Here is a 144,179-nt window from a genome sequence, read left to right as displayed (position 1 = left end):
TCAAATGGCAAAAGTAACAGTGTCAACATGTTCACCTTGGACAGGCATCCAAAATTGTCCACATTGACCTCTTTGTCTAGCTTACAGTTAAGGGGTCAAAGGTCAAAGAAATGTCAAATCACAAACAACCCCAAATGGAAAAAGTAACAAAGTCTTCATACTCACCTTTCGTAGACATCCAAAATAGTCCACAGCGACCTCTTTGTCTGACTTACGGTTGAGGGGGTCAAAGGTCAAAGAAAGGTCAAATCACAAACAACCCGAAATGGAAAAAAGTAACAAAGTCATCATGTTCACGTACTTTGGCAGACATTCAAAATTGTCCACAGTGACCTTTAAGTCTGACATAGGGTTAAGAGGTCAAAGGTCAAAGAAAGGTCACATTTCAAACAATCTGAAATGACAACAGTAACAGTGTCAGCATGTTGGCTTCGGACAGAAATTTGAAATTTGTCAATGGTGACCTCTTCATCTGACCTATGGCCGTATGGTATATGAATGAAATGTAGTCAGTGTATTTGGGTTGTGCTCAATTAGGGTCGAAGGTCATGCATGACGTCACAAGGGTCATAAACGTTAACTGTGCAAAAACATGAAAACAAGGTCAAAACACAGAACTAAATGTGCCATCTTGTAGGCCTTGATAAAAGATTAAGAAAAGTCAATGACTACCTTATTATATGACCTCTGCTTGTGGGGTCAAAATTCACGCAAATGTGTTAGTAGCCTATTCGACACACCCACTTTGCAGATTTACCCTTTTTCAAAATCCAATTTAAATTGAAAGCTTTGAATCTCATGATTGTAATGTAATTTAAAGCAAATAGGCCTTCTTAAAAGAAACTGCATTATAGAAAACAACAAACAAAAGAAACATAAAAATAGAACTAAAACATAATAACGGTTATGGGGTCAAAGGTCAAATGCGGTCATCTAGGTGTCAATGATTTAATTTACTCCGATGCCTATGATAATGCGACCAACACATTATGCATTGCTTTTCACCAGTGTCTAGAAGGTGTACACAAATTTAGGGTCAAAGGTCATGAAAGGATAAATGGCTGGGTCCGTGTCACTCCGGTGACACAGTCATGTGTAGTTTTTATTTTATTTTATTTTGGGTCATGTTAACATACGCAGTTTTAGTTCCATAACAATATTTTTCTGCTAATATTCACCTAATACGAATCAGCAGAGAGAGGCTGTGGATGCAACGTCTTCGCACCATTCAACCTCATGGGCTCAACATTCAGGAAGGACATGACTAACTTTTCTTTTGTCCCCACCTCCTTCTCCCCTTGTCCCCCCCCCCCCCACCACGACTCCTCTTCTCATAGCTCGATCTCTTCCATCCTTTTTTCTCCACACATTTCTGTCTTTGTCGTTCTCCAGTTTATTCCCTAACCCCTTCCCTTAATCCTCTCTTTGTCCCTCCTCTGTTTATCTCCTACCTCTCCTCTTCCCCTGTTGGTTTCTTTCTTTCTTCTCTCCATCCATTGTCTACTAATCCCCTTACATCCATCTCTTTGTGTTCATCATGCTCAATAACCTGTCTGTATTCTGTGCGTGTTTTTGTCCCTTCTGTTACTCTTACTTGTCATTTAACCTTTGAAAAAGATCCTGCTAGGATCGAAACGTCAGGCCAACTTACTTTTACACAATATTCATCATTGTTAGATAATAATATTAATTTGGTGTTTTGGAAATATTCTCTATTGGCAAACGACATTTGGAATCTTTTGAAGACTTCCTTGCCGACATGGATTTTCGTGGAAAAAGTAGGCTGCTAATTGAAAGTACTTCAAAGCAGCATTCAGTAGACTTGGGCAAAAACCACACAACAAGACACATCATAACAGAACTACAGAGCAGAAAAAATAACGTTTCCTATGTGTGTTTAGTTTACTAAATTCACTTTCTACTATAGCATTTACTGCTTCACTTACCAGTTAGATATTTCTGCCAGATACTTTCAATACGGCTGAGGTGATCAACACTTCTCGCAAAACCGATGGAATCTGTAAACCGATAGAAAACTTGAAATAATTCATAAAGAAAGTAGCGTCAACCTAGATTGGTGAAAAACCAAAAGTAGTCACCCTGGCCTTAGTATTGACGTAACCGACACAAAAGGTATTGAAATAGTTTTTAGTAACTTAGCATTCCGTACCATATCTTGCAGTAGAAAAGCTGCGTCAGTAAAATACACCCAAGTACACGTAAAGCTCTATTACCACGACTTCCCCGAATATCATCAGGTAAAATCGAGGCGATCGGAAAATATAGTTACACAGATATGTTAGGAATGTATACTGTGCTGAGAATTTGATAAAAAGCTTCATATCTTGCTTCAACAATTGTAATAATGATAAATGGTAGCAAGCTGATTTTATTTTGGAAAAATGTACTTTGGTGTGAAAATGTAATGATGGTTACCGGGAGAACAGGGTGGGGGATGTTAGACAGGGGTGAAAAGGTAATATGAGGTTCCATCAATTGAAGGGATACAATTAATTTGTTTTATTTTTTTGCAGGGCAGACTCATAAAAAAATGCAATGGTTAAATCTAGAGGTAGAATGGAGAGTGAGGGTTGGCGGTGGAGGTGATTGAAGTTCGAAGAAGTTTTAACAAACTTGATGTATAGCATCCGCGTTATTTCATTGTTCGTTTTAACATGACAGTTACTATGGATACGGTATCGCATTTGCAAGACGCTTCGCCAATGTCGTTTTTTTTGGAAGATCAGAGTTAAATAATGGAAGACAAGGAATTTGAGATTTGGTAAAGATGATAAATATATACAACAGGAATAAGTAATAAATGCTTCAGTTTCGGTATTTACTTTCCTTAGGAATGTATCAGAATTATATGTATTCTACGAGGAAATGGAGGTTTGTGATTCGAATGTGTCTAGCATAAAACGTGATATGTATAGAGTAGCCAAACTAGCGAATTACGCACCACTGTAAAGGTTAACGAACCATACATTGGCTCTATGCATGACTACACACAGATGCTTGTAGGATTGTGACGGATTGCTATATTGTTAAAACAAAAGCAGCAACGCTGTAGAAGCTTAATTAACTTTCTATATGAAAAAAAATGTTATTTCTTGTGCAAAAGACATACGCGAAATAACGGTGTTATTTCCTTTCCTCCCATCTCCTCACTCCCTTGCCCTCATGCTCCTTCCTAGCAGCCATCATTTTTGTTTGAATGCTAGAATGTTGTTTAATTTCGGCTCTCTCAATTAGTACCTAACATAAGTGTGTTAGTTATAACTCTAATATACCGCTGGACTCTTACGTTAAATTAGTTTTGTCTCTTGAATGCAATATATTCGTCGCCTGAACCACATGTAAATGTTCCCCGCTATATCAATATAGTGAACGGCCAATATGGCTATATGGTCACCAACATCGATTAAGGTCGTATCACCGTATTTACAGCATGTACGCATGCTCACATGTACGTCATATATCTGGTACCTTCTCAGAAAGTTAAACTATATTTTATATGCGGATCGTAGTAATGTGCCATTCAACCTTTATTTTTGTCGCAGGTACTTAGGTATAACCTGCATAGTGAGTGTAGAGTACTTGTTGTTTCAAATAAGGACACAGTTCAAGGCATTCGTTTACAGTTGAATACAATACGGATAACTCGTTTTATTGATAACTTCTGGTAGCAGACTTCGACGCCATCTTTACTCTGACTCTCTATCGAACGCCAAGTGTGTAATATATTTTATTACGACACTACAATCCTCCTAACCTGTGGATTGAACTCAACAATACAAATGTTTGATTTGCTTTTAAGTATCAGAATAGGCACTGCATAAATAACTTTTGTCGATTACTGAAACAATAATACTCTAGTATATCAAATCTCAAGTCTAACAATATGGTAAATCTCAAAACGAACAATATGGTTAGTATAATGAACACACTGTATGACTTGGAATGTCACAAAATGTGTTGCACAATAGGTTTCTTCAACTATGCAATACCATGAATACTGTCTGCTTATCAATTATGCATTTGTTCATAAATAATAAATGTTAGCATTGTGTTAGCAAGGAATATGTAAAAACCTATGTTTAGTCTTTTGAGAATATGATATAATTAAGACATTCAAATCTTCTTTGTATGACATGTCAAATAAACTGCTTCAACCGTATGAACTCTAAACTTCTTTTGTTTCAAGTAAAACTAAAATGACAGATAATACAGAGAGACTTTTCTCTTTAAACTACAACACAGATAAACTTTTCTCTTTTTACCTACAACTTTCCGTGACATTCATTTACATGTACAAGAAGTGACTTTCTTCTTTACAACACAAAATGCAAATGAGTTGAAGGATGTGTTTTTCCTCCAAAATAACTGTAAATGTACCAACATTGATTACTTGTCAAAACACATAAACTTTTGTGTAAGATTTCAAACCTGTGCGAATTGTCAAACAAAGAATAAAATAACCGTTTCCAAAATGATATTTGAGTAATTCTATACTCTGTTAACTTAACCATTGTAAACTTAAACATTAAACATGCAACAAAATGTTGAAATGTCTTTGATTTGTTATTGTGAGTAATACAGTTAAGCATAATAATCATTCAGATTCCTAGGTGGAGCACGATTACGGGGTGGATTTCTTCGTGCTACCATAGGAGGAGTTTGTATTCTCTCGTTTCGAGGGGGGTTTGCGATTTGTGGCGATGGTGTAGCATCGTAATCATCTGTTGCAGCATGAATGTCATGCTGACCTTTCAAGACTTTGAAGTGTGATGAGTTTCGCGTTACGCGGTAGGAGCCACGAGATGCAACGATTTGCGAACCCTTGATCACTATGACCTTCAACGGTCTGGTGTCGAAAGGAGTAGTGTATTTACCGATATGCCCATCACGCTTCACAAGGACATAGTTACCGACTCTCATTTCCGATTCTCTGATTCTTTGATGCTTTTCCGCGTTTACCTTCTGCTTCTGTTACATGGACTTATCGCGATTGCGAATTTCGCTATCATTTGCTGTGTGCGATTGAGGCTCAGGTAAGCGAGTGCGGATTGGACGCTGGAACATTACTGTAGCTGGTGGTGCCCCAGACGTTCTATGTGGAGTAGCTCGGTAGTTTCTCAGAAACGTGTATAGCTCTTGTTTCCAAGACTTACGCTCGGCGGTTGCTGTGCGGACAACTTTCTTTAAAACGCGCATGAATCGCTCTACTTCTCCATTGGCCTGTGGCCATCGCGGTGTGATTCTACGATGTCGGAATCCTAAGTATTGTAAAACTTCATGAAATATTCGCTATTGAAAGGTGGTCCGTTATCAGTACGGACTACTTCTGGAATACCGAACAATGCAAATATGCGAGCTAATGGGGGATAACCGCTTTACTAGAAGTAGATGTGAGAATTTCAACCACTGGGAATCTGCTATAATCGTCGATGATGACAAGAAGATGCTCTCCGGTTGGAAGATCTGAGAAGTCTATGCTGACTTCTTTCCAAGGATGTGTTGGAAGTGCTGACATTTGGATAGGTTCACGCGTAGTTGAACTGCCTGTTGCTTGGCATGGAATACATTGACTGATCTTTTCTTCCACACGCTTGTCTATTCCAGGAAACCAAACTTTTCGCGAATCAGCTGTTTTGTGCGAACGACACCTTGGTGTCCTTGGTGTGCGATTGTGATGATGCGATCGCGAAGGATTGACGGAATCACAATTCTGTGATCACAGAGTAGCACTTTTCCATCTTTTGCTACGCTGAGCTCATTCTTTACGTTTTTGAAGCACTGCAGCTCTGGTGTAATCGAGTACCAGCTATTCCCTTCGACAGCTTTGATGCATGCTTGCAAAACAGGATCTGATGTGGTCGCTGCAACTATCTCATCCATGTTGATCGATTTGGGCACTGCGTTTTCAACGATGAAGTTGATGTGCTCTTCTGCTTTTGGCTCAACGGTTGATGTGCTAGCTAACGGATGTCGCGACAAATAGTCGGCCGGGTTGGTTGCACCTGGTTGGTAATCTAGAGAAAAATCATACTGCTGAAGGTGCAGCATCCATCTTTCTATTCTCGCTGGTGGAGATGAATTGGATCTGTTGAACAATGGCACTAGTGGCTTATGGTCTGTGATGACCGTGAACTTGCTGCCATACAAGTACAGGTAGAAGTGTGTGATTCCCCACGTTACTGCCAGGGCTTCACGCTCGGTTTGTGAATACCGCTTCTCGACAGCTGTAAGTGAACGACTCGCTAGTGCTACGATTTTGTTGCTTCGGTCACTGCCTTGTACTAGCATAGCACATAGCCCTACGGGACTAGCATCTACAACGACTGTGGAATGAAGACGCGAGTCGAAGTATGCCATATGGCAGTGCTGTGCTATTGCATGCTTGATGTCATTGAAGGATTTGGCGTGACGCTCTTCCCATGGCCATGGAACGCTCTGTCTGGTCAGATCACGAAGTGGTTCAGATAGTGATGCAAGGTATGGAATGAATCTTGCATAGTAGTTTGCTAACCCAAGAAAGCTTCGGACTTCTTCCCGATTGCAAGGAGGTGGTGCCTCGATCAACGATTGGACTTTCGTGGGACTTGGTGATACGCCTGATGAGCTGAAGATATGCCCAAAGAATTCAACCGAAGATTTGTTGAACTCACATTTATCGCCATTGAGAGTAAGGCTCTTCTCTCTTAGACGTTGCATGCACTTCACTAGCCGCTCGTTGTATTCTTGTTGATTCTTGGCATATACCAATATGTCGTCACTGATGTTAATCACGCCTTGAAGACCTGCCAGGGCTGGCTGTATCACATTTTGGAACTGTTCCGCTCCGCTATTCACTCCAAAATTCAATCTCTCACTGGCTCGATGATATCCAATTCTTGTAAGCGTTTCAGTTCAGCTTCGACATGTTGTCTGACGTGGAAAGGTATCCTGCGATGCGGCTGAGTAACAGGAGTGACGGACTGATCCACGTGTAGTTTGCATGTGACGCCTGCTAGCTTGCCTAGTCCAACGAACCGATCACTGAATTCATCGATGACCGACGGTGCTGCATGAACATTGTATGTAACAACGATCATGTGGAGCTCTTTCGCAGTGTTCAGACGTAGCAGAGTGGGACCACTGTGCTCCGTAATGAAGAATATATCTCTTAGCATCTGCGCTTTGTGACGTACAAGCAGAGAGATTTTTCCAAGAACCTCAATAGGACTGTTGGCACCAAATGCATAGACTTGTTTGCCTGTAGGTTCGAGTGGTGATTGTTCTGTACAGATTGTGTTCAGAGTTTCTCGACTCATTATGTTCACTGACGTACCTGTGTCAATGACAGCTGTAGTCTTAACATCATTGATGATCACGGATACTTTGAGTAGTTGATTACTCTCATCTGATGGACCTATGGCAAATATATAGTCCTCGTTATTTGACTCACCTTGCGCTGCTTGGAGAGATGGTTGTGAGTGTTGTGTTGTCTGTTCTACAAGGTTAACCTCTGCTTGTTGTTTCAGCTTGGTTTTGCACACTTTTGCAAAGTGATTTTGCTTTTTGCAGAATAAGCAGGTTTTTCCTTGTGCTGGACATGGATGATCAGTATGAGGGTATTTGTCACCACAGTTACGGCAGATCTGTGACTTTGAGTTCTTCTGTTGTTGAAATTTACACGCAAAAAAATGGAGTGTTGAATTTTAACACTTTCCAGGTGTAACCGTTCACCCTACACCTGAAGGGTTACTCTGACCCTGAGTAGGGTTACATAATTTATGTAGCGTGGATTTTTTAACACCTGCAGAAGTGTACTTTCAGTTCGAGCATTCTGATTGGTCAAACCTCCCGTCAGCTGGATTCTTAGTGTAAGTTAAGTGTTTAAACGGTACCACCGTACCGTGAACACCCATTTACCGTACCTAGCAGGCTAGCAATACTTGAACCAGTTTGTCGACATTTATCGTTACTAAATGTACTATAGTAACCACAGCCATATACGTTCAAGCCACAAAACGTTACGTACTCAGTGTGCGATAACGAGCTACAATGGCATGAAAATGACGTTATAGGAGACTGGGGCCTGGAAGAATTGATTGAAAAATTCGAACGTATGTTTTGATATTATGTAAGTGTACGTGACAAGAACGAGATATGCTTAGAGACCCACGACTAAGCTGGGTAGACGAATGCATTTGAATCGCTTGCGTTACGTAGACCTAACGTTAAAGTCATACTATAAGTTAATATAATAGGCTAGCTGCTGTTTGTCATAGTCAACTCATAATTGTCAACGAATCAGTGTAGCCTACATACAAGTAAACATTAAACGGAATTGCCTTCGGACGGACGGAGGACTTTGGTCTAGGCCTTTATGTAATCTAGTGCATTCTATTCTTTTTTGTGCGTTAACCGTAACTTCGTATACCCTGGGAGTCACTTTTTTTTAAGTAGTACTACTACTAGGCCTAGTACTAGTAGGGTATACTTAGGCTATTTCAAGACAATGCATTTTAAATACAAAGTGGCTATTGTTACGACTAGTCGTAAGAATAATTCCCGACTACGCATGCGCAGTTGCTATTTTCATGACCAGGAGTACTATTTTTACGACGAGGAGAAACAATAATTTCCGGTTAGGCTTAGGGTAAGGGTTAGGATTGAGGTTTAGGGTTATGTTTAGGGTTAGGGTTACCCTACTACATGCGCAGTTGCTTTATTTACTTTACTGCGCTTGAATTTGCCTTTGTCGTAAGAATAGTTTATAAATAATTGTTACCACTCGTCGTAAGAATAGCCACGGCCTTTTAAATAGCATCGGGTATGGGCCTATAGTTACGCTGGTACTATGTTCAATAAGGGATAAACATATATTCATGTAATGCAATATATAATTACCACTAATTGCCATTTTAGCTTGTAGGTTGTAGCAAGTAGGCCGAAGCTGATGTGGATTGGTGACTTTTAGACCTAGGCCCAACTATAATTTAGCTATCTTATGGAAGTGATCTAGCTGTTATAATTCATATCAATCTACACAATTGCATACAGTGGGAGTGAGCATTGTTTTAAGCATTGTTAACATGATGCATTGGTTATAAAAGTTGCCTACCTTGTCTGATGAAAGTTTAATGCAAGTTCCTGTTTTGACAAGTAATCACTATAGGCCATCTGGCTTTCTAGATTCAAACATACTTGAAGAAGTTAGAATCACAACTGATTAAATTGTGGGCATTTTCTTTAGGAATGTTCATGTTTTGTGAGGGGTACATGTAAAAAACTGCTTATGCTCCAAGAAGGTTTTAACACAACTTCATTATGATGGGAATTTTCTTTTCTTTTCTTTGTTGTTACTTAGGAAGCATCAACTTGGAATTCTATTTGCAAAAGATTTCAGAAAGACCTCAGCAATATGTGTTACTTCTTAGAGGAAGCAAAATACACCCCAAGCAGTCATTTGTGATCATCCAGAGACATGCCCTACCCCAGAGGACATTTATGAAGCCATTGATGTTTGCTTCAAATTATTCTACGTGTTAAATCTGAATTATACCAAATTGCAAGTCTCGGTGCCTGGGAATTTTTCCAAAAAGTTGTCTACAAGTTGCCTGGTGGTGTGAAATGCAACCAGATTCGAGATTTTTATGCTCACCGTGCCGACAAAAAAGACAAAGTTACTGCAGTTTAGCATTTGTCATAGACAGAACTCCATGTTTCCTCATCTCATGGATCAGAATGTATGTAAAGTTGTTGCTTATTTGGAATTGTCTTTGGGAAGAGTTTTTTCTTTGTGTTTAATTTGGAATACCAAAGGCACGAGCCAACAACAAAGACAAAGTAACTGCAGTGTAGCAGTCATCATAGACAGTACTCCACGTTTTCTCATCCCACGGATCAGCATATATCTAAAGTTGTTGCTTATTTGAAATTTACTTTGGGAAGAGTTGTTTCTTGCGTTTAATCTGGAATACCAAAAGGCATTTGCCAACAACAAAGACATAGTCACTGTAGTGTAGCAGTCATCATACACAGCACTCCATGTTTTCTCATCCCATGGATCAGAATTTTTCTAAAGTTGTTGCTTACTTGAAATTGACTTTGGGAAGAGTTGTTTCTTTGTCTTTAATCTAGAAACCAAAAGGCATGTGCAAAAAAATAAAGACCAAGTAACTGCACTGTAGCATTTGAAAATGTTGGCACTTTTAAGTTGACTTGATTCCACAAGACAATACTTTTATAGCCTAAATTGTTCGTTTTACATTTAATGGGATATAATAAATGGACCTCTGGAATATGAAGGTAGTAGGGTGTTTAATTGCTGAAAATCCCACATTCTGAATTGTTTGTGTTTTTATTGCTTTTTGCTATCTCTTAAATGTAACTTTCTGCTGTGAGCGATTCAAACATGCATCCATATTGTTTACCTAATTACTAGGTAATAATTAACCTAAAACCTGTATAAAATATTTACTAAACGGGTGCGATGTAAACTTTTCAGGCAAAATTTTACATAACAGTATTGTATTTGCGTTACATAATAAACATGTAAAACTTTACAAACCAGCAGTTAAATATACATCCAGAAGTATAAACGAGAGAGCACTATTGTGTGTTGAGAGTCCATTAAGTATCATCTTGACACAGATGACAAATGAACACTATATGGTGGTAATTCTACTCACTGAAGCAGAACTTTGACACCCAGAAGGCCAAAAAATGTGCACTAGAGTGTTAATTATACTCCCTGAAGTGCAATTTTGACACCCAGAAGTGCTAACAAATGAACACTTTATGGTGTTAATTTTACTTCCTGAAGTGTCATGTTGACACCCAGAAGTTTTAACAAATGAACACTTTATTGTGTTAATTTTACTCCCTGTAGTGTACCTTCAACACCAGGAAGTGTTATTTTGACACTTGTATGGGTGTTGTTAAGGCAACACTCGCAAAGTGTTATATTATGTTACACTTCTGAAGTGTTAATTTAACCCGGTGGGTGTTGTCCCTAATCCAAACAGGGTGGGGTGTTAAATTCAACACTTTACGATTCAAATTTAACACTTCATTTTTTTGAGTGTAGCGGGTTTCTGACGGTTTTGACGTTCGTGCTTGACGTAGTGCACGTCAGAAATGTCAGTCATAGTGCTCTTTGCAATCTCACTGGCATGTGCAGAGGCTGCTTCAGCTGCTCGGACAATTGTGATGTTTTGAGTTAGGGTCAAGTGTGCTTCACGAAGGAGGCGTTGACTAATGTTAGCATTTTTCATGCCTAGAATTATCCTGTCCCTTATGAGAGATTCTGTCAATGTGTCAAATTCACATGTTTCTGCTAATGACTTGAGAGATGTAAAAAAGCTCTCAAACGATTCACCCTCTCTTTGTACTCTCGTGTTAAATATGTACCGTTCATATGTAGTATTAGCATGTCCCTTACAATGCACTTCAAACTGATCGATTACCTTCTGATATGTCTTTGCGTCAGCTTCGCCAGCCCACGTAAACGTGTTGTATAGGTCGACCGCTGGCTGCCCTATCACGGCTAGCAGAGTCGCCACCCGCAGCGAGTTGTCTGGTGTGGCTATCCCCGTTGCAAGTTCGAAGTTTGTGAATGCCTGTTTAAATTTCTTGAAGCTTGTTGCAAGACTTGATGAATCTATATCCAGAGGTGGAGGCGGTGGAATCGTGAATGTGGCCATCGCAAATTATCCTCGTCGCCAATGTAGAGTACTTGTTGTTTCAAATAAGGACACAGTTCAAGGCATTCGTTTACAGTTGAATACAATACGGATAACTCGTTTTATTGATAGCTTCTGGTAGCAGACTTCGACGCCATCTTTACTCTGACTCTCTATCGAACGCCAAGTGTGTAATATATTTTATTACGCCACTACAGTGAGCTTCTACTTAATGCGAATTAATCCTCGACTCTAAACATTAATTTGAAATGCACTAGTTGTTGTGAGGACGGCTACATCGAAATAGAACTTGAGGACATGTAGTTAGGTATAGTTTTTATAGAAGCTTTAAACTGCAAATTCTGTGAAGGGACAAATACACGCACAAAATACAGACAGCTTAATACAGAGGTTACCACAGTGAACACAAAAGAAAGATTCCACTACCAAAAGTCTTTACATGGGATGTTATTCCCCATAATACGTCACGCTACAATATCATTGGGGTAGTGGTGAGGCACAAATTACAATATGTTGACTTAATATACTTTCTAGGTACCTGTGCAAGTATAGGTTTTCTAGTTGTAGATAGCTGTCTCATCCGACTGGTGACACGTGACCAATTTACTGTAGGAAGTAGTGGGTACGTTGACTTACTTTTTTAATTCCTTAATTGATTAGAATATATTTATTGTTAAACAAAGAAGAAAGCACACCACATAGGTTCAACATAGTTCAAAATCAACAGCAAATGCAAGTCACATACACACATGTGATCCTAACAGCGGGGAAACGTCAGTTACTATATGTTTACACTGATGACGTAAAAGCTTTTATAACGACTTTTCGAATCGTCCTGTTTTAAGTAACGCTTGTTGGTTATGACACGAACTTTGAATATGAATACTGTTCAATGATGTTCTCACGAAACTGAACCTACTATAACGGTTCTATTTAGAACTTAAATAACATAATGTCATCGGACTATGAAGTCCTTGCCTAGCTAAGTTTAAGCTTGGATCAAGTACTATAACTCTTTACGAGAACTGTGTACTTGTCGACGAGACACACGAAAATTACTCAACCATCGTCGTATACTTTACCCTTGACCAAATATTTCAATGCAGAATCGCGTGAAACAACGCACCGACCCTGTGACATGCTCCATTGTGGCTCTGAACTCTTGTATCACTCATGCAATGTAGTGTAACGCTGTCCGCTCCAGTTATGTTGTAGCGTACCCGATTGGTAAGTTAGGTGTGGGGTTGGTAGGGAGAGACTCGAGGACACCGTTGAATAAAATACACTAACAGTGCATCCTGAGATTAATAAGTGTATATACTTGTCTATATGCAATGTTCCTGTAGTACATCTCTCGCAGTGTGACAAAGAAATAACTTTATATAAGTAGGAATACCTTAACGACTAAAACACGACACACGGATAACGTACATTAACTAACCCTATCATGGCACAGCTATTCTGTAATGCGCAAGTTGCCTAGAAGAGAGCTAAACTATACGCATCGCGTTAAATACAACGCAGCGCAGCAAATGATGAATTCGTCAAAGGCAACGCAGCGCAGCTAACGATGGACCGCGTCAGCCCGTGAACCATACGCTGCAACATCCTTGCAACCGCACAAGCAGTTTACGCAACGCAGCTACAGAGTGCATCTATCCGATCCATATGTTTTCTGCAGAAGCCCAAAAATAACCTTTAAAACATTGCCTCTGACAAACGCTATAAAATTCGGCAAGGAGTCTGCCTGGCAACTTGTTCATAATGTATACCAAATTAATGTATAAAAACGCTACTCGCATAGCAATATAAACGACCCCGTAACTGTGTAGAAGCCTATACACGAGTAACTGACCAATTACGACATATCTGATAGCATTGACACATATCAGAAACCAATAACAAGCCGATCAACGATCTCTACCCGGCTACATATATGAGCTGAACCCCGCCCACGGTATATCCGTCTCTTGTTACTTCCCCGTATACTAAGTTCAGAGACAAAAATGTCCACCAGACTGTTAACATAAACTCCGGCAGCAAGAACCAACTCTCTTCCAGCCAACAATACATTGATACCCCTAGATACACAGACTATCGCACATACCAGGGACCCCCCCCCCCCCTGCTTAAACATTAAACCAGGGTTTCCCTAACTTTATTCCCCCACGAACCCCTGTGGATGTCACAGTTGTCCACGAACCCCCAACTTTTCGAGACACGATCTGAGTCATTATTATACTATAATACGCATAACAGCCTGTGTCTGTTTCATAATTCAGTTATTTATCATACGTCATATGCGTATGGAACGCGGAAAGAGTTGGTCGATAGGTACGACCTTTGTAAATTACTAAATTATATGGCCCTACTATAAGGTGACCATACTTTCCTGACTGGAACCAGGGACATTTATTGCGTGACTGATATGGGGAGGGGTCTAAGGGGAGGGGGTGTCTTAGATGTAAAATGGTGATACTTAGAAGCACTGTTTTAATCAAGTTTATTTTCAAAAATGTAGCTTTTTCTCACATGAAATTCACTTACTTTACGTGATTCTTTGAGAGCTTGTGAGTGGTTATGCTCACAATATAATTGTGGTTGTGTCGCCGTAGTTGCCAATTATACGGTCGAAAGAGTGCTAGGCTAGATCGAGCTAGCATATTTTAACAGTGTTTCTACTTTACACTGGCCCACCTGAAATACTGGTTATAAGTTCTGTTCTGCGACTGCACACTTGACTATTTTTTTTTTTATACAATTATTTTGCTAATAATATTTTCGAAATTCCTGAACATTTTGACGAATCGGAGACATTTTCGGGGGCACTTGTTCATCGGGGACAGCACACTGTAATCGGGGACTGTCCCCGAAAATCGGGGACGTCTGGTCCCCTTACCCTACTAAAGGTTAAGTAAGCCGCTTTCAATTATAACAGAAAACAAAGACAATTTAAGGTGCATAATGTTGTGACGTGATAGGTTATTGCACAATCAGTACTTTTCTTTTTTATAACTAAACTCAAACATTTATATCTCAGCAACAGAAAAGATGTTTCTCGAATTCCCCGCCCCCACCCCATTTAGCCTTCTTCAGCGGGGTGGGATACTACTGTAATCGGTATTTTGCTTGCAAGTTGTTATAACTTCTTAAAGCAGCTTTTTGCGTTTTGTCGCCGTTTTCCCACCCTATTGACATGTCCGTCGAGTGTTTTTACATAAATTCATCACAAAACATCAAACTAAAATATTAGCTAAGTTCTTCCCTACCTAGAGCACCAATTGGCGAGTAATAAAGGACTTCTGCAGATATAAGTTAAGAGTCTTCCGACAAATTCCTCATTTAAAAGCAATCGCATACAGTTCCCCAAATCCACTAGTTTGAATCCAACCAATGAGTGAATAACTGACAAGTTTATTTATAAGCTGTTGCTTAAAAAAGATTCATTCACAATCCGAAAAAGCTGAGTCGTTATCACAGCCATATTCAAGGCACATAAATAGAGCATGGTGTTGTAGTATACATTGGTGTACTGGATTGCTTACGACGTCGGCAAAGTGAAATTATTTACCTCATTATTCCATGACGTTCAAATAATTTAAATATTCAGGCGAATATATAGGCGGGGCTTATTGCGAACCTAACGGAAAATTTCATCGAGAGAAACAACGTTCAAATTTGTAAATCATTCGACCTTAAACCACCACTTGAAGTTAGATTTGAATAGATAAGCTAGGTGTATATGTCGTTATGGCATCGTGGGGTCAATGAGGTTGAGAAAATCATAGAAAGGACTCAAAAAGCTGCTTTCAGATTTAGATAAGTAGACCTCGATCATTCTCCTGATAGCAAACACAAAATGATCATGTTTTTAGCATTTGGTTCGACTGTGTAAATAGTCTATAAGTAAACATATTTGCGTGACAGTCATTCGACCTCAATTTCTAATACAAGATGGCAGTTATTGCTTTTAAAACAAAAGTAAATTTAATAAACCGTTTACTGGCCATTATTGAAAAAAGGATTTCGTTCTTTTAGTCTCTCCCCAACTACTTGCGTGCTTAGATTTCTAGTTCCATAAAAATACACGTAGGAACGACGAATGCAAATGGCTTTTGTTTGTATCCCAGAACCGTGGTGAGGATCCATTGACCATTGCAGTACTGTCGGGTATTTTGTGTTCCCTCGCAGCGGTTTTCTGTCGTTTCTTATCCTACACACACCATGAATTTACCCTCCTGATACAAAAATAATCTTCGTAAAATTCGATTAATGACTAGTCTATGACAAGAGTGATAGCACATCAGTGGAAACAGTCCTCCCTGAAAGTGTACAATATATATTGTAAGCAATGGTGATCAGTGTGGATTAACGTAGTTCAGTGTAGGGAACATGACCAGTAATTGAGAAGACCTCGATATGTAGGTCCTCATTGAAAGCTTGCAGAAACTAATCTTACAATAACTGTATTCACATTAAAGACATTTTGCTTCCAGCGTATTGCAGTGACAATATCTGGCATAGCGAAGACAGTGTACTTTTACAAACTTAGTAGTCGGGTAAGTTTCGTATGCAGAAAATACTTTATAAACTTGAACAATTGAAACCACTCATGCGAATTTGTTGCCCCAAAGAGACAATACTTGTAATATAGAAGTATAGACACAGTGACGTCAGATGGAATAATTGTATCATGGCAACCGTTACGGAGTTTAAGCACTTTATAGTTGTTCTTGCTGTTTTAATATACGCTTCGATGAAAAGTAGATTTTCTTGAACAAGTCATAACCCATGACATGTTTTTTTTATATATATATATTTTGATGGGAGGGGACTGGGGTACAAGTCTTTTGGCTGGCTATCTGGTTTTGCACTATCCGTACCTTCCTTTATTCCTTCATTGATTAGTACAATACAATAACTTTATCAAATTCCAAGGTACTTGTACAAGTACAGGGTTTGTTGTACAGGGTGTGTTAGTTGTTGATATGTGCCTTACCAAACAAAATGCACGTTACCTATATAATGTACAGCGCATGGCCGGGTGGGGGGAGGGTAACGTTAACTCTCGAAGGGACCTGTGAAACTTTTCCCCCTAAGTTCCTAGACACAATCGTCCAACTAAAATATCTCTATTCCGCAACGGGAATGCAAACGGGCTAAGCGTAGAGCAATAAATGCTCAAATTAGTGCATGTAGTTAACAAAAACACAAAGAAGAAAGTGAACCACATAGGTGAGTTTAAAATCAACAACAAAGGGAAATCACACATTCACAAACTCACTCCAAAATGGAATAACTTGAATACAAATCGACACTAGATGAAGTCTAGCGTGTTTGTGTGTGTAGGGTGGGGGGGGAGTGGTGGATTCCCCCTTTGTCACCAGGTCGGTCCTGCACTATACCTACCTCCCTTAATTCCTCCATTTATAAGTACAATATATTAACCTTACTTACTTACCTAATCAGGGTTTAATTGAATGACCTTTGTTCTGGGGTAAATTTCGTTGACTCAATCACCTTTAGTTGCAATAATATGGAAATCCTTCATTGTTATATTCAATCCCTGATAATTGGTTCTAGTATCGAATGATCCTGGAATGGCAGGTGATGTTCAACTGTTTGGTTGATGAAGTGTTGATGAACATACAACGCCATAGCAAAATATCAAGTCTTTCTAAAGCTAACGTCAATGTGACAATATGGGAATTCCATTACAAAACCAGTCAACATATCCAAATTGTGCAGACATCAATCCGATATACAAAGCTATTTGGAGAAACACATCCACTACTTCGTGTATTACCGTGATCACCGTGTTAAACCTGTCGTTCAACTGATGTGCCATACGTTCTGATTTGAGTATTTGGCTCACATTATAAACTGTTTACTTTTATTTGAAAGCTTTACTAAAATATGAGTCATTTCTGCAGGTAACGCAGTAACATAACAAATCTATTCATATGTATCCAACCGAGGTAGAGGTCATACTTTATACAATAGCAGGGAAACACCAGTTACTAAATTTATACGCTGATGGCGTGAAAGCCTTTTTAACGATTTTTTACGAATGCGCCTGTTTTAAGTAACGTTCATTGGTTATGACACGCATTTTGAATATGGGACTGTTCAAATGAAAATTTCGCTAAATCAAACTTATAACGTTATCTATTTAGAAGATATTCACATTTCACCCTACTGTGAAGTCCTCGCCTAGCTAAGTTCTAACTTGGATCAAGTTCTAGTTTCTAGTTTGTACCCCGAAAATAATCTTACCGCTTGTCGACGAGGCACACGACAATTACTCAACAATCGGCGTTAACCTCGATCGTTTATGTCAATGCGGAATCGCGCATAACAACGTATACTAACCATTGTGACCCCTTATCCCTTTTGACACTCAACTCTAGTGGTTCGCCTTGAATGTATATGATTCCACAAGAACTGAAGTCATGATCTTATAGCTACCACGTTCCTTGTGAAGCTATACCTGAACAATGGAATCTAGCTAAGTGGTACATTTCTCGATGTTTACCGCAATTTTCAAGTAAAACATTTTCATTGTGAGTACTTTTTCAAACAACCGAACTGCAGCTGGAACTCACGCAGCTAGTCAAGACTGTACACAAATGTACACAGACACGAACAGCAGACGACAGGACAGTTGTTCCTTAGCAACACAAATCTCCTTGCCAATTTCTATATTCTGCAAATATTTTTGCTACCCGTGTCATATATCAAATCGAAAGGATAGCAATAAATCGAAAATTTGACATCTTATTTTCAACTTTCCACTGTCTTGTCTGAAAACGTTGGCCATTTTATTGTAAATTTGTCACTCATTGCATTTTCCAAATGTGGGCAAGGGGGCTGAAGATTTGACAGTCACGTTGAACTTCATTAGATAATTGTATATTATACCGTGTGTGAAGGCAGCTTTCTTTAAATTGATCCTATCCCCACCCCTACCCCCCCCCCCACTTTTACTTGTGATTTCTAAAAAAATAAAACTGGCTACAAACTTTTTTATTATTATTATTATTATTATTTATCTTTGTTGGTAAATTGATTGATCACCGAAGATTGAATTTGAAGAATTTGAATACATAATTTCAATGAGAAGAACAATTTAGTCAGTCCCACTGTTAGCTGTTTTTTTTTTCAGATTTGCTTGTTTCTTTTTCAATCCGATCGATATTTCAAATGTAATAGCATTGTTTGTTCTGTGGTAAAGATATGAAGATTTCTCCTAGATTCGCTGAAAATTTGACAGAACAAAAGTTTGAAATTTAGCATAATTATTCCGTATTAATATTCAATCAGCATGAGTACGGTAACATTACAGAGTAATAAAAATCGTCGATAACTTATCATAACTACCTAGTGTAACGTCAGTATTACGAAACTGTTTGTTTTACATAACTCGTCACGAACGAGTACCAAGCACTTTGCATCGAGTACTTAAGCATTAGAGTGCGGGTGCAAAAGGATGAGTACCAAGTACTGTTCACCTAGTGCGAGTACCGATCATTTGGAGACAGATGTTTGAATGCCACTCGAGTGCCGGGTGCTTTTCGAGTACTACAACACTAGAAAATAGCTTCTTGACAATACTTAACCAGTTTTTTTATTTTTAGTTTACTAGTGCTTAGCACAAATTTCAACTACAGACACAAACACAAATTACCTTGGAAACACCAAATCTCTCCCGAAATTGAAAAACACAGATACGGTAAAACTTCTTTAAGTCGTACTTACTAATGAGCAACTGATTAATGTAATATTAAAGTAAAATATCTTGTTTTTCAATCGGATTTATTAGACAAACCAAGACAAAACTGATCAGCAATTGATTGAACATAGTTTATGTTCTTGTTAGGATCATCTTATTCGCAAACCGCTATACGTTGAATTATTCAGTTAGTAATAATGAATGATATTTTAAAGCTTCTTTGATATATTATTATCAAAGAAAAAGAACAGATCGTGAGTGGTTAGAGTAGATCACTAAGCTACTCCCAAATAATTATGATGAAAGTCCGACTAAATTGAAGGGAAGAGGCTGTCGAAAACTTTCGTTTTCGAGGGCGCTAGACCTTTTAATGCGGAATGGTCACGCTATTAATTCTGAAATGTCAGAGTCTGCTCCACGATCACATTATGAAAAATGCAATTCAATTAAACTTTTGTAACAACTGACACAATCTTCTAGATTTTTCACAAGTTAACGGCAGTTTGCGAGAACTTTGAAAGATTCTATTCGAATTTGAAATTTCGTCGACCTTCTCAAATATCCAAAACAGAAGACGCGTGAACAATATACGGTTTACGAAAATAGAGACAGAAATATAGAAATGTTTTTGTTTTCTACCTTGTTCCGGATCACGATAACTTTTTTTCTTGTTATCTTAGCCTCTTACCTGTTTTCAATCTTTCCTAAGTCTGCAACTACGAGGTAAAATAAGACCGGACAGGTTAAATTTTGACGGCTAACCGGTTAATTATTTTATTGTAAACAGGTTAATTCATGCTCATGCTCATTAGTCTTTAATGTGATCAATATTCGCATTGGAAACGTTTCTTGTTTAACTTTGTGTACAATACAGGACTGTGTGACATGTTTGAGATCTACTTGATGATCTTGTAAATGAATCCAACATTAACAGTGTTGTATGTACAGTACGTTATTTATGAAACAATCCTTCAACGAAGATTGCAAACGTTCGTGTATTTTTTCGTCATGATGTCATCTTCTGATGAACATGGTTATGTGATGACGTCACGCTGATAACTGACGATGATTGCTATTCAGGGATAATTCGTCATTCAATGTACAGAGGATATGTCACGTGACCGAGGTAAAATTACAACCTTAAGAAACGGGTTAAAATCGTATACATTTGTTACCTGAAGGGCCTCAGTCATTACACTACATTTGGTTTATTTATTGATGTATTGTCATGCTCTGCACCTTACCACTTGTATAAGTCATTTGATGATCACTTACTGTTTTACAATACTTTATCAGTTTTTCCTCTCAACCAGATTCCGTCTGCTCAGTTTGGTCAAAAAAGAAGAAGTGTATGTAGCGTAATATGAGACCGCATTGAGGAATCTCATTAAGACCTTCAATTATTCCAACTTAACATAACAGATGTAAAGAGCTGATAACTTCAACATGGTCCCGTGATGGTGAATAAAATTCAGTTCGAACAAAACTTCTTCTTTGACGTATCGTACGTGATAGTGTACTATGATACACGATGTATGTGCGTGTTTTTATTTATGTATTCAAAAACCGACAATGATGACATTTTACCTCACCTTCACACAAATGTTCCCACCAAGATCTACTTCCAATCCACACAACACCCTTTCCACCGAACTGTCATGAAAATAGTATGCTTCTGGTTATAAACCAAGTCCAATGTTACCATAGTAACAGCAGCAATTGATTTAAGAAGTCGATATTTTAATAAAACGACCTCCATCGTAATTCGATCCGGACGGGATCATGGACTTACAATCGTGATGTAACAAACGAAACCATTTATCTTGGAACTCAAATCTTACATTCATACCCTAATACATCTCTTATATATCATTTCTCATACAAGAATAAATATGTTTGCAATAGATGTATCTGTTTCCTTTATATCGTATCCTCTTCTTTTCAAGTGAATGCATGAATTTCTTAAAATAGTGTGTCATTTTACCATGTATTCCCAAATACAGACATCATTCATTTACGATAATCTATTTTTTGGCAGGGATTGCGAAGGGGGGGGGGGGGTATACAAAAGAGGTACCTTCAAATGACATATTTCTAAATTTAACAATGAAACGACATTACAAAAATGGAAAGGTTCAGGCCTTTTCTTAACCAGTTTCCACAAAACTGGATGTGAAAGTACCAAGGTCGAGATTTTTGTCCCAAACAGGTTTGCAATTGTGTGTAAATAGTCGCTCATGATTGGTCGGAAGTTTTGTCATCACCATAGAAACCTGGTCCTTCGCGGTAAGCAAAATGTCTGAATCAGTTCATTGCAACGAAGGTTTAACCGTTCAAAATCACCCGAATATTTTCGTAAGTATGTGTAGATATCTTTGGAATTGGTTTAGACATATTTAGCACACTAGTTTGTTAGATTGTACGATCTACTATATCCATGTTTGATCGAAGTTTTCTGTGAAGGCATTTATCGATAACATAGCACAATGCACGTAACAGTTTTGTACAGGGTGCATCACACATGCGCTGTAGGCCTATATGTATTAAAACTGTGTACACACTGCAGTGACGGAAGTATACCATAATGTACACTATACAGTATGGACATTTAAGAACTGTGTTGTGATGCAAAAACAGTTCAGTTCTAAATACCCCCTCCCCCACCCAACTCCCTTCCCCATTCTGGAACCATCCTAATATTGGTCAGAACTTTTGTCGAGATGACAGGATTGCTTATTAGTAGCTTGTGTCTATGCTTTGATTCAATAAAAAGGACCAGCTTTCTCTCCACTAAAAATATTTCTTCGAAGGATATCAGTCATTGATGACGGTTACCCAGCATTCTTCACACCTCACTTGAGCTTCGGCCTATCCTGTTCAGTCCTATATGCAGGTGCGTATCCAGGGGGGGCGTTGGGGGCGCGCGCCCACCGGGTAAGAAAAAGAGGAGAGAAAAAAAGAGAAGAAAAAAGGAAAAAAAGGGGGGAAAGAGGAGGAGGAGAGGAAGGAAGGGAAAAGAAAATGAAGAAAGAGAGAAAAAGGAGAAAAGGAGGGAATAAAAGAAAAACGCGAAGACATCGGGAAGAGAAAGAGGAACAGTGACATCATTACAGCGCTGAAGGGTAGCCAGTGACGGATCAATGATTTCGTAAATGTGTGACTCACCCTACCCCTTACACCGACAACTCCATTTTTTGACGTTTCCGTTTTCCTCTCTCACTAATGATCTATATATATACTATATATGGTCTATCATAACGCGTGTGTAGAATTGTGCTATGAAACCAACTGTGGCTGGTCTCAAACTCGACAGCGTCGTCGGGGAACATGACGATTTTTGGGATGGGGGCGACCGCCCGTCCCCCCCCCCCGCCCATGCAGCATTTTTTTAAATGATATCGCTAAGTAATTTCAAAATAGAAAGTGCTTGGATGCAACTACCAAGGCCTGGGAAGTGTCATTTCCAGCGATCTGGGAGACATTTTTGGCCAAAATTTGCTTGTACGCTTCGCGCTAACAAATGGTCCTGGGTAGTGCCATTTCCAGCGATCTGGGAGGCATTTTCGGCCAAAATTTTCTTGTACGCTTCGCGCCAACCTGTGGTGGCGCTACGATTAGATAATTTGCCTACAGGCTTCACCCCTCCCTTGACAAATTCCTCGCTACGCGCCTGTTTGAATTTGTAACGCAAACAGCAGATATCACATCATATCAGTGAGCATGAAAATGGCGTTCCAGGATGAAAAGCCTCAAAACTGTCCGACTTGCCTGAAAAAATAACCAAAAATTTTCGCGCGCGCTCAACGTGTTAATGTCAATATCAAATAAGCAAGCATCGGTTATTACATCGCATGCCATCATGTACCGTACGTTCCGTTAAAATTGCGCAGTATACCGCTAATATAAACAACGACATGTCTCATGTAGATGTATAAAAAGCATGGAGGTCCAATTATGTCAAAACTCTCTTTTACATTAGTAATGGCGAATTAGGGGCTGCACCCCCGCCGCGCAGTGGCGGAGCGTCCATACGGTCATGGGGGCGGATGCCCCCCTGACGGACTCAAATGGACTGCTGGCGCCTTTTTCAGCTCTTTACCATCTACTTATTGACATTTGTCACATTTTGTTGGTGTAATTTGGCGATGACACCTTATTCTTCGTTTATCTGCAAATTAGCCAGGCCCGGAAAGGGTCATTTCCGGCGATCTAGGGAGTATCTTTACTCAAAAATTTTCTGTACGCTACGCGCCAACCAGTGGTGGCGCTCCGCTTAGATAGTGTCGAAAGCGCCCCTACAGACCATTCTCGCCCCTCCTGACCAATACCCCTAGCTCCGCCGGAAGCAGGACACTTCGCCCAACAACCATTTCGCCAAACTGCCATTTCGCCCAACCTTACCATTTCGCCCAACCAGCCTGGTCATTTCGCCCAACCAGCCTGGTCATTTCGCCCAACCAGCCTGGTCATTTCGCCCAACCAGCCTGGTCATTTCGCCCAACCAGCCTGGTCATTTCGCCCAACCAGCCTGGTCATTTCGCCCAACCAGCCTGGTCATTTCGCCCAACCTTGATTAAATATGATACTTGAAAAGTAAACGTTCGGGAATTGTTAAAGTTACAGGATACGAACCGAATATTAAGGAAACTTGAGGACCGATCAGTGTGTTGGGGGTTAGGTTTGATAGTAAACGTTCGAATATTAAGGAATATTAAGGAAACTTGAAGTCCTTTTCTTTGTATAACTTTAGTAAGGAAACGTTACAGAATACGAACCGAATATTAAGGAATCTTGAGGATGGATCAGTGTTTTAGGGGTTAGGTTTGATAGGTTTGATAGTAAACGGTCGGGAATTGTTAACGTTACGGGATACGAACCGAGTATTAAGGAAACTTGAAGTCGTGGTTAAATTGATTAGGCCTACATATGTGATTACATATGTGGTTACATTGATAAATATTACGGACGGGTTTTATATATATATTGTTTTTCACTTAACGTTCCGGAATTGTTAGTCAGTAGGATGGACCAGTATTTTAGGGGTTAGGTTTGATAGGTTTTTATGAAGACCGATTCCCCTGTGTTTGTATAACAGACTCAGACTCCGATCGATATCGAGCGGACCTCACTTTATTTACCTATTACGAAGTAACCTTACCCAAAATAAATCAAATTGAACTGGTGGAATAGAAAAAGTAATATTATTCTGACTGAATATTAGTAAAAATAAGGTTGGGCGAAATGACCAACACGGTTGGGCGAAATGACCAACACGGTTGGGCGAAATGACCAACACGGTTGGGCGAACTGACCATGCTGGTTGGGCGAAATGACCAACGCGGTTGGGCGAAATGACCAGGCTGGTTGGGCGAAATGGCAGTTGGGCGAAATGGTTGTTGGGCGAAGTGACTCGCAAGCGCTCCGCCACTGCCGCCGCGCCTCCTACGCCTATGTGTGTAGTGTTCGGTTTCGGAAATATCTGCTATTTTTTTCATTTCCTTCAACCAAGTTTTATAATAGCCGTTATAAGAGGTTTTAATATTTGTACACCAATAAATTAACTGTGTCTGAAGTTTCGAAAATTTCTGACCAACATTCTGCATCACACTTCCCTCTACTCGTGCAATTTTGACCGGTCTGTTAGGGGTTGAAGGAAGTTTTCTATATTGGTTGTCCATAGATGAAATTTTGTACAACATTATGGGTATGTTTTGAAGTGAGTTTATTCACGAGAAATGTGAATTTTCAAATTCTGAACAAATATGGGGCTTAAAACCTTAAAAAGTGGGGCTGACGGGTATTGTGGGCCGCGACGTAGAATCACCTACAAAGCAAAGACCCACAGGAGATGCGATCAGGTCGAACATGATGTGTGCCGGGTTGACAATCTTCAAAAAGGTTATGGATGCAAAAAAAAAACTATTAGGAAATACTTAATTATCAGGCAAAAAGTGTACATCTGGTTGGTCATTTCAAGCCCGAGAAGTGCCGTTTCCGGTGATCTGGGGGGTATCAAAATAAGAAATTTTCTTGTACGCTGCTGTCACAACTTCCGTGGGATAATACAAAATGGCACCCTCTAGCGCCCCCTCTGTTGCGACCCCGGGTTTTTCTTTTGGCCTTCAAAGCCGATAAAAATAAAATTTTAGATAGATTCAGGGAAGTAAACTCAAAGGACCAAAAGACTACTGAGATGTTTCTGAAAGTTAACAAAAGCGATATATTTACAATGATACGATCTCTATACTGATTTGTACAAGGATTATTGGTACTAGAAATTTGGAATATTACAGACAGATTTTACAATATTATACGGCCGTTAAATTTTTGAAAGATTACTTAACTTATCTTACGCGGCGCGTGCCGGCTCTCGGTTCCTTTCGTAGCTGTTCTGACCTCCTTGCGTCACCAACAACGATGTCGGGATTAGGTTCCCTCGTAGGCTGGTATCCCGTGACTTGGTCAGGAGCAAAACCGTTCCCCGCTGGTCCAATTCGACTCAACGTTTGTATCCCAAGGATGGCTTCCTCCTGGGTGAACTCCGAAAACTCTGCCGAAGTCACGCCTGTCCCGGTTAAACGACGCACCAATCTAATAAACAAACAGTCCACCGGTTCCTCCGTCCGTCCCCTCGATTAATCTTTTATCTCAGATGAATTTCTTTATACAATAGATCGGAAAATTCTGAACTAAACTCCTCCTCACCGAAAATATCTCTTCTTATATAGCCGGGTTTAATCTCCCGAAAGTTCTTTTCCAGGAATCCTGACGGAAAAACATCGAGAATCATCCATGTCTCGAAGATACGACTGATAGTGCATCGTTCATTGGTCGACGATATCCGGTCACCTGCTAAAAATTACTTCCCGTATGTTCTGGAAATTTGCACTCGTTAATACCGAATAGCGCCATCATTTCTCGACGCTTCCAGAAAAAACGCACAAGTTGTCAGTCACGACGAGTGACCTACTTATCACCCTGACCAGCATATACTGAATACACGTACAATGAATAAAGTCGTTCGTGACAATTACTCCCCCTTTAAGATAAATATTTTAAATATTTCATCTATAAATGGACGTGTATGCAACTTTAAATTAAACATAACTAATGAATATTGATAACCATCTCAAAATACTCAAACTAACAATTCCATAAATGTCAAATTCTATAAACTATAAACAATTCTATAATCCGACAAAACTATGTCAATGATAAATGTATGATAGCATAACAACAATCAATAGTGTTACAATCAACACATCTACATCTGATTAAATGAATGAATAACCCGCTTACATTCGGCTCATATAATCTGCACCAACATTGTACTTTCCTTTGATTGATTCTAGTCTGAATCTATACTCTTGTAGTACTAATGCCCATCTCATAATTCTTGAGTTCAGCAACTTCGCTCTATTTAAATAAGTGAGTGGTTCGTGATCAGTCTGTAAGACGAACTCACTTCCGTACAGATATACATGAAATTTCTGTACTGCCCAAACTAACCCCAGGCATTCTCTCTCAATCACTGAATAATTTCTTTCCCTCTCCAATAACTTTCTACTAGCATACGCTACAGGAAATAATTCTCCTTCATGTTCCTGTAGTAGGACTGCACCTATCCCTACATCGGATGCATCGGTCCTCAGAACAAATTGCTTATTTACATCAGGAAGCCTGAGAAGGGGTGGATTAATAAGCGCTTGCTTCAGATCATTGAACGCCTTGTCCTGGGCGCTTCCCCAAATCACTCTATTGGGTGAACCCTTCCTCGTCAGGTCCGACAGTGGGGCAACTAGTGCAGAGTAGTTTGGTATATAGTCTCTGTAATACCCCGTGAGACCAAGAAACGACCTGACTTGAGTTTTCGTCTCGGGTTTTGGAGCATTTTTGATTTTATCAAGGGTACTCTGCTTCGGGCCCAACTTCCCGTTTCCAACTGTGTGGCCCAAGAACTCTAATTTAGTGAACCCTATTTCACACTTACTCGGACGAGCTGTCAGTCCGCTCTCTCTCAACGTCTGAAACAACAACTCCAAACACTCTACATGCTCATCCCATGTCTCGGTATGAATCAAAATATCATCCAGATAATTGACAACATTTGGCACATCCCTCAAAATGGTTCTCATCAACCTAGTGAAAACTGCCGGTGCCCCAACCAATCCAAAGGGCATCGTTTTAAATTGCCATAACCCATCTGGTGTTACAAAGGCAGTCTTCTCTTTCGCTGACTGTGTCATTTCAACCTGCCAATATCCCTTCGTTAGATCGATTCGACTGAAGTACTTGTCATTCGACAATTCCGAGAATATCTCTGTCATGGTTTGCATAGGTTCAGCTTCATACGTGGTTACTTTATTGAGCTTCCTATAATCCACGCAGAATCTCTTCGTACCATCAGGTTTAGGTACCAACACCACAGGTGAACTATAAGGTGAGTTTGAAGGTTCAATGACTCCCATGTCAATCATTTTCCTAACTTCCTCTTGTAACGAATCTCGCATCGAGAGTGGTACTGGGTAAGGCTTTGCTTTGATTGGCTTATCAGTAGTTAACTTGATGTCACATTTAAGAACATCAGTTTTGCCAGGTACATCAGTCAGGACATCAGTGAACTTGGATAACACTCGTTTAACCTCGTGTGATTGGCCTACACCTAATTCGTCATTTACGACAACATCCGATGCCGATTCACTCTGATTAGTCTGCAGCGCAGGCAGGTCGAAACAACTTTCCTGCTCCTCATCCTCAGACATTGAAATGACTGTAGTCCCAACCACATTTGACTTGTCCCTACTTATGTACTCTTTCAGCAGGTTTGCATGAAAACTTTTCGACTTCCCATTGACATCGATTGAATAGCTCGCTTCGCCAATTTCACTCAATACGGTGAATGGCCCCTTCCACTGCATCAACAGCTTGTTTTGATCAGTAGGCAAGAGTATCAACACCAAATCACCTGGTTTGAACTTACGACTTTTAGCCTTCCGGTTATAGTACTTCTTGTACCTCTCCGACGATTCCTGTAACTCTGATCTAGCCAGAGCGCAAGTCTCCTCTAGCCGTTCTCTCAAATCTAGGACATACTGATATGTTGACCTAGTTTCAGGGTTGTCCACTTCAGATGTCCACATCTCCTTCAAAATGGCCATAGGACCTCTCACTGTCCTACCATAGAGTAACTCGAACGGTGCGAAACCTGTGCTGGCTTGCGGAGCCTCCCTATACGCAAATAGTAGTGGTCCTATATAGCGGTCCCAGTCTGACGGTCTCTCCTCACACATGCGCTTTAGCATCCTCTTCAAGGTACCATTGAATTTCTCAACTAGACCGTTGCAGATCGGGTGGTAGGGGGTAGTGGTGAGTTGTCGCAGTGACAGTAATCGACTCACCTCCTTCATCACATCTGAGGTAAACTGTGACCCCCTGTCAGTCAGGATCTCAGATGGGACTCCCACTCTTGAAAATATGTCCACCAAAGCTTCTGCCACTCTCTCAGTACCTATGTTACGCAATGGAACTGCCTCGGGAAACCTCGTTGCATAATCGACAAGTGTTAGGATATACCGATTCCCATGCTTGGAAGTAGGACTGATCGGTCCGACAATGTCTACCGCCACCCTCTTGAATGGTGTGTCAATCAAGGGCATGTGACCCAATGGGACCTTGGTGACCCTACCCTTATCACATGTTCTCTGGCAAATATCGCATGACTTGCAATAACGCATTACGTCGGATCCTACACCTGGCCAGTAGAATTGAGACTGAACTTTGTCAGTTGTCTTGGCTATCCCTAGGTGACCCGCCATAATACTGTCATGAGCCAGTTTCATCACTTGATTTCTGAACTTTTCGGGTACAACCAATTGGTCACTAGGCTTGTCATTCCCCGAAACTTTGCGATATAGAATATCATTTCTTAAAATGAATTCGGAGATCCCCTCTTTACCTTTCAGTGGTCTGGGATTCCCAACATGCTTGAAGCAATTTTTGAGGGTTGAATCCTCCTTCTGAGCTTGTCTCAATTGCTCAGGTGTTACGTCATCCATAGGAACATTAGCCGTTTTTAGGGGTTTCAGATTTTCATTTCGTTTTTGCTTTTGTGCACGTGTCTCTACGGCACCTCCAATATCTGAGTCATCGCCTACGTCATCACTTGGAATCCTTTGATCCGCAGCGACTTCCGGTTCATCACGTGACTCAACACTGGTTCCTAGTTCAACACTAGCTGTTTCTTCCACATTGTGAGGTTCACACTGCTCACTTGGAACTTCTTTTACACTCCAATCTGGGTCGGGATTCTCAGGACCTCGAACACCAGGAACATTCCCAATTATTAAGTCATACACTGGCCTCTTCATACAGAGAGCCTTGAGGGATCCTGTGAAAAAGGGCGTGTCCACCGCCACGATAGCTTCTGGAATCTTCCTCACTGTACCGTCAATCAGTACACACAGTTGATCTACACCGGTCAACTGATCATTGGAGATCAAATTTCTCCTAACGATGACACCAGAACACCCGCTATCGCGTAACACTGACACCTTCCTCCCTTTAAGATAGCCCTCAACCACCGGCATGCGCTCCTTAACATCTGACAAAATTTTCTCAGTAATGTCGGTAGGCTCCTCACACGCCGCACTGACTATTGGGATCTCGTGACCACACGCTAAATTAATTGAATAGCTGTCACTTTCCTTGATTTGTTTCATCAAACACAGATTCGCGGTTTGTCCGCTACGATGATCTTTTTGCGACCCATCGCTCGATCCTAGCTTGTCGGGTTTGGCATTTTCAGTCGCAACCGCCGATTGCGCTTTAAACCTCTGCCTGCAATCGTTTGCCTTATGCCCCAATTTCCCGCAAACAAAGCATTTTATGGCTGAACGCGTGTTTCTGTTTTCACCCGCGTCCACAATTTTGGTTTTGTATTCCTGACTGTTGGGGTTACCGTCAGGTTTTTTCCCATTTCCCTGATTTGTTTGGAAAGATTTCACACATTTTTCAAGATCCCTGTGATGCGCTTCTAAGTATTTGTCAGCCAGCTCTGACAGCGCTTTAGAAGTCTTGCAGTCATGTTCTCTCAGGAATAATGCCAATTCCTTGCTGCATACATTTAGGAACTGCTCCCGCAACATGAGATCTGAAAATTCCTCGAACGTTTTGTTAATTCCGCCCATTTCCAACCATCTGGCCATATAATTTTCCAACCTTGCCATGTATTGAATTGATATTTCTCCTTTTTTGGGCCTTTCTCGTCTGAATTTCTGACGGAAGCCTTCCTCTGTGAATTGAAATCGTTTCAACAGGGCTTTCTTTAGCTTTTGATAATCTTGTGAGTCATCGGGTGGTAGCCTAGAGTAAACACGGAGACTTTCTCCCTTTAGACACAGACTCAAATTTAATGCCCATTGTTCCTCTGGCCACTCTTGCGCTGTTGCGAATCGCTCGAAGCGCAGCAAGTATGCGTCGAGGTCTTCCTTCTCATCAAAGTGAGGCATTTTGGGCGTTGGGATTCTACTTGGCTCGCGGCTTGAAGTGGAGCTACGGGAGGAATTCAAATCGGCATTGCCATTGCTATTTTGCTGCAACTCAGCTTGCTTTTCAAGCTTAGCCAATTCAAACATTCTTTGTTTTTCCGCCTTAGCCCTTTCCTTTTCCGCCTCAGCCCTTTGCTTTTCCGCCTCAGCCCTTTCTTGTTGCCTTTCGTCACGAGCGATCTGCTGCTGCTCTTTGACGAAGTTTAAGAGTTCGCCACCCGTAAGACCCATTTTAGCCCCCAACTCAGTTAATTCTCTAATATCCATCATTCAGTCAGGCAAACACATGTACCAATAACAATATATCAAATATATATGGTTTCAGAAACTTCTCAGTTTGTAAGTCACTTCGGGATATACTCTTTTCTGGTGTTTTACACTTTTCCCGGTTCGTTTCTATCTTTTAAACAATTTCCCGTTTTGTTTCTATCTTTTAAACAATTTCCCGGATAGGCCCCCATTAATTGTCACAACTTCCGTGGGATAATACAAAATGGCACCCTCTAGCGCCCCCTCTGTTGCGACCCCGGGTTTTTCTTTTGGCCTTCAAAGCCGATAAAAATAAAATTTTAGATAGATTCAGGGAAGTAAACTCAAAGGACCAAAAGACTACTGAGATGTTTCTGAAAGTTAACAAAAGCGATATATTTACAATGATACGATCTCTATACTGATTTGTACAAGGATTATTGGTACTAGAAATTTGGAATATTACAGACAGATTTTACAATATTATACGGCCGTTAAATTTTTGAAAGATTACTTAACTTATCTTACGCGGCGCGTGCCGGCTCTCGGTTCCTTTCGTAGCTGTTCTGACCTCCTTGCGTCACCAACAACGATGTCGGGATTAGGTTCCCTCGTAGGCTGGTATCCCGTGACTTGGTCAGGAGCAAAACCGTTCCCCGCTGGTCCAATTCGACTCAACGTTTGTATCCCAAGGATGGCTTCCTCCTGGGTGAACTCCGAAAACTCTGCCGAAGTCACGCCTGTCCCGGTTAAACGACGCACCAATCTAATAAACAAACAGTCCACCGGTTCCTCCGTCCGTCCCCTCGATTAATCTTTTATCTCAGATGAATTTCTTTATACAATAGATCGGAAAATTCTGAACTAAACTCCTCCTCACCGAAAATATCTCTTCTTATATAGCCGGGTTTAATCTCCCGAAAGTTCTTTTCCAGGAATCCTGACGGAAAAACATCGAGAATCATCCATGTCTCGAAGATACGACTGATAGTGCATCGTTCATTGGTCGACGATATCCGGTCACCTGCTAAAAATTACTTCCCGTATGTTCTGGAAATTTGCACTCGTTAATACCGAATAGCGCCATCATTTCTCGACGCTTCCAGAAAAAACGCACAAGTTGTCAGTCACGACGAGTGACCTACTTATCACCCTGACCAGCATATACTGAATACACGTACAATGAATAAAGTCGTTCGTGACAGCTGCGCGCCAACCGAAGGTGGCGCTCCGCTTAGATAGTAATCAGCGCCCCCCGGATTTGAAAATCCTGGATACGCGCCTGATATGTACTGTATATATTCAATATATTCCACTATATATGATCTAACCCAATGGAGATACATATGATTTAACAGAAAAGTTGCGTAAATTAAGCATTGATTATTCGCAAACCATTTCCCCAATTTTAGACAGGGAAATTGCAGACTTACTGTAGTCCTAATCTAGTCGCGCAATACACTCACGTATAGTACCGATTCAAACTATTGCTGCTGTCATGTTTGCGTATATTCATTTAAGACTTGTGATTTTAGTGTATCCATTGCACGAAGGAATTCCGATTTCAATAGAACGACTCACGAATCTTGCAATGTAGCGTATGTATCATAAGTAAGGTCAACATGTGATCCAAGCATTAAAGGTAAACTTAGGGCGTTTAGAAGGCAACCCCGTAAGTAGACTTAACTAAGTGTCACAGGACAATCAACAACAACATTTTATCTGTTCAGCTTAAGCATCATGTTTCAGTGACATCAATGAACTCATTCATGTTTTGACATTTAAGACCCATGGACCTTATCATTCTTCTGATTCAGTGTTTGTCTTCCAACTGTCTATCAAGTGATGGTCATTATTGATGCTGACGTTCAGAGCAATCTGATTAAACGAAAACTCCGTATTTGCAAACCTTTTCGGGAAAAAAATCGCGCCCTGGCCCCGCAATGGAACTTTTCAGACTATTTGGAAATTCAGTAAACAGCGGGTGATTACTGGAATTACTCGTCATGACAAAACATACTTTTCTCGTCAGAGACTTCGGTCAAAAAATTTAAGTAGATTTTCCAAATACAGATCACGTTATCGTAGCGTGCGTGTAAGAATGCTTTGACAATATGCAATATCCGCCGCATCTAATCTCATATAATTACGACACTGGTGACAAATCTACAGTGGTTCTGAAGGGACAGGCGAGTTCTGCAAAACACTTTAAAGTTGTTTATTTTTGTTGAGCTGACGAGTTACGTTAACGATACCGCTTGACGAAAATGATAAAACAAATCGAGTTTGCTGTTTCAAGTAACTTGGCAACAAGTCAAAGATATGATTTTGATAGAGTTGTCAAGTATACGCTCTATTCATATCTTGGCCAAATTTTATAAAGATGAGTATGTGCATTGTCAACTCGATAAAAATCATTTGACGTGACTACAACTCGCCGGCTCCTTCAGTAAGTAAAGCGTAACTATTCCCTGCTGTGCAGCGTTGAGAGAGATAAAGAAAGATTTCAAACAGAATATGTGTAACCTACCCTCGATATGTTATGTTATGTCTTTGACTTTCAGAACTTTGGAGTACTACTCTTGTAAGCAATGGCAGAATATGGCGGTATCGAGGAAGGGGAGAGGGGAGGGGGGAGGAACAAACTTTATGGATAGTGGGAGGTGTGAGATTGACTTGAGTGCAACACATTTTCTCAAAAGTTTCTAACAATATCAATCATGAAAAGAGGAGGGTCTATTTCTTTTTAAAAAGGTAAACCTTTAGCTGTTAGACACTGTTATCTGTGACTTCCACCTATCCTTACAATGTGACACCCTGTGGTTTTTATATTGTTTATGAAATGTTAACGAAATGGGAATGAGGGCGGTATTGAAGAACTTAGATTGCACAGTCTCCGGATGTGTTACGTTATAAATTCGCAGATGACATTGCAAGGGTCGTACCCGTACCTCGTTAGATTTGACAGAGGGATCCAACTGGTAATACGTAAGGTTGGCATGTAATATATGTGTTTAGAAGTCGAATGAAAACCTTATTTATAATACATACGTTTGTTCCCCATGCGTCTTCTGCCGTGTCAGCAGTTATTTATACAACATTTAACGACATGTTAACTACATAAAATTATTAACATTTACTAATTTCATATTACCAAGCGGAATTTTAATGTTCATTTGATAATTTTAATCTACCCTGTAGATTGTTTTTGTTAACAAAAAAATTACAAACGATACAGGCTCTACGATGTTTGTAAAGGCAACCTTATGAGAAATAACGATTTGCCGTTGCTGGCCAAAGGGTATGTACAAAGAAGACTTCGGCTTTGAGTACAACGTTTCCGTATGTTGCCCTGTTGGGCGAATCCGACCGTACTCTATTACTCTTCCAACCAGAATTAATGATCAAAGCTATAGTCTCATTGGCAATAGTTTCTTTAAAATACCAAATGATTTACTTGGCAACAAAGTGTTATCTGGTAACTAATGTACGGATTTCAGTGATCGTCTACCGAATTGTTGTATCATTCAGGAAACGAAGGAACATAATAAATGTATCATGTGGTTAGGGGGTGGAGCAAACCTGATCGAGTCGTGATCCTGCATGTTGGCAGAATCATTCCGGAATAAACAGTAATAAAACAGTATTTTAATGAATGCAGTAAACGTAAGAAAAGGCAATCAAATTATTTTCAGAATGGAAGCATATCCGAAAAAAAGTCCAAACTAAGAGAAGACGAAGCTGACTTTACTGGAAGGCTACTACGACCCTGGTAATACCACCCTCCTGGGGGAAATAAAGATAATAGACAAATATAATATAAAAAAAAATTATAAGGAGTCATAGTTTAGTTAATTTATTGATGCAATTTGACGCTAGCACGTTAACTTTACACATTTAGCAAACCAGCAACACAATTTCCTTGCTCGTAATAATAGTCATTAATGTTACGATATGTTTCACTTGAGAGTATTTCATATTTTTAAATCACATTGAACAAAATACTTAGGATTAATTATTGATGAAAACGTAGAGTGGAAGCAAAATACTAATGATCTATGTCATCGTTGCCGATGTGTGTTATTTCCTAAGCGTGGTTAAAGGGAAATTTCTGCTTGGTCGAAATCGGGGAAAAGTCAATGCTGCCCTAGCCCAATGGTGTTTAGGTGGTTAGGGTGTGACTTTTTATACCCACCTCCTTGCTTCGCATACTAACGTAATCGATGAATACTTACGTATTATGTGAGTGTTACGTAGTTACATGCTTCATTCCTCTCATGGTGCAGGGTGGCGTCGCATTTGCTCTCATAGTGAAATCCTAAGTAATATGTTTTCTATATATGTTTTATAAAGGCATTAAAGGGGTAGATATCCTAATTGTATACTTCTTTAATATCGCATTCTTGAGATTTGCTTTTAATGCGATTTTGCTATATGCTTTGTACCATCTTTGTTGCCTTTTCGTGTATTTATTGCGTTGCTTATTTGTAAGAGTATCTCGAGTTAAAGTATCATCTTCGTGGAGTATCTCTCGAGAGGTTATTATTTTTATTGGTATTCTATGATTCTCCAGAAGGCCGCCGTAAACCACCAATAGCCGCAGTAAATCCCTGAATGCCTCTGTATGTCGCAGTTTGTCGTGCGGCTAGTTTTGCCCGTCAGCGATGGTAAGTTGAGCGTTATTATTAAGGAGGTAATTGTTGTTAATCTTACTATATGCTTTGAGTTTCATGGTACCAAATGTTATTTGCTATACCTCTTCCCTTTGTGCATTATTTATAAGAGGAAACCTTATTCTGTATTATGTTATTATTGATTTGTACAAATTCATGTGTTTGGTTTACCAATGTTTGTGTATTAATGTTTAGATATTTTTACTTTATGGTTTTCACCGTGGTCCTTTTGAACCACGTGTGCAAACTAAACGGGTAAAACACCTCCGACTACGTTGTTCAGCAATCATTGAGCGTTGTCTCGGTGACAATCTATGTAAACGTTTCATTAAGTACATTGGTACTGTCTTGTATATGAGAAACACTATGCCAAATGAAATAGCAATTTAAATTCACTCTCCTTGTATCTATTCTTAACAATTGTAGTTTGTGATACGGCCTGTAGGGTCTAATACTACGTTCTGAAATCCTCTAGAAAATTTGCGGAATAGATTGATCAAATTATTTATAATGAAACCTACCCCCCCCCCCCCCACCCGCATCCCACGCCTATATAAAATGTATCAATCTGGCGGTACCATCCTCCGTTAAAGCAAAGCAAAACAAATGTAACATGTCACAACAATTACATTAGGAATTTATACATTAGACAAGATTATAGCTCGTAGCGGACATATGATTATGGTCACACACATCTCTTAGTGGGACCGAGGTATATACTATAATGTGTAATATACATGACTTGGTCAGAACCTGACACCAGCGAAGTAAATAACATACTATACTAAATGAATGGGCAATTGCTCTCCCAGTAAATCCTTGTGCCCGCCCTATTAAATATGTTGCTCACAAGTTTCATTTTCTTACCAGAGATATGCATAAGAACAACCAAACCATCAGGAGCCTATATCAAGTAGATGAAATACTCATAGCCTCTATATCGATGTACATCTTGTTTTTACATATTTCATAATCGGTTAACACATTTTTCGCATACTAAGTCGAAATGTCAACAGTTTATCCATGTGGTCCTTTCTTTACCCCCTTATTACATAACACCAATCTAATCAAGAAACGTTGATATTCTGAGATAACATAGTTGAACTGGTGAGGTATTAGGGCGATATCATAAGGAATAAGCCGAATTATTAAATAAAAAAACCAATATGTTAAGATAATAAGTCGAAATACTTTTATAAACTTTGCCATCTTAAAGTCGAAAGTTAGAGAAAATAGGCGAAAGTTTGAAATATAGTAGTAAAAGTTTGAGATTAAAAAAAAAATGCAAATTGGATATTAAAAGTGAAAAGATGGACCTGTTATTTCGAAATTTCCACTTCTTAAGTACCAAAATTCTAACATTCTTAAAATAATTTAAGACAATTTCCAAGAAAGATATCATTTCTTTATGAAAATATATTAAATTTGGAACAGTTGTTGAAATTTCCAGATAAGCAGCGAATTAGAAAATGGAAATTAGTGTGAACATTGGCAAATTATAATATAGTGTCATAAGTAATGATTCAAGACATTACGTAACAGATACGTTTTATAAAAGTTAAGGCCATTATGTAAAAATATGGTAAGGAAATAAAGCACAATACAAGTAAAACAGGCTCTCCTAATTATCGAGTGTACGTGATATATTATATACAGATTAAAAACAAATTGACATTATTGTGTATTAGTTAACATTGTTATATTTTATTGATTGTGATTTTAACCAATTGACGTCCATGAGAAAGATGGTCGTACATACTGCTGACGTATAGTGATTGATGAATGACGACAATGGAAGTTGAATTGTTTCTTGACAATGTGAAGTTATCAGAGCAAACGAATTCATAATTTGTAATACTTTAAATATTGTTTACACTTTTTTGGAGTTCTTCTTATATTTTCCTTTTCTGTATTTTTTGTGATGTTTCATTTAAAGTCTGTATAAATAAATTTGATAATTTTCGACACTATTTGAATAAGTTTCAATTTAAGCGTGACAAATATGTACTTTACTGCAAACATGTTATTTGAGGCTATAAAATCTTTTTCTGCCCGTTACTGTAAGTGTTGTGTTGCATTCGAAGAACTGACATAATTGGCTCCGTGTTAGATTGTATAATCCAGTCACTTGTATTGATGACGTCAGCTGTTTAAACTGTCATTTCTCAAAACTAAATCTTTAATATGTTATAAAAATAAAACTTAGACTGACGGCAGTGGTATTTTAGTGGTTTACAACATTTACAGTTTAGATAGAAAAAGATATAATTGAAACAGCGACCACTATTAAGAATATCCCACAGTTTAGTCGGAATAAGACACAGGTAGCATACAGATTTATAGCGTTGACAAGTATACGCTAACAGCGGCACGAACTTTATGGATAGGGGGAGGGGTGCATTTGACTTGACGGTAAAACAAATTTCTCAAAGTTGAAACTATGGAAAGAAGGAGGGCTCTTATGGAGCACTTCTTTCCTCGACGCCTATGCCCACCATTGCACCCACTCCCTCTCCACCCCACTAGCTTCCATACATGTAATTATATCATTTCAAATTCACTTCATGAAAACGTTTAACAACTGTATTTGGGTTTGTAAGGTTTAACAACACTTTTACAACTAAAGATAAAACTATTTCCTCGGGTGTTTATTACAGCCAAAGCTTACAACCAGTTGGCTGCTCTTAAATAGAGTTTCGAAGCGTTTAGTCCAACACAGATAAATATGGGTCCCACAAAGTTAACTGTAATGCATTATTGTGCGAACTCTTGTATGGGTGTATGCATGTATGTATGTATGTAATTTAGATCCTCCTGCAAGCAGGAACTCGCGAAGAAGCGGTCATCATTGGCTTATCAAAGCCGCAAGCTAAACCGAAGTCAGTCTCTTAGATTCATGTTTAACGTCCATGTTTATGAATTGTCAGTTGTCAACAACTCTGTAACTGTACGACATACATTAATCTTGGAGTACTCTTAAACTCTCTGTCTAATTTTCGTCCTTTCCGGAGTGATTTAAGTAGATTGCAGTATCATATATATTAGGGTATGTAGGTACTGTACGCTGTTGTACTAGTAAAGGAGTTGCACATTTACCAATTAACGGATTGTGATAAATTCAACACAAACTGCTACCTTTAGGTAGAATCGTTAATGATAATGTGTATTTAACAATTTCTGTTTAAATCTCCGTAAGTTAAAAATGAACATTGAATGTTTACAATGTAAATAATGTTTTCTTTCTTCTTTCAATAACATTAGTTAATGAATAATGTGAAACGTTGCGTCAATTGTGATACTACGGTAACGTGTCTTACTGTATGATTACGTTACATTAGTTTTGTCAATAAAAACTTTGGTCGCATATCCTAGAAGCTTTAAAATAATTTCAAACACTGTACAGCATGTCTATATAAAACAAGATGGAGCGAAGGGGGTCACTGTAATGCGTCAATCACCTCCTCTGTTCAAAACACTAATCTGTTATTAATTGAATAATATATTTCGTATAAAAGACTATGTTAATAAATAAAAAACTAACTAAAATACTGACTTTGTTAATATTAAAATTCTAACATAGCTTCCTTTCAAAACAAGGTACGCACCAGCGGAGGTAATCCTAAGACCTTTCTTTGACAAAGTTTTTGTTATATGCACCTACGTAATTTCGTTAGTGTTTTAAATGAAACCACCGATAACACATCTAATTTGCTATTAGTATTACATCCACAGAGTATTTAGGAACTTCGTTTTTGCACAGCGTTGGCTGTAACAAACACCCAAAGAAATAGCTTTATCTTTAGTTGTAAAAGTGTCGTTTAACCTCACCTACAACTAATATAGGTCTATTGGACAATACCATATACCAGTCCACAATTAATCCTACGCTATTTGGGATGAGAATGAAAAGTTCAAAAAGTAACAATTTCTTTCAAGTATGAAGTCTGTAGTTAATGACTTACTGGTTTTAAAGTAATTTAGTTAACGAGTGTACTTACATAAGGAGGAGGTCAACGGGACAGCGGTTTGACAACCCTTCTTATAGTGTCGCGAATTTATCAAGAACTTTCTAAAAATAAACAAAATACGTACGAACTATAAAGTATGCAGATAATATGACGTCAAACTGATAACATTGATAGCTATACTATCCTCTTCCACCAGCAGTCACGTTCTCAACCCTAAAGCGCTGTACCTCCTTTGAGTCTTGGTGATGAGCTCGCAATTGCCGTCATTATATTGAATAACGTAAGAGAAATAGAACCGAAGGTACCAGCGAGAAGACTTCGAACGAACTTTCCGTAGATTTATACAATACTGTGAAAACACGGCCGACATACTTTGCTTGATGCACCATGAGCTTGACATCTAACAATAATAATATCATTATCGAGGAGGACAATTAAATGATTTAAACGTATCAGGAAGTAAAGCATTTTAATTGCTGTCATCATAAAAATGGAAATAACGTTCGTCATTTACCACGGTCAACTAAATTCAGTGGTTACAAGCCTATGTACAGTAAGTCTATACTGGAATACGGTAACTCAGCGACGCTTAGATCTGTATGTTCTGTTATATATAGATAACGATGATAGGAACACTGCTGCATGATAGGGATCTCTCGGATATTGATTTGCAAATAAGTGTGATACTTCAACAACGTCATTTTATCGATGGATCCATCATATTACATCAATAATAAATCAAATTCTTAAGAAGCAGTATGAGCAAAGAAGGGGAAATGTCCTTAAATTCGCGCATGCGTTAATGGTTGCTGTTTAATTACTTTAATCCCTGTAAATCCCCATACGTTCAATTGCTTATGTTGGATTGTATGCACAATCAACGAGTCTATTCAAGCTATCTTAATACAATACTGTATCAATAACAGAACATATGTCCCTGGAATGTTACACGAATTAAAGCCACCTGCGGTTTTGTTCTCATTCAGAATGGGATTTTACTCGTATTGTTATGCTAATCTTACCGGATGTTTTCTCGCGGGTCGAAATTATTCCTGAATCACGCGTATGGCAAAGCAAAATACCCACTAATGATATTCCAGTTTGATTCTGTCGGGGAAAAAATGGATTATTGCTCAAAGCCGGTCTTTTTTTGAACCGGTACTCCAGGTTTTACAACTGAAAATGAAATTTTATAGGCAATAAAATTGGATTATCGGTTAAAAATTAGACCGATTGTCTGGTTAATAATCGGAGTTTATCATTTTAGTCAAGGTTTTTCGAGCGACACTACAGACGTATCGTTCAAAATGCTAGATTATGGACTAATTAACCGGAATAATCGTTTGTATCTATATGCCAAATGTCCAAAACGAACAATATTTCGATAGTCATCCTGTTCAAATTCTGTACCTAAAAACAAGTTTGGACTTTTACTCCCATCATAAACATATCGTTCAAACGTATGGTTTAGCTATAACTAAATTTAGCCTGTAAGTGTACAGTTGTATTCACAACGTTTAACGAAATCAAATTGGTTATAATCCCTCAAAACTCCCCGCCCAACCTCCAAAGAATCGAAATAGCTTAAACGGTAGTAAGCTGTATATTGCTCTGATTCCACCTTTGTTTCTCTTGATGTTTAATATGTATATCATGATGTTCTTTGAATATTTATTATTGTGAACATCAACAACAAATGAACGTCAGGGCGGCCCTTCCAATCTCAAATTAACATGGATGATCGAAATACTCCTACAACCTCACTCTGACTATCCTGGCCGTAATCCACATTCTTCATCCTACGGTAACTTTGTTATAATCAAAAGTTAGTTGTGTTCTTCTCCCGTGCGATTCAAACTTTATTCTTTTAGAGGGCGCTCGTACCATTCATTCACGGAGATATGGAAACTGTGCGGCGATCAATGCTGATATTGTTAAGGTCAGAGCACAGAAATGGTTTCAGTTTGAATGCAAAATATTTTAAGAGCATTTTTTAGATTGAATGCTAGTCTGTAACGTGGGACTATTTCGTTTTAGGCTAAATATAATATTATTTGTAAATTTAAATCAAATAATTCGGTTGATTTTGATAAATTTGTATTCGCTCCAGGACAACCGTAGCAAAGTTGTTCGTTAAAATTGTTATACTTAATTCAAACAAACAGTAAATTAAAGTTTGGATGTTTCCAGTTCAGCTTTAGTTCTTCAAAGGATTTAATCTAGAAAAAATATCTCTGGGCTGACGACAGGTTACAAGCTTTATGTACTTTATAAATTGCTCTCATTAACCGACTCAAAACAATATACCTTATTTGACTGTCTGCAATATAATTGTCAATAATCTGAAGATTGTGGTAACATTCTTGGTAAGTCGTAATACGGTTGCTTTATGGTTTACAAAGAGCGAAACACTTTCTTTTCATCACTGATGTGTAAAGTAACGTTTTCTTAAGAGTAATTTCAGGTTAATTAAGATATCATTACACGATGTAATAATGCATGCAGATAGAATGCTTGTAAATAAAGCAGTACAATCTTACACTAAATTTGTTTCAGATAACACAAATGTATTTTATCCTGTATCATTAGTTCAAACAGTTTATTTCATATCAGCAGGTGTACGGCCACAGCCACATGGTTAGATAGGTTGATTGTATTATCATAGGAGTTAACCTTACATGGCTTGGCTAGGGAGACGAAAAAAAATGTTACAAATAAGCACAAAAGTACAATTTAAAGCGTCGTTAAATGTTAAATTATTTCCACTCATAATCTAACCGAACAATATCGGGTTTTAACATCTTTCCGGTCACAGAAGCCTTTCACACCCATGCCGTTCCTGTCTCACCCTCGTAATCGATCAACTAACTTTTTGCGTTAGAATTTCTTCTTGTTAAACAATTTTTCCCGCCAACTCCCAAAAGAGGGGTAAAAATATACTTCACATACGTCAACATTGTTTTATTTTTGTTTATAGTAAGATATTGAAGCGAATGTAGCCCAGTACTGCAGATACATAATAGAACTTAACCACAGCAATATACCCCCCCCCCCATTCCCCTTCCCTCCACATTTATCTTCCCGTGAAATGTATGTGGTGCTGCATATATTATACACCAACAGTTGATCATGACGTCATATATGCTAATGATTCAAAATCCCCAACCCCAAGGGCGGCGGAACCGGGGGGCACAGGGGGCACGTGCCCCCCACTTTTCCTCAGGATAAAAACGTGCCCTTTTTCTACCTAAAAAATTGTACTCTTGATCACCTTATTAGGTCAGCGATATTTCAGTAAGGGATCTAATCCTAATTTAGAAGTAATAATAAATTTCTGTGGGTCAAACTCAAATGTTTACTACCACAAGGCTTCTAGCATTCTGGTGAGTGCCATTATGCATATTCAATTTGTCAGAAAAATCCTAATACATTTCCAAAAATACATATTACATTGTGACTTTGTAATAAGCAGAAGCCATTTATAGCCTAATATGAATAATGAGTTTAGTTTTAATATCCCATAACCTACCCCATCCTTTCGTATTTTGACATATTTCATTTGATTCATGCATGTATCGATCGCGTGTGTATGGACTTGGACTTTATAGTGATTTCACCTCATTTTGTCTCGAAAGTAAACTTGTTCCTTGTTTTCAATTTGCACATTGGATATTGCTGTGCTAGTATGCATTTTTCCTGGGGGGGGGGCAGTGGCGGAGAGTCCATACAGTCAGAGGGGGCGGATGCCGCCCTGACGGACTCAAAATGACTGCTGGCGCCCTTTTCAGCTTTTTACCACTTTTTAATTATTCGCGATTATTGACTATTTTATTGCGCTCTCAAATACCTATTGACATTTGTCACATTTTGTTGGTGTAATTTTCTGACCAAATGGCGACGACACCTATTTATTCTTCGTTTATCTGCAAATTAGCAAGGCCCGGAAAGGGTCATTTCCGGCGATCTAGGGAGTATCTTTACTCAAAAAATATCTGAACGCTCCTCGCCAACCTGTGGTGGCGCTCCGCTTAGATAGTGTCGAAAGCGCCCCCGGCCTACAGACCATTCTCGCCCCCTGACCATTACCCCTAGCTCCGCCACTGAGGGGGGGGGGTTGATGGAGTGATGTGTATACGCAAATAAAATAATACAATAAGAGTTATAAAGGGTACAAAATATCAGGCTGCATCAGTCCAATCGAATTTCTGCAAAGTGCCCTTCGACGTCGGTGCCCCACCCCCCCCCCAGATTAAAAGTGCTTCCGCCGCCCTTGCCCAACCCCATCCACTTCCCAGCCAATCAACTAAATTTCACTTGTGCTAAACTTAAACTTAAGTTCGTGTTTTTAATGTACGTGTTTATTATCAGTAGGTGGTTTTATTAAATACTGACGTAAAATAATATCATCCAGTTTTCCAGTCAAATTTTCTCGTTATACAACCAAATACACCTTATCGTCGTGCAAATAGAGAGAGCCTTTCGTGTTGTCAATCTTGAACTCTGATGTGTGTTCCGTTGTATGTATTTATTAATTTAATGATCATTTTCAGTACGTTGACTAATTAAACACATAAAAAAATAACTAGGAACAATCATTACCCTATCACTGAACTTACATCAATCTGATACTGTCGCTCTCTGGAATGAATTGCCACAATATGTCAGCTTGCGGTATACCGTATACTGCGCTGTTAAGTAGAAGATATATCTCTTTACTGCAGACCACAAAATCACACCATGAAGGATGAAATAAGCCATTTACCCAGTCATAGAAATAAAACGATACAGAATCATACATTTAATTGTGAGACACAAACTATTTTGCTTTTGAATTAAAAATAAAAACAATTCTTTGGAGTAGCTAAACAATTCTAATTAGATTCTAGTTTGGTTTGAATGAAATCAAATTATATATTAACTTAAGTAACTTGGCCAGAATCATACCTAGTTTTTACATATTTTATGTCCCGGTTTCACTCAATTTCTCTCGAAGGTCATCTGAAGTCAGGAGGGACGAATACTTGTTTCTAAAAAAGTTTGGGATCAACTTGAAGAGAAAGTTTCAATTTAAGGCACACAGAACGATAGCGACACTTTTATCAGGAGAAGAAGAATTTCTTGGTCACAACTGCAACTTTACCAGCCTCACCTGTTTTGAAAGTAACTGTATAGACATAACATTATATGTGATCTTAATGCAGGCCAGAACAAGTTACTACATATACTACATGTTACACAGAGATAACACTGTTGACAACATTTCTCTGATTAGTTTTTTATTGCTTCCATTGGAATAACAACATCAATACATATCAATAATTTCATATTTTGATTCCATGATACAAACTTTTGATAGAGTAACAGATAAACGGGATTAATATGTTGTGATTGTATCACTATGAGAGACCAGGATCGCCTCAAAGGGAACAAGTGTGTTTGTTGCAGAGAGCTTTTATTTGTACAAGCATACAGAAAAACGGAAGATACCAAGATCAATTACAAAATAAAGTAATAATTATTTCCTTGGGAATATCTAATATCATAAACACTGCAACGCGGTGATTTCATCCATATTTATCTGTCAATCTGAGTTTTTTTGTTTGTTATGTAAATATATTCAGTTTTACGGGACGTTGCCTGGGTAATATTGGTAAACTTGAGGCTTCATAATATCCAATAGGCTTAAAGCAAATATGGCAAGAACTAAATTATAATGTAGAGATCATGAATATTCATTAATCATCAAGCAGCACCAGTAATAAGAAGAAGCAAAATAACGATACAAGAAGAATGAAAGATATGTATGGAGAGCTGATCATTGCATTTAAGGTTTATGTTAAGTATACAGACCATTATCTTCGTAACTTTTATGTTAAAATGTTACTATAATACGTCAAAGTCACTTGTTCCTATTGTCTTCAAAGAAACACCATTAGAGATCATAATAATGGAACACAGAACTGGATTAAAAAACAAAACATGTCATTGTTATTAATTAAAACAACGTTTTAGTAAGATTTTGAGTAATACAATCAATAGTTTAACGGTAGACAGCCAGTCATTGTTACTATGATAACATTTAACAATATTCTTCTAATATTCACTGTATGACGCGTGAGTAATATCAAAGATTAATTCAGGATATAGAAAAAAGGGGGAACGAAAGAAAGCAACTAAATCTTGACAGAAGTAAAATTAATAAACGGATGAAGCAGAATGCAATCTGATAATTAATGACTAAATATAACAATAATTAGAGCAAGTATTAGTTAGTCTTACAAATATAAATCGAAGAAAAGTATCGGAATTTAAAGAAATAAAGAAGATCTGAAATAAAATGAAACCAGTAGAATCATTTAAAAGACGCAATAAAATAACAATGAAAGAACAGAATGAGAAGTATATACTATACAGAGACGATCTTTTCATTTAAGAATTACTTAATTGTACTAGATACAAAATTATGTAATGATAAAACAAGAACTGTTTAACATTCTGCTTATAAACCTTATAAAAGATACTGTTAATGAAGCAATTATTGTACACAAAATGAAAACAAAATAAAACTTATTCAAATATACGAGTCTTGTATCTTAACAATAATTCAAGAATCGATACCTCCAAAATCAAAAATGTTTTTTTTTTTTTCATGCGTAAGTGACCTAAAGTGACTTGCTCGTCCATAGCTTACCTATCATATAATAGTAAATATGATCGATAGCCTACCTATCACGTAATATTAAAATGATCGATAGCTAACCTATCACATAATACAACAATGATTGATATATAATATGATCGATAATTTACGTATCACAACATTTTAAAATGATCAGTAACTTACATATCACATAATCATAAATATGTTTATTTTCTAACCTATCACAACATTTTAAAATGATCAGTAACTTACATATCACATAATCATAAATATGTTTATTTTCTAACCTATCACATAATATTAAAATGATCGATAACTTACCTATCACATAATATTAATTATGATCAATTGCTAACCTATCACATAACATTTCAATGATCGATAACTTACCTATTAGATGATACTACAAAGATCGATAGCTTACCTATCACATGATAGTACAGTGATCGATAGCTTACCTATCACGTAATATTAAAATGATCGACAGCTAACCTATCATATAATATTAAAATGATCGAGAGCTTACCTATTACATACTATTACAATATTCGATAGTTTACCTAACAAATACCATATAAATGATTGTTGGGTTTGATTCTCCTTTAGTCTCACAAACAAATAGACACTTTAAAAGATTCATTAAAATGAAAAAAAAATGAAATAATAAAAATTAAACACAGAGAGCATACCATTATATTTAATGTTTACTTTATGTACAGAACATCATCAGCGTTATGTTCATATTCAATATTGTTAAATTTTGTAAGCTCACATGATCGTATGGTCTTAACAGACAAGGCTTTATTGAGGACTATAATAACAACGGAAGGTAAATAATGACGATAAAATACTAACAAGAGTCCAACGGTCACTATGGTTACTTGAATAGTGGAATAATAAAGTGAAGTAACCATCACCCAAATATCATAATATTTATGTCAACATGTACCCGCTGTTAACCAAAATTATATTCCAAGTTTGGATATGATCTGATTTAAGGTTGTGGAATTATTTGCAAGTTTCAATTATTGGCACCTCCCAAAAAATTAGGCCCAACAGAATTTTGAGCTAAAATGGTTCCACAAATATTGAGCTTCACAAATTCAGGCCCAAAGAATGTGTCCCAAAATGCATGTGGGTTGGTAATAAAAGTTGGGCCCTGTCAGCGTAAAAATGTGCCTGGAATTTTTTGGGACTTAGATTGCCTACATGTACCAGCTATTGACCAACAAATTCATACCAAGTCTGGCTACAATCTGAATTCAGGTTGCGGAGTTATTTTAATTTAAAACTCCTTAGGTTTGATCCAATAATCACATTAATATTCATAAGGTCAACGCCAAAACAATAAGGCACACCTTCTTACTAAAAAACATCTACATAAAGCAAGTATGAACAGTATCCATTACTCCGTTGGAAATGTACATCCATTATTTCTTTTTCAAAATGAGGATTCAATATAATATGAATATACTACAGTCATTTGGGTATTAATATCTTCAAATCCCCGAAAGCAAAGTTGTGACCCTTTACAATCCAATGTCATATCAAGAAAATTAAACATAGGAATAAACAGAACATTTGCTATCAGTGTGATGTAACTATGACGTCACACCTGTTTGCTTCAAGTTCGCTTATATTACAAATTGTGAAAATTTCAGCTATCGATATCTGAAAAATGCAAAGGCAGGAATTGGATGCTTATTATATGATTAGTCAAATAAATTTTCCCCTGAAGTATCCTTTTAAGATTTGTTACGTCATCCTATTGTCTTCATGTTAAGAACGATAAAACAGTAAGGAACAGAAAGAAATGAAGAAATGCTGGCTTAGAACAAACATATCACAGATATTAATTAATATCACCTCTAAGTTCTCGAAGATCGACTTAATAACACAATGGTATTGTAGATAACCAATGTATGTCATAGTCTTTACATTGACACAATTAATGTGACTATACTCGTGTGAGATTTAAGACATTACGTAACCGATATGCATACGTCACAGTTTAATTCAATTAGTAAAAGTAGGAACGAAGAAAACCACAGAAAGGTTGAATCACGCAATCCTAGTTACTGAGTGTACGTGGATACAGTATGTACAGATTTTATCCAAAGCATTCCAAACATGTCTGCTTCAAATAATTTTAGAAGTATTAACATAATTAGGGGTTTATTAATGTTCTAAGTAGTAAAGTGCTTGTCGGGGAATGGGGTGGGGGTGGGGATCGAAGATAGGGGTCTGGTGTTGGGATGGATCATATGGATCAATGAAGGGTATTATACCCTGCACTGGAGGAGTGCATGTAGGCTGAGAACAGGTCACCAGCAATACTTGACCAGGGACACACGAGTAAGTGAAACCTCTTTCTTCAGTTACGCAAGTAACAATGACTTTGTTACATAATGGGGGAAAGAAAATTAAAAGACAATGCACATTACAGTTTAATTCCCATTATACAATAAGCGTACTGGTGGTGATGCAAATGACTAATATATACAATAAATTGGTCACCAATATAGAGGTTACGTCATTTATCCCCTCCTACCCCCCCCCCTTGCCCAACCACATACACACAAAGAATAAGATAGGGATGTATAGTCTCATATACTGATGACGTAGTGGTTGATGGATGACGTCATTAGAACCTTGATTGGTTCTTAGTAATTTGATGTTGGCTTGAAGAGCAAACACATTTAGAGTAAAAATAGAAAGTAAATGTGAACAGTAATGTAGGTAATAAAACGTAAGGAATGACTTGTTGTACACTTTACAATACAATGTAGCATGTATGGTCATGCAATGTATCGAATATTTGATTGGAGTTCTGTGTAGTATTTGGAGTTATCAACACTTTACCAAGTTAACCTAATCTCTTGATAGGATGGAGTAGGAATCTACTAAACACCCCACCCCCTTCTCCGAATATAAAAAAAAACTAGCAATACATTTAAATTATGTACGCTACCTGTGGTTAACCCCGTCTGAAAGGTGGGTAATATCGTGGACGAGATTATCATAGTTACTCATTCTTTCTAACATGTACTTCTCTGTTATCGTTTTTTCTTAATTTCATTGAGCTCAACTCGAAAGACACAAGTAGTCAATTTGTTAATTTTTTTTTTAACTTCATAAACAATGACGTCATCATACTTTTAAAGTAGTTGGAGAAAATGAGGGCGCTGTCTCTCAATATAAGATAGATCGTGATCAGTGAAGCATATACATCATATTCAGAAATGGTCAAAGGATAACATGTATTCCCCATCGCCTACCCCTCTAGTCCCCCGAACGACCGCAACGTGACTACCAAAACATAAAAGGTTACATTTGTACACTTTAGCGCACACAACTAAGTTGTTGAATATGAAGCATATTAAGGGAAGACTTTAAGCACAACATTAATGTTGTTATGTCGTAGACCACTGGCATTCAGTCTAGGTTGCTTTTGCTATAACATTTTGTTTAATTTTGAGACAAGTTACTTTGAACAAATGAGTTAAAGGTAACTGGTCTATATAATATAATACGGAGACAGTTATGTCAGTTCATCAAATACAACACAAAACACAATGGGATGAGAAGACTTTATGGCATCAAATAACATGTTAACATTGAAGTACAAATTCGACAACGGAAAATGATGATGAAAATTATCTAAATATGCTCTGGTGTAAGAGCGAAATTACAAAACTTGATTTGCTGATTTATTCAAATGTATAAATCACATTATTGACATGAATATTTAGGCCTGTACTAAGGGGCTGACGTCATCATCAATTTAGCATTAAAGGAGTTTTCCAGACATATATCTTACCAAACCAGAAAAGCTGAAGAAACATTAATAACACTCCTTTTTTTTGTACTATAACATTTAAAGACTCAAATTCCGAATAAAGTAATCCTTTAAACAAAATGTAAATTGAACAGTTACCTTTCAAATTTCACTGCTGTATTGTATATGGAATTATTTATATTATTGTACAACCTAATCTCTCTACAAGTTCCATTCACAATGAATGTAAAAGTTACAGTCTTCACCAAGTCACCATTCCATTGTCTTGATAATATAGGCATATGATGACGTCACAATCATAATGGACTAGTTGCATGTGTATTTCACTGGAGTTCTATCTGGCACTGTTTGTAGTATTTGGGAAATATTAACAGTTTACAACCTAGACTCTTTCTTAGATTCTTTCTCACTGAAATTACTGCCATCGTTTTTAGGATTGAGTGAATGACGTCACAGTCCTGCTGATAATTGGCAACGCCAGATGAACAAGCATCTTGCATTGAGCTCTAATATAAAAATAAAATGATATATATTAGGTCATATTGTTATCATAATAAATGGGTCGAATAGCATATTTATTAGTAGAATAATGGGAAAGTGATCCTAGGCAACCCCCCCCCCCCCCCGAGAAAGTGCCAACAATACCATGAGCCAACAAGTAATTTAACTCACCAGCTAAACAAAACACCGCCACACGGGAAACAAACGAACGATGTTTATGTTAATGGTAGGAACTTATCACTCATTTCTATACAAATAATCAGGAATCTGTTATGTTAATGAAATATATGATAAAACCAATTATAGTTGAAGCAAATGATATTAGTGACCAGAAAAAAAATAGATAATTACAAACATAGGAATACAAATTATGGTTAAGGGTGGAGATTCATTTTAATATATTAAAATTTTACCATTAAAAATAGCAGACAATCACTGTTAACAAATACAATGTTAAATACTATGGTAGAGAGTATTCAGCTGTATTGACTTACAGTTACTTGCGCCTTGCTCGGTTGAAGTTCGCCAAGCTCAACTGGTAATCCCTCTCATCGAATCCCTAAACAAGAGGAAAAATATAAATAATGAATATGTGTAAGACAACACAGAAACAAAGACAATGTTGTATTTAGTTAAATATTGTAAATCATCATATGCATCCATATTAAAAGTGTTATTTCAGATAAATCGAGTCATGTAACATAAAACTTTGAATGTGTCAAATGTCTTGGAAATTGTTGTCCTGTTCATTATTATTATTTCAGTTATTATTTTAGGGATTCCTAACGAGTACGTCTTGCGAATATTGTAGTACTGAACATGATATACACATGAAGGCTTAATCCATGAAACCATGGTCACCTATGATGTGGTCGCTCTGATTCCATGCTCGAAAGGATTTGTGAAGATTGAATTCTATAAAAAAGTTCTACTGTTTGCTTGAAATATTCCAAATAAGTATGTAAATTACAAAATGAATATCATATGTCAACCCATATTGACTCACAACACGAGGATATAATCCTCTCCCAATCTATATAAAAGGTTTATGTGTAAAACAGGAATACTGTACAAGAATCAGTTCACTTATCTCCACACCCCTTCCTCTTCCCTGCCGGTAACCATCAAATGACCTACTCAGGGGATTTCCCCTTGATATCACGATGACTCAATCAATGCAACCCAATGTACTATCACACATTGGTGCGATGCAGGTAAATGTTCCTTCCTGTTTATAAGCTGATCCCGTCTAGCTGAGTAGCCATTTTCAATTATATTGCGAAGTTTGACATTCTCATTATTATGGAAGTTCGACAATCCCTTTCAAACATTAATGTAATCATGATATGAACATATCCAGGTCACTCATCTCTCAGTATGTGCTTTTCTTAAGAATTCACAAATGTAGGAGCCAAATCAAATTGGATTATGTGTTTATGCAATAGAAAGGTGAAAGTTCAAGAGATGGTGAAGTGGGCAGCATTCTTATGTGTTAAAATGACCAGTGTACTCCATTCTGAAGGCAAACTGATCCATAAACGTGGTTTATATATTCCGAGCTGGACCCACCCCTCTCCCTTCATCCAAAGCTATTAACAGTAAAGGAGTTAATTACGCATAATAATAATAATGCATATTATAGTGCGAAAGACATAGTCTTTCTTGCTGGCGTTACTTTATTTTCCAAAACGATAATTTAATCAACTAGTAAAAATAATCGTCCCAATAACACCATGTTATAGATGAGCGTTGGAAGGGAAAGGGAAGGGGGCGGGGGGCAGGGGCGGGCTCAAACCGATGTTCAGTGGTGCTGAAAGCGCTACCCTGTGAATGTTCCCACGTTTAAGAGCTCGCTTAATACACATGGTCAGTGGTCTTGTTGGACCCGGAGACATATTGCCTGCAAAGCCCTAAAAACTACTGATATTAAGTTTTAAAATTATTTGATGCATCCCGGGACCCCAATGCGAAAATAAACACAACTATAGTGATAGAAAATCACTGTTCCGAAAAATAATTCGCGAACATTATAGACTCCTGTACCTTTCCCGAAGCATCCCGGCATCTCTGATTACAATATATTACCATAGTCTGGAAACCTGTTAGTTTGCTAGTAGTAGGGCTATAGTAACAGTTAGACATGATCTCGTTATTTTTTTTGAGAGAGAGAGAGATGAGAGAGATTGGATAGATGGGAGAAATTGAAAAGATAGTTATAGCGAGTAAAGAAGAGACAACGATTTGTTTTGCTTGGACAAAGAGGATCAAAATGAAAACCCTGTCAAAACAAGAAATTGAAAGCGTTTCATAATTTAAAATGAAAGGTATATTCGGACGTTGAAGGGTGAAACTGACCGCTGTTTATGAAATTATTTGTAACGTTTTGACGGTTTAATGTTCGACATCCAACAGCAATTAGTTTCTTTTATCCATTAAAATGAAAATAGCTATAGATCTAGGTAAATAATTAATGTTGTTCCTGTATCTCCATGGTTACACTTACAGTTACAGTTACGTCCAATATGTCACCATACCCAATATATCAGGATGTATTACAACGATTAACTATGAGTGATTTCTTAAACTCCGCCGGAGAAAATTGGTGGAACAAAGACGTCCATAAAGAGGAATGGTTCAATTTCAAGTTTCATCCAACTTCAGGTAACATAAACTTGTTTTAATCAATTGAGTCGGAAGAATCCGCCCTCCCCTCCGCCTTAAAACAATAGAACTATACGAGCCGCTAGTTTTCTGCCTTCAGGAGAAATAATTCATCACGTCAACTTATCCGTCGCCTGCATGGTGAGTACATCCAATTCCTTTAGTATAATTGCATGCATTAATACACATTAGCTGCAAGTGTACGCTAACGTCGTATTTGAAAATAATTTAAATGAGCCCTACGAACAAATATAAAACGCGCCGTGAAATCAGCTTTTATATTCATTCTGATCAAACGTTGACATTATAGTAAACGCCCATAAGAATATTATTTGTTAGCTGGATAAATCAGACATGTAATGTAAAAAAATGATTTAAAAAGCAAAATGGAACCTCCTTAGTTGATGTTATATTTGTCCCTTGTTTGTAAATATGTTTAGGCAACAACATGTTAATGATCAATGTTTTCATTTATTTTCCAAAATAAGATTCATGTAGAGAAAAACTATGTATAATTGTAATTCATTGCTAGCTCATTTTGACTTACATTAGAAAGGTTTGGTACAATATTCAGAAATTAGCTTTCACATTGCAAAAAATAAAAATAAAAAGAATAAAAATCACTGTAAAAAAAAAAACTATAACATGATGTGCTAATAAATAATCAATTACTTGAGATAAGAATCAGCGTAAACCATCTCGAAATCTTACTTGAGGCATTAAACTGACACACATTTGGGAAGTGTATTGCAAAAAAAATGTTTTTTTTTTTCTTTTTTCCAAGTTTATGTTGTAAGAGAGTCAACTATCATGCACGCAGCTTCATCTCAAATTACTATAGTGCCGTTAGCTACCTACACCGTTGCTGTTATGTCTTTTATATAAACGGACCTGAACTGGAACTTACTTGATGCACCCCTCCTCCATTTAATCCACTCTGTAAGAGATTACGTTATGACGTCATCACTCAGTCACTAAAACATCAACCGTTCATTTCTACTAGTTTCCTTATATGTCATATAACAACAGTTCGCTCCGAGTTAGTGATTTTATGACACAGTGTATGCTCTCGTTTCACAATGATTCATGATGCTATTACCAAACGGATACAATCCTAAACCATCCCCAACCCCTCCCCGACCCCAAGGAATGATTCTAATGATTTTATTTTATTAAAGAATACCAGAGTAGAGATTTATGGTAGATTTGAGTATAGACTTCTACAGTTAGCCCTTTATGTGTAGAGAAAACTGTTACCCTATAAAAGTGAGATTCAAAATGTTTATTTTTTATCAGTTCCTTTCACGGTTAATAATCTGTGAAAAAAAATTCACGGAGAAATTAATGAACAAAGTATTCTACAAGAAATTTAAAATATCTTCTTGATACTTTTTGAATTGCTAACGTATTATGATATGCACATCAGCAGAGTGAAATAAAATAATCATAGAGCATCTGCCGGCGGGAGGGGATTGACCGCTTAAAAGTTATATTCTAATATTGTGTGAGGCTTGTAACACACCATAACACCGGACTAAACTTATTTTAAAGTCTATCCGTTTCTTTGTTAAGCATTTCTTTGACTGTGTGTGCGGAAGTAAGATTATTTAGGCCGCATCTAAATTGACATTGAGAACAGTGCTATCATCATTACGAGATATAAACTTGTAACTGGCCTATCTGAATTCCCTGTTCCATACACGACATATATAAATCTTTTCCTCCTGATGAGGGACAAAGTATCATACTCTTTTGTCTTATTTCTTTGTTCAACATTAATTAATACCTCTTTGTCTGTTATTAAAATTACCGTTACTAATTAACAGGAACATGAATCTATGTCTCTCTTACCTCTTCTCCTGGTAGATTGCCATTTCCGTCACAGGCCTGAAGGAAGAGAAATATTATATTCATGAGATTTGGAAAATGAATTTCAGGAAAATATAACATGACGAAGCAAACAATGTATAAGTTAGAATGATATATCTTCAAAAATATCGCAGTAAATTATTCCTGGCAGGTAAACACACATCCGCATTGAACACACTAAAGTCAATAAAGGAGACAGACTCGTCAATGTAAGATGCACGGACTCTATAACATGAATATAAACATCAGCTTCATAGGGAAGACATATTTAGTGGTTAAACCCGTCATCAAACACTGAGTGACGTCATCAAACACTGAGTGACGTCAATGACCAACTTCTCACTGAGATGATCAGATGGATACAATGGACAACAGAGAAGATGACGAGTACGGAAAAGAGAGCAGTATTTAAAGATAGACCCCAGAACATCGTTGTCAGAAAAAAAACAAATCCTTGCTTAGTCCACAAAGCAGCACATTGGTTACACCCACCCCCCCCCACCCCCCTTCGTCTGAGACGGTCTGTTTCTATCGTATTGTTAGTATAGTGTAAAGATATCCATCAAAGTTTTGGAAATGTAGTTGTCTGGTCAAATTATACAATAAGAGACACAGTGGGATAATTAAATAGATATGTTAACAATTTAAACATTTCACTAAATATAATAAACCTTGCACAAATTTGTTTCATTTCTAAATTCACCCTGTCTATGTATGTTCAATTGGAAGTTTGTACATGCGCACATAATTAGTTTTAAAATAGTTGACTCTCTCTGCTCAACGTTAGACAAGGAACATTTAGACTAGGAAGCGACGGTCTGTAAATTAAGGAATATTTAGAGTGGGTTTATGTAACCGATACGCCCTTTGTGTCTATTAGACTAGTATTGACAGAAACCGCGTGAGCTCGTTATTGCTCTGTCTCTATGTATCAGCTGGACTTGGTTTGGGTTGCTCATATACTCAAACGACGAAAGAAATAATGCAAATATTTTAAACCATTATTAGTTCAGATTCACCGTTGCCATGTTTTTTTGTATCATAATGCTGCTGATTATTCATAGTACTGTACATATAAAGAGGGTGGTACTAAAAGACGTTTCTTGAAAGTTAAATAAAATCTTAAATTTAACACCTTTCGGTTGACCTTTAATGCAGTCACCTCTACTTTAATTTTCCTTGCATGTTAAAATACATCTAATTGATGAAATCTGCCTAAAAAAATACACTTGTTTCTTTGTTTCAAGTTATAACCAGATCTGCCGTTTCATATATAAGCCTGCTTGGACCACACATTTATGTCAGTCACGTTAATCTAAATAAATAATAAAATATAATCAATAGGGATAACTCAAATCCCATTACAACTGACACTATTAGAAAGAGTAACATTTACTAACTTTGCTGCGTACAGTGACGTCACAACGTTAAGATTCTAGAGATGAAAAGTATGCATCGATATTTTTACCAATAAAACATTTTTGACTGAGTAGATGTGATGCTTTTAAACAAAATTCAGAAAGCAATTTACGGCACGGGCTTAGCATATATTTATATCCATGACGTAGTATCTTCAAAAAAAAAACTGATTCATGTGCATGCTCATTTTCAACATTGTGTTCGTATACAGCGTCACATAATACGTGTCTACAGCTATTTGGTTACCATGGTATCTATACAACATAACGAAGCAGTAGTATAATTGCCCCACACACTGACTGGTATTATGGTCTTGTTGTGTAAATGCGCGTGGGAAGTGATTAATCACAGCTCCACCGAATCATCGGTAATGATTTACTCTACAGAGCGAACCTGGTGCCACTAAAAATATATTTGCAAGATCTTCTTCTTATACAGTATATTCCATATCACGAATATAATATTTTCACAAATTACAACAAAAAAAATCTTCAATTTTCTTTCATTTTATTAATATACGTATCACCTCTTCCTTCATTTATTAAATCGCCAAAATGTCCAGCATTCACATTCTGGGAAACGGTGAGTCGGATGTTTACAAGCAATTTCGTTTATCTATGCACCCCACACACATATAATAGGCAATAAAAACCAGTTTCTGGTATGATTTTAAAACCATACAAATAACAACAATGTTGAGTCGCGCTGCTTAAATCGGTCACCATCCGTTACACTACCAGTCCATCCTCATTTCTGACCTAGACACTACAGGTATTTAATGTCCTCGACACATGAGTGTACGTGGAACCGTCACAGAAACATTTACCTTGATAAATTTGAGTTAATTAAGTAAGATTGAACTTAGAAGAACGGATAGCAAAAGTGCACTTCTGTACTTTGTGTTGTTTTTGCAACAATCTGCTGGTAGCAAACTTGACCGTTAAAATAATGAGAAGGACTTGAAAACATAATGTCACTTCAGTCCACCTGGGAAGATTAAAGTAAGTTTTTTAACAAACAAATATCTATGACACTAAATTTATGGGACACAAATTGTCTAAATCTGGTTAAAGGACGAATAATACAATAATCATGAGCATTCACGTGATGGTGACAACATATCTAGATGTCTTTGTTAGTTGCAGTGTATCCAATAATTATGCAAATATTCCACGGTTTGGTCAATTGACAACCTATGACGTAATAGGCAGCTTTAGTTAATGGAATACCAACTTCTCCTAACACCGGAGAAAACGAAGAAAATGAACATAACCAGTAAAACCAGGGAGCCTGCTACAAAGCCAATATGCTAGGGCAGCTACAGTAAGCTACAGGGTCGGCTAAATGGACTGTTTTTACTACTGTTGTATGTGCTATGATGAACATTTGCCCCGAAGTTAAATGAACATAAACAAGAACGGTGCAACATGATTGACAACATTCTACGGTTTCATATTTAATGTACATCGAGATGGTGACGTAAAAGCGGTATATGTTCAGTACATTCATTTAGGTGAAGACATTATTTGATTAAGATATTTGTTAACGTCATTGATTTTTACTACAGATAAGCTTTGGTTCAGAAGAATAATACCAATGTTTCACAAGGATTTATAGTGGTATGTTGGAAATGTTAAGAAGCGTCGGTAATGTCAATTATGTTGTTTCAAAGTCATACACGCTACTAGTATTCTGCTAAATGTTGATATGATATGCTTAGTTGTTAATTATCATACCAATGCTCGTTATTTATTTACAGACTTTTATCTCAAGAAAATATTTTAAAGATATGTATTTCTGTTTAGTTCCAGATTTTTATAAGTTTGTTTCTACGTTTGGAATAAACGTGATACAAAATTTTACATGAGTTGTTCCTCTATTATTTGGCGCCCTCAACTCTCCACCCAGTCATAGACACTAACAATAAGTAATGCATGAGGCTGGAAGGTCCGGGTGTGGCAATCAACTATCCATACACTTGAAGATAATTATCAAGAAAAAATAAGCAATTAGCGGATGACAAATTATGAATATTTAAATCAGATTATACCCTCCCCACATCCAACCCGGATCCTGACTCCTTCAAAATCGTCTAATGTATGTATTTTTGTGTCTGTTTAAAAACACGCGGGAAATGATATGAATATTTGTCTTGTATTCATATTTTATCAATTCATTGCATATGTTTTGATTGACATGGTATCCGTACAAGATAACAACGAAACGGGTTAGTAGAGCTACACATATATACTATAGAGTTTATTTTTGTTTTCTAATTTATTCTCATTTTACACGAATACAATATTCCTACCCCCCCCCCGGAACCCTTGCAATGCCAGTAATTAAAATAACTCCTCTTCACTTCATATATACAAACAATGACAAGCATTACCATTCAGAAGAATATACCAGAGTTTATTGGTTTTTAAAAAAAAACCAGACCAGTCCTTTCATTATATTTAAGCCTGCTTAGACACACACACTTATGTCAGTGACGTATACACTAATCTGGATAACTCTAATAATTTAAGCAAGTGATCATTCAAGCTTACTAAGCAACACAGTTAATTTATTAGCAAGATTTAATACAATAGAAGAATATCATGATGGATATTTCTAGGTTCTGTATTTTGTGTTGTTTTTGCTACAATCTGCTGGTAACAAACTTGACCGTTAAAGGAAAGATAAGGACCTTGAAAACTTAATGTTACTTTATTTCACCAAAATCACACCAGGAAAGATGAGAGTAGGCAGAGATATTAAAGGTTTGAAACAAACAAATGATACATGACAATAACTTTGTGGGACCCATTATTGTCTGAATCTGATTAAACGATAAATAACTCACTAATAAGAAGCAGTCATGTGGTTGTAACAACATACCTAGATCTCTTAATTAGTTGCAGTGCTATCCAGTTATGTGTGAATATTATATGGACTGGTCAACGTTATAATCTATTACGTAGCATGCAGTTTTATTTAAATTTATTAAAACCTTTACGCATTGAATAAATTCTCAACATTATTTGAGTTTAACACCAAGAGAGTATAGAAATCAACTTAAATTAAGTTTTTAGGGTCAAATTCCACATACATCTGTTCCTATTACTAACTTCCAAATTTTACCCATCACCATCCTGTGCATTTGACCAATTCGCAAAGAACTATAGAAATGGGTAAATTTAATTTGATTAGATATTACTTGAATCAGGACCAACAATTTAAAGTAATGTATCTCTTAGTGTTATAATGTTGCATGGAAGACCCACGTCTCACACCATCAGAAACAACTAAAAACCTAAACATGGCCAGTTAATACCAGGGAGCTGCTACAGTAAGATAAAGGGTCAGTTAAACGGACTGTTACGACTGTTGTTATGTGTTATGATGAACAATTACACATAAATTACAAGAACAGACCTGTTCAATATGATTTATAACATTCTACGCTTTCATCTCAGAATAAACGTGAGGTTTATTTGATGCAAATTCACAACCTCGAATATTAATAAAACGGCATGTGTCAAAAACGATTGTACAATACATAGCAAACCTGGCCAAAAGTCAATCTTTTAGCTATATCTATATGCTTGAAATATCAAACTGACATGGACATTGTACGGGTGTGTCAATATAGAACTAATGAAATTCATTTAAACAATGTTCGTACGCAAGATTCCATCCGCTCTCTCCACAACCCCCCCCCCCCCCAACCCGCCAACTCCCCCTTCCCGGGAAGATGTTTGAAAGTTCTTTCTTTACATTGGAACTTCTAATTTTACCAACAACACGTAAACTTCACAGATAATGTATCACTATATTGATTTATTTACACTTATTGGGAACTGAAAACAGTGCTAGGGCAGCATAATACAAACAAGCTGACCAGACTTGCATTATGAGCAATAACTGAATGAAAGGTGATCAAACTCTTTACCTGCCATTGACCGGTTTGTAGATTCAGACGACGATCCTCGTTATAGTCGATATGATTCCAAACTGATGAAAAACATAAAAGAGAGATATGTTAATGATAATTATACTTAATCTTTGGTGGTCTGGAATGAAATCATAAACATTATATTCAAGAGATTTATTTTGGCGCTAGATGATAACTTCATATTAGCTTAGTAATCAATCTAGTTGATCCCTTGATTTTGATCTTAATAGATTGATATCATTATCATATCAGTAATATAGCTGATCAGTTTACAATCCTTATATCTCAGTCAGATTACCGATCAGTTTACTATCATTATCATCTTGATTTTATACCTGATCAGTTTACAACTATTATCCTCTCAGTTATAAAACCACTCAGGTTCGTATTGTTATCATCTCATTAACATATCTGATCAATTATACAATTATCCTAAATGAAAGCTTATGCTCCTATTCAAACAGAAACTAATCTTGGACTAAATTAAGATACCACATCATGATAGTCGAGTATTCGATGCTGAGATTAAGAATAATAATCCATGAGATGATGAACGGATCAGAGAACGCTCAACATCAGTGACGTCATCATAAACCAAGAGAGCAAAAATTAAACACTGTTTAAAAACAATTGTTAAAAGATGAAAAGGGGATTTGTTTATTAGCAAATTTGAATTTAAATTATGTATGTAAAAGAATAATCAAAACATTTTCATAACCACGTAGCCAGTCTCTATGTGAGGACTGTTGGATCTACAGGGGGGAGGGGCAGGAATACGTTATGAGAGTGTCAGAAATGAAGTTTAAATATCGACGGTTTAGAATATTCTAAATAATGCACAGACTGACTTTGACTTCGACTACATCGTCTCCGAATCTCTCTCTAAGCTGTTATCACGAGATAATTAAGTAGCTATTATACACACATCTGTCAAAAATAGTAAAGCATTTAATTGATCGGGCAAACGTGTTGTTTATACTAACTACTTATGTTTTTGAGATTGATCAATGATGACATCATCAGCAGTGACGTCACTCCACCATTAACAATGAGATTCTCGATGTGTCCTTTAAACACAGAACAATGAACGAGGGTACAATGTGTACGAGTCTGAGAAATAATGTTGAGGGATGGGGATAGAGAGGTTTGCATATATTGATATTACTCTTAATTAATTTAAATAATGAATTTAGGTAGAATCTTAATATAGATGTGTTATTGTACAGAGAAATGAAACATTTGATAGCTCGTGATGTTTGTAAAGCTACCCGATTTCAAGATATTCAGCTATATATAACAACGCATTAGTGATGTCATCAAATACCATGAAAACTAATAATTTAAATATTGATGATAGAAAAAGACTAAATGTATTTGTAATTACTGCACGTCCATAGTTTTACGGTTATGATTCAGTAACAATACGATATGACAAATGCTCATTTCCATTAAACTCAAGAATCACGTATCTAATGTGCATAACCACGATAATTCCTTTTCATCAGAGACTACCATAACCTGTAGCATAGTTGCATCCATGATAATTTACTTGATCCAAGCGAAGGATGAACAATTTCTCTCGAGCATTATTTTTATTTAATGAGTAAGAACATTCTAGGCCTGAGTCGAGTACCCGGATACCCGACCGAACATTCGTGTCCCCGAATCGAAAACACGAAAAACGGGTATCCGTTTTCTGTGGGGGGGGGGGGGGGGGATGGGGTCTCGTAAATGCTACGCGAGTGCTTTCATGATTTCATGTTTTGATTAATCAAAACACGCGAATACGGAAGATTAATTTAATGAAAAAACTTTCTTGTAAATGTAGATGGCTGTTTTAATTGCTTACTATTTCTAGCTTTAGCCATTCGTAATGGTCCTTTTTCCTGTGTGGAAAAAATCACTCAACACAGAAAACGAAAACATTATACCGGTAAAAACTACTCAAAAGGGAAATCTTTAACCAATCGCAACAGCAGCTGTGTACGTACAATACTATAATACCTCTTCAAAACATAGCACATACCTTCCAAACAATTGCTGATTTCCAGGTAATTAAAAGTTAACAAGGCTAAGCTTTGTATGTGTGTGTGTAAGAAACCGATGTGATTTTTCCCATTGAATTAATGTGGTATAGGCTAGCATGTGGTCCAAGATAGCAGTTATAATGAAAGTATTCCATGGATAGTTTAGTTCCAGCCAACTGCCTTACAATTTGAGCAAATAAGCAGAAGGTTAAGGTAGATTTCCCCATTGACTTAGGCTGGTTGTTGACTACCATGTGGTCAAAGATAACAGCAATAACGAAAGTATTCCGTGAATATTTTAGTGCCGGCTAACTGCGACACAATTTGAGCGAATAAACAGATGGTTTGGCTAGATATCCATGTTGACTCATTGTGATTTAAGGCTACCATGTGGTCGGTGCTTTGTGGGGATTTTACGAAAACAAAGTTTGTCGAGTGCACGTGTCTTTGTTGTCAGCAAGCAGCTAGCTCTGGTAGTCCATAGCATAGCTTCCCTCTCATAGTTGTAGCTACTGTATACGTTCGTGCATGCGTAAATATTGGAATTCTCAAAATTGCTATATTTTTTCATTCATTTGTTAATAGAAGGAAAGACTGTGAAGGACATTTACGGGATGTTATAAGATGGATTATAGACGGGATAACAAAACAAAAATAATTGCGGCTTTTTACTAAACGTTTATTCCAAATGCGATCGTTTAGCGATGGTCGCTACACGGTCACAGCCATAATGTATGTTTAATTCAAGTTGAGAGCTGAAATTTATTACGGGAAATCCCGTCTTCGCAACTTTTGACATGCGGGATTTGAAATCAAATTGTGAGAATCGCGCCATCCCCGGCTTATGCGAACCCTGCATCGTAGTAAAAGAAACAGTTGCAAGTATTTTTATGCAAGTTTATTCTTTATTTCATGTTCATTTGCATTATTATTTATTATGCATCAAAACATGAAATTCAGTTGTTCATAACAACAGGAGTATCGTTTTAAAACGAATATTTCGGAGATGTAATGTAAGGTGGCATAGTAATCTGCCATTTATGTACATTTTACACTGTGTTTGGCTAGTGACGTAAATAACAAAACAGTAAGATGCACATATACTGCAGCGTCTTATTCAAATCACCCAAGCCCCCAAACCCACCCCCCCCCCTCCAAAAAAAGAAGAGATACCATAACAACCAACGAGTAAATAGCACATGAGCAAGAAGTGCGGCGTGAAATATTTATACCTCTCTCCTAGTAATGCATTCGGTTAGTTATAACTCACTTAAACGACAATGAATCCTATAATCAGGCGCGTAACCTTGGTGTCGTTGCCCCTCCCCCCACCGGGTAAGAAAAAGAGGAGAAAAAGGGAAAAAAAAAGGAAACAAGAGGAGGAGGAATGGAAGGGAGGGAAAAGAAAAGAAGAAAGAGAGAAAGGAGAAAAGGAGGGAGTAGAAGATAAATGCCAAGACACCGGGAAGACAAAGAGGAACAGTGACGTAATTACAGCGCTGATCCCTATTAGGGAGGATTTCGGAAGGGGCGTGCGCTTCTCCCTACCCCTTACACCGACAACTCCATATTTCGTCTCTCACTAATGTATATGGTCTATCATAACGCGTGTGTGTGTATGGACGCCTTAAAAAATTGTACAATTGTGCTATGAAACCTACTGTGGCTGGTCTCGAACTTATCCGAGTCGTCGGGGAACATGACGCATTTCGGTATTAGACCAGGATCTATATGTGAACTGCACTAGACCTGTGTCCTTCGATGCAATACTGTCATCAACAGATACAATGTAATGCACTCCGACCTAAACGCTTATTGCTACCCCAAATCTAGTACCGTAACTCGTACAATTAATCTTAAAATAACGCATGCGATTGGAGAATCGGTCGCATCTCCTGTGAATATAATGTAGTGGATCCAAGGGCTTATCATTGGCGGGACGGGGGGGGGGGGGGTGCATCTCTTCTTGAGATTGTCCCCATTTGCATGAAAACGCGCGCCCCACAACCCTACGCCCACCCCTCTAATCGCTTCCCGATGAGTTACGAAACTTATTTAATGACCTTCGCCTATACTGTAGTACCAAGACCTTGACAAAATCCGGCAACACACCACTCCATCGTTTACAAGTGATCGGGTTGTGTATTAGTGACGACTAGAGGTCGTGCACTAACCTATACATGGAGTGTGACCTCTTCCGATTTTGCAATTTCCCAAGATCAGGCCCCAAGGGATATCTAGCAATATCTAGCGATATCTAGCAATATCTAGCGATATCTAGCAATATCTAGCGATATCTAGCAATATCTAGTGATATCTAGGGATGAAAATCGCAAGATCTTCCATAAACCGAAGGCAAATAGAGAATCGAAGCCTTCAGTGTGTAATGAACTTGAAACTGTGCGTCTTTCGAAATGAAAAGAATGTGGGGCATCGCACAATAAACAGATAAAAGTTATTTATTTCAGTCTCATTTAAATTATTCAAAATTTTAAAGCACACAGCAGATATCACATCATATCAGTGAGCATGAACAGAAAATGGCGTTCCAGGATGAACAGCCTCCAATTGTTTATGTTTGTAGTCATATAGGAGCCCAATTACTTTTGGGGGGGGGGGGGGGCTGTTACGACTTGCCCGAAAAATATAACCACATTTTTTGCGTTCAACATGTTAATTTACATATCATGTAGGCATGCATCGGTTATTATATCGCATGCCAATTACATGCAATCATTTGCCGTGTTATTACCGAAATGGCGAATTTGTCGGGCAAGCTAAGAACTTTATTTTAATTACCAAGGAGATTTATTAAACTATTGATTTACTTTTAGCTACATCATTGCAATTTATTTTTCTTTCAGTAGGTGCCCGAAAAATTCTCAGCATATTGCCCGAATTTTCACAAAAATATTTACCCCCGAAGTTTTATAGTAGTCGTGATAAGAGGTTTTAATATTTGTACACCAATTAATTTAATTACATAACTTAACTGTCTGAATTTTCAAAATTCCCTGACCAACATTCTTCATCATACTTTCCCCTACTCGTGCAATTTGACCGATCTGTTACTTAGGGGTTGACTAAGGTTCTTCTATATTGGTTGTCCATAGATGAAATGTTGTGCAACATTATGGGTACATTTTGAAGTGAATTTATTCACAAGTATATTTTCAAATTCTGAATAAATAATGGGTGTAAACCTTGACAAGTGGGGCTGACGGGTATTGTGGGCCGCGATGATCCACAGGAGATGCGGTGAGGTCGAACATGATGTGTGATTGGTGACAATCTTCAAATAGGTTATGGATGAAAACAAAAACTATTGGGAAATACCTGGTTCTCAGACAAAAGTGTACATCTGGTTGGCCATTTTCAAGCCCGTGAAATGCCATTTCCGGTGATCTGGGGGGGGGGGGGAGAGGGGAATCAAAACCACAAATGTTCTTGTACGCTGCGCTCCAACCGAAAGTGGCGCTCCGCTTCCCATGGATAATAAGTCGCGCCCCCGGGTTAGAAAATCTTGGATACGCGCCTGATTATAACGTCTACAATTTTTTTTAGACGTCTGTAGACAAGATGGTGGACCATACAGTTGAAAACATTCAATAAAAAATAATAATGATCATTTCTTGTATTTACGCGTTGACCGCAGGGACGTTGCTAAAGAGAAGGGGTGGGGATGTCTCACCACCTAAGCTTGGTAAAAATGACGATAGTTGGAAATTTGGAGTACGACTGTCGGAATATCCGACTGTCGCACTCTAATTCACCTAGGCCTATTCATATATTCCTGTGATTGTGAATGACCTAAAATTTGAAAAAGTTAGGTCAAAATTGACCTTTAATCAGTCATATTCACTACGTCTTCCTTGCCACTTTGAGAAATTGTATCTCGCGATCCTTATACTTCACCATACAAACCTTCGTATGAATTTGAATATATTAAAATTAATGCCTAAAGAACTACCGTACAACGTTCGCCAGCTTCAATTCGGTTTATTTATGTACTAATTTTGTTATTTGGTGGGTTGACTCTGTTCACTAGCTTCAAGTAAGTTCAGTATAGATCAGAGACGTAGCCAGTGGGAGCAGCGGGAACAACTGCTCCCTACCTTGCAGTGTCGAAAAAATTATAAATACTGTTGGGTTTTGGCATGGTATTTTGTCAGTGCTCTTTTGATCTTGAATACACGTCAGCTCCGTTAACTCGATTATAATCGTAGTAACATTTAGGCCTACTGATTCAACTACTTAGTTTTGCAGATGCAATTAGCTAAATTTAACCAGTAGCCTATAGCCTATTACCAGCCTACAGTTGGCCACTGCGTAATAAAATACATATAGCCTAAATATCCGCACTCGGTGGAGAGTCACGAACCGTATGCACAACGACGACGACAACGTGCGTTCTTATCCTTTCTATGATTCGTCATAAGTTGTTGCACGAACAGCATGTTATGAAGCTAAGCTAGCAATCGTACGTGATACGCGCTTCCTATAAATAATTATTACACTGCTAAATACGAGAGTTATATTATCTATCAGTTAAGTTCGTCAAATGTATTAAAGTCCAGACATTGGACAATAAACAAGAATCATCCTACTGGAAAATTGTAAAAGAGCATCATGTTTGTCTTTCTAAAAGAATATTTCAAACCGCAAACAAAATCTGCTGATAATATGATATCATATGATCATGATGAAACTAGCAAAACATTGCTCCAGATTCCATCTAAAGACCTTCAATTGCTCAAAACAGGACAACCTCTCCCCTTAGACCCCTCCCCCATATCAGTCGCAAAATGTGCATCCCCTTGCAAATTCCTGGCTACGTTGCTGGTATATATATATTGTATACAATTACAACACCCAATGCTAGTCAGTACTTGTTGTAACCGTTACAGTACGTTACTTGGTACGTCTCACCGAACTCTTGAATCTTTGCCAAAATTGGTTCATATTTTATAATTCAGACAATTACATCTTATACAGTTTTAAAAGTTACAGTTGGTGTAAGACTATTTTGGCCAACATTTAGACTGGAATATAGTTTATAGAAATAGATCAGTTGTTATTTTTGTTCGCGGAATCGGGCCCACAAAATAATGTATAGCTTAGGAGTATACAATTATCTTCCTCAGAAGTAATGACCATAAAAAAGGTACGAGGTTTACATCAAATAACTATGGTTTGAGCAGTGAAAAAAGTGTTCGAGGATTGGCCTAAATTTAACTTTTTGATGATTTCCTTCATTTTTTTGTTATACAAATTATATTCCTCAATGTATCGGCTTTTCCAAACTCCATTGGGCCCTAGGCTAGGTTTGACTAGTTACAACTGATTATCGCAATTGTACAGTGGCCGAAAAATCCATGATGTTGAAAAACCTCTCAATTAATTTGGTGTATGTAACATGTGGGCGTTACTTAGTATCTTCCTTAACTGCATCCTACCCGCCCTAGGGATATTTCCCGGCTACGTTTCGCATTGGCAGAGTCAGACTGACTAAAATTGAATACTAGCGCCCTTTATAGCTATTTTATATGCATATGGCTGCCACGTAAACACTACTAGTTTTAGTCACGGTTGTAGTTGTTTCATCTGCGAACTTTGTTTATTCATCTTAGAGTAGAGTCAACTATCAGGTTATTACTAGTTAGTAAGGGTTGGCGTATATCGCCACCGAATAGGTGCATATCGAATTGATATAAAGGACTATATGAGAACTGCAACCACTGAAAACTGTATGTTTTTACAGTATGTTTTTATACTTATTTTTAAGAACTCCTATCATCTGCCTATCATCTTGGTCCTTGACGAAAATGATAGGCAGATTGTTCATGTGAGTGATAGCCCCGCCGCCCCCCCCCCCCCCACCAAATAATAATATTAAGCGCGCTAGGAAAAAACCCGGTGTTTTTTGGTAATTCACTTTGTCGTCGAATATAATTTGTTGAAGAAAAAACAGTTTTCCCCTTTGTTACATTAATATAGCTTTTGTAGTTATTAGTAGTCTATGTAGCCTTCAAGCAGAAAACGTATACTCAGTTGCTTACTTGCTCAACCAGAATGATTAATAAGTTTGTGAAGTGAAGGCCAGTGGTACAAATGTATCGAGAAAAGTTCTGAACTGATCGTTGACGAGTGGCGGGGGGGGGGGGGAGGCAGCAGTCGGAATTTTCTCGCTTCAAAACCCATCCAGTTGGAATTTCAGCCACCCCCCAATCATCAGGCCATAGCTACGTCCCTGGTTGACCGATGAATAATACTACTTGAGTTGTATCTGAATCCATCTCTTCACTACTACTTGCAAAATTAGTCGTTACTCTATTATTTAATTTTTCTTTCTGACAGTTTAGCATCTCGGCAAAAATCAAACAAAAATATGAAGTTAAGACAGATAACACGCGTTAAATGTAATGAAGTATACATCGTTACCTCATTAAGTATATAATACCGATGTAAAGCTGTACCGAATCGATACACAATATGTATATTGATGGCTACAAAATTAAACTAGTACTCGCATTAATCCTGTTTTATGCACTTTTCGCTTTGTATGCAGATTTACAGACCAAAAATGTAAATTAGATATTTTCTTTCACAGTTTATTAATGTTATTAAAGGGTGTGATGCGAAGTCCCCGGATGCTGCATATTTAGGTAGGGTTGTCAGGAAGAAGCTCAACTATAGAACGTTTCTGAGAGCTCAAGCGGGGTCGAGGGGCTTTCTCTGGAATATATTTCAAGCCCTGGTTGGCTCCACGAGGGGAAGCCCCCTGAAGTTTTTGCATTGGTGATATCCCTTGTTCTCTCGTAGCGAGTTTAAAACACTAAAACACAAACAAATGTAATAAATAAATTATAGTTATCTATAATGTATTCCAAGTACATTGGTGGGGATCCGCTGGACTTAAGCTACACCCTTTGAAGATTTTTTCCGCTCTCTTGAAGAAATTTTGAAACACTCAAATCTATCTAAGAGAAGAACTCAATTTTCAGCGAATATATTAGCGTTATGTCCCATTAAGGGGTGGGGGGGGGGGTTCAGGGGGCGAAGCCTCTGGAAGCTGCATCATTTATTATCCAAATATTTTCCGAATCTGAGGAAATGTAGACGTAAGGGAGTACTTAACTTTCGTAAGTGTATTAATAAAATATAAAAAAAATATGGTTTAAATTCCCATATAGTTCTAAATGCTTTCCCTCATATCATTACCTACATTTTATTTCTATTATTATTTTTCAAAGGCAAATCATGAATGGATGTTAATGTTCGCCAATACATGTAGATTGTACTCTTTTCAAGCGTCGATCAATGGAGTGATGGGGTGTCTCCCCACCACCCCCGCCACGCCACCACCACGCATATCAAACTAACTAAAAATAATTAAAACACAATGTTGCGTTTAGACTTATATATTGGACATAAGTCAAGTCTTATAAGTCAAACTATGCCTCAGAGGTATCATTTGAAGTCTAAACTTCCCCTTTTTCTGGGGAAAGACCACAGACCCCCCCCCCCCCCCTCCCTATATATGATGTCGGCTTTGGCGACCCTCTGTTCCTGTACAAAACTGCAGAACGAGTGTCTTATCTTTGCCTTCATAAAATCTTTATGCTGATGTTACCTATTCGCATAAGCGTACGGGACCATTTCAGTTTGGGGGGGGGGCAGACATTTTTGTGCCCGAAAGTTCACGTGACACTATCTAAGCGGAGCGCCACCATCGGTTTGCGCGTAGCGTACAAGAAAATTTTTGGCAAAATATGCCTCTCAGATTGCCGGAAACGGCACTTCTGAGGCCTTGCAAGTTGCATCTAAACATTATTTATTTTATACTCTCACGTTTTTGAAATTTACACTTCCCCCAAAATTTGGTAAATTAGAAGAAGAAATGGTAACATCACTTTGAAGGGGAAAAATAGGGCAGTATATGTTTTAAGCTCCTATTTAGTTACCGTATTTAGTATTTTAACACAGTACTCAGCTACCTCCAGAAAAACATACATTGTTCAACGACACGTAGGCGGGATAATGTCGCTGTGTCGGGTGAGACTGCAATTTGTCTCACAAAAAAGTATAAAATATAACAAAGAATATGATAAACCTGTACTTCTAGGCTTGTAGGCTCTCCGCCCCCCCCATCATCCATGAAAAAGAAAATGTTTCTTATATACACTCATGTCGGGAATGTCCAGGCATACAGTTGACTAGTTAGAAAAAAAATTGATCGTGCAAAAAGCGTGGTAGCCCAGATGAGCTGCGCTTACGGCGGTGTTACACGGAAATATTCGGGCATCATGATGCTAAATAAAGAAAATCATGGATTGTGGGGCAAAAATTTGAAAAAGATTCGGGCAAGCTACTGCATATTTATATATATATATATATATATATATATATATATATATATATATATATTTTTTTTTTTTTTTTTTTTTTTTTTTTTTTTCTCCTCTTAGGCTGCCCAAATTTTTCAAGACTTTTGCCCGAATTTCTTGTCCTCTGGAAATCTGGGGGGGGGGCAGTCTGCCCCTGGCCCCCGCCTCGTACGCCTATGCCTATTCGTATATTTTGAGTACGATACATCTAGCACCAACAGTTCCGATACACTTTTGGTCTGTTTTGTTTTCGTTTATTTTGTAATACACTTTCCAGCAATTTTAGAGAAACAAGAACTTCGTTTGCAGAACTTGGAAAAGAATTAAGTTAAACTTCGCGGCTTTATTCTGCAATTCAGATTGAAAGAAGGATGTTTTTTATGTGTGTGCTCGCCGGGGGGGTGGGGGACTGGGGGCGGGGGTGTTGACAGACTCCGAGGGGCACAACATCACTTCAAAACCTTACACAATAATTGTCGCTGTGTACTTAAGTTTCCCAAAGTGTATGATACCACTACTTTTCGGAAAGAGATTTAAAGCATCAATTAATGTGATGGCTACTCACAAAAACATCAAATAGGGCAGGGATTTTGAACGAGCGAAATTAAAGGAATATGACTTATCACTTATAACAGTCTGGTTTGGATGTCTCCTTCATATAAAATGGCAATCATATGTTGCTGATCCATTACTTTCTTGTATATAATTCAACAACAGTCAACAAGTCAAAAGAAATTCACATAGTTCGTAAAGCCTTTAATTAAATGTAAGAAATGTTAAATGTGTCCATTATGACGTCATTGTGATAATACCTTTCACATTTCTTGATTTCAAGGACGATGGAATGGATCCAATCGGAATAGTGTCTGGCAGAATGTAATAACCAAACCTATGGAGAGAAGTAGAGTAATCATCGTGTAAGATGTAGAAGACGTAGAGGAATGTCCTCTTAGTCAGGTTTATTGTTTACTAAATCAATGAAGATAAACAAAGTAAACAACAAATAACAAGGTAATAAATCATATCTGGTGATCATTCTGATCAGAATTAATTATAATCACGAGTCTCGTGTTTCAACGATTCCAAGAAAAATAAATTAGAATGGATATAGTTTTGCCGATAATAAGGATGATAGTTGGAACTGCTGTACTGTATGTAAATTATATGCGGCTGGTAGTAACTGTGAAAAGTATAGCTGTCCACATGATCATAATTGGCTAAATTGTCTGTATGCTTAAATTATCAATTAATTTAAAGTTGTTCAAACATGTAGAAATACAACATTGTACACAATACACTAAGTAAACGGAGCAAATCCTTGTAACAACCGCTTGCCATTTTCCGCTCGGATCACGTGATTTTTTGCGTATGTTATTTTCGGTAAATTGATTGATAATATAGATCGTTCTCGTGAACCCTTCTTACTTTTAAATGAGACCTAAAATGTCTGAGATTGTTAGATTGCAGTGGTAAAATGTAAAATCTAGAAATTATGAATCTTATAAAGCTGAAAATTGTTTCTTAATCTCAGAAAAGTTTAAGATGCTACAAATTATATTTTTCAACGTAATTTCGGAATTACAAACCTGCACAATCTTGCACTAAAATGGAGGAGAAATAGAAGGTAGAGGGATAGGAGGGTCGAGGACATAGCAACATTCTTTACTGGGCGCAACAATTTGTCATCTCGGGTTGAAGTTAAACACGAATTGTTACTATTATATGATATACCAACGTTATTTAAGTATTTATTCAATATCTACCTTCAATAATTTTATCACATTGCGCGCATTGTTTTTTTGTCATTGATCTAAATCAAATTGTACAAAATTATAACATTTTTGTGGAGTTGATAATAATAACCTTAACCATTACACAATCGAATCTTCCTATTTAACTATGTTCTCAGTGAAGAGTTGCATGTGTCTAAAATATCTGACCCCCTTCATACCGAGGAGCTATTAAGACTTCCTGGTCATACTTTGTTAAGAATACACTAATGCCATCGTCGTTGATTCTCAAAAGAAAAGTTTTATTGGAAGGTGGAAGAACAAACACTGAAGGGAAGTGGAGCAAGTGACTTTGATTTTACGCAAGAAACCACTAGACTGTCAAATTATCTGAAACCCTCTCAAAATAAATAATCTGTGCATTCCTTTCCACAATTTCAAGTACCGTATTTGAATGTTTTTAGCAACAGTTGTCTTTATACCGGTACTTTTGAACTGCATATTTTATCATTATTATTATTTTGAAGCCAAATAGCAAATTTTTAGACATGAAGGCACTTGTTACAAACACACAACAACAAGAGGACACTTGAGTTATCGAGCATGAAATGAAATTATCTGGAATTAACCGGTAACAGATAGTGCATAATATCCAATAAATATGTTAAAGTCTAGCTCAGTATCACCTTACCTTATACTTGAATTGCCCAGTTCTATGTAAAACACTGCTCCGGACAATGTAAACAAAATATATAGGTTAAGTTCCTTGTATCTAATTAGCATAATTAACGCATTGATACTGATATTTCTTATGTAAAGCTTTTTCTTACAATCGTTAGTTTTCTGTATCTATCCAGTGACTGGTTAAACAGGCGCTTTCGAATATTTCATTAATGTTATATATACTGTAAGGGCTATAGCGGACATAACAACTCAATGTACACATGTAGGCAAAATACTGGAAATAATTGTTGAACTAGTAATTTATATTGCTACAGCATTGAAAACTATTTATTAAAGGTTATATTTTAATAAAAGTGTTCTCCCCGTTTAGACCCCTCCCAACGGACGCAAGTCATATTTGGAGCCCACCCCACCCCTCCTTTCTAAAGATAACCCGAATGCAAAATGCATTGAGATTTCGATGAATTCAATGCACTAGACTTCTGCTTGTAAGTATAACCATGAGCTGTTACAATTCCAATATGGCATGATAACACAGGTCAGTCTACTATACGTGGCTATACACACCTCCAATACAATAGGGGTCTTGTACTCAATGTTATGAATCCACACACCAAGTATTAGAGGTATCCACGATTTCCATCGTTACATATCATGTAAAAGGTTTTTCAGAGTTTGACCTCTGGTGACCTATAGGAGATTTGACCTCACAATCATTTAGGATTCTTGTATTCAATATGGCAAATCCATATACCATGTATGAAAAGTATCCATGATTTCTACCATGAGAAATCATGTTGTGAAGTTTTTCAGGCCCGACAATTATTTTTGAAAGTAATCGCTATTTGGCGACCGTGACTAAAAATCTACTAGCCAAATTTCACTCGCCAGTAGGCCTATGATTGTTGTTCAAGTCTCCAAAGTACAGATCTGCAACATCAATACTTTCTATGAACAAAGGTTTGGCAGTTAGGCAGATGCATGGTGCTACTGTACGTAATTGCACATTAGAAAGATATGATTCTTTGCAGTATGAAATTAAAACTTTTTTCCAGCAAAAGTAAGTGTTGAACAAAGCAAAACATGACGCAGAATCATAAATATGCAGGTAGGCCTACTGTAGTATCTCAAACAATTAAAAATACAACATCTGTAAAATACCTACGAAGATAGCTTAGCTTCTGTTACATTAGGGCTCCTCTACTTTACTATTATATTGCATTCTTATGCCTAGAGGTCTATGCGTAGAGTATTCATCTTTCTCTTTAGGCGTTCTGAAAGCGTAGACTCGCGATATTTAGACACAATTACTTTACATGTTTTCACTCTATTCGCTACGATTTGACGGGAGTAAAACCCCGGATGTGCGACCGAAGGAATACAATAACCCACAGATCTCTACTAACTGTATTTCCAGGAACATAACACCTCTCCTTCGGTTTCTTTCTGTTTTATTTTCCTTTCTTTTTCTTTTTACTTGTCGACCATGCATGTTACTATCACAATTTACTGATGTTCAGTTTTAATAAGCATACCACCATGATTCATGTAAAACATTGCAAATTATGACGCAATGAATTCATTTCAACGAGTGAATAACTGCTTCTTTTTTTCCTTCTCAGCAACAATACTCAATGAACCGTGGCCATATTTACGACCTGGATATGACCCTGGCAGTTGTATAAGTGTTTATTCTGATTGTTAACTTGTAGGTTCATTCATTGTGTACCGGGGATAGAAATCTGTACTTCATTTTGTTAGCGTGTGTTATAACAATAATGTAAACCATTTGGAAGAAAGTCTGAGGGCGATGATGACAGCCTTCTAAGCCTTTCTAAATTCGCTAAAAACATTTAAGTTGCAAATTTGAAATCGATTTCTAGTTGTCGTTATCCATTATACATTTTAAACTTCGATGGAATAATTTAATCACTTTCGCCTGTTCTGTGTAGATAAAAAAGAACTAGTGCAGTATATAATTCGATATTTAAATAGATAAAAGATCTCATCAAACGAATCTGAGAGGATCTCAAGTGCTTTGTTTTCTTACTTGTGTTGTTTTTGCTTGTTTATGATTTATGGCTGAGAAATATATTAACTTGGATATTATTACTATATTTCAGATTTGGTAGAAGGCGACATGAACCTTCGAATTACTTCCTCCTTGCTAAACACGAGCAATATTTTATCTCCACCGTTTAATCAACTTCACAGAACAAAACTGTTCTCAATAAAACTAGGCAATTAAGAACCCGCAATGTTTGTAGTCACATATTAGATATGTGAGTTATATTAAGGGGTATTTAATTATGTGCTAATTAGGCAGACTTCCATATACCAACGAGAAGTACATAAAGGGAAAAAACGAAGAAAGGGGAATAAAACAATCATTCTATCAAATTAGTGAGAGGAGCAAGTGAGGGATGTATTAAACAACCAAGGAAATCAAGTTTACTCATTTAAAATATATAAACAAAGAATAATAATGAGAACACGTCGTAATACCATGGCATATGACATATCACGGAATGACTATTAAATATGTCTAACCAGTATTGCATGATATGATGCATTATTCCCAGCCACTGCTAGACACGGACTGACATACTTATGGTTGGTTTCCATGGTTACGTTATATGACAGTTACAACATTCCAGGTGTACAATACACACGCGTGGCTCGTTTATCTTTCTATTCATTAGCTTTAACTACCTAAGGTCATCTATTGTTATGCTAATTAGGTTTTCATGGGAGTTCCAGGTGTGTCATCTTTACTGTTAAGTTATTTTCCTTTAGAAATACATTGATTGAATCAATCGTCTGTGCAGAAAACTGTTGTTGAAGCAAAGTAGGCCTACTGTGTGTACTAAAATGGTGATGATGTTATCGGGTAGAAACGGAATGGATTTGAAGGGTTTTCTGTAAAAGATAATGTGCGAAGGGGAGGGGGGGAGGGCAGATGGCGAAGGGCGTGGTGGTGGCTAGTACAGGTAAGGTGTCTGAAGGGGAGTGGGGCAGAGGGAGCGAGCCTAAAATGACTGAGGAGCACACTGGGATTGGGGTAAAGTATTTTGTCTAGAAAGGGAATAGGCATTATGTGTTATACTTGCTTTTTATAGTCAGACCAAGGAAACTCCCAAAGTGTGTTATTTCCATTAATACTTGTCTCCGCGGTTACAGTTATTCCTGGAATGGCGGTGTTTCACTTATAACATATGTTAATCAGCTTTCTTTTCTCAGGTACTTCATTTATGTAACTACTAAATAGTTTTCTCTTTCTTTCGAGATTTGGGTGAGATGCGGTGGAGTGGAGGGGGCGGGGCGGGGTTAGGGGAGGGTGGCAGGGTGCGACTTATTTTTTTCAGTCACACGTCAGATGTATAAGTTGAAGATATCACTGATTACTTTGAGAATGGTAAGGACGGAAAGGAGACACTTTAACGACGTTTGATCTGACCAATGAAGGCGAGAGGCGGAGCGAGAGGAGGGGTTGGGTGGGGCGGGGGGTGGGTGGGTCTTAGAGGATTACATAACAATGAATTGTAAAGGACCAAGCAGGGACGTCATGATCGAATCAAGTATGAAGTAACATTAATACGAGGAATATTAAAATATTAAACAGTTTTAGTTTAAAGATATCAATTATACAAAGTCGAGGCTCAAGCTAACTTATTTCATTATTGTTTAAAGTTAATATAATATAATGAGCTTAAATATTAATTTAGCCTATTTCTTATAACATCTATTTCATATTAAAAAAAAAGATGCAGTTTGAATGGATTTAATTTAACCTTTGTAATTTATGAGAATCACATTTGCCTTTAATGATATTTATGGCAATAAAAAAAAAACACTTTAACTTTATGGTTAACTTAATTACAATTATTTATATCTTTTTTGTTAACTTGTATTTTGTTTTAGTTTGTTAACCTATTTTGAGTAGCTACTTTTGAAATTTCGACAACTAAAACTGTTTTGGAGGTTGCTTGTTTGGTACATTTTAGTTTTGCTAGAGTATCATAATCTGATCAAAATTTATGTTTTTTTTTTAACAATAAGTTATAAGTCATTGCTATTTTTATTGCCATCATGTTACTACTTTTATGTTAATAACGAAATTAAATCTCTTTCGTTAAAAAAATTCCTAAATAAATTGTACATAATTAAAAAACAAATATTTCGGAAGTTTCAGTCAAATGTAATAGTTATTACTTATAAAACTCTACTTTAGAATATTCCTTGTACTCGCTAGAATTATAAACATTTAACTACCTTGTTTACATATCTCTTATTTTATCCCAATAAACATTATTGTCATTCTAAATCGTATTTCATAGTAAAATTAACAAAGAACATTTGAAACAACACCCACCCACCCCTACCCGTCTCTTACCAACACCCTCTTAAAATATTCCATATTAATCCATTATATTTTTTTTTATGTATCATAACATTCTACAGAATTCCTTCGTCGATTATCTAATTATTCAAATAAATCCAACTAAAGTAGTTAAATCCAATTTCTTGACATTAAAATACAGCAGAGTTTACATTCTCTTTTGTTAGTTTAATATTGATAACTTTTATTAATTAACTTAATTCCCAGTTTAACTGTTATGATGATTCGAACATCTACACCGGAATACTTACCTCAGCTCCTTCAAACTTGTACACTGTGAGGAGTAAGACAAGATGGCCGCCCACTCTTCATTAGTTAGTCTCCTGTTATCGTCATAGATCCACAGCTTCTGGAGAGAACTCAGGATAGAGAGAGAGAGACCAGACTCAAGGATAAGGTTCAGACCAGACTCATCAACTCTAGGAGAGCAGGAATGTAGATACACACGGGAGATAGGAATCTAGAATGAAAGAATAGAGTTACTGATAATAGAGTAGATATAGATAAATAAATTGGAATTGGTAAGGATTAGAATAATTATTATGATATTATAAATAATACAAATAGCGAAATTAAAATAAAGGAAAGTAAAGCGATACACTAAGACATTTAGGATACGTTTATTTGTAAAAAGGAAAAATATATAGGACGGAAATACAGGATTGATTGATTTTAAGGGTAGACAAATATAAACAAGAATAATTAGATTAGATTAGAGAAAAATAAAGTGTCAATGTAGGATTAAAGGGTTAGTTTTATTGTTTTACAATTAAATTATTCATTAGAGTTTTTATAGCTAGTATAAGGTTTAATAAAATAAGAATGTGAGGCTACACATTTTTATTTATTAGTTAATAGGAAACAAATCTCAATGACGGGTTGATAATTTTATAAGAAATGGGTAAATAATAATTGAGATTATCTATCTTTTGAAGAAAACAATTGATCACATTTATTTGTATTTCTATTTAGAACTTTCAGAAGGAAAATGTAATTTAATGTTATAGGAATCATGAAAAGGAAACTTCTACTCTAACTGATACCAGGTTTTTATAAAGTTTAAGGAGAGTTTGAAGAATTATATTTAAATCAATAGGTTGTTTCTTATAATTAAAATGCAGTTTAGAGAAGCAGATGTACGGTAGATCAAATTCAAGTTTCCAGAGAGAAGGTTGACGAGGCTTAAACTCAAAATTTAATTTACAAATTATTTCATTATTGATCCAAATCCGACTATTCTGCTTGAATTATAATTATTTCTAATTAATATGATTTGTTTAAAGATGATGTCCATCTGTGTTTAATTAGTTAATTATCAAATTCATTCCTAAGTTACGGTTTGAGTGTGACATAACTTCTAGTAGATTTTTTCGAAATATTACATTCTTCTTTCTTTGTGTTTGTAGATATTCCTAAATTGGGTATTGCTTATGATTTTAACTTTCTAAACTTTATCGTTTCTTCCAATTAAATAGTACCATCCGCTAATTATATATTTTTTTTTACAAATAATATTGTTATCTGTAAACACTTCATATCCTTGAGGGTTTAATTATACTAATTAATTATTACTTTTAAGTTTAATCGGGTTGATTGGGTCTTCATTGAAATATCTTCTGTTACATGGAGTTCATCGGGTGTGAACAGTTAGCGGAACATTTAACGTTAGAGCTACGGCTCTGGCGAACTTCTGCTATTGAGAGTTGCAGCAGGGTAAAATAGGTGGCGCACTTTCAATTCAAAACCATTTTACTTTTTAAACATCATGTGGCCATAAGTCTGTTGGCTTGTAAATGACGTACAGTTTTTATAATTATGTGGGCAAAATTAAGACAAACCAGCTGTCAGTAGAACACCACGATCTAGTTGCTCCTGGAAAAACATGGACGAAAGATTCCTTTTAATAACTATGTATTGCATTTGATTATTATTAGACTTAATAGGAAAACTGTTTTATAGAGGCTCAAAGCTCTGGGCCCTATACAGTATTTGACAAAGGTATATTTCATATAAAGTGTCAGGTATATTGGCAGGAGTATGGTCATTCAACTAATCAGTTATTAAATAACATTATTTCAGTTAGCCTGCTCGGTAAAAAAGCTGCAGGTTTCTCACACAAGTGGCTCAAATGTCCGACCTGGTAGATTTAATAAGTTAGGTGATTAAAATGATAATTGTGGAATGTTATAGATTGACTTGTATTAATGCGTATAAGGCTATGTTATGTACGATTAAAATCGAATTGAACCATTTTCTGTGATTTAAATTTTTTGAGGAATAACAAAGTTTCTAGAGTTTGTCTATTGATACATTTTGTTAGCTAGAATGAAGTAAATGTTAGGCATCAGTACACCTAGAATGTTAATCGCTGGTTTCATTCTTCGCTTAATTTAAGATCCCTAAAGAAAACTCAGTGTCTCGATTGTATTTTATTCAATTCCTTTATAGTTAAGATATGCTTTAACTTGGACTTTTCTGATATTCAGTCAGCAACTAGGCTAAGATCTCTATTATTTATGAGTTAGATTTGCTAAGCATGTCCTCTCGCTAAAAGTAGATAATTATAGTTTTTCGAAGGTGATGAGTGGGTTTTCTAACATAGCCTAGCTGTATTACTACTAGTCTAGCTTATAGCCTAACTAAGTTTGGCCTGGCCGCTTTCCCCCTCTAGCCTATGCCTCTATACCATACCGTCAAATTATCTCACTGATCAATGAACGCTGTCTTAACTATTAACAGTGGTTCCTCTCCATTAAATAATCCATCTTAATAACCACTCAACAAGTCAATGGTAACAAACAACTCCCAGTCTCCCACGAGTATAATATGTACTCTGCAGCTCCACTAATGTAACACTAAAACATTCGTTGTCAGTGATATAGATACTAGATGTGAACAGGTATTCAATAGCATATACAGGTGTTTTCCAGCTGTTCGCGGGTGATGTTTGAAATTTGTAACATACATTTTGGCGCCAATAGAAGTAAATGTACGAGAGATGTAACGTTATACATACCCGGTGAAAACAGACAGTTTGAAAACTGACGTCGATTGGGTATGTCTTAAGGAAGGGGTCGAGGAAGTAAATAATACAACACAACCTATATCAATTAGATCAAGCTATCATTGACATTTCTACCTAAGCGGTAGGGTGCTAGTTCCCGTGCACCCCCTCCCCCTCCCCCACCACCGGTTAAAATTTGGGCAAATAGCATTTCATGTACACATTCCCCACCCTATTATCTGCTAGTGGATGCATAAACAAGCAATAAACACACAAGTTTGAATACCGTCTGTTTCAAATGATTTAAAGAGTACATGTTTAATGAATAATACAACCTACATGAAATAACATAAATTGAACAGCCTTGCTCCGTCCTACACATCTTGCAGACACATCGTGCAGACAAAACGTGTCTGTGTCAAGTTACATTTTTGTTTTTACATATATTCACTAAATCATCATGAAATTATCGGAATAAATGTAACTACACGACTTTTTTCATCCCTCCCCACCCAACCACCTTTGCAATTAATTCCATTCCATGTCAATGCTGGATTATTTAGCTAAATCTTTGCACCAGCAAAGAGAGTTTAAGGCAATGTAACGATGTTTTGTCTTTCACGTACCTCGTAATTGCTCAAATCAAAATACTATGTCGACATTTAACCAATAATTGTAATAGTCAATTCATGTAGCCCCCCCCCCTTTTTTTTTCTCCCGTTTTACTTATTACCATCCTCATCAAGAAAAGTTTATTTTTTGAGAAAAAATAGTTGAAATTTGTATAAGAAAGAAATCTTGATTTCGAGAAATGCAATGGCAATTTCGAGAGAAACGTACAAGTTTGAGATAAAACGCTAATATTTTTAGTTGAGAAGTCAACATTTCAATAGTTTAAATTTAAAACAAAAAGAAATCGACATTTTACACGAAGGGAATTAAAGAGGTCGAAATCAATCGAAGAGGTTCTAAATTTTAGAAAAAGTAGTTTAATGTTGAGAATTTCGGTTATATTACAGATTGCAATTTTAAGACAAATTTGATTTTCAAGAAAAGGGTTTCAATTTTGAAAAAGGGTTGAAATTCCCAGAAATATTCAAAACTTTCGGGATAAAATAATTAAAATTTTGATATGGAAATTTTGAAATTGTTCAGTGTTCCATGTGGGTCACAATAATGAAAAAATGTGTATTGTTTACTTAATTGGGATGCCCCCCGACCCCCTCCCCAACCAATTCATTTTTTGCTCCCTTCCTACGCCAATCAAGTGATTTGTCACATGTCTACATAGATATGAGGAAGGGTGTAGAACATAAAGGAGGAGGTACATCTTGTGGCTAATTTGTGTATATTTCTGATTAAGTGCATGAGCGGTAAGTTTGCCTCTCCAATCCTGAAAACGGATCGACTCTCCTGTATGGTTTAGAACCCAGTAACGTGGGTTCACATTCCAAAATTCTCCCGATCAATTTAGGAAGGGGAACGAACATTTATGGTCAGACTATATGTGGATCCGAAAGTTTTGATGTTGTTGCTGTGGAGTAGTCGTTGAATGCAATTCCATGTACGGGGTTGTGGGAGTCCTCCGACTGAAACAATTCTGGGGCGTAGTTAGACTATAATTTTTGTCTAAACTTAAATTAAGGTTGTGCTAAAAAATACTAGTGTGAAGTTTAAGAACTGAACTGACCGATGTTAAAATCACTATTGTATAATTGCATAAAAAAAAATCAGAAAATGCAGTCTTGCTCGCGTCCAGTTATTCTGTAAATAGCCGTTGGGTGGACATGTTGCCAAACCAGTATATTATTCCTATATACAATAATGCCTGACAAAGAGGTACACATTATTGCATGTTACCTTCATGTAGCCATGTAACTGATTTTAATGGCAGATGCATTGGTTATCTACTACTTGAAATCGGTTTGCAGGACTAGGAGAATGGGACCCCTTCTCAACCCCCATTTTAATATAGGATTTCAAGGGGGGGGGGGGAGCAAATCCCAACTGACTTAGGTAGGTCCTACACTATTATGGAAAGGCTAGAGAATTTAAAAATGGCGGAGGTGTGGTCGTTGGCTTGTTGAAGGCAAATCTCAGTAGCCCCGTCTCCTGAATTCTTTTTGAAAATTGATGTTAACTGGTGCACCCCGAGGCATAATTAGACCACCAATTAGGTCTTAAATTGGCTCCATACACCATGCAGTTTTACCTATGAACAATGTTTTTGTAAAGTCGTAAGGGGGGGGGGGAGGGGTGTACACTCGTAGCAGTGGCCTTCTTCTCAGCTGAATGTAACATTGCCCCCCTCCCACCCCTCCCCGACTTCTATCCAAGTGTATAATTTAGAAATTTTCTGATTAATGTTGAAATACCAAAATACTTTCATCTCGTCATTTCAAAAGTCTTTAGAAATGATAAAATATTGACTTCTTTGTGAGCTCGTAGTAAACAATATCCTGAAAAGTGCCAAACATGTCTAATTTTCATGCTGTCTTGGTGACACTTGTAGTGACGAAATACTATCACGATAGATTTCGCTAGGCGATAGTACGCGTTTTTCTTTGGAACTTACACTAGCCCCTTATCTTTGCTTTACTGGAATGGTCAAGACCATCAAAATATTTTCATTATTTGCATATTGCGTTTTTATTATATATTTAGTGCCGGACCCCTTTTATATTTGGACTTCGGAAGATCTGTTGTGAATAGTCAAGATGCCGTCCAAATTGTAATTTGGTGAGTTGCAGTGTAATAACTAAGTATTGTTTTGTCTTTTCCATAAGACTTATACGCTACGACCCATAACACGTATACACTTCAAGCGGCTATAGAAGATTCTATGAACGCAAAATTACCAGAAAATTATCGAGGTGCAAAATGATGAATTGACATTTCGCAGCATAATGTTGAAGACCTCACTCCTAGATACAAGGAATTTGCCATTTTGTTGTAAATTGCTATCAGTGGCGTAGCCAGGATTTTTTTCAGTGGGGGGGGGGCGCTGGGGGGCTTGAACATTTTCTGGGGGGCTTGACCATTTTTTTGTTACTATCTAAGCGGAGCGCCACTATGAGTTGGCGCGCAGCGTACCGTAAATTTTTAGCTAAAAGGGCCTCCCAGATCGTTGGAAATGACACTTCCCAGGCCTTCTTAGGTGCTCTAAAGTTTTCTCAACATCCTTTATTTTGAGATCCCATGTTATGATATGGTCATCAAAGAGTTTAGTGAAATAGAAAAAAAAAAACAATCTGGTAAGTTACTTTGAAATATCATGACAAATCTTTTGTGAGTTTGACACCGGCATTGACAGTTTTCGACAAATCTGAAAATTGCGTGTGGAAAATAAAGAAAGATTGACTGGGCTTTCAGCCAAGTAACATACTGAAATGACCGAACTAGATTGCGTCTAAAATATTATTTGGGTGATAGACTGATTGGCGGGCAGTGGCGGAGCTAGGGGTATTGGTCGGGGGGGGGGGCGAGAATGGCCTATAGGGGGGCTTTCGACACTATCTAAGCGGAGCGCCACCACAGGTTGGCGCGGAGCGTACAGATTTTTTTTGAGTAAAGATTTTCCCTAGATTGCCGGAAATGACGCTTTCCGGGCCTTGCTAATTGGAGGTAAACGAAGAATAAATATCTGTCATCGACATTTGTGACAAGTGGAAGTTTATATGGGTGTTGAAAGTACATGCGCTTCATCACAATCCCCGTGGTATCTTTGTGAGTGCTCATGTTTTCGAAAAAAATAGATCGAAAACCCCGTACAGTTCTTGGAAAGAGTTTCGTACAACAGAATTAAGTGCCGATAAATTAAATACCGCCGTACGTTAGAGCATTTTGTCAGTAAACTACACCAACAAAATGTGACAAATGTCAATAGGTAGATGAGAGTGAAATAAAAAAGTCAATAATCGCGAAGTAAAACATGCTTAAAAAGCTGAAAAGGGCGCCAGCAGTCCATTCGAGTCCGTCGGGGGGGGGGGGGGTAGTTCTCAATGATAGTGTTGCCTCCTTTCTTGAAAATTTGGTTGTTAGTGGTTTTAAGAGCATCAGGGTACGTCCCAGAAGTGAAAACCAGATTGAAAATGTAACAGGGTATTGAGGCAATGACGCGAGCAATGATGTGAGAAACATGTGTATGATGTCAGCATTTTTTACCTATTAACATCTTCTTTGGCATTCAAGTACCTGGAGACCACCTTTCTATAAGGGTATAGTATTGCTCACTAGCTTGTTTGATCAGTTAATACGCACTGGTTACAAGATAATGATAGGCTGTTTGTATTAGTATTTATTTGCATGTTAGGGATTATGGATATTTAAAAAAAAGAGTGACAAAGGCAAAGTTTGCCCGAACAGTCGAACACACAGATTCAGTAGTAAACATTATGTGTTCTGTAGTCTTGTAGAGCAAGAATTATATTATTCGACGGTCGTTAACATGCGTTTTCAGTACAGTGCGACTACTGTAGACTTCTCGGCCTATGAGCTATGTCACGTCAGGTTTTCAGCAACTATAGCCTACTGCCGGTCCGCGGTCGAAGGGTCGTTCATGAGTGGTCATCATGGAGATTCGAGACCATTCAGACCAATGATATATTTTTTTTCGCACATGTAATTTTTTTTCGACACCCAAAATCCCAGTGGGGGGGGGGGGCGACTGGGGGGCGACGAGCTTTCATGGGGGGCTGTCGCCCCCACACCCCCCGTAGCTACGCCACTGCCAATTGCTATTATTTGAATTGGAAGATTGATCATTTATCTGAAAAAGAGGGGTATTTCCCTCGTGGCCAATGAAACGACTTGAACAAGTCTCATCTTCAAAATCTAAACAAACCAACGACACAGTGTAAAGCAGCGTTTGAAGAACGGTTGTATGGTTGTACAACTTGTACTTCTCTGTTTGTTTAACGTCATTCCCTGAAGCTACAGTACTGGCTTACTAATATGAAGATACTGCAATATATTCCAGATGGTGATACTGAAAGAAACAGACTAAGTATATTGCAATTGCCAAAGAAGAAATGTATGTCGTGTTTTCCTTTCATATTGTTAGGCTATGTACCTACAAGGACAGGGACATCATAACGTTGAAGTTATGGCTTAGGTCTTCTTTAGTCATATAAGAAAAGTGCAGCCTAACGATGGCCTAGTCCAATGGTTTTAGTTACAATATTCAATACCACCGCAATGCCAACATTAAGCGTGTCCTAGGATCAGCACAATGTAGGACTAGCTGAAATATGGTGATGCTAGCCTGTTAGTTGGTTACAAGTTGAAGGAGAGGGTTTCCTCCCTCAGAATACTGATCACATTAGTTTATTGAGGAAGTGTTCTACATTTGCGAGATCATCCAACTACTGTATCTGAAAGGTTTTATTCAACAAAGTGGCTAAATATTCTTACGACTAGTTGTAACAATAATACCCTTTTGCGCATGCACAGTTGCTATTTTTACGACTAGGAGTACTTTTTTTAAGACCAGGAGAAACAATAATTTCCGGTTAGGGTTAGGTTTAGGGTAAGGGTTGGATTGAGTGTTAGAGTTAGGGTTAGGGTTACCCCTACTACATGCGCAGTTGCTTTATTTACTTTTAATTCGCATGAATTCGCCGATGTCGTAAGAATAGTTTATAAATAATTGTTACGACTAGTCGTAAGAATAGCCACGGCCTTTATTCAAACTATGTAGTCATAAAAACCTACTCTTAAAGTACTCTGGAGTTGTTTCCTCTCCTGGTATATTGTAGATTTAAGTACTAACCTGCCAGTGAGTAAAGGTCAAATGAAGTGCAAGGTTTTCCAGAGATTGAGATTCAATATCCCATATCATATACAAACATTTTTGTAGTTTGTCACCCATAATACTGCAGTGCTTTAGACTTCCCTTGCTGGTCAAAGACAACCAATTATTGGAACATATCCAGAATTTCCAGGGTTTGTGCTGGTAATGCTCAGTTCCTATTGACGTATCTTTAGCTTCAATATCACAAATCAAATATGCACCTTTACATAATTTACTTACTAAAGGTGTAGGGGTCTTTTACAACTAACATGTAAAGTTGATTGCTCACAAAGACTGCTGTAGTGTCACGTTGCTATCTGAATGCAAAAGTTCCTAAGAACTTTCAAAAAGCTTCAGAAACCAAACACTAATCACTAACATAAAATGATCAATGATTGGATCAAAGTGGAACTGCTACCATGGGTTTTCTTTGTAAGTGAGTATACTTTTGTTTCTGAAGTCTAAAAATATCTGAATAACTAATTTGATTTCATGTTTAGTGTTTCACTTTTGATTTAGAAATCACTGAGGCTCAGTCTGACGGCTCCATGATGTAATAATTCAACGGTAGGAAGAAACCCTCTAGTAATTATGAAGACAGAGACTGTACTTGATAGAGGAGATCGTGACCTATGAACCTATCAAGCTTCTTCCAGTATCCTACACTTCTTGATGCACAGAGTTCCATAGGAATGGTAAGAATGAAGTAAATCTGGTTGTTGTGACTTGATTCACCAAACTGATGGCTAGCAAGCATGGTTAAGGAATTTAAATTTCCCTGCCACTCTTTATCAATATCATGTCATGATAACATGTCTTCCTTGCATATTTGAGAGCTAACTACCATTTAACATAAACATATTCAAACATATACAGGCACTGGCATTAGGGTGGTGAGCACTTGGCCCCCCCTCCCTCATAGGCTCCACTTGGTCTGCAAAATCACTATCAGAGAACATTAAATATCTGAAATGTGAAAATGCCTCAGCTAAAGTCCGAAGGGACTCCCACCAGGGCTTAGATTTATACTTCATAGAAATTACATTTTTCTCTCTAACATGTATTTACATGCTTCATACTTAGTACAAGAGGACATGAAGTAGAAGAGATGTTACAGAGCTCTTCTGAAGCCCCCAGCACCCGGCCAGGGCTCAGCTATATATTCCACAGAGTAAAATCAGATTAAGTATTTCCATTACTGACATGTCCTCATGTGCTCAAAATTGCTAGCAGATTCCAGAAACTATGTGAAAATACTGAAGATTTGGAGAGCTTTGCAGTACCCTTGTAAGTCCAGCCACTATAAACAGAGAACACAATTGGAAATACTTCCTACTCATCTGAGAATGTGCAGCTGTGAATAAAGAATTGTCACTTATGCTTGTTTAATTTTTAAACATTGCTGAGCCAGTCACTGCAGTTGGTTTTAAGAAATCTTATTGGTCTCAAAACTGATCTAACTTCACCGACTTAGTACAGTGGCTTAAAAAAAAAATATAAGTGTCCCCAAATTTCAAAATTTTGAATTTGCTTTCTCAATAATTGGAATTTTTATCTCAAGATTTTCACCTCAAAAGTCAAAATTTTGACTTTATCATCTCAAAACTTTTTAACCCAAAATTTTGAGGTTATAAGTGTCTTCATTTGCCAAATTTGTAGAAAGAACTAACCATATTGTATGGCTATTGACCAGCTGAACAGGGTACTTTATAAACCTTTGGTGATCTAAAATCTAGAAAGAGACCCCCCCGAGAGTGGTGTAACTAGGTCAATGTAGCCAATGCAATCTCCAGGGGCCTGGTGCCATTAAATGAAGAAAAATAATATAAAAACACATCCACCAAAGCTGACACACTAAATTATATACAAAATTTATCTCCTGATGAGTGGAAATTCAAAAGACATTCTTTCCTCAATAGGAAAGAGAGGTGCAAAATCTCACACATTTCTCAGTCAGGCCCAAACCATGCATGGTTGAGTTTGTGTGAGGTTGGACTCTCCTTTGGGAGCTCATTTATATCACTGCACCACACCTTTATATGCCACTTTCCAGAATTGGGGTCTCGAGTCAGGGACTCGGACTCGAGTCCGACTCGAGTCGCAAATTTTAGGACTTGAGACTCGACTCGAGACACGGCTGTCAGATACTTGGGACTTGACTTGAGACTTGCCCAAAAAGTTAGCAAAGACTTGGGACTTGACTTGAGACTTGTCTTCAAAAGACTTGGTTTTTCTACTAGAGACTTGTTTGTATTTCACAATTTTTTAATCATTAAATAACTTCATAAGTTGATATCGATAATAAATAATTATGGTTTCGTGTACGCTCGAATTACGAGCGCCCAACGACGACTACAGGCGTTACCATAACTACCATTGGCTTGGTTGAATATTCCATCCAGGGCTGCTGTTTGGCCTGAAAGTTGGCCTTTTTCAATAAAACAGTGGCTAGCAAATTTTGAGGTAATTTGTTCCGTGGCGTGTGCCCCGGTTTTGCTATTCGGCTGTTTAATTTATACCACATAATTCCTGGAACACTGTTACATTATTCATAGCCTGCATCATTGTATTCAAACTTCAAAGACTTGAGACTTGACTTGGGACTTGGTCATAGGGACTTGAGACTTGACTCGAGACTCGACCTCCAAAGACTTGAGACTTGACTTGAGACTCGCTCAAAATTTTCAAGGTGACTTGAGACTTGACTTGAGACTTGCTGGTAAAGACTTGAGACTTGACTTGAGACTTGCAGCTAGGGACTTGTTGACAACTCTGCCACTTCCACTAAACAACGGACAATCCGGTTCAAGTTTGATGCTTAACTGGCTAATTGTTTTTACACGTAATACCTGGTTATTGGAAACTGAAATGTACTTTCCTTCCTCTGTATTTTTTTCTCTCTGTGATTGTCCATGTATACAGGGTAGTTAGCCAGAGACACATACGTATCTATTTCTGACTGACATTCTCAATGTCTCCTATAATTAGGACTCATCTCATTCACATCACTTTCTTATCTCTTCATTAGGTTAATTATGAAGCGAGCTGTTAGGGGATCACCTATTCCACCTGTAGTTACCAGTTCTCAATGGAAGTCACGTTCATACTGTGCTTACAAGGACAATGAATGGTTCATCATCTGATATTTCTTCCATGTGATGGTAATCACATTAATGGTTAGTATAGAACAGTTATAGACTAGTAATGTTTCAACAACCTCTGGTAGGTTTTTTTGAATAGCATCGCAGATCAAGGAATACTCTTTTTCCTCTATTCACTCTCACTCAAGTTTTAACTCATCCACTCAAAATACAACTGACAGAATTAATCTCTAGTAAGGTCATGAAAATGATCGGATTCTTGCTGGATTAATCCAGTAATTGGTATGTTTGTAATGAGCTTTCCATGACACAATAGGCCCCCAAACACCCTCTGGTACGTTTTAACCATTTGTCAAACTGAAATAAAAATTGCCTCCGAGACTCATATTAATAAATTCTTCTAGAACTCCTGACACTTCTAGAATGGTAAGACTGGAAGAAAACTTGTTGGTTCTGTAAGAAAGTAGCTTGGGTTACCTACAAATATGTCTTCTGTTGAGATATTTATTTTCTTCAGATTAAACCGAAAACTGGTAATACCATTTTAGGTATTCCATAATGCTGTAGAAACATTTAAGAAGTCAACTCAGTCTGTATTGCTGAGCTTTGAGTTAGAGGTATTTGTAATGAACACTCCATCAAACAAAAACAAGAAACCTTGATTAATTTAGGTAGGTCACACAAAGGTCACACAACTATGGATATAATCTTGAACTTTAATGTACTTTGTTTGTTAGTATGTTTATTTACTGTAGTACGGTAGAGATGACTGTTTTAAGTATTTGCTTACATATATATTGGAAATATGATTTGAAACGTAATTGGACAGTACAATGCAAATCAACTCCACCTTTGATATTCATCTCAAAGGTGTCTATCATATCAGCTGATGATGATGGCTGGGTTTGCCTCTCCCTTAATTCTTTGATATTTTTCTCCTGATAAACTGTCGCACACCAGTTATAAGATCCACAATGAAACCCTGTGAGGCTAAAGAGGCATTATTAAAATAATGCAGTGACATGAGAACCAGTGACATTGTGAGCCAGGCACAGTGCCATGCACAGTTGTGTCACCAGATCCACTTTTTGTATGTCTTTGTTTATCCAAAGTTAGAAGTATATCATCTTTTGTCACATATTTCACTGGGCACTTAGCTGACAAATGTAGCCACCACCCAACCCCACCCTCTCACAACAGGACTGCACCGAACAACATGTTATGAAATAACAGTACATGTCAAAGTCTGCAGATAGAAAATATGCACTTTAACTCAATCAGTTATAGTACAATGTCATCATTTCAGAAATCCTACAAATTCATCAACCTATAGACAGTACAGTGAACCAATGGTTCCTAAACTATGTGACCGAAACGGTCATCATGTTTTCTTCAGGCTCCATCTGTTTTCAGGGTTACATTGTTATTACTTGTGTTTCTCAATTGAATATAAACCAGACTGGATTGCTAGTGGTATTGCTTAAAGTTTGTATTGAAGATTCAATGCTTGTCTCAATTTCAAATTAATGTTTCTTTATATTTCAATTAGTTTGGTATTAGGTGAGCTGTATATACCCTGTGGGAAGCATTATAAGACCTTGAACTCATCATCTTGTACAGTCTATAGATTTGTATTCTAGTTACATTAGGTTCTTTACATTGTTATTATAATAATAACTGAGTGATTTATTTTGAAACTGCAGTAGCATACCATACTGTATGTTTATAGTAGCTGTGTTCTGTGTTTGACAATGCTACATGGTAGAATGCTGCTACTTGCAGACCCGATGATGACAATTTACATGAATAATAACATTATAATTGATCACCAAATGCAGTTTTTTTTTTCTCATCATCAGGTAAACTGGAATTATTCAGTACTGAGATCAGCCTGTTTAGGGACTTACCAGTTTCAATTCCGGATTACAGCTCTTGGAAGAAATGTGTACAGTTTACATGAGCAGGGTAATGATTGTATGGTCCACCACCTGATTCTTACCCCACCCACCCCTCCCCCTCCTCCATGAGAATACAAGTTTTCAATTGGATATTTTTACTCCATGACATATCAGATGATCCCTCAAGGGAAATTTCCCCACCGGAAAGTCTATCATCCAGCACCCAACCCCCATCAATTGCAATCACTGCAAAACAAGACATAACATATGAACAATCTAGTTAGAACACTGCTAAAGGTTGTGTGTTAGGGATTCTGTGAGACCTCTTTTATTCAGTGTTTTTCTAATTGTATCATCATCTCTACAAATTTTACCATAATTGTAGGTTTCGAGAGGATGAAATTCTGATGCCAAGTACATCTCTAATCTTTCAAATCTGACCAATTTTAATGGTCATTAGACATCCATTGTTTCATTATGACATAGTTTCATTCCTGTGTGGGCATACTGCAATGAAGGCTTTCTATTGTCACCGTCTCCAGGTTGAGTGGATATTATGTAATGTATGGCATGGTCCACCCATCCCATCATATTAAATAGTTGTCATGGATATTGATAGGTTTTGAGTATTGCACTGTGACAAGCAACAGTTTATGATTCTATCACAGAAGATCATACAACACAATATGACAAGTTCTTGTACGATCCAGCATGTTATGTCATCTGAAATCCTTAATGCATTTGTATTATGTTTCTGTTCTTAAAGTTAGTGTGTAATTCAGTAATTATGTTATAAGAGTGTGTTTGGGTGGGGGGCAGGGGGGGGGCGGGGTGGGTGCATCATGTTGATGCATATTGGCAAAGTTGGAAATGAAGTTACTGGGAAAGTTGTTAAAGCAAAAACACTGACATTTATGTAATAGAGCAGCCTCTGCTTCACACTGGTATACAGATAGTTTGAAAGAAGCAATCTAGACCAGTAATTAGGCCTAACTTTGCTTGACTTCAAAGTAATAGAATTAGAAATTTGGTGTTCATACAGAGGTAAACAACTTCATTGGCCTGCTGCACCAAACAACGTTAAAAGTACCTAATTAGAAAGTGTGCTGATCAAGTTAGTCTAATCCATAGGATTGCAAACATGTTACCAAGTTTTGCCTTTTGTTTTCTTTATGGATAAATTTCCAAAAATTATTCAACTTTAAAATAAAAGCGCCTTGCAATAAAATGAATGAACCTGCAATTATTGAGTCATTTTAGCATAAGCTTGTGTATCTGTGAGCAATGGAATAACTGTTGAGTAAATATTAAAAAGGCAACTCAAAAACAAGGGATTTTATCGTTTGCATTAAACATCTAGTTCTGATATGTTTCTTATTGTCTTTGCTTTTATCTCCTCATTAGGTAAATGTGGATTAATCAGTCTTGAGATGATCTTTGGGGGTCACATGATGTGGATCTTGCACAGAATGGTTTACAATATGCTGATGGTAATGATTAGTGTATAATTAGTGTATAGCAGGACTGGTAAGCTGGGTTGTAGTTATAATTAGATTTGATTCTGAAGTAGAAAGTGATTTTGTTACTGCCTAAATCCTGGAGGAACAGCAATTGTTTTGAATCTTGCTTGATCAGCAAATTCCCTAAGGGCCAGAGGGGAAGATAAAGGCCTCAACATACAGTACATACACCATATGTTAGACACTGCATGCCATACATTGTATTGCATACCAATGTGTAAAACTACACAAAGAGGTGTATGTGTTTAATATCTAGGTCCATTTCTTTGTTTTGTGTATTCATCATAAATGAAGGAACAAAATATTCAGATGACTTGATCACTTCTAATTTATCAGTTTGTCATACTGTAGTGTTGGGTGGCAGGTAAGCGTAGTACTCGGTCTTAATAGTGCAGCCAGACTCCTCTGTATTGTCAGCCTAATTGCCGCAAAAAATAGGCAGTAAAATGTATGGCAGGCTTATCAACAATAAATTTAATTCACAAGTGCATGTGCCCTAACAATTAAATATAGTGACTGCACACAAAATGAGACCCATACACACACTAAGTAAGAACCAAACCCACACTAAGTTAGAACCATGTAGAATGACTAACAGGAATCAAATCTCTGTTTCCATCCTAACCTTTCCTACCCTTCCCCTCTCAGTACATCTAAAACCCAATAAAATTGATGTCAAATTTAAATCTGAAGATAATTTAGGTTTTATGTCATTTGTCAATGAGCTATATACTAAGGGATTACAAATGGAAGTCTTTAGTGGGTTTACTGTAATGTGTGCATATGTTGTTGTCAGTCAGTAATGCAAAACATGCATGAACCTTCTGGACCCTATACATGACCTCAGAGTAAAAACCATAGTAATTCAGGATTATATTCTTAGCCATTGGTCAACAGTGTTGAAGGATTCTCTTAATGTGTTCTGTTTAAGATGTACATTATTTGCACTTCAGTTATAATACTGGCCATTTAAGAGATAATTCCAGGAAACTCCAGCACATGTGCTTTCTACATTTATTTTCTGTTGCAATATTATGGAAGATAGCTCACAAATCTGGTAGAAAATTTCCAGCAATTGTCAAAAGATGTCTTTTATCGGGGGGAGGGGGGGTGGGGGGCTACACAATTCTTGGGAGGTAACATGGAGTTGATCAGTTACCACTACAAGTGTTGTAATTGCTTACATCAGATGCAAAACATATTCCTAAAGACAATATATTTGCTGCCCTGAGATTACAGCTCTATACTATTCATATATACTTATCAATAAAACACAAGGGAAGATGTTGATGTATGTTACAAAAATGATCACAGACCTGATGAATTTTCACCTTGATAAATCTAGTGAATGGAAAGTTGAATTATTGTGTATTTTCTCTTTAACCTCCAGGTGATACGGTTTTCAACATTTCTTCTGTGCATTTCCTCCAAGAAAGTGAAAGAAAAAGTCAAGTAGGAACACATCACTGCTGACATAACTTCCTTTGTGGATGTGAGTCTGGTGAGACTTTACATACTACTTCTCAAGAGTCAGTTTGTGAAATGGTAATGGGCTGTATTGGGCTCCTTTGATGAAATCTACAGGCTTTATGTAGGTGAAGACAGCTTGCCTAATTAGCACTATAAATAACATCAAATGACATTTCTAAGATTCCACTTGTTTAATTGTGTAGAGCTAACAAACTTGACTAAACATAACTACTATATTGTAGTATGCAGTGGTGGATTGAAGATTTCTCTAAAGTGGGGACAGCTACTAATAGATACCTAAATTAACAGTTCATAAGAAAACTTCTACTTCTGTAGAAAATAAAGATTGCCGACATTCCAAGCAAGCTAAGTTTTTGTAGTATGTACCTTGGTCTGATCAGGGATGTGTTTGAAATTTAGAAACTATGAAGTATCAAGTCTTTGAAGTTATATGTGCATTGCCACCTGTGGGTTACTCCTAAGATTATATGGCATGCTGTAACAAATCAACCCCAACTTATTATCAGCATATTGAGTTACCATGCAGGTACATAGAAAGTCACAGTTTGTTGGGTACCCAGGACTAAATTGTTGAATGCTGAATTCCAAATTTCAAAAATGAAATACTCTTGTTGAGATCAATCAGTTACATAGAACTGTGTTATACATGTAGTGAGTTCATATGTGAGAAACATTGTGTAGAGTAGGCAGCAATTTGACAGTCATCGGATACCCATAGCTTTAAATTTGCTATCATTTCTAATAAATAAATATATGTTGCCATACGTCAATCTAAGGATTCTAATTGCTGTCCACAAACTTAAAGTAAGCTGTGGTCAGTCACAATATTGTTGTGCCATGTTTTAACATTAATTTATGTTATGTTTTCAGTGTGGAGAGAGAGAGGAGTAGCAGAACCTGTTCAGTTGCTGTCCAATCCACAAGATTACTCTTGTGAAACAATCCTTAAATATTATTGTAACTGAAGCTCTCTGATGCTTGCCATACACCAGACCGGCATCACTTTACAAACTTAAGAGAATTCTTATGCATTGAATCTTAGCCATTTATTTCTGTTAACCCTACATATATTATTATATATTCTATGTATCTGTTTATTCTGTTCTATGTTCTTTTCTGGTCACATTCCACCCTCATGTTTCTTGGTTTACTATATATGGTCATATTTTTTATTCTATCAATACTGCTGTAGTACAATGTTGGTCTTCGTTATAAATAGAAAGAATGGAGGTTGTGTTATAAACAATACTTCCTCAAGCTGCTGAGTGATAAATATATTAACATACTTTTATATGGTGTATAAGGCCAGAGACTGTATACTTCGCTTCTGTCCATGATGTAGGCCCAACCATTCATAATTCATGTTCGCCTCTATGTGGACCGAACATTAGCTTGAAAGGTAATGTTACACCTAATTAATAAGAATGTAATGAATTCCAATGATGGTTAGTTAAGGCTAATGATGTAATAAAACCCTCTCATGTTTATGTATATGGTTGATGATTATTCATGAGATGCTGATTATTGTGTTTACTGTTGAACTTTAATTCCTCTTTTCTTGTTTATATTCCCAGAAAGTTTTCCGTTGTTCATTTATACTTGTATAATTATACTTTACGTATTATATAATAAATTGTTAGAGGAGTGGAGAAAGAGAGGGGAGATGGAGAGGGTGGGGATGGAGAGGGTGGGGGATGGAGGGGTTTGAGGGAGATGGAGAGGTTTGATGGAGATGTAGGGGTTTGATGGAGATGGAGGGGGTTGGGGAGTTGGAGAGGGTGGGGATGGAGGGAGATGGAGGGGTTTGAGGGAGGGGTTGGGGAGTTGGAGAGGGTGGGGGATGGAGTGGTGTGAGGGAGATGGAGTGGGTTGGGGAGTTGAAGAGGGTGGGGATGGAGGGGTTTGAGGGAGATGGAGGGGTTTGATGGAGATAGAGGGGTTTGATGGAGATAGAGGGGTTTGATGGAGGGGGTTGGGGAGTTGGAGAGGGTGGGGAATGGAGGGGTGTGAGGGAGATGGAGCGGGTTGGGAAGTTGGAGAGGGTGGGGATGGAGGGAGATGGAGGGGTTTGAGGGAGGGGTTGGGGAGTTGGAGAGGGTGGGGGATGGAGTGGTGTGAGGGAGATGGAGCGGGTTGGGGAGTTGGAGAGGGTGGGGATGCAGGGGTTTGAGGGAGATGGAGGGGTTTGATGGAGATGTAGGGGTTTGATGGAGGGGGTTGGGGAGTTGGAGAGGGTGGGGATGGAGGGTTGGGGAGTTGGAGAGGGTGGGGATGGAGGGGAGATGAATGGGTTTGATGGAGATGGAGCGGGTTAGGGAGTTGGAGAGGGTGGGGATGGAGGGGTTTGAGGGAGGGGTTGGGGAGTTGGAGAGGGTTGGGGATGGAGGGGTGTGAGGGAGATGGAGTGGGTTGGGGAGTTGGAGAGGGTGGGGATGGAGGGAGAGGGAGGGGTTTGAGAGGGTGGGGATGGAGGGAGATGGAGGGGTTTGAGGGAGGGGTTGGGGAGTTGGAGAGGGTGGGGGATGGAGGGGTGTGAGGGAGATGGAGCGGGTTGGGGAGTTGGAGAGGGTGGGGATGGAGGGAGATGGAGGGGTTTGAGGGAGGGGTTGGGGAGTTGGAAAGGGTTGGGGATTGTGGGGTGTGAGGGAGATGGAAGGGTTTGATGGAGCGGGTTAGGGAGTTGGAGAGGGTGGGGGGATGGAGGGGTGTGAGGGAGATGGAGCGGGTTGGGGAGTTGGAGAGGGTGGGAATGGAGGGGTTGGGGAGTTGGAGAGGGTGGGGGGAGATGGAGGGGTGTGAGGGAGATGGAGGGGGTTGGGGAGTTGGAGAGGGTGGGGATGGAGGGGTTTGAGGGAGGGGTTGGGGAGTTGGAGAGGGTGGGGGATTGTGGGGTGTGAGGGAGATGGAAGGGTTTGATGGAGCGGGTTAGGGAGTTGGAGAGGGTGGGGGGATGGAGGGGTGTGAGGGAGATGGAGCGGGTTGGGGAGTTGGAGAGGGTGGGGATGGAGGGGTTGGGGAGTTGGAGAGGGTGGGGGGATAGTGAGGGAGATGGAGGGGGTTGGGGAGTTGGAGAGGGTGGGGGATGGAGGGTTGTGAGGGAGATGGAAGGGGTTGGGGAGATGAATGAGGTGGGGATGGAGGGGTCTTGTGGGGTAGGAGGGGTTTGAGGGAGATGGGGGGGTTTAGGAGATGGAGTGGGTTGGGGAGATGGAGGGGTTTGAGAGATATGGTGGGGTTGGGGAGATGGAGGGGGTAAAGGAGATGGAAGGGGTTTGGGGGATGGAGGGGACGATGGTTATAAACGGTATTTTTTTTATCTTTCCTAACAGGGTCAGTGCATTGCGCTTTACACGCAGTAGTTTAGTATTCAGGGCCGTAGCCTGCGCATGGGTAGCTGCCCTTTGAGATTTACACTTTCTAAATGAAAGTAGGCCTACGATATATGTTCATATCATTTCTTCTGATTTAATTAGTCTGTAGTGTGCAAACTCTGAGATTCTAGGCACGTAGTGTAGGAATGGCGGTCAAGTAACATAAGGTTTACTTTAACTGCTCATCACGTATATGCACGATCTCCGATGCGACTACTGTTTCTGGTGGTTTTTCAGAGGGGGTTGGGGGCTGGCTGGGGCAGAGGGGGATTATAATAAAAATAAAGGTAGAGAGCTCCAAAGATTTAACCTGCATGAACAGTGTAGCAGTCTTACGTGAAACTACGGTTCATAAATATACTTATTACGTATGTTTCACTGTTATCCCCTATATTAGTGCCACAATGTTTTACTAAGAATACACGGTCCACTCACTCAGCTCATTCCCCTCCCCTACCCACAGTAGGTCCTTAGATAGTGTCATGACGGTCCCTTTTTGGAAATGACCAACCCACTCAAATTTCTTGAGAAAGCGCCTGGTACCGTATATCCGCACATCATAGCATCGCTATGTAACATCTGGACGATACATTTTTTCTCGATGTTCCTTAACTGCTGCTAAGAATTCTACCCAGGCTACGGCCCTGATGTTTATCTTTATTTTTATGATTTGTTGTTTCCGATGAAATGAATGTACCTGAATACCAAATAGTGCTTTTCAAATGTATTTATAATACTATATGTGTGCATGTTGTAGATGTCTGGATAACAAGATATTCTTGTGTGCAAAGTTTAGATGCTTCCTTTTGGGTTTAAGTTTAAATCTGAATAATCATGATTAATGCCATAAGTTACATCAGGAGGTGAAATATATAAGTCTTTTTAATTCAAGTCTAATCTTGTCAAATGTGACTTTTATTAAATACATTTATGAATGAATTATCAATTCAGGCACCAAACAGAAGTAAACCTGAAGATTTGTAGATTCCGACCCCTGGACCCTGGCGGGGATTCGCCCCTGGACCCCACCCCAAAAGGCTTTGCTCGCCGACTCCTTCAGTTTTATTCATGTACCCTTATTTATGCCCCCCTCCCCACCCAACTCTCAATTCGGATTGACGCTCCTGAACAGAGCATTTTCTATTTTAGCTGGTTGTGTTTGTAGCTTTATCTCCTACGCCTATATAGTGATAAACTAACACTGTCTGCTGTTAATTTGTAGTAATAACTGATTAGTGAAACAATATGTTCGCAAAACTCGAGTCTGTCACATCTCAAAGCAGTATTATCTAAAAATCCGGTGTTACCATCCTCTATCGTTTAGGTGGAAGGGGAGGGGGGGGGGGATTTAAAATGAGATGTGAGTTTTGTCCACCAGGAATGTTGAAATTAGACAAGAAGTTGGAGGATTTGTATCTATTGTATTCGCTCATTACAAAGAAAGAGAATGATTTGTAGATTTGAGGCCTAAGTTAGCGCTGAGGAAGTATCGTACATGGAATGTGTAGCATTCGTTCATTTCGCTCTGTTCTGAGTCACTGTGTACCTGCAGTGTTAGAAGACACTTAAGTCCATGCAAACAGATATGCAATCATCGTGTAATGTTTACTTGTAAAGGCGATAAAAATCAGAATATATATCACGCTACTCACATTATTTATGTAGCCTTCCCGTCACTCGATATTTACATAACAAACAAACAGTTTACTATATTACTGATATAGAAAGTTATATGTTGATACGTTGATTCTGTATGCATATTCTATATTAGCACCGTGCAAACACATACGCATCAAACACGAACAACTCGATAATGAGGGGGCACCCTAATTCTAACATGGTGCTCTCTCGAAGATAGCTGCTTAATTACAGCACAGAGTTCTCTCATTGTCAGTTCTGTTATACCAGAGTGCTCTCTCATTGAAGTTCCCTAATTATAACAGGGAGCTCTCTATGTAACAGCTCCCGTGTCATAGCACGCAGCTCTTTCTAAAATAGACCAAGTTATACCATATAACTCAGTGACAGCTCCCTGTTTCTCTTCAGTCCGTGACAGATCTTTGCTAGGAGTGAAGCTACACCGGCACTACTCTCGGGGGCGTCAATCCGATTTGAAACGTGGGGTGGGGGGGGGGACGTAATCGATATGAGTAATCCGGCCGTAAGTACTATCTAAGCGGAGCGCGACCATCGGTTGGCGCGCAGCGTACAAGAAAATTTTTCTTCTGGCATACCACTCAGATTGCAGGAAACGGCACTTCCCGTGCATTATGGCAGTAAGCAACACCCCTACAATTGATAAAAGTTTCCGGCAATTTTTTTTATTTTGGGAAATATTCTCGAAGGAAGTGATCGCCATTTATTCCTCAGTTTACCAATTCCTCGTCTCCCAGAAGCGCCAAAAATTTAAGATATGGAAACATTTTTGTGTTGGCTGATCCATGATCACCGCCCATGCCCGTGAGAAGTGGTGACTGGGTGAATAAAAAGCTATGCCGTTTGAAAACATGGGCACAAAAAGCAAAAGTAGCGAAACCTTAGGTAAAACGCGCGATAACGAAGTGATTATTTTCCAGATTAATTGAGACTGTATCAAACGCGAGCTTAGGACAAACATATACAAAGGCAATGGCATTACTAATCCCGATATGTTGTCTTTGGGGTGTGTGGAACATCCGCAACGACCATCAAGAGCAATTGAATATTTAGTCTACTTTTCGATTTCGAAAACACTTTTTCTTTAAATTATGACAAAATTTTATGACACCTTTGACAACAATTTTTTTTGGGGGGGCCTGTGCCCCCGGGCCCTAATGGGCACGACGCAGATCGGCCAGATTTTAGGAGTGAAAGATTGACAGGGCCGCACCTAACCAACGACCTGCTGTTGATTTAAGACCTTTGATTCCGAGGACGTTCAAGCAATAGGTGTGTGTACTTAATCTGTATTCACAAAACCATAATGTCAATACAGTCCAGTTGATAATTAATGGTGATAATAGACCAACCTGACAGCATCATTAGTGCAGATAAACTCTAAGCAGCTAGCTCGTTTTTGGTGATGATGCAAAATAGATTGATTTTTTTCTTTGTCTTGTGACATCTCACGGGCCGCAAAAAAATTACTGACGGGCCGCATGTGGCCCGCAGGTTTCCCACCCCTGGTCTACAGGAACGATGTCCCAAAATTTCCCCGGACATATAGGCAAAGGAACAGTGGCGTAGGAAGGCACTTTTGAGTGGGGAGGCTGAAGACCGATGGCCGGCCTGGGGGGTCTAAGGGGAGGGGGTGTCCCCCTCCCCTTTGGATTTTTTTTGCATTTCCAGGTGGCCTCAGATGCAATTTGGTGCAATATAGCACACTTCAACACTCACTCCATTTTGTAAACTTAATTTTGTATTTTCACCTGGCCTTAGATGCAATTTGGTGCTCCAAATGAAATTTTTTTCTCATTTGGAAATGAAAAAGGGGTTTTCTGACTTGCGAAGCGGGGGGGCGGAATGATACTTCCGCCCCTCCACATTTTTCACTGGGGGGGCTGGCGCCCCCCGGTTCCTACGCCCTTGCGAAGGAAGCTATCCGCCGCGACTGCATGTGAGTTTCTCGACTTTCCGTCCTGGGAGTCATACCACAAAATGGTGCATTTCCTCATACGCCATTATTAATAATTTAAATAAGAAGCCAGAAAATTCCGACTGCTGCTTTGTACCCCCCACTCTCTCGCTACTCGTCAACGATACGGTCAGTGTCAGTCAGAAAACCCAATCTTTCGCGACTGCACTGTTGCGATACATTTGTACCCACTGGCACTCATTTCACAAACTTATTGGTCCCCCCCCCTACCCCAACCAAATATTTTAGTGACATTTGGGCAATATGCTGATAGCTTTTGGGCACCTACTGAAAGAAATATAAATTGCATTGTGTTTTCAGTGGTTAAACTGATAATATTATTACCCAACAATTGTCACCAATACGGAAGGGTAATAAGACGGAAAATGATTGTATGCTATTTGCATGCGATGTAAAAACCGATGCATGCCTGTATGATATGCACATGATCATGTGGAATGCGCGCGTAGCGCGCGAAAAATTTTGGTTATACTTTTCGGGCAAGTCGTTACAACCCCCCCCCCCCCCACAAATCGAATTGGGCTCCTATTCCTATGACGGTAGTTCTATCAGGTAATTTTTTTGTATTATTCAAAATCATACAAAGTTTTGTACGGTGGAGTATAAGAATCGCGAGATACAATTTTCCAGAGTGGCAAGGAAAACGTGGTAAATATGACAGGTTAAAGGTCAATTTTGACCAAAAAAAAAAAAAAGGTCATGCACAATAACAGGGATAAATGAATAGGCCTAGATAAACTAGAGTGCAACAGTCGGAAATTCCGACTGTCGCACTCCAATTTCCCAACTAGCGTGAGACACCCCCACACCCCCTCTAACGACGTCCCTGCGTGGTGAATATGGAACACGATCACATGGTTCAGCCTCTGTAGAGTCATGGTGCTCCGTAGCCTTGTCTTCAAACGCCTCAGAGCACTAAAAGATCTCTCGGCTTCCGTCGAACTGGCGGAGGAGACGAGGAGGACCACAAGAGAGCTTAGACTTCACCAAACATAGCCCGTACCGCTGGATTCATCGACTTGAATATTTGTCTATACCCTTCAACCGACGACGAATGGAACTGGCCTCGAAAGAAAGGCAGACTAAGCTTAAGATTGTTGGAGAGCTCTGGGTACCAACTCGCGAGATCTAGGTGGAATTCTCCATTCAGCAACATTGAGTGATATTCGAGGATATGAATCCTAAGATGTATAAGCCGTAACCAAATAGAGCCACGACACTACTCTTTTTCCATATGTGTGGGGGGGGGGGGGGACATTTGATATTGATATCCATCGAAATGTGGGGGGGACGTGTCCCCCCGTCCCCCCTGGATTGACGCCCATGACTACTTTATATGACATGGACGCCATGTACCACAGCTCCCTGCATGGGGTCATAGACAGCAGGGTTTCAAAAGTGGAGGACAAATTCAAAATATCCCACGGATTGATTTAGTTAGGTTCCTGAACCTTTGTAGCAGGACTATAGGCGAACCAAGGATTTTATAGAGGAGAGGGTGGTATCCTGTGATCATTCAAGCCGACTACCACGTAGGTGGGTCTGGGGTCCACCCACCACTATCCCTATTCCTTCACCCCATAAGAATGTAGACGTCAATTTATGCACTCTGGGCCATATTTAGAATATAAATTTCATCAATATATATATAAGTAGCTCTAAATGCAAGGTTGTGCTGATAAATACTTTGTGTGAAGTTGAAAAAAGGACATTGGTTATACCTTCGTAGTAGTGGTCTAATTCTTCAACGGCTGAACGACAACATAATCTCGGTCCACTCCCCAACTGACACGTGGCGGTCGACCAACCTCACTGCCTCCCCCCCCCCCCTTGGCATGCCATTGTTCGTAGGGTATACACCATACACAATGAATGTCATTTACTGTTGTAACTTGATATATTAGAATAATAATGAATTGCAATGCTGTACTTATATTGCTGACAATTGTTTACCAAATGTTTTCTTAGTTAGTTTTGCCTATACCAATTACATGATGTGGTCTGACCGAATGACGTCATGTCGGCCTACTCACATCACTTTGCAATACATAGCTAATAAAGAACGGTTGTTAATTCTCAACGAAACATCACCTTTGTCACGGGTAACGTTAAACGAATCGACTGGACAACGTAAATACTCTGGTGAAGTGTGTCTTTACTTTGAGCTTTATTCAATCCTCGTAACCATGGGCAAAAACCGGAATTCGGTCAGTTTCCGGCTTACTTGCAGGTATCGGCACGTCCTTTACGATATATGACAATATATATATGGTGGTTATATATATATATATATATATATATATATATATATATATATATATATATAACCACCAATTCATCAGCGAGTTGCCCCTACATATACTATAGTAAAATAGCGAAGTACTGTGTGCTAACGTCGCCCAACGGACATCGTGTCCAACTGCAACAAGTAACTGCTGTGGTGCACCCAGCACCCTTGCACCAAGTAGTACCAAATACGAATACCACGCCCTGACCTGCTTACCCGGCCTATTCATACCAACCCTTTACCTGCATTTTATGCAAATTAATCTAAACAAAGACTTACACAAATTCACTTGAGGCTCGTGGAGCAGTCAGTGAATTAAACAAAGCATACTAGAATGTCGAATGTTACTAATGCAAACTTCGTGAGCAAAACAGACACCAAATGAATATTCATCACGAAAGTCGTTAGACTTGCGTCAAGCATACTCGTGACAACCTTCTCCTCCACTGTCTATATAGGTAGGGATTACACACGTAGGCAAAACTCACCAAAATCAACTCGAGTAAACAAACTTTATGTTCCAATTTATTATCATTTTCTAAGAAGAGGGAGCCTGGGTGCTTTGTGGATTTATATCAGCTATGGAAACCTTTGGGCGCTAGGGATTTGAGGTTCTCTTTGCTCCCTTGCAATTTCAAAGTTACATTTAGGTGAAATGGACCTTCGATATTATTGAGTGCCTTCGTGGTCTTCTACATATCTGGTATTGTCATGGTCGAATCTCCATTTGTGCTTGCTTAATAAAATTGTTTACATGACTCTGCAGATCAAGGTATTTAAGTTTCTTCTTTTTAATTCTTCGTCTTAAACTTTGTTCTTAATATAAAAGATCGATATTTTTTTCAAAACTTATTGACACATCGTAATAAAAATAAAAATCTTACATATAATAGTCACGCTATATCTCTTTCTGCATACATTCCAACTTGAATTTATGTTATAAAAGGGAAGAGATTTGTTAACCAGTGGTCCCACCCAACCTCAACTACCACTCTGCCTATATATAATACCTCTGTAGTGATTACAATGATAAAATGGACCTTCTTTCAGCTATTATAACAATCCAGTGTTACCATCCTCCACTTTATAGGAAAAGACAACATTAACCTTATATGTCAAAATTGTCCAATGACAACAATGACACTAATAATGTTGAAACCAGACAAGCACTTTGAGGATCAGCAATTAGTAGAATAAAACATTACATAATTATAATTAAGAGCGGAGAAACGATTGGGGAGTATGCCAAAATGAGTAATAACCCAAGATTTGGTCTGCTGCAATGCAGCCTGTATGTGTAATAGATGCATTTTGTTTGTACCTGGTAAAGTACATCTTAGTCAATACAACATTATATGTTTTCTTCGTGGGGGCGAGGGGAAGGGAGTGGGGCTAATTGAAATTATTTACATATTTCACTCGTAACGGAGATAGAACTCTGAAACTTACTTATATCACACAATTCACGGTATTTATTTAACCTTCTAGAAACCATCACTCGATATTTACATAACAAATAAACAGTTTACCATATCACTGATCAGCTGATATTGTAATCTATTAATACTTTGATGCTGTACAATGCTATATTCGATTCTTCTGTACTTCTACGCAGCAAAAACGAAACAATCATAATGAAGAGGGCAGCTGCCTAATTAAACTAAGGATATCTCTATGTGACAGCTCCCTGATTATACTGGGAGCTTTCGCTGTGACCGCTGTATAATTGTAGCAGGGATTTGTGACAGCATCCTACTTTCAACAGGAGCTCTCTTTGTGACAGATCCATAGTTATAACTAGGGAGCGCTCTTCATGACAGTTTCCTAAGTATACCAAGGAGCTCTGTTTGTGACAGCTCCTTAATTATAGTAGGGAGCTCTCTCTCTGTGACAGATCCTCCTTTTAACCAGGCAGCTTTCTTTGTGACCGCTCCCTTACCAGAGGGCGCTCTTTTTTTTGACAGCATCTGACCTTTAAGGAGGGAGCTCTGTTTGTGATAGCTTTCTAATGATACCAGGGAGCTATGTTTGTGCCACCAGCTCCCTAATTATAGTATGGAGCTCTCTCGAAGCAACAAAAGAGCCTGTAAATTTAAAGTGAAATGTTGACGTAATATTACTGTGGCAGGTCGTTATATTGTTATATAATGATGTCTCTGCATTATCTGTGTTATATCTATATGTAATGCCGTTATATCCATAGGCGTAAGAGGAGGGGGTTGGGGGGGTTGGGGGTGACTGTAGACCCCAACAAAATATTTGTTTGAAATTTCGGGCAATATGCTGGGAATTTTTCGGGCACCTACTGAAAGAAAAATATTTTGCAATGTGTTTTTCAATGGTTAAACTCATATTAGCGCGCGAAAAATTGTGTTATATATCGGGCTAGTCGTTACCGGCATACACCCCCCCCCCACCCCAATAAAATTGGGCTCCTACGCCTATGGTCATATCTGTTATATCGTACACGTTTTCTATAAAATAGCCTTTATTTGACTATAATTACTAATAAACTTTGTATAGCATGTGTATTCATAGGGAACTTACGTTCACTGCCCGTGAAAATAACAATACGTTATGGACGTAATGGGCAACGGTACCGTTATATTGTAAATTGTATATCTGTTTGTATGTATTTTAGATCCTCCTGCAAGGAACTCGCGAAGAAGCCTCATTGGCTGATTAAAGCCGCAAGCTGACCAGAGTCAGTCTCGTAGATTCATATTTAACGTCCATGATTATGAATTGTCAATTGTCAACAACTCTGTAACTGGACGACATACATCGATCTTGGAGTGACTCGAACTGGGGACCCTATAAATTGGAAGGCACCGGCGTTAACCACTGAAATAACACTCCTTACAGACACTACAATAGTATGGTACGATGACCATACACTACACTCCCTGTAAGGGTTGTACCTACATTAGTATAGTTCGATGACCATACACTACACTCCCTGCAAGGGTTGTTACTACATTAGTATGGTTCGATGACCATACAATATATACACTCCCTGCAAGAGTTGTTACTACAGTAGTATGGTTCGATGACCATACAATATATACACTCCCTGCAAGGGTTGTTACTACATTAGTATGGTTCAATGACCATTCACTACACTCCCTGTAAGGGTTGTTACTACATTAGTATGGTTAGATGACCATACACTACAGCCCCTGTAAGGGTTGTTACTACATTAGTATGGCTCGATGACCATACAATATATACCCTCCCTGCAAGGGTACATTAGTAAAGTTCGTTGACCACACACTACACTCCCTGCAAGGGTTGTTACTACAGTAGTATGGTTCGACGACCATATACTACACTCCCTGCAAGAGTTGTTACTACATTAGTATGGTTCGATGACCATACACTACACTCCCTGTAAGGGTTGTTTGGAATATACCATAAAATCGATTTCCCTTATATACTTTTGTGACTTAACATTTAGTAGTAATGACTGTTAATGCCGTTATTACATAGTTGATAATAATTGACCTAGCATTCGACGCAGGTTTCCTTGCAAGGAGCCATGGTTATGTACGCCTGTACCAACTATAATGTGCGGCACATTCGAATGACGTCATGAAGGCCTATTTCATGTAACGGTCAAAATGCTGACTGGAAAGTGAAGACAAGAAGAAATCTACAAATAATTGTTAACTCTTTCGGCAGCCCCCCCCCCCCCTCAACCTCCAATGCCACTTTGTCTGGGTCGTACTGCCCTATAGAGATTGTTAGGATGTCATGGACTTTCTTTCAGATGCCAAATTCAAACAGGGTTTTAGCCATTGTATTGGTGGTCTTCTAGATATCTGAATCAGACGCCCTTCCTCCTCCTCCATCGCGTTACATCATCTCTATCAGTGTATATCTTTCTATCAATTTGTACGTGACTCTGCAGGTCAATGTATTTTAGTCTTTACCTTTTAAGGCTTTGTCTTAAAGTTTGCTCCTCATATCATAGACTCAGTCTCTTTTAAACAATTACTGATTCTTTATTAAGAAACCATTCTAGTAAAGTAGATATGCCATTACTAGCTTTATCTCTGATATGTAAAATTGTACCTGAAATTCACACTGTCTCATGTCAAATTGCATTTATCTTATAAAAGGTAACATTTACGAGATTTGTAAACTAGGGCAACCCCACCCAACACCAATACTACTCTGCGTATACATCATTTATCTGTATTGATTACAATTCAATTATGGACCTTCTTTCAGCTTCCATAAATTGATTTCTAAATGATTTTATTCATGAGTTGGTCGTCCTTGAAGTCACAGTTATGTGTACATACCCTTAAGGTTAGATACCATATAATTCTCTATGCGTTCATGATTCAAATTATTTCAATTATCTGTTTATTGATACTGATTGCGTTAATTTTCTTATACGTTTAGATGTCAAAATACCATAACAAAAACAACTCATTAATTGTATGTATAGTAAAGTTTCGATTTAAAGATATATAAACAATTGTTTAAACTCTTTAAATTTAAAGTAAGCATCTTCCTCAATATTTTGTTTCGAATGTGTTATAAAATCAAATCGTTGTCTGGGTTAGACTGAAAAGACGTTTTCCTTTTGTTTTAAAACCAATAATCTGTAATTTACTAAGTAACAACGCCCTGCTGGTTAAATGAAGCCTATGGTCTTGCTGTTAATATCATGTTTATATTTATTTTAACTGTACTATACATCATATATGCAGCATACATTTCAACCATGATTCCATCATGTGAAGAGAGCATGGAAGGTGCTGTCAGGAATATTACTTTGGATTTTCATTTGACAGAGCATGGAGATAAAAACATCAGAGTGTGTTTACTGTAAATTGAATTTGTGTCAGGGTTACGTTGGCATTCAGCTAAAATGTCTACCTACTCAATCCATGAAACGAGTAAAATGTTATTTTATTATTAATACTTACGTCATATCTGGCAGCAATCTCCAGTAGCTGTATGGTAGATCTCTGTAGTAGTTTACTGTGTGATTTATTGATATCCACTCGACGAGAACACAGATCCCTGACGGTGTCCTTGATTCCATCTACCTCACCAGTTTGTTCCAGGATGCAGAGGATGGCAAACTTATCACCGTCTTTCCTGCTCTTCAAGTATTCTATTATTCTCTTTCCAACTGCTGGGCTAATCCCACAGGCGAACCGATAGAGGTACTGAAGATTAAATGGATCCACTGTATCAAGAACATTCTTCAGCTCAGATGCACCTCTTGTAGCAGCTACAATTTCTACCAGTCTAAAAGACGCAAACCATTCACAGAATAGTTTATGGTAGAACCTTATGTCAGTCCTTGTCTGTATGTCTGTAGTAGAAGTCTGTTCGTTTGTCACATTAGACACTTCTTCCTCTACCAAGATACCAACTGCAATATAATGTTGACAAAACGCTTGACCTAGTCGTGTGCAGAGTCCATCCTTATGCCATGATAACTGTTGGTTTTCACCGCAGAGACCTTCAAATGCTACCTTACTCAGTTCAGTAAATTTCAGCTCATATGTAACATTGTGTGGTCTCGTGTTCCTATCCATTGATTTATTGCTCTTGTGACTATGGAAACACTTCATCATGTAGCGGAAAAACTCTGTAACTGAATTAAATCTCATAAAAAGTACTTTTTCATGAGTCATGTGAGAAAACATAACAAAGAAAAGAGGCACCTGACATAGGGCATCAAGGATCGGGTTGGATTTTAAAGCGTGCTTAATTTTAGCAACGCTTTCTTCGTTCTCCCCGGTAACAGCCTTGCGAATGTACTGGTCACGTGCTTTTTCGTCAAAACCAACTAACCGCACTCGCTTTGTATTTGCTTTGTCATAGTCCTTCGGAAGATATCTGGTTGTCAGGGTAACATCGATATTCCCAAACAGATTCCTCGTAATGATGCGTCCTACGTCACTTCCGGTGGCTCCGTCTCTATCAGGAAACTCATCATATCCGTCCAGGAGTACCTTAACAGAAGAACAGCTTTCAATGATATTTTTAATATCAGTAGATTTGACTCGAGGATCTTTTGGTCCTAAGAACAGCTTAATTGCTTGATAGATAGATATCTTGCTGTTCAGCTGCCTCAACCGGAGAAGAATTAGAATCTCTACGTCATTAAAAGGTGAATCCTTTACACCATTGCACCAATCATAGGCGAGCTGTAGGGCCACTGTTGACTTACCATACCCGGCTTCTGCTTCTATGATGCGCCGTTTGGCTTTCATTCGAGGGTCTGTGAAGATATCTTTGTACGAACCCACACGTACCCATGGTCCTCCTTTTTCATTCGTCGCTCCTTTAACAATATGGACCTCTGTACCGCCCTCAACAAATACCTTGTCAACACAATATAGTCTGTCCTTGATGTAAGGTATGGGCTGGATTGCATCATATTGTAGTTTGTACCTGCTCTTCAGAGAATCGATAAGTATGGCCTTTTTGTCTGCAAAAAAAAAAAAAAAAATCGCAAAAATTTTGATTTGTAAACATTTTTTGGTCAACAAAATTGGGGCGTTTCATTGCTTATATATAAACTGGAAACAATTATGGTGGGCAATCTGTTGGATGTCACTCTGAACGAAAAAAATTATACCAGTTAAATCGGAGTAATATGCAAATTTTCCATTCGGTTAATTAAAGTTAATAAGGTAGAAACAAAACACTGAAAGCAATAAAAAAAAAAAAGTCACGTTGAACTCCCGATCATACAATGTAAGAGTATGTAGAATGCTGAGGCTTAAATAATTATCAATGTTTATAATAAACTTCAGCCTTCTTATACTAAGTTACTAATCCAAAACTATGTAATTTACAACAAACCTTGCACTGTAAGGCGCTCCATCGACACTGTAAGGCGCTCCATCGATTATGACGTCACAACAACTTTCGTGACTGGTTGGCAGGATAAACTTGGATCTTCACTTTTCTTTTCCTTTGATTGATATTATCCATAATTATAATTCAAAGCGATGATCTGTTGAATATATAGATACAGTATGCATGGATGAAACTAACTTAACAAAAGTATCATAAATCAATGTATAATTCTATAAGTCAACAGAACCAGTCACTTTACCAACAGGTCTCTGGCTCGACAAAGATTACATCAAGGTGAATCTCTCCTTATCTCTTATTGACTGTTTATTGTTTGCACAAAACATCGACCTTTGAAGTCATCTTATATCAACCCACCCTGAAAAATTCAACTTTCTGTTTTGTTATCAGTGTTTTCAATATCCCTTTAGAATATCACCTACAGCTCATCATTTTAGATGGCGGGCTTCTCTCTTAATTGTAGATACAATGGTTATTCATGTGCTTGTTAAAGAAGCTGCTTGAGATGATTTTTATTATTTTATCGATACTAATAGATAGTGAAATTAGATCAAAATGTAGGTCATTAGTTTGACTATGGCCATGGTTCATTTCAAATGTGAGGTAAAAGTCTGATTTTCTTTTATGAACATAATTCCAATTTGGTCGTTAATGTGTGTAATACAGCAATACTAAACGTGCACGTGACTACGTGTTAACGTTTAGGATCAAATCAAATGTATTAACTATTCCCTCAGTAACCTTTATTTCATGAAATTGAATAGATTGATGACCCACTGTTATCAACACAAGACTTGTGTATAATAGCCTAACAGGGTAAAATTGTAAGCCTAAGTTAAACTGCTGCTTTAAGCGGTACGACTGAATTTCGGGCAGAGGAATATAATTTTTACGGTTCCTTGATAAGCCGATTAGGTTGATTTTCAAAAGATTTATATTTTTCCAATAATTTCAGTAAAATAACATTTACGATTAATCGCTCTGGTCACCCTGATAAAGTAAAAGATATCAGTCACGTGATAATTAACTTACAAAGAAAAAAAATCCTAAAACTCAGTAAAGTTCATAAACTTAATATGTTTATTCTATTGTTTCAATATTAACATTTTCCGGGTTATCGGGAAGATTGTTGAGTTTAAAGACTGAGCTAATAGAACCACCTTCCCACCGGGTTAGCCTGTTCTAACTTATTCAATGTTCTCTTTACTTCCCACATATAGGCCTTACTTATGTTCCATGAACTTCCAACTAGATTTATCTTAGTAAAACGTATCAAAATTGTCCATATACTTCCCACATAGATCATACCATGTTCCATACGGATAGAAAGTAAGACAACTGCATCTCTCTCATGCTAAAGTTGCAAATTGAAAATATGTCTATACCTTGAGGAATCTTTTAAATTATTTCAATCCCGATTCATACATGTAATGTCGACCTAAACCTAACGGAGCAACGCCTGCTATGAAAGTATTACATTTCTAAATGTCTGTTTCGACAGGACTCACTGTAAGTATATGTATGTTCTGGTCTGACAGCAATAAAGTGAAAGGATAGCACATGTTCTGGTTGGAATAGATATGTTGTAGCTGCATGAATGAACTTTAAAATAACCAGGATTTACATAATAATAGTGTAACTAACATGTGCCTAAATTATTACCTTCAAATTAAAGAAATATTTAAATCGACATTGAATATCATCATTGAGACATGGATTATAATTCTGATAAATTAAAATAGCCTTCAAGACGCCATTTTCATATAGTAAGCTGTTGCCATACATTTAACATTGCCTGTGTTAATTATGACATGTTTAATATATCAGTACATAACCTGTGTTTTAAATGACGTGTTAATTTTATCAGTACATAGCCTGTGTTATTAATGACGTGTTTAGTATATCAGTACATAGCCTGTGTTATTGATGACGTGTTAAGTATATCAGTACATAGCCTGTGTTATTAATGACGTGTTAAGTATATAAGTACATAGCCTGTGTTATTAATGACGTGTTCAGTATATCAGTACATAGCCTGTGTTTTAAATGACGTGTTAAGTATATCAGGACAAAGCCTGTGTTATTAATGACGTGTTTAGTACATCAGTACATAGCCTGTGTTATTAATGATGTGTTTAGTATATAAGTACATAGCCTGTGTAATTAATGACGTGTTTAGTTTGTCAGTACATAACCTGTGTTTTAAATGACGTGTTAAGTATATGACATAGCCTGCGTTATTAATGTCGTGTTTAGTATATCAGTACTTAGCCTGTGTTTTAAATGACGTGTTAAGTATATCAGGACAAAGCCTGTGTTATTAATGACGTGTTTAGTACATCAGTACATAGCCTGTGTTATTAATGATGTGTTTAGTATATAAGTACATAGCCTGTGTAATTAATGACGTGTTTAGTTTGTCAGTACATAACCTGCGTTAGTAATGACGTGTTAAGTATATCAGTACATAGCCTGTGTTATTAATGTCGTGTTTAGTATATCAGTACATAGCTTTTGTTATCAATGACGTGTTTAGTATACCAGGATATACATTCACACCGTTACTGTCTCCTGTACGTTACTTACCAGTACGATCATCACTTTGTAGATTTATCATCCAGAGTAGAATTTTAGTCTAGAATCCTTTATTCCTTAAATAACATGTGAAAATCACGAAAGTAGAACATACGGAACAGGTATGAAGAACATCCAATTGACATGATGGCGTCGTGTATGTCATGTGATGTTCTAACATACGATCCTGGACGCTTAAAAGATATCGATAGCAATCAATCTATAATTGCAACTGGTTTCAAAGTTTGTTGTTAATAGTTGACAGAATCAAAGACTTTATTTGATAATATATTTCATATCTGATTATTATGCCTTGTGTTTATTTTGTCATATCAGCCGTTCAAAGTACTTACTGCATACATGTTTACTATTAACTATCCGTGGATCTGTTAAGGTTGAAATTGCTTTGAGGTATGTAATCCTATGCACGTAAGATGCCTGTATATCACGGGAACGATATAAGTTTTGCATGAGACTATAGGCGATGGTTACATAATATATCTTGACAAGAAAATGCTAGATTCTTTAACGAGAATGTTTCCTTATGACGAAAAAAGTGCAAAGAAAGTATAAACAAGTTGAAAGTGCAAATAAACTCATTTCATGAATGATAATGAGGTCACGGGGTCAAAAGTGAAAATCTCCAAATGCTTATAATGTTATGAAATAGTGATGCCATCTCTTTGATGTTACCGAAACACTCCATCGAGACACCTTACGGGCCTCTTGTATATTTATCTAGGTCATGGATTCAGTTTTCCCACAAGAAGTTTTTTAACTATCTTATTGAATCTTGGTACAGGGCCTTTTCCCAAAATAGATTCCATTATGTCTGTGGAACATTCGAGAAGGTTCTCTCACGTGGTATGGAAGTTTCCATGGAAAGGGGATGGACTTCCAAACTCCCAACCAATCAGGGCAGATCAGTGCCAGTGCACTTATTTTTATATCATTAAGTTAATACAGGATGGTCAGTTTATTGGCTGCCTACTGATTGTGCGCAGAGGGATTTTGTAGAAGTAAGGTATAAAAGGAAAAGGAGGCCGAAAGTTTTATCACTTGGTCAGCAAATTTATCACTCCGCCGAAAGTTCATCACTCCCTCTAATTGCGTAAGTGACGGAGTCAAGTCAAGTCAAATCATTGTAATTTAGTTTTATTTGTAAAGAGAATCGACAGAGAAGAAATTATACCGAATCATTAAATCAAATCCTATCTCGTCAACTTGTTTTTGTGTGAAGTCATTGTTTTCGCCCGTTCGAGACATCTCCTGAAGAAGCATAAATACGGCATCGAGATATCCCAGTACCTTTCTATCGCGAGTCCCCATTTAGTATCACTATCGGAGGAGCCGGGCTCGACACAATATTACATGGTGGAGGAGCGGGGCACACAACGTATGTTCACGACCTAGCCTAACATACACACTCTACGAGGGAAGTCGGCCTATACTAGCCTAAGTCTGTACACCGGATGCAGGAACCACACTAACGTTGATCGTACACTAACGTTAATCAACCCAGCATGCAGTTCGTGTTTGAACATTCGCGCAACTAGTACGTAGAATACTACAGCTCTAAACATCAGAACTGAACATTTTCGCGATCTAAGCCTAGACTCTACCCGATGTTAACGGCGAACGAATCTGCAGCATACGAGATGTAGGCTCACCTGCTACTGCTACTACATGCCGCTACTACTACTGCTAACCGAGGGACTTCAATCATCGTTTGCAGTTCCACTACCAGTTCTTAGTTAAACTTAAGGGTGAGTGAAATCATGCCAATTTGTATCCCAACCCCTATTTGAGATCAGAGTGTACCGATAAGTTATTTTAATCGTGTCCATGTATTGCATATTTGTTATTTGTATTTAATTGCGGTCGATAGTGTGTTCAATTAAGTAAAGGCTCATGTTGTATACTCATAACTAGCCTAATTGTATTCGGCATAATGTCCGTCAGTGAACAGGAAACTTCGACCTCTGTTAATGTTATGCAGAAACATAGGCCCACTGATTTTTTGCCATCACGATTTCAGGGCGATGTAATTGATGCAGATTTAGCCGAAGCTCATTATTTGGGATTTGAAGACTATTTAGAGGTGCATAAATTGCCGTCCCAAACCACCCCTGAGGCTGTAGCGGAAGAATTTAATGAAATATGTCGCATATTTAAGCGAACACTTAAAGGCCAAGCCAGACTCTGGATTGAAAACAAAAATTTTTCAACTATTGCTGATCTTCGCAAGCAATTCCTTGCTCGTTTCAGTCCAGGCACTTCTTCCTATGCAAAATCACAGGCATTTCATGCATTAAGCTATACGCCAGGTGATACAGCTCAAGCTCATTTGGCCAAAATTTCCAAATCTGCAGCACAATTAAGTTATGGCGAGGACCAAATTAGAGATAAATTCATCTCAACCCTGCCATTGCAATGTCGCTCAGCAGTGTTAATGTCTGCATCACCACAAGCAACAATTGCAGATTTGGTCATGAAAGTACAGTGCTATTTTGACTTACAAATCCAAAGTCAACCCACAGTTTCTTCCGAACTATTTATGGCAATGCACGACAAAGCGTCTTCTGTTCAGACTCCTATTTCTGCATCTTCTGAGATACACGAGTTGTGTACCAAAATTCAGGAATTAGAAACCAAGTTTGATCAGTCACGTAGGTCAGAATCGCAAGACAATCCAAAAGATATGAGGCAAAGATATAGTTCTCGTGATTCTCGTGGTCCTAGGACAGGTCAGAATAATAACAGGAGAAGGTTACCATATTTTAATCCTTCAATTACATGTTACTACTGCCAAAATCGAGGTCATTTTGCACAATATTGCCAAATTCGCCTAAGTCATGAAATGGAGGCTAATGTAAAGAAAGTACCAACACAGAATTTTCATTAGGGAGCACTTATGATTGCACCCATCATACAGTGACTCCAGACAAAGTACCAAGTAAGGGAAGATCGAAACGTAAAGCAAATAATATTTGGAAGAATAGTACTATTCCTAGTTCTAGATATACAGGGAACGACCGTAGTGTGGATATTCAACTGGACACACGTAATTTTGTAAGAGGTACTTTACATGATGGTAAAGGAATTTCACTGTTGTTTGATAGTGGAGCGACACGCTCTATCATTTCTTCTTCTACAGTGCAAAATTCAAAGTATTTATCCTCTATACAACCAGTCTCAGTTGATGTAGTAAACCTAAAGTTGGGTAATGGTCAGTTTATTCATGCGTATAGCACGATAACATTTCAGGTCAAAATTCAGGGTCATGAATTTCAGCTTTCTGCTTTAATTGCTGCAAACCTGACAGGTATTGACTTAATATTAGGTAGTCAAACTCTGAAGGAATTGAATGGATCTTTGGACTTTACCACAAACTGTTTTAGAATTAAACAAGCCAAAGTTTTCCTTAGGCCAGTGCAGAGATTTGTTATTTACCCAGGTCAGCAAAGATACATTACTGTACAGGGACGTCTTCCACTATATGCACGAAATGCAGATGTGGTTATTAAACCGTTTCCTTTAATATCTCGTATTTGTCCTTCACGAATGTTAGTGAAAATGCATAAAGGTAGAACAAAGATTCTACTAAGGAACATGGGTAACCAGAAATTTTGTCTGCATCCTTCTCGCACAGTGGCTCATTTAGATTTAGCAGATATCATTACGGTCACAGAAGACATACAGTACCTACTGATTCTCTAGATTTTCTAAATGTCATGAGAGACATCGAAAAACCGTCTCTTTTTCAAACCAATTCTAACTCTAAAGAGAATCGTGATGCAATTATACGATATAATTTACATCGTTATCCACATTTGACAGCCGATGATCCCCTGGTTTCCAAATCCGAACAGGAAATCATGAGAGAAAACATTAATTTGGAACAAAGTATTCTGAATGCTTCAGAAACAGAGAGCATATATGAATTTCTAGACTCACATAGAGATGCATTTTCTCTTTATGGTGAATTATCTCACTGTCCAAATTATGAGGCTGATATTACGCTTACTAATGATGAGCCATTTTACATACGTCCCTATAGACTTTCAGATGAGGACAAAGTCATTGTCGCCAGTGAGCTTGACAAATTAGTGCGATTAGGAATCTTAGCGGTAGGACATCAGTCTTATACCTCACCGGTTTTCCTGATTCCAAAGAAGGGAACAAAAGACAAAAGAGTTGTCACAGATTTTCGCTACTTGAATAGTAGGATAAAACGTCTCAATCACCCATTTCCATTACTGAATGAGACTATCCGTACCATACAGGTAGGGTACTCTGGAGCCAAAATTTTGGGTGTTCTTGATTTAAAGTCTGCATTCTTCTGTCTGCCACTCAGTGTTCATGCACAACAATATACAGGTATTGCATCATTTCATGGAGGAAAGCATTATTATTATAAACGCTTACCACAGGGATTGAATTTATCTCCAGCGATCTTTCAGTCGAAAATTAATGATATTTTGGCAACGATCCCAAATTCAAATAAGTTCTGTATTGCTCATCATGACGATATTATTGTGTACAGTGCAGACAAACGATCTCACAAACAACACCTAAAGGCAATTTTTAAGGTTTTAATGGACAACGGATTGAAAATCTCTCCGAAAAAGTGTAGCATTTTTCAAAATTCAGTCCGATATATGGGACATTTGCTCTCAATAACCCCAGAAGGTGAGGCTTGTATCCAACCTTTGCATGACAGATGTGCAGCAATCAGGAACACACCGAAACCACACAATGTTAAGTCAGTAAGACGATTTGTAGGTGCAGTTAATTATGTGGCTTCGTTTTTCCCAAATATTCAAGCACTATTGAGACCATTACATCATTTGAGTCGTAAGAGAAAGGTATTTAAATGGACAGAGGAACATCAGTATGCATTTCAAAGTATTAAAGAGTTGTTGTGTAATCCACCTATATTGCATATGCCACAGAAATATGGTTGTTTTGTATTATATAGCGACACATCACGAGTAGCAACAGGATCGTACCTGACACAAAGAGTTAATGGCAAAGAGAATATTATTGCATATTACTCTAAGATATTACCACCAGCATGTCAGAGGTATAGTGTAACTGAATTAGAAATGATGGGTCTATTTATTAATGTGACAGCATTCAAACATTTATTGCAAAATGTAGAATTTGAGGCATATGTTGATCACTCAGCCATTGTTGAATTGTTTAAATCAAAACAAGAACCAGCAACTTCACGCTTACGTAAACTTCTGTCCAAATTGTCAGAATATACATTTCAGGTTGGTTATAAGAAGGGCTCAGAATTGGTTTTGGCAGATTATTTGTCTAGAGCACCACAGGAATTCCACTCTGAAATAGATCAGGTTGCTCAAGAGGTCAGTTCTTATGAGGATTTTTCAACTCCACCTAAGGAGACATTTAATCCAATCATGACAAGGTCAATGGCAAGGTCAATGGGAGTCAAAGTTCCAGATTTATTTCCGAATAAAGTCACTAAGGAGTCCAAGCAGGATTCCCCAGCCAAAGTATCAACAAATAGAGTTAATAGGACATCCATTCCTAAGGCAACACATTCTAATGAGCATGTTACACAGAGACCACAATCTGAGTCGCAGAAGAGGACTACACCAGTTGTTTTTAATGACAAGAGAGAAACATATATTGAAAGGCCTACTATTACTATGCCTAGTGAAAATAGACATACATATAGTCCTGATGTGTTAGTTGTGCCAAATTTTACAAGTGTTTCACAACCTTCAGAGCCAAGATTAGTGGATCAGAGTAGACATAGAGTGCAAGAGTTAGTCAGAGAACCACCACCAGAACTATTTGTTCAGCCAAAGCCAGTCATAACAAACATTGATCATTTGGTTACAGGGCACATTCCAAAACAAAAGGAATTGAATAAAGTCATGAAGGCAATTCAAGGAAAGCTGATCAAAAACTATGATCTGCCATTTGATGTAAAAGAGTTGCAAATTCAACAACAAACTTGTCCTTTCTACAAACCAATTTATGATTTTCTTGCACATGACATTATTCCAAGTAATGCTAAGCATGCTAGAACTGTTCGTTCTCAAGCAGAGGATTATTTGTTATGTAATAGTTTGTTATTCAGGATATTTTTGCATGAGACTAATGATGCTAAAATGACTCTTCAGTTAGTCGTACCTGAGACTATGGTGGAACAAATAATATCTCGATATCATGATGACTTGTTAAGTAATCATCAGGGTGTAATGCGTACATATTTGACCATTAGACAGCATTTCTATCTGCGCAATATGTTTCAACGCATCAGTAATTATATTCAGGCATGTCTCCGTTGTCAAGAATTCCGTAAGAAACCGGACAAATTGAGACAATATCATGCTCGCATTCCTGATTCTTATCGTCCTTTTGACAGACTTAGTCTGGATTTCAAGACTATGCCTATAACGGCTACAGGATTTAAACATTTGATGGTTGTTTGTGATGAGATCACTAGATTTGTTGTATGTGTTTCTCTTAAGACTCTTGATGCTGAAACAATATGTGAAGCATTATTGCAGAGGGTAGTCACAACTTTTGGTCCACCGTCTTGTATCATAAGTGATGCGGCATCTTCTCTTACAGGAAAATTAGTGGAGCTCTTAAGTAAAGCTTTAGGCATTGAACAAAAGTTCATCATGGAAGCTTACAGGTTGAAAGACACATTCAGACTCTTTCAAATTTCCTCAAAGTGAACTTAAATCAGTTTGGTACGGATTGGGTACGATTTGTCCCAACATCAGCCTATGCATATAACACATTTTCCTCTCCTCAGTTAGGTAGCTATAGCCCATTTGAACTTGCATTTGGACGTAAGCCACCAAATCTTACAAATTTATCATTCAATCCAATGGCAGGATTATCACAATCTCATGGAGAATATGCTGCATTGTTAAAGAAACGATTTGATCATTTGTCAAGGGTAATGTTAGTCTTACAAAAGAAGCAACAAGATGCTCAAAATGTTAAGATAAGTGCAAAACTAGACAAAGGTGCAATTTATTCAACGGGTCAATTAGTGTATCTGTATAAGCCAACGTCTTCCTCCTTGACTGCGAACTCTCGCAAAATTGCTGCTGAATGGTGTGGACCACTAGTGATCCATCAAGTTTTGGATAGGACTCATTATTTGTTGGCCACTCTCAAAGGAGAAATTCTTAGTGATGTATTCAATTATAACAGGCTTAAACCATGTTTTGTAAGAGCATCTTCTGAAACTAAGAATATAACAAACATTCAGAAATTGCGTCAGGTCTTGAAAACAAAGGGTTCATCAAGTGAAAAGGTTGCTCTAATGAGAAATGTTTTGAGTAGTAACACTTCTAATGCAGAAAATGTTAATGTCATGCAAGATGCACATATTGAGTTTCATGATGAGTTTGGTAACATTTTGCCAGGGGTAACTTCAGATCACATCATGTGTCTTATGACCACTAAGCGAATGAATGTTGCATCCTTTTTAGAGAATAGAGCACATAATGAAGGATTAGCAATTCCATATCCTTCCATTAAAGATAGCATATTAAGGCAAAAGAAAGTTTTTGCAAATGCTCCACAAGGAGACATGAAAGTCCAACGTGCTCGATACAAATTGGGTGAATTACAGGTTCTGGTCACCTATCAGACACCATGTTTTCCAACAGGCTTTAAGAGTCATGATTTTTGGTGGAATGTAGGAAAGTATTCCGACACAGGGGAAATCATGAATTTTCTCCATGAAAAGGGATTGAACAGTACAGGCAGTCCAGGCAGGATGTTGCAAACATTATATGGTTAATATGTATAACTGCATAATTGTTTAAGTTCAGATGAACATGTGTTTTACCCACAATTGTATGAATGGAATGCGTCATGGCAATTACCTGCATACCTATTAAGTGGAAGTCATTGTACTGTATGGTGTAACAATATAAGCTTTATTGTTAAAAACGCCACCAAGTGACCTAGTTTCATCTTTTATAACAAATGTGTAATGAGTATACCTTATTTCTCCTTATGAATTCGTTCAAACGTTTACCCGGCAATTAGAACATATCCGGAATATTAGCAACATGGGTTTTCATATATTGAGAAATATTTTAAGGATATTTACATTGCATCATTTATGTTATATTGAAGGCTATTTAGAGACAGCATTGGTGAGATGCAACTTTTGCTTACAGCAACAGTTATGGAAGCAAATGAAAGTATAGATCTTTTGAGGAAATTATGTATATATTTGCTTTTCCTCAAATATTCATTCAAAAGTAAATTTCTTCAATGATGAAGCAAGAAGTTTAAAAGACAAGATGTTAAGTATTATGTAAATTTGAAGAAAGATTTGTTGATGTCATAGTCTATGGGGTCTCTTTTATGGTATCGAATATCTAGTACTTTGGTACTTTACTAGATCATTTCGGAGTGCATACCTAGGGTCACCATGCTATCGAGTCACATTTTGTTGATTTTCTTGAAGTGGATGTATATGATTCACAAGGTTTCAAAGCAGTTTTGAAACTATGCCTTCATTTAAAGAGGAGGTACTTTGTAAATGAGTTTGTAATATTTTAAGGTTCTTTTTGTAATATACGCAAAAATGTTATGGAACACTAAGGTGTTCGGTTCAGTTAAAAGATAACTACAAGTACTGATTTCGCTTAACTCCCGTTAAAATTCGTTGATAGAAAAATAATCGGATTTCTACGTTTTTTTAATCGAAATTCCCCGATTTTTATCGAAATTCCCCGAATTTTAACGATTGGTTATCTCAGTCATTTCCTTCGTGGAATTTTCAACGATGCGTTGAAATTCTTTTGTAAACGAAATAGAAGGTCAATATGTGGTTACGCGAATCGTCGGAAAACGCGTAACTTCGTTTATCAGTATCAATTAGACTTTGGTACAGTCGTTTGAAAGAGGGAATATTTACAAGAGCATTCTCAGGCTTGTATGAGTAGTAATGCACATAAATTCATGTAGCTAAACTGGCGGGGGACGTTTTCTTACTGTGAACCCCAAACACAGTGACATAAGTCTTAACTTAGCCAGGTCTAATAGAGGGCTGCAGTACAAGCTATGTACCACGAGGCACCCTTCCAGATAAGTTGAAGTTCTGTTTAACCATTTAAATAACAATGAATGGACATATAAACTTGGTTTACTTGCAGATTACTAAAAATAGTTATTTTTAAGAGATGTAAATTGGTTTTTATGAGAGTTGAAGTATGAAACTTTGTTTCCGAGCGAAAACATGTTACTTGAAGCAAAATAAAGATGCCCCGCCCATTCTGCCAGGACGCTTCCATTTTTCAAAAAGGCGTTTTCTCTTTTTATTTTTTCTATTTTGTTTACATTTTAAACATGAAAATTATTCAAAAATATGTAAAGAACTTAGTAATGTACTGCAAACTATCTATAAAAAAACAGAAAAACGATGTTTTAGGCATGAATAATGTGTTCAATATAACTAAAGTAGTAGGTCAATAGTCATGAGCTCATGACTGTCGTCAATTCGTTTTCTCAGTTTATATTTGCGACAATTCACCCGTGTACATCGATCAATGGCATGGTGAAATCCCGTGTGAAAATATATTAAAGAGGCCATGACACGAAAAATCCAACTCATCGAGAGTAACTTCCTCTGAATCTATGAGAAAATCTATGTTCAAAACTATCCTCAACACCTTGAAAACCTCAAGGACTAATTAGTAATTAACGTTTTAATATTCGCATCCGAAAATAGATATCTGAGAATGCGATTTCACAACAAGACAATGATGACGTCATGTTAGGAACACACGTGCAAAGCCCAGGCATGTATCGGACACGCGACGATCATACCGTTCCATATACACGCACATTTACACTGAGAGAACAACCACTGTATTACGCTATATCGTTAGAAATTTCAAGTTTGTTTTTCAACTGTTGTAAACTATCCGAGAGAAATGCCGGTCCGTTGTGTTGTTGGGGGTTGCATAAATATCATTACCCATGCAATTAGCCTTCATCCATGGTTGAAGGACGAAAAAAACACGGCGATTATGACCAAGTTAGTGCACAACACCAGCGCCGATTTCACTGGGCCTAGCCAGTATGCAGCTCCGAATGAAGCGAACACTTCACGGAAGCATACTACGATCCCTCCTTTTTGTTATGAAATAAAACAAATGGACTTTAACGGTTCGACATAAAAGAGTCATTCTTCTGTCAAGTAATCCACAAAAAACTACTCTGAAGACCAGATCGGGGAACAGGAAACCTCCAATGGGGCAAGTGGCGATCCTTAGGAGGTAGCGCGCCGAGCACTAGTAGTGCTATAGTATTAGCGTTACTACACTGAAGTCGCAATAGACGAAGAGATTTTACTGTATCATCTAAATTAACACCCCCTTCATTGCTCTATTGTATACTAATAAGCTATGAGGTTAGCTTCAGAAGCAATGGGTTACATCTTCTTGTGAACAAATCTCAGTGCCCCAATTTATTTCTGGAATATGCTGGATCAGTTAGTTATAGCAATAATTTCTTATTCCTATTCCAGGAAAACCATTTTTTATGTTGTGGAGGGAGTGGGGGTAATGGGGATGGGTCAAAATAGGTAGGTAAAAAGATTTTATTCCAAAGGGTGTTTAATTAAATCTCAAAGCGATTTATTTTAAAGTCACAGAGCCAAAAATTCACACAACATAGTTCAAGTGTTAAATCATTGAACAAAATTTATTCAATATCAGTTCTAGACAGTCATTCTGGACAATCTGAACTAACATTAACAACAATCATTGTATTATATGACATAAAAGTAAAACTGTACTTTCCATAAACATTATCATTCTTAAATAACACTAATGTGATTTGTGACATCAAAGGAGGTTAAAAGAAAACAACTTACATGAATTTTTTTGCTTTAAGCCTACAAAGCAGTTGCATGTCCATCGCTATCAATCGTTGTTGTGACAAATTAATTAGAATAATCCAGAATCAAATACAATAAAGGGTTATTTAAACCAAGAAACACTGCACGAAGTAACTCACATGCAAAAATGTTACACAAGCACGACGACACGTACAACACTGATGATGGGCAATGTGAAACACAGCATCACACGCATTAAAACAATCGAAGACCATTAACAGGGTGTACTGCTGAGTTTTTGAAGAAAGACTACAAAACAAACCAACTGCTGCTGAAGAAACAAAGTCTAAACATTCAAGAGTTCTGCTGCCTCCATTGGTCTTTATTATGACTTTTCTGTCAAATATCATTGGTGATATGGATATTTTGGCTTCCAGATTAAAGGTACGAATCAAACGTCTGGGAGGTAAATGCCCCTAAAAAGGTCAATGCCCGTTCCCTTATGCACATATTATATGACATCACGGTCACGCCAATACTTGTGTCCAAATGCTTCAAAACATGCCTTTTCTTTCATTGTTGATGTTGGGTCTGGAAAATAACCTTTTCATCCTGCATTAAAAGTCTTGAATTTCAATATATCAACACTGAGGGAACCCTGACGGTTGATAATCCAACACAATTGTAGTTTAGAAAAGGTGTTCCTGGAGGAATTTCTCAACCAAGGCTTCCTATACAATGAGTTTTCTCCTGGCAACTTGAATCCAGTGTAATGACCATTGGCTGGAAAATCACTTCTGATCCTTTGGACTGCACATGATGGTAGCACAACCCTGACGCGTCTTGCTAGGAACCCCAAGTATCATTGAACCTGTTGACCGTAGGCTATGTATCTGTACTGCCTGGGAAAAAATTTATAAAAGTTAAAAATGTATTAATGTTGGCCATGATGTCCACAATAACAAGCAGGCATACAATGTACAGTTATGGTTACATTTGTTGTGATTTTACACCTTCCGTGTATCATGAAACATTCTTTTGTTTCAGAAAATTGATTTGCAAAACTCCAGGCCAAAGTACTAGCCAAGTAATAATGAGTATGAAATAACACATATGCCTACCTAGCATGGCGGCATAATGCAACTTACATCCCCGAGCCAAACTTTCAGTATGCAACAACCCTACTAGTACTACACACTCTACATATGAGTTGTAAGTTACCGTAACACAACGCACAATACGGTTTAGGGTGTTCCGCGAATTCCAACAACACATGCACAAAATGGACTGGATTTTGTTTTTAAATGCTTCGTTAATAAATTCTTACCACGTTGTATGTTCCTTGCAATGGTTTCGAACGGATTTCTTCTTCGATATGTTGTGGAGCTTCAATTTCGGCTCGTTTAACAGGCTCGAACTGATACGGTTCTAACACCTCCGCTCCACCCTCAACGTTCGGTTCAATATTGGAATGATCATCGCCTTCACTCTCTGCTTCGAATATGAGAAAGGGCACTCTAATTATAGCCCAATTTCACTGCCTAGTGAAGAACCATTATCACTTTGAACTTCGGTTGCCGCAATTGGTTCTGGATCCGTCATTTCACAGGAAATTTTGATTTGATATCGCACTTGTGATCGGTGTTTTGTTTAGTAACTACTAGTGGTATGTGTACTTGTCTACTGTGTACGTGAATGGTATATTCGGAGGATCGTAAATGTGTTCAAAACGTGACGTCACATGACGTCATGCGAATCGGAAAATTTTCGAGTAAACAAAGTTTCAAACGCCGAAAAGGGTAAATTCATTCTCAATTTTCGACTTGAAAAATCAAGTTTTAAACTGGCAGAATGGTTGATACATGTTCTAGAGAACATTCTTTGATGGATCCCAAAAATATAGGACTTTGAAATTTTCGTGTCATGGCCACTTTAACCCCAAAAGACGCAAATGGTCGTTCCAGAAAGTACCGTTATAACATTAACAACACATGGCCAGTTTGCTCTCTCAGGTCCGCACGTGTACAGCCATTTTTTTCACACATGGTATTATGCTGTGCATGCATTGCGGGCGGGATTGCGGCAAACATAAATGGAAATGAATGAATACGAAAAACTTACGATATTCTTCACAAATATTGATGCTTAGATAAGTGCTTCCTCACAATCAACGAGCCGCCCTAAAATTCGCTCCGCTTACGTTAAAACTTCTATATATATAACACATTGAAAAACCCGAGTATTTACACACATAATTCCCACTGACATTTGTCACAGAACATAAGTAGGTCATTGACATTCGAACTTGGCAACTTGCCCAAGTTCATCGCACCATGGGAACGACACAACACATTGAACATGATGTTAAATTCTCCCGCCATCTGGACGCCGAGTGTAAATTTTAGTGTAATAGGCAAATTATGAATGGTACTGCGCAGCGTGGTTAAATCTTAACATATTGCGACACAAATTTTGGGCAAGCTGTTGTTGAAGTTACTTTCATATCAAATGTAAGGTACTGTATCATGTATGTGACACAAGAGAAAGAAAATGAAATCAGAGGCTGCTAAAACCAGTTTGAACTTGATTTTTACAACCCATCGCAGAACACGTGCGTGCGTAATTTGTTTTCTTAACATGACTTTTAATGAGTAAGTAGGAAAGGTGGGTAAGTTTGCTAATTTAGGCGAGTTTTTGTTTAAAATCTTGTGATAGACAAATATATTGTTTTTTTCTCCTTCAAAGTTACGATGTTGCCGAAGGCGGAGTTATATAAATTCAGTGATCTGAACTTCTGAAGACCATGAATACTGATCATGTGTGTTAGACAATTATTATTACACGAAAGGTTCGCAATATTATTGAGCCTAATTAGTAATTAACATACACTGATCGTTGTCTTGCTGCCTGAATTGCTACCTGCTGGAAAAGAAAACCTTAATTATTGTACTCATAACGTCCTATTTTGATTAAAAGTCGAGTGACGGTCGAGGTCGAGTCGAAAAAGCCGCGATCGGGAAACGGCGTTTAAACGTTTAACCGACCGGCAGGTGAAACGGTTAGCGAAATATCTGTTAGGTCACACCCTTATTTAATCACACACAAAAAAAACGACCTTATTCAATGAAAATATACTGAAAGCCATATCGCAAAAACACAAAATCGCTTATAACTCGAAAACGGAAGGAGACATCGACTTTCGTCGGCTGTATAGGGATTTCCTAAACCGAATTTTGATGCGCTCTATCCACCTGTGTCATTTATGAGCTTCTCTGACGTAAGCTGCAGTACGTAATTTCTCTATACCAGTTCCGCGAAATTTATTTACGCAGTAAACATCGTTCATTATGTTTTCGTTCACAACGAATATTCAAAGTTGTGCTCCACACGCTTCACAGATATTGTTTTATGTCGTTCATTTTCAATTCTACTTTAAAATTACATTTTCGAACGATGCATTGCATGCCTTATCAAACATTCCTGATTAGTAAAACTAGAGAAGGATATTCAAATATATATTATTTTCATTTGATATGATTTTATGAGTTGTTCCACTTGAAAAACGATGATAAAACCGAAAAACAAAACATTTACTTCTCATGTGACGCATACCGGGAGACTCATAAAAACTCCCCCTTCTCATTAAATTAAATTTACATGCCGTCAGGCCAGTTGAAAGCCGTCAGGCCAGTTGAAAGCCCTCCCCAGTAATGTTTGATCAACTCTTCTCAATATACAATACTCAAATAAGCAATGAAAATATATTCATTTTCCACAGAAATCTACCCAACGTGGGCCCCAAGTCACTGCTTTATTTTCTTAGTAGTCATGGAAACAATTGTTTGCAACTCTCTTGCTGGCCAGGTGTTTTCAAGTTTTATTAATAGCACGACTTCTGATTGGTTCATTCAAGATAAACTTTCTATCCCTGCTGGATTGTTCTACTTATATATATATGAATGAATATTTGGGTTTCAATTAACTTAGTAACAGGTAACATCTATTCCATTACGAACAGTAGGGGGGTAAAATAATGTTTGCTTGTAGAGGCAGCCAGCCAAAGGTTCTGCAGTGCTAAACCCCACGAAGATAAAATACTATGCTAATTAACATATGGTAGGCGTGAATTTGACAAAGCCAGGTTTATGATTGGACTAAGCCTCTCAAGAAAGTTTGGTGGAGGGGATATCCAGGGTAGGGAATGCACATGTAAGCAGCATACTATAGGTGGCCCAGACCCAGGCTGCGACCTTAATTACCAGGGCAGTCAATCTGCATTCGCGGGCAACTTACAGTAACGGGTTAGGGGGAAAATAACAGTTTTTTTTTTTTTTTTTTTGCGTGCATTGAAGCCGGGGGAGGTTTTTTGGTCGGAATGCAAAAAAGTTTGAGAATGCGGTTCTGTAGTAAACGGTACTGTAGTACGTCAAGTAACACAGGAATTTATTGGGAATAAAGATCTCTTTTGATATCCAGCTACGAAAGTACTGTTTCATTGTTGATATTTTTTTCCTTGTTTTTCTGACACTGCGTTCCTTGGTGAGTTAACTTAAACTTATCCTAGTTAAATACTAGCCTATAACAGTCGTAGAATGTGCTTGTTACGATCGACCAAGACTAGTTTTTATTATCCTAGCCAAATCATTTTTCCAAACACCTAGTACAGAACTAACTCTGTCTTATATACAATCAAACTTTTGCAACGATTGTAATATTCCTCGGCAACTTCTGGTATAGTCTGAAAACGGCTGTAGTTACACTAAGGATTCAACGCAAGTCACAACCTTGATATGTCTAGAATTGCCTTGGCGGTTTTTGATCGCGATAACTTTCGTGGAAATTTCGTTGAAACTTTGTTGGCAACCGTGCCCGCAGTAGTCTAAATCTTGTCAACGAAATTTTTCGTTTTTAATCGATTTTCAACGATTTTCAACTTTTGTTATCGATCGTTGATTTTTTTTTCAACGGGAGTTAAGCGAAATCAGTACTGTAAGTCAAGTTTTCTCTGATCTCTCCCCAATCACGGCATGATTTCACTTTTGATATATATGTATTATTGATGTATGAAATGCATAAATGTATTTTGTAAGAGATACTGCATATTTTGCTGTGTCATGTAACTTTAAGATACCTTGACGGTATATATATATATATATATTTTTTTTAGATTACATCATATGATGTCATCAATATTGAAAAGGTACACTTCAAATTCATGGAGATAGTGTCAAAGTGTCAATGTATATACCATATGATCGTTTTAATAATTCGTAACCTAGATGTTAACCTTTGAGATATATGCAGACCATTTATTGAAGTCAATGAATATTAGTGAATGTGCTTACAGTACTCTACCTTCTTGAGATAATGATAAGTTAAAGCAGTATGATGTTAAAATTTTGGAGTATCAAAAATTTTTAAAAGATTGAGGGGGATGTTATGAAATAGTGATGCCATCTCTTTGATGTTACCGAAACACTCCATCGAGACACCTTACGGGCCTCTTGTATATTTATCTAGGTCATGGATTCAGTTTTCCCACAAGAAGTTTTTTAACTATCTTATTGAATCTTGGTACAGGGCCTTTTCCCAAAATAGATTCCATTATGTCTGTGGAACATTCGAGAAGGTTCTCTCACGTGGTATGGAAGTTTCCATGGAAAGGGGATGGACTTCCAAACTCCCAACCAATCAGGGCAGATCAGTGCCAGTGCACTTATTTTTATATCATTAAGTTAATACAGGATGGTCAGTTTATTGGCTGCCTACTGATTGTGCGCAGAGGGATTTTGTAGAAGTAAGGTATAAAAGGAAAAGGAGGCCGAAAGTTTTATCACTTGGTCAGCAAATTTATCACTCCGCCGAAAGTTCATCACTCCTAATTGTTTAATTGACGGAGTCAAGTCAAGTCAAATCATTGTAATTTAGTTTTATTTGTAAAGAGAATCGACAGAGAAGAAATTATACCGAATCATTAAATCAAATCCTATCTCGTCAACTTGTTTTTGTGTGAAGTCATTGTTTTCGCCCGTTCGAGACATCTCCTGAAGAAGCATAAATACGGCATCAAGATATCCCAGTACCTTTCTATCGCGAGTCCCCATTTAGTATCACTATCGGAGGAGCCGGGCTCGACACAATATTACAATAACTCCGCAACCGGAGTCAGAATTCATTCATACTTGATATAAATGTGTTAGTAGATAGTGGGTACATGGTAATATATGTATAAGTTGATAGTATGCATATTTATTATTAGGGGGCGGGGCTTAAGTTGATTTTCACTAAAATAGCTTGTAAACACGGTAACTGGACGACAAGTTGGATTGAAGTCATACTTGGATTATATATGCGCCATAGTGAGAAGAAGAGCCCTATTGATTTTGGTGCTCATCTCAAGAATATTAATGAAGTCACAGGGTCAAATGTAAACATTTTCAAAATTGAATCATACTTTATGTTGAAGGTTTTGGTAGATAGCGGGTACATGATAATGTATGTTCAATGTGATTTTATGCACATTTATTAGGGGGCAGGGCTTGAGTTGATTTTTGCTAAAAATTGCTTGTAAACATGGTAAGTTAACATATTTATTAGGTAGGTCTACAGCAGGGCTCGAAATAAGCGGCGGCTAGTGCGGCCATGGCCGCGGGTGCCCTCGCCACTGGCCGCGATGCCCAAGGGAAAATTACTACTATCAAGGCCAGTACTGGCCTTGCCCTTTTTACCCATTGGCCTCAGTGCCTTTTGCAGGAATAGGCATTGGACAAATGCGACTTTGAGAATGACAAAAAAAACGAATCATATGTTCCGAAAAAGCGTGGCTATTATTCGCGGAAAATGATGAAGAGCATGCTAGCGTATCACGGTCACAGGACGTGAATAACGAACTGTGATCGAAAATTGAACATCATCACAGTACTGACCTTGGTAGTTGGTGTGAAAACGTACCGCATTCTAACGGTACACGAATGTGAGCCTATCCAACTGATTAATATACGACCGCTCCGCGGGCTATCATTGCATTTTCGTAACGTAGTTCAGTGGGAAATTCAGTCGTAATGCAATACAGTGTTTCTAGAATCGCGAAGAAATTATTCCAGGGACAACAATGTGAACAAAATCATCATATTCCGAGAGAGAACATGTTTAGCTTCCTAACCATATCATTCACGTATATGTATGTATAACATACCTGTATTTATCGTAAATTGAAAGAAAGTTCGAAAAAGTTTACAACCAGTAGCAGCTACGGTCAAACCACACCTGCACACAGTAGTACCATTATATCGCTTTGGCTGATTGACGTCACAGAATCGTGCTCGCTTATTGGCTTAACAACTACATGAATGCGAGGTGATTGGTAGAATCTGGGAAATTCCCAGTAGAGTCAAGTTACACAGGATTATTTCGGGAGGGTGTGTCACTATTGGCAATTACAAGTACACCCAATTTCAGGCGGGAGTCGGAAGACCGAATGTAGTGGAGAGTTGTACACTGGAAGCATATGCAGTCAAGTTGTATTATCGACAGTGTTTCGGCGTTGTGTATGAATTTCATAATAATAATGCTGTTTCATGGAGGAGTGTTACGCGGCGGTTTGAAAATAAAACAGGTTACAAATTGAGACATTCTTCGCATCATTTTTAAAAGTGGCCTTGGTGCCCTGCTCACAATTTCAGCGTTGGCCTTGCTGCCCTCCCCACTGGCCTTGATGCCCTCCCCAAAAACATGTATTCCAAGGCCAGTTGGCCTGCCCTAGAAATTACGAAATTCGAGCCCTGGTCTACAGTCAGTGAAAGAACCTTGCTGATCAATTTAATCAACAATAACGAAAGCTTCGGATTATAATCTCTATTGGCAAGGCATCACAATAAGCTCACTGGCTTTCTGTTTATGTGTGCAAAGTGCAAGTGACCATTGGTTCTTTCAGTACAGTTCTTTCAGTATACTATTAACAATTGGTATTAACGTTACACACGTACATTACAGCCTACAGCCGAATATAACAGGTCTAACTATAACGCTAGGAGAACACTATACAATATCCGTGGACGACGAACTGACGTGTTAGAAGTGTTCTTCGCTCTGTTTAAGACTTGCAAAAATAATCATAAGTTGCACTGAAACTTCAATTAAAAGCTCTTTTTCTAAATTGGTAATATTTAAAACAATAATTTAAACGTGACAAAATCAGTGACACACATACCCTGATGTTGATATAGCTGAATAACTACTATACACTTGCATGGGACTTTGTAGTTTTTACAGTATGAGATATTACTACTTATTAATCAATGCACAGGTACACAAAAGTTCGTCAAATTAACAGAATGCTATATCTATATTTTGGATAAACTGGTAAACTGAGATTTTCATAAGCGCACATGAAAATTTCTGATTACAGTCAATACTATGTTAGAATAAATCATTTAACGCTACGAAAATTTACATATATATTTTTTTCTTAAATTAGAGCTTTACATCATTTCGTCCCCTGTATGTATATACGCCTACTTACCATTACGATCACCGCTTTGTAGGTTTATTATCCAGAGTAGATATTAAGTCTAGAGTCTTTTTATCCTTAAATAACAAATGAAAATCACAAAAGAAGAACATACGGAAACAGGAATAAAGAACATCCAATTGACTACAGTAGATGGCGTCGTGCATATTATGTGATGTCTACTATGCAAACCTGGACGCTAAATAGCTATCGGTAGGCCTAGGAGTCAGTCTAACGCTGTAACTCGTTCACCAAAGTTCGTGGTTTAAAGTTTACACAGTGAAACAACTTGATTTGAGTATACAATTCATATCTGATATTTATGCCTTAATGTGTTTATTTTGTCATATCAGCCGTTCAAAAGTACTTGCTGCGTTTACTATTAACTATATGTGGATCTATTAAGATTGAAATTGTTTCGATGAATGGTATTCTATGCACGTACTATGTCTGTATATCACGGGAATAATGAAAGATGTGGACAGGAATGATATGAGTTGTGGATGAGACTAGAGGCGATGGTTAAATAATATCTTGGCAACAAACGGCGAGATTCTCTTACGAGCATCCTTTAATGTGAAGAAAAAGAAGAAGAAGAAAATGGAAAAGAACGAAGAAATGATAAACAATTAAAACGAGCAATGAAATTTGGGACTAAATCGGGACTCGAACTAATGAAATCAATATTATGGATTATGAGTCGAGTTCAGTTCCATCCTCTGGAACTGTTTGCTCATTTTGATTTTGAAGTGAACACAATCTTGAATTAACGGAAGAACGCTAAAAGTTAAAATTCACTAAGGTTTTCCAGTGGCGTAGGATTTTTTTTCAGGTGGGGGGAGCGCTGGGGGGGGGGGGCTTGACCATATCATAGGAGGGCGTCTTGTTACTATCCCAGCGGAGCGCCACCATGGGTTGGCGCGCAGCGTAGCGAAAGTTTTAGCTAAAAAGGCCTCCTAGATCGTCGGAAATGACACTTTCTAAGCCTTGTAAGCAGGGGCGTCAATCCGATTTGAAACGGGGGGGGGGGGTGACGTAATCGATTAGAGTATTCCGGCCGCAAGTACTATCTAAGCGGAGCGCCACCATCGGTTGGCGCGCAGCATACCAACAAAATTTCAGATTTCGATATCTGCCAGATCGTTGGAGATGGCACTTGCCAGGCTGGATAGCAGCCATCTAGTTGCGTGATTTCGGGAGAAAATTACAAATTCGTCACTCAGGAAATCTGCAATAAAGTTCATGAGGTCTTATTTTTTGGTGGATTACTTCTGTTATTAGTGATTCCAGTTGACATCAACATTAGAACCCAGTGCAATTTGACAAATGATGCGGCGAACTGGAAACCCCAGCCCCATCTTGGCCTATGTTTCAGGATAGAATACCCCTCATTTGTCCAAACCCATGGCAACTAACAATCTGTGAATACATTTACTTCGAAATGGGCACATTATATTGCACCAAGTCGGCCAAGGAATGACCCCAGGGCCTCAGATATAGGCATATAGGAATGATGCCCCAAAATATCCCCGGACATACTATAGGCGAACTATATGTCAAACTGACATGATCAAAGACTGCGTCTGAAACATTATTGGGTGGTAGACTGATTCTCAGCGATAGTATTGTCTCCTTTCTTGAAAATTTGGTTTTTTAGCTGTTTTAAAAGCATCAGGGTACTCCCAGAAGTGAAAACCCGGCCTATGCGCTATGTCACGTCGGGTTTTCAGCAACTATAGCCTACTGCTGGTCCGCGGTCGAAGGGTCGCTCATGATTGGTCATCATGGAGATTCGAAATCATTCAGATCAATGATATATATTTCACACATGTAATTTTTTACACCCAAAATCCCAGTGGGGGGGGGGGTCGACTCGGGGCGACAAGCTTCCATGGGGGGGGCTGTCGCCCCCCACGCCCACCCCTTGGCTACGCCACTGATGTTTTCCAATGAACCCCAATCCTATCAGTACAATGAGAATGGACTAACTATAAACACTATGATGTGATAAAGAGGGAATTTATTTGAGGGTAGCAGTGGAATGCAAGTGAAAATGGACATGGTTGACTATTATTCGACTACTCTAGTATGTTTAGAGGCAATATACTGATCACCTTTCATAGTAATTTCAGTGAAATGTGTAAAGAATAGATCAGAAGTCTCTAAATTTGTATGGCGCCATGTGTAGTCAATCGGCCCAGGCAGTGAGGAATTCAGAATTGGGAAACGGCTCCTCGGAAGAAAAAATTAACATAAATGTGGCATTCTGACTCATAATATGCTAATATATATATAAGGTTTACGTGTTCTACGTGCAAGGCTGTACTAATAACTTCTTATGTAAACCCACTCATTACCTAATCTCCCGGATCCGTTCCTGCATGGGCCAAGGTACTACTTTGTGTTCAGTTTCCTTTCGTTCAAATAACCGTGCCAAAGGTGAATGTGCGATCAATCTCTCAAGTAGATATCATCAGCGACTATATATACTCTGATTGTCGCTGATTGGCTGATCTCTGTCAGCTGACTACTTAATTACCTACTCACCATATCTTCTCTTTTAATATTAACCAATTAAGATATAATTTGACTGTAGAAACGAGCTTTGTGAACTTTGTTCTGCCATTTACTTATCAACAACACTTACCAGGGGTTGTCACGAGTGCACTTACAAGGCGCTACTGTTGGAGGTGGTTTTACCGGCGACAAATTGATCATATAAAATATATGAAGGATATTGTGCAACGATTGTTAATTGAATAAGATGGAACATAACAAAGAGCCACGTCAGTCCTTCCGTGTGTGTTTAGTATCCAAATACAGTTCATGTTGCTATAAGAGCACAATAGACAGACAAGGACCGGTGGTTCTAAACGAGACGACCTCCAAGGAACAAACCCCAAACATGCAAAAGCAGAAGTAAAACACAGTTTCATATCTATCGTTTGTGTTTTTATATTGAAGACGGTGGTGATATGATGACTCGCAAAATTCGAGTCTAACGTCATTTATATTTTATCATCGAGAAAATAACACTTCTCTAGACTTTCCAGTGTATAAAAAGTTCATCATATAGACAGGGCTTTCAGTAAAGTTACACCATGTTACAGAAGTCACTCACTAAGTTTGATAACACAAATCTAGCTTTTTATTTAAAAACAATACACAAAATTATGTTGAACTCTCGATCATACACTTTAAGAGTAATTAGAATGCTGAGACTTAAATCTTTATCAACGTTTATTTTAAAATCAGCCTTCTTATGCTAAGTTACTAATCCAAAACTATGTAATTACTGTAAGGCGCCCTATCGATTATGACGTCACAACAACTTTCGTGACTGATTGCGTTTAACTTGGGTCTGCACTTTTTTTTCCTTTGAGTGATGTTATCCATGAGTATTTTTCAAAGCGACGATAAAATGAATATATAGATACAGTATGCATAGATGAATCAAACTAACAAAATTATCATACATCAATGTAGAATTATATAAGTCAACAGAACCAGTCATTTTACCAACAGGTCTCTGGCTCGACAAAGTTTACATTAAAGTGAATCTCTCCTTATCTCTCATTTACTATTTATAGTTTACACAAAACATCGACCTTTGCAGTAATCTCATATCAACCCACCCTGAAAAACTCAACTTTCTGTTTTGTTATCAATATTCACGATATCCTTTTAGAATGTCACCTACAGCTCATTATTTTAGATGGCGGGCTTCACAATATTGCGAGGCTGTTTGAATTGTAGATACAACGTTTATTCATTTGCATGTTAAAGAAGCTGTTTGGGTTGATTTTTACTATTTTATCGATACTAATCGCTAATGACATCAGATCAAACTGTAATAAAGGTTTATTGCAAAAAGTTTGGTAAAAATCTGTTTTCTTTTTTAAACATTTTAAACATGGTCTGTAAATGTGTGCTATGCAGCAATACAAAGCGCGCACGTGACGAAATTTTTAACTTTGATGATCAAATCAAATTTGTTCATTATACCCTCAGAAACCAGTATTTGATGAAATTAAAGAAAAAGATGACCCGTTATTAATACACATACTTGTGTATAGTATTACCCTACCAGGGTAAATTTGCAAACCTAAGTTAAACTACTGCTTCAAGCGGTACGACTGAACTTCGGGCGAGGAAATTAATTGTTGCGGTTCCTTGATAAGCCAATTAGGTTTAATCTCAAATTATTTATATTTGTCCAATAATTTCAGAAAATAACATTTACGATTCTTTGTTCTGGTCACTATGATAAAGCAAAAGACATCAGTCACGTGATTGCTTACATACAAAGACAAAAATCCATAAATATCAGTATATTAATAAACTTAATCTGTTCAATATATTATTTAATATTAATTTTCTTCCTGATTATCAGGAAGTTTGTAGCGTTTAAAACTAATGTAATGTTCACAATGGTTTTACTGAGCTGAGGGAACCACATTAACACCGGGTAAGCCTATTTTAACTTATTCAATGTTCTCTTTACTTCCCACATATAGGCCTAACGTATATCATGTTTCATGAACTTCCCACTAGATTTATAGTAAAACTTATTCAATTGTCCATATTCTTACCATATAATATAATCCATGTTCCATAAGGATAGAAAGTAAGATAACTGCATGTCTCTCATGCATATAGTTGCAAATTAAACCTTTACCTTGAGGAATGTTTTAAATCATTTCCATCCTGATTCATACATTTAATTTAGACCTAAGCTTAAAAGCTCAATACCTGAAATGAAAGTATTACAATTCTAAATGTCTGTTTCGACAGGACTCATTGTTAGTATATTTATGATCTGGTCTGTCTGACAGCAATAATCTGAAAGGCTAGCTTATGATCTGATTGGAAGAGATATGCTGTAGCTGCATGAATGAACTATTAAAATACTAGGATTTACATCATAATAGTTTGATTAACATCAGCTTAAAATTATTCCTTTCAAATTATTGAAATATTTAATCGAAATTATAATATGATCATACAGACATTAAATAATTCTTAACAATTGAAATAGCCTTGAAGACGCCAAGTTCATATAGTAAGCAGTTGTCATACATTTAACATAGCCTGTGTTATTTATGACTTGTTTACTATATCAGTTTTCTTAGTATATCAGTACATAGCCTGAGTTATTAATGACGTGTTCAGTATATCAGTACATAACCTGTGTTATTAATGACGTGTTTAGTATATCAGTACATAGCTTGTGCTAATAATGACATGTTTAGTATATAAGTACATAGCCTGTGTTATAAATGACGTGTTTAGTATATCAGTAATAGCCTGTGTTATTATTGACGTGTTTAGTATATCAGTACGTATCCTGTATTATTAATGACGTGTTTAGTATAAAGTACATATCCTGTGTTATTAATGACGTGTTTAGTATATTAGTACATAGCCCGTGTTATTAATGACGTGAATAATATATGAGTACATAGCCTGTATTATTAGTGACGTGTTCAGGATATCAGTACATAGCCCGTGTTATTAATGACGTGAATGGTATATGAGTACATAGCCTGTATTATTAGTGACGTGTTCAGTATATCAGTACATAGCCTGTGTTATTAACGACGTGTTTAGTATATCAGAATATAGCTTCACACCATTACTGTTTCATGTACGTTACTTACCAGTACGATCATCACGTTGTGGGTTTATCATCCCAAAGTAGAATTTTAGTCTAGAATCCTTTAATCCTTAAAAAAAAAACTCGTGAAAATCACGAAGAAGAACATATGGAAGCGGGAATGAAGAACATCCAATTGACAAGATGGCGTCGTGTAGGGCATGTGATGTTGTAACATACGACCCTCGACGCTAAATAGATATCGATAGCAATCAATCTATAGTTGTAACTGGTTTCAAAGGTTGTTGTTAATAGTTGACAGAATTAAATACTTTATTTGATAATATATTTCATATCTAATATTTATGCCTTGTGTTTATTTTGTCATATCAGGCGTTCAAAGTACTTGCTGCATACATGTTTACTATTAACTATCCGTGGATCTATAAAGATTTAAATTGGTTTGATGTATGTTATCCTACGTACGTAAGATGCCTGTATATCACAGGAACGACATAAGTTTTGCATGAGAATATAGGCGATGGTTACATAATATATCTTGACAAGAACAGGCTAGAATTTTTTACGAGAATCATTTATTATGACGAAAAAAGACTGAATAAAGTATAAACAATTTGAAAGAGCAAAGAAACTTGGTGCTCATCTTATGAATAATAATGAGGTCACGGGGTCAAAAGTGAAAATCTCCAAACGCTTATAACTCCACAGCCGAAAGTCAGAATTTATATAGTACTAATGTGTTCGTAGATAATGGGTATATGGTAATATATGTTCAAGTTGATATTATGCATATTTATTATGGGGCGGGCTTAAGTTGATTTTCACTAAAATAGCTTGTAAACACGGTAACTGAACGGCAAGTTGGATTGAAGTCATACTTGGTATATTTACGCGCCATAGAGAGAAGAAGAGCCCTATTGATTTTGGTGCTCATCTCAAGAATATTAATGAGGTCACATGGGTCAAATGTAAACATTTTCAAAATTGAATCATACTTTGTGTGAAGGTGTTGGTAGATAGCCGGTACATGATAATGTATGTTCAATGTGATTTTAAGCACATTTATTAGGGGGAAGGGCTTGAGTTGATTTTTGCTAAAAATTGCTGTAAACATGGTAAGTTAACATATTTATTAGGTAGGTCTACACTACAGTCAGTAAAAGAACCTTGCTGATCAATTTAATCAATAATAACGAAAGCTTGGGATTATAATCTCTATTGGCAAGGCATCACAATAAGCTCACTGGCTTTCTGTTTATGTGTGCAAAGTGCAAGTAACCATTGGTTCTTTCAGTACAGTTCTTTCAGTATACTATTAACAATTGGTATTAACGTTACGCACGTACTTTACAGCCTACCACCGAACAAATCAAGTCTAACTATAACGTTAGGCTAACACTAAAAAATATCCGTAGACGACGAAATGACGTGTAAGAAATGTTCTCCGTTCTGTTTAAAACTTGCAAAAATAATCATAAGTTTCACTGAAAATTCAATTGAAAGCTCTTTTACTAAAATAGCTATATTTAAAACGGTAATTTAAACCGCTGAGGAAGGAAACAAATCATACCTATTGCAACAGTTGACAAAGCGTGACAAAATCAGTTATAAACATACCCGGATGTTGATATAGCTGTATAACTACTATAAACTTGCATGAGAGTAGTTTTCACAGTATGGGATATTACTACTTATAATTCAATGCACAGGTACATAAAAGTTCGTCAAATTTACAGAATGCTATATCTCCATTTTGGATAAAATGGTAAACTGAGACTTTTAATAAGCAGTCATGGAAATTACTGATTACAGTTAATACTATGTTAGAATAAATCATTACCGGTTAACGCTACGAAAATTGACATATATTTTTTTTAATTTTCTGAATTAAGAGCTTTACATCATTACCGTCCCCTGTATGTATATACGCCTACTTACCATTACGATCATCGCTTTGTAGGTTTATATTATCCAGAGTAGAATTTGTGTCTAGAGTCCTCTTATCCTTAAATAACAAATGTAAATCACATAAAGAAACCATATAGAAACGGAAATAAAGAACATTCAATTGACTGCAGTAGATGGTGTAGTGAATATCATGTGATGTCGAATATGCGAACCTGGACGCTAAATAGCCATCGGTAGGCCTAGGAGTCAGTCTATAGTTGTAACTGGTTCACCAACGTTCGTGGCTAATAGTTTACACAGTAACACACATTTATTTGATAATACAATTCATATCTGATATGTATGCCTTGTTGTGTTTATTTTGTCATATCAGCCGTTCAAAGGTACTTGCTGCGTTTACTATTAACTATATGTGCATCTATTAAGATTGAAATTGTTTCGATGAATGGTATTCTATGCACGTACTATGTCTGTATATCACGGGAATGATGAAAGATGTACACAGGAATGATATTAGTTGTGGATGAGACGTCAGGCGCTTGTTAAATAATATCTTGACAACAAACGGCGAGATTCTCTTACGAGGATCCTTTAATGTGAAGAAGAAGAACAAGAAAAAGGAAATGAAAAAGGTCGAAGAAATAATAAAAATTGAAAAGATCAAAGAAATTTGGGACTAAATCGGGACTCGAACCAGTGAAATCAATATTGCAAAGGATTATGGGTCGAGTCCAGTTCCATCCTCCCGAACTGTTTGCTCATTTGAATGTTGAAGTGAACAGAATTTTGATTGATCGGAAGAACGCCAACAGTTAAAAGTCACTTAATGTTTTCCAAAGAACCCCAATCATTTCAATACAATGAGAATGGACAAACTATAGACAATATGATGTGATAAAGAGGGAAATTATTTGAGGGTAGCAGTGGAATGCAAGTGAAAAAGGACATGGTTGACCATTATTCGACTTTTCTAGCATGTTTAGAGTCAATATACTGATCATCTTTATAGTAATTTAACTCAAATATGTAAAGAATAGATCAGAAATATCTAAATTTGTCTGGCGTAATGATTAGTCAATCGGCCCAGGCAGTGAGGAATTCAGGATTGGAAAAGGCTCCTCAGAAGAAAACATTCACATATATGTGGCATTCTGAGGCATATTTATGCTAATATAAATGAGGTTTATATATATATATTTCTACGTGCAAAGCTGTACTAATAACTTCTTATGTAAACCCACTCATCACCCAATCTCCCGAATCCGTGCCTGGGTCCAGGTACCAAATAGTGGTTTAGTTTTCTGTCGTTCGAATAACCGTGCCAAAGGTGAATGTTCGATCAATCTCTCAAGTAGATATCATCAACGACGATATCTACTCTGCTTGTCGCTGATTGGCTGATCTCTGTCAGCTGACTACTTAATTACCTACTCACCATATCTTCTCTTTTAATATTAACCATTGAAGATATTATTTGATTTCAGTAACGAGCTTTGTGAACCTTGTTCTGCCATTTACTTATCAACAACACTAACCACGGATTGTCACGAGTGCACTTACATGAAGCTACTGTTAGAGGTGATTTTACATGCGACATTTTGATCATTAAAATAAATGAAGGGCAGTGTGCAACGATTGTTAATTGAATAAGATGGAACATAACAAAGAACCACGCAAGTGATTCATTGTGTGCTTGGTATCCAAATACACTTCATGTTGCTTTCAGAGCACAATAGACAGACAAGAACCGGCGGTTCTAAACGAGACGACCACCAAGGAACAAACCCCAAACATGCAAAAACAGAAGTAAAACACAGTTTCATATCTATCGTTCGTGTTCTTAAGTTGAAGACGGTGATACGATGATTCTTAGAATTCGAGTCTAGCGTCATTTATATTCTATCGTCAAGAACATATCCTTTCTCTGGACTCTCCAGTGCATAAGAAATTAATTATACAGACAGGGCTCTCTGTAATGTTACACAATGTTACAGAAGTCACTCAATCAGTTTGATAACACAAATCTAGCATTTTATTTAAAAATAATAAAAGAAATCATGCTGAACTCTCGATCATACACTGTAAGAGTAATTAGAATGCTGAGGATTAAATCTACATGAACGTTTATTTTAACATCAGCCTTCTTATGCTTAAGTTACTAATCCAAAACTATGTAATGACTGTAAGGCGCTCTATCGATTATGCTTGTATGTATTGTATGTATTTTAGAACCTCCTGCAAGCAGGAACTAGCGAAGAAGCCTCATTGGCTCATCAAAGCCGCAAGCTGACAGAAGTCAGTCTCTTACATTCATATATAACGTCCATGATTATGAGTTTTCAATTTTCAACAACTCTGTAACTGGACGACATACATTTATCTTGGAGTCACTCGAACTGGGGACCTTATGATTGGAAGGCACCGGCATTAACCACTGGCTAACATCCCGTTGTGACGTTATGACGTTACAACAACTTTCGTGACTGGTTGGGTTAAACTTGGGTCTTCACTTTTCTTTTCCTTTGAGTGATTTTATCCATGATGATCTTCCATAGTGATGATCTGTTGAATGTAGGCATGGATGAATCTAGCTTAAAAAAATTACCATAAATCAATATATAATTCTAATAGTCAACAGATCCATGCACTTTACCAACAGGTCTCTGGCTCGACAAAGATTACATCAAAGTGAATCTCTCCTTATCTCTTATTTATTAATTATTGTTTACACAAAGCATCGACCTTTGAAGTAATCTAATATTAATCCATCCTGAAAATTCAACTTTCTGTTTTGTTATCAATGTTCCCGATATCCTTTGAGAATGTCACCTACAGCTCATTATTTTAGATGGCGGGCTTCACAATTAATATGAGACTCTCTCTTAATTGTTGATGCAACGGTTATTCATTTGCATTTAAAGAAGCTGCTTGAGTTGATTAATATCATTTTATCGATGCTAATCATAGTAAAAATCAGAAAACCAAAATGTAAAAATGCATAGTGGTATCGATGATGTAACATAAGCTATTTTCTTCATGAATCTGAAGTAATGTATAGTGAAGGTGTACAACTTACTTGATATTAGTAATACAGTGAAAAGCAGTGTGATGTGACAAACAATAAATTCACAATGACACAGGATGTCCTGAAATGACCATTAACCTCAACAACATGCGCCTTGTACTAAATGTGATAGATACATCAACATACTAAATATGACATCTTTCCGTGTTGAAATATTGTGTAAAATGTGTCTTTTTGGACAATTTGACACCCGGTGAACTCAAACGACCATTGACCTCAGCCCACAACATTACGCTATATTTGTCCTCAATGTGGTACAATTACTGTACATACCAAATATGCGATCTGTCCAGCTTCTCTTGCGATTTTATATTTAGGGAGGTGCGTTAGTGTAGAGAGACAAGTAAGAGGGCAATGAAGTAAATATTTGGCATTTGTTGACTTCAAATGGCCTTTGACCTCCACCAAAAGCAATAATAGGCTCCTGAATTTGATATGGTACATCTACACACCAAATATCATTTCTGTCCCAGGTTTCCTTCCTGCAATATCATGTTTACAAGGTTTTCACAATTTGACCTGTTTCTCCCAAAAGACATTTGACCTCCACCAAAATCAATAGGCTTATTTTACTCAATATTATACACCTTCAACCAAGTATGAGATCTTTCCAAGCTTCCAATGTTGAGATATATTGGGTTTGTAAAACTTGAACTCTGATGACCCCAAATGACTAATGACAAATTAGCATGTAAAGTTGGTGACTTTTGACAACTTTTGTTTTGGCTTCAC

The 144,179-nt window shown here is 37.7% G+C and overlaps 2 protein-coding genes and 2 long non-coding RNA genes across 10 annotated transcripts in view; all 4 read right to left on the bottom strand.

The window, feature by feature from the left end:
- Positions 1-17,579, bottom strand: part of LOC139970008 (uncharacterized) — a 62,054-nt gene extending 44,475 nt beyond the window's left edge. The window contains exons 1-3 of one of the 2 annotated variants that reach the window (XR_011793889.1): positions 17,158-17,579; positions 1,947-2,018; positions 1-580 (exon numbers count right to left, since the gene is read on the bottom strand). The exon at positions 1-580 is cut by the window's left edge and continues 1,762 nt beyond it. This is a non-coding gene — a long non-coding RNA (uncharacterized lncRNA). The remainder of the gene's footprint in view (positions 581-1,946; positions 2,019-17,157) is intronic. The other variant, XR_011793890.1, reaches the window with a different exon arrangement.
- A 9,144-nt stretch (positions 17,580-26,723) lies between these two features.
- Positions 26,724-31,205, bottom strand: LOC139970199 (uncharacterized). The gene has a single exon (XM_071975838.1). It carries the CDS (start codon positions 31,203-31,205, stop codon positions 26,724-26,726), a length of 4,482 nt encoding a protein of 1,493 aa, XP_071831939.1.
- A 13,918-nt stretch (positions 31,206-45,123) lies between these two features.
- On the bottom strand, positions 45,124-140,780 carry LOC139969976 (uncharacterized). Of its 6 annotated transcripts, XM_071975467.1 has the most exons (10): positions 140,393-140,779; positions 138,498-138,563; positions 110,876-111,029; positions 108,979-110,498; positions 78,193-78,401; positions 71,941-72,017; positions 60,712-60,773; positions 55,338-55,373; positions 51,320-51,384; positions 45,124-50,830 (listed from the first exon to the last, which is right to left on the bottom strand). In XM_071975467.1, the coding sequence occupies exons 3-9, from the start codon at positions 110,916-110,918 to the stop codon at positions 51,322-51,324; spliced, it is 2,010 nt and encodes a 669-aa protein (XP_071831568.1). In that variant the 5' UTR covers positions 110,919-111,029; positions 138,498-138,563; positions 140,393-140,779; the 3' UTR covers positions 45,124-50,830; positions 51,320-51,321. The 6 variants fall into 6 exon arrangements, 5 of the variants coding, with proteins under 5 accessions (XP_071831568.1, XP_071831567.1, XP_071831566.1 ...); XR_011793844.1 differs by lacking the exon at positions 138,498-138,563 and having other exon boundaries at positions 51,239-51,384; positions 140,393-140,780; XM_071975466.1 differs by lacking the exon at positions 138,498-138,563 and having other exon boundaries at positions 45,124-50,828; positions 140,393-140,778.
- LOC139970285 (uncharacterized) lies at positions 124,172-130,468 on the bottom strand. Its single transcript, XR_011794079.1, has 2 exons — positions 125,656-130,468; positions 124,172-125,230 (listed from the first exon to the last, which is right to left on the bottom strand). It is a non-coding gene; the product is annotated as an uncharacterized lncRNA (long non-coding RNA).
- Positions 140,781-144,179: the final 3,399 nt, after the last annotated feature.

Source organism: Apostichopus japonicus, chromosome 7 (assembly GCF_037975245.1).
Source record: "Apostichopus japonicus isolate 1M-3 chromosome 7, ASM3797524v1, whole genome shotgun sequence".
Taxonomy (NCBI): Eukaryota; Metazoa; Echinodermata; class Holothuroidea; order Aspidochirotida; family Stichopodidae; genus Apostichopus; species Apostichopus japonicus.
The sequence above is the reverse complement of the archived record's forward strand: the minus strand, read 5'-3'. Positions and strand labels throughout refer to the sequence as shown.

Bases quoted from the DNA above. Each gene is read 5' to 3' on its own strand.
- LOC139970199 (XM_071975838.1), bottom strand. From the start codon at position 31,205: ATGGGTCTTACGGGTGGCGAACTCTTAAACTTCGTCAAAGAGCAGCAG.
- LOC139969976 (XM_071975467.1), bottom strand. From the start codon at position 110,918: ATGGAGCGCCTTACAGTGTCGATGGAGCGCCTTACAGTGCAAG. The intron at 110,499-110,875 runs GTTTGTTGTAAA...TTTTTTTTGCAG, and splicing joins GGAGCGCCTTACAGTGCAAG to ACAAAAAGGCCATACTTATC. The intron at 78,402-108,978 runs GTAAGTATTAAT...CTTTCATTCTAG, and splicing joins AGATTGCTGCCAGATATGAC to ATTCCTATCTCCCGTGTGTA.